Source organism: Natator depressus, chromosome 4 (assembly GCF_965152275.1).
Source record: "Natator depressus isolate rNatDep1 chromosome 4, rNatDep2.hap1, whole genome shotgun sequence".
Taxonomy (NCBI): domain Eukaryota; kingdom Metazoa; phylum Chordata; order Testudines; family Cheloniidae; genus Natator; species Natator depressus.
Genome location: NC_134237.1, coordinates 7985325 through 8097086, shown reverse-complemented (window position 1 = coordinate 8097086; position 111762 = coordinate 7985325). Strand labels below are relative to the sequence as shown.

Genomic DNA, 111762 nt, shown 5'->3' with positions numbered 1-111762 from the left:
TGATTAATGTTTACAGTGGGAAAGCAGCCTTTAAAGGGTCACGTCAAAGCTGGCAAACCTACGGTTTGGCGTGTGCGTGTGTGTGCGTGTGTGTGTGTGTGTGATCCCTCTGTCATGCACATCCCATTCCTCCATGCTGAGGACTGCACCTGTTTCCCTTCAGTGTAGGCAGGTGGGACAATACCGACACATGCCCACTTGAACCCCTGTGATCGCACCCTGACCTCGTAGCCTGGATCTGTTGCTGTTTCCAAAAGGAGAAAGGGAGTAGCAGAGTATCTGGTATCTTCCTAATGTTGCAGCTCTCCTACTAGTGGATGGATCAGAACTAAGTTTAAACAGGGTACTGGACCAGGTCCTCAGCTGTTGGAAACGGGGGAAGCTCCATTAATTTAAATGGACCTTTCCCATCTGTCTTGGATGGTTTAGACACAACAAGCCCTGCGTCTTGGCTGGGGGTTAGACTTGATGACCCTTGTGGTCCCTTTTAACCCTGTGACTCTGTGATTTACATCAGCTGAGGTTCTGGCCTGTTAGATCTATTAGGAAGTGAAAGAAAAATTATAAACACAAATGAACAATAGTTTAATGAGTGGTTCTTAAAAACTTTCCCAGACAAATCCCAAACTATATCTCCATTCCCACCAGAAAGTCAGGGTGTGGTCCTGATTCTCACCAGCTGAGAAAGTGGATGATATGGTCTCTCTTGCCTATAGTGTCAACTGGGCATCTCAGTAACGTCTGAGCAACTTTTCCTCCCATCCACTCATACCTGACAGCCTGAACGAAAGGGTGACCTTCAAGATACTTTATATCTTGCTTCTGAAGCACATGAAAGATCTGCTGTGCCTGCTAATCCTCGGGTTCCGCAATAAATAGAAAGGACTCTGCTTCTTTAACTGAAGTTATTTACTGCTGGCAGTAAGGGCCACAATGATACTCAGTTTTTCAAGATGATCTTCCCAAATGTGTACTTCTCCTGTGGGAATGAAAAGCCTTAATCTGTCTTTGGATGTTTGCTGCAAAGTCCGCACAGCCCCCAAATGCCCATGTGCATCTGAGCACAATGTGTGTCCCTCTGTATAATTGTCAGTCTTCAGGGGTGTGTGTGTGTGTGTTTTTTTCTCTCCATGCCTTTCTCTTCTATGTAGCTTGTGCTCTTCTGTAATCTTGTTGCTAGCTTAGCACTGGGTTTCTGCTTAGATATATTCCTTGTACCTCTTCTACAAAGATTCACACTTTCTTGACTTGAAAAAAATAAGTCTTTCAACCACTTTGCTTTGTTATGGAAATTCTATTTACCTGGCATTTTCTCAGTCAAAAGTAATACACCTCTCTCTCCTCCTTTCAAATTGCAGCGCTCTTCAACTCTCTCTGTCTCCAGAGAGCTCGTCTCTATATTCAGGTGACTCTCCCTCTGAGGAGAGCATAAGAGTTGCTATGAAGAAGTTCTCACTCTGCAAAAGTAAGTCTATTTGGTTTGCCCTTTATCTCTATTCTGCCAGTTTTTCTGCTCAGGAAATCCCACGAGTAACAAAAATGCAAATTTAGAGCAAGATCCTGCTGTCCTCATGCTGAGTAATTCCAAACTCTACAGGTGGACTCATAGGAACGTCTCCTCAACTCTTGTAAACACAGTGACACTGGGGAGTCTGTTCTGTTCCACTGAAATCAATGGGGCTATCAAGAAAGACACCACACAGAGTGGGTGGCAGAATCTGGCCACAGTCGCTGTAAATGGGAAAGATTTTTTTTTTCCCCTTGGCAACATTGTGGAGTCATAAGCAAAGACTGACACTGGTCTAACTTGGAATCCGAAACTTTTTTTAAATTTTGTTTTTGACTTCACCTCCTAGCCCAAACGTAGATGGCCTTACTAGACTAGATGCCAGTAGTAGGCCTTTAAAGGGTTGGCTTTAGCCAACTTGCTACATTCTCCATGGATAAAATCCACTCCAGGACTGTCTTGGGCTTTTTGCTTGCAGAGGAGTTGAGTTAAATTAAACTTCGTTTTGGATGAGGATTTCCATGGTCTTCTGGATTCCATGAGAATGACCACCTAAGGTTCTGACCTTTGCCCTCTGTATTGTAGTCAACTCAAGCCACATTTAGCCAAAGTCTTGCGTTAGAGGAGATTTGGGGTGTCCATATGACATGCCCCAGAAATTTATAATGAGTGCTTGGTCACCAAACACAACTAAGTGCCTAGGATAACGTGCCCTTAAAACGTTTCCAGATAATGAGAGCAAGAATGGGGGTGGCCAGTCAGTAAGCATGATATAATTGATACCCTGGTGTCAAATTAAAGATACCTGATGTCACTTATTGACTGGCTTCCCCAATCCTTGAAGGCGGAGAGAATTAGCTGATACAGTGAGGAAAGAAAAGGTAAGATTTATTCTCTATGACTCATTTGAAATGAAGACCCAAGATTTAGTCTCTTAATGATATTCCACCATGAGCTCAACAAGTTTGTGACTTCTTTGAAGTATCCACTTTCAGCATCATTAATTACATAAAAGTTCATCAAGCTGTATTTCAGTGATATTTTCTCAGCTTGTCAGAAATATGTGAGGGGTGTGTGTGTGTGAGGGTTGGGTGTGTGTGTATGTGTGCAAACATCAGACTTCTAAAGCTCAGTAAATAGCACAAAGGGAACAGGAAACTGTCTTAGCAAAGCACCCAGCGATCCCCCTCTGCAAAGTTGTAGTAGTAGCCAGGCAAGGTACTAACAAACTTCAACAGGACTTTTATTTTTTAAAGTGGAAACCTCTTTTCCAAGCTGCTGCTGCACCCTCAGTCGCTCTCCCTCAGCCTCTTCAACTCCGCCCCCCTCCTTCCTGTTTCCTGTCCTTTCAGACTCCCAGCAGCCAGTGCTCCCAATTCTAATAATTACAAGCAATGTCTAAACACCACAAAGGTGACTTTCCAGCTGGTGGAGATGCAGTGTAGCATTCTTCCTTTCCTTGAGATATAGCTCTATGCCACAGTGGTCTGGGTCACGTACTGGGGGCAAGGTGTCTGGGATACTGTTTCACTGCCAACCCTAAACTTAGGCACTGAAATCAAGTGCCTGATTCTCAGAGCACCTTGAACTCCCACTAAAGTCAAGAGGACTTGTGGGAGCTCAGAAACTCTGAATATTAGTGTATCCAGCTTTAGGCACCTGAGTTTGAGGATGTTGGCCACTAACTTTGACTGAGGACCTGGTCCAAAGCCCAATGGAAATCTTTCTGTTGCTTTTGATGGGCTTTATCAATCTCCACACAACTCTTAGAAAAAAACAATGGTTAATTTCTGTGCAACCTTCTTGTTTGGGTAAACAAATATAATGTCCCTAGGCTCTTTAGGGATCAGTCACATCTTCCACACCGTGGTGCAGGTTAACAAGGCCAGCCACCTTTAGCCCTCACTCAGGCCAGTAAATGTCACTTATCAAAGGTTAAGGTACATTTCCCAAGGCAGCTGATGACCCCATTCTAAACACTGTTAATCCATTTTTCTCTGAAATTATAAATGGCATTTTACAAACCAGCTTAAGGTGCACTCAGGAGCAGAGATGTTCTTACTGGTGATGACCATCCTGTACTCCATCACTAAGTGGTCAGCTCATCTACCTTAACCTTTGTGCAACTGATCGACTGATGCTGGCATGTATAATAAGGCATTGCAAAGGCAACCCCCCTGCCCCCCGCAGACCGAAATATAATAAGGGATGGGAGGGAGGCTGGCAGGAGCATATCCAGAGCCTCATTGCAATCTGCCAATTGCCAGGTGATTGGACGGTGTCTGGGGATCATTACCAGATGGTGTAAGTTAAAGTAGCCTCTTGGCTGCTGTAACCTGTGCTGGGACTCCAGCTGTTTAGGACAAGAAGCTGGGATGTGCAGCAGGCTCCCTGATGGCCTGCCCAGTTCAGCCCTGGATGGAGCAGATCTTTACACATAATCAAATTAGAGACTAGATTCCCTTGATTGCTATATATCCTGAACCGCAGCAGGTGACCCTTTTATGGGAATGCATTTAACTGTGTTTGTAATCGTAAGAGTCCCCATTAGTATTACATACACTGGGTGCCATTAAGAACTGGACACTTCCCTTTTTCAGCTGCATTTCCCCCTTTTTAAAGAGAGGGAATTCTGCAGTTGCTGCATAAAGGCAAGTCGTGCCCACAGCAGTACCAATCATCTGTGCATCTCAAAGGCTCTGACCGGGGTGCAGGCTCTGGGGTGGGGTAGGGGATGAGGAGTTTGGGGTTCAGGAGGCTGGGATCGAGGGATTTGGAGGCAAGGATGGGGATCAGGGCTGGGGCAGGGGTTTGGGGTGTGGGGGGGTGAGGGCTCCGGCTGGGGGTGCAGGCTCTGGGGTGGGGCTGGGAATGAGAGGTTTGGGCTGCAGGAGGGGGCTCTGGGCTGGGACTGAGGGGTTTGGAGGGCGGGAGGGGGATCAGGGCTGGGGCAGAGGTTGAGGCAAGGGGAGAGGCTCAGGGGTGCAGGCTCTGGGCAGCGCTTACCTAAAGTGGCTCCCGTGCCCTCTCCGGCTCCTAAGCAGAGGTATGGCCAGACTGTTCTGCATGCTGCCCCTTCCGCAGGCACAGCCCCTGCAGCTCCCATTGGCTGTGGTTCCTGGCTGATGGGAGCTGTGGGGGCGGTGCTTCGGGCAGGGGAAGCATTCAGCGTAATGCCCCCTGGCTGCCCCTATGCATAGGAGCCAGAGCAGGGCCATGCGGCTGCTTCCAGGAGTCGCGTGGAGCAGCCACTGACCCTGCTCCTCGGCTGAAGCGCTGGAGTGGGTCAAGCCCCAGACACGGCTCCCTAGCGGGAGCTCAAGGACCAAATGAAAACGGCCCAGCCCTGCCTTAGATCAGGAGCTCTTTCAGGCAGAGACTTTGGCCCTGTACAAACAAAAGATGACATGATTCTGACTGAGCCTTCTGCATGGTACTTCATAATTCAAAAGAATTAATTATTTTGCCTTGGGTAAGTCACTTTGCCTCTCTGTCCTTCGGTTTCCCGTCCTCCACTTTGTCTTGTCTATTTGGATGGTAAGTTTTTCTGACAGAAATTGACTCTTGCTTCCTGTGTATACAACACCCAGCACAATGGGGCACCAATCTCTGTTGCGACTTCTACAAATAACAGATCATAATTTACAAGGATGCACGCAGTTTGTGGAACAGATTAATTTCTAAACAATTAATGTTTTCCACAGAATATCCTAGTTTTCTTCGTGTGTATCCACTGATTAATATGCACCGTTAAATTATACCATCTCTTCATTCCCCCATTCCCCATGCAGTCACCCTGATGCAGCCTGAACATAACTTGCATTGTCCTTTGTTTCATCATTTTCCTATTAACATCTGTCTTATGACAGCCAGCCTCAGGCTGGAACCAAATGCCCTCCATCTTTTTTTTTTTTACTGTTCTCCTGAGATGGGCTGCCTTGAGCCCATGCTTTCTAGGACCTCAAGGCCTGGGTCACCTTCAAATACTGAAAAAATAAACAGTTTCACATCCCATCTGCCCCATTAAGATAAATTTGTAGATCTAAGTCCAGTCCTTCCAGTTGTTTGCAGGAAAATTACTCTGGAGCTGCGGATCTAGCAGCAGGTGCCTCTACAGATTGAGTTAAAAGACCACTTCTATCAGCAAGAGTCCTAAAACTCCATCCATGGTCCAGCCACCAGAGGGAGACAGAGCCACACTATGCTAGCATAGGTCCTTCTAGACCACTTAATTCATAAATGATGAAGTTATCCTATTTCACTCTACCTTTCAGCAGAGATTGGGGTCAGAGAGAGGGGTGTATCCTGGGAGACCTACAGCTTTAGGACTATTCACTGTTAAGGACCAGATCCTGATCCCCTTACTCATGAAGCACTTTGCCGCACAGGTAAGCCTATTGAAGTCAATGGGACCAGTCATGGAGAGAAGTGATACTAAATATAAGTAAGGGTGGGAAGATTTGGCCCTAAATTATTTCTGTGTCCAGTGCCCAGGTGAGCTAGACTGCGGGTGCCTGCTATGCAGGTGTCCCCTGCTCAGGGACTAACTAGGAGCTGGTTACAACCGTGCTTGTACTCACCTGAGCACAGAGACTTTACACGATGAGCACCTGTTTGCCACTCCAAAGGGGACAGAGTGGAATGGCTGGAGGGAGCTGCCCTCACAAGCCTGCACCACTCACTGGAGGTGGTTAGCCAGGTTGCATGGGTATAGCATGGGTATAAGGGTATAGCAGCAGCATTGCTCTCTGAGTGCCAGGTTGCTCCAGGGGTGTAGAATTCCTCCTTCTGGAGCAGAGCAGTGATATATTGGTCCCAACGTGGGCCAGTAACAGCCATTATTATTAGCCCTCTAAAGGCAGTAGCCAAGATTCAGGCCCTACGTCTAGGTGCTGTAGACAAGGTATGAAACTCTTCCTGACACAATGACTTGCAGACAAAACAAACGAAGGACAGGAGGGGAAACTGAGGCACATAAAAGTGAAGTGATTCACCAAGGGTCAAACAGCAAGTCAGACTTGGGAGTAGAACGACGTCAGAACAGCCATATTAGGTCCAATGGTCCATCTAGCCCAGTATCCTGTCTTCCAACAGAGGTCAGTGCCTGATTCTTCAGAGGGAATGAACAGAACAGGGCAACTGTGTGATCCTTCCCCTGTTGTCCACTCCCTATTTCTGGCAGTCAGAGACCTAGGAACACCGAGAGCATGGGGTTGTGTCCCTGACCATCTTGGCTAATAGCCATTGATGGAGCTATCTGCCATGAATTTACCTAGTTCTTTTTTGAACCCACTCAAACTTCTGGCCTTCACAACGTCCCTTGGCAACGAGTTCCACAGCTCGACGGTGCGTTGGTGAAGAAGTACTTTCTTCTGTTTGTTTTAAACCTGCTGACTATTAATTTCATCGGGTGACCCTCTGGTTCTTGTGTTTTGTGAAGTGGTAATAACACTTCCTAATTCACTTTCTCCACACCATGATTTTACAGACCTCCATCGTATTCTCCTCCCACTTAATTGTCTCTTTGCTAAGCTGACACCCAGTCCTTTTAACCTCTCTTATGGAAACTATCCCATAACCCTAATTGTTTTTTCAGATACATCTGAAAAAATAAATCTGTTAGTCTTTAAGGTGCCACCAGACTCCTTGTTGTTTTTGTGGATACAGACTAACACGGCTACCCCCGATACCTAATTATTTTTGTTGCCCTTCTCTGTACTTTTTCCAATTCTGCTATCCCTTTTGAGATGGGGTGACCAGGATTGTATGCATTATTCAAGATGTGGGTGCACCTTGGATTTACATTATGGCATTATGACTGTCATATATATAAAGGGAAGGGTAACAACCTTCCTGAATACAGTACTATAAAATCCCTCCTGGCCAGAGGCACAAAATCCTTTTACCTGTAAAGGGTTAAGAAGCTCAGGTAACCTGGCTGGCACCTGACCGAAAGGACCAATAAGGGGACAAGATATTTTCAAATCTGGGGCGGGGGGAAAGGTTTTGTCTGTCTGTTCTGTGTGCTTGCCGGAGAGAGATCAAGAAAGCAAGCAATCCAGCTCCATTCGAATTATTGCTAGCAAGGAAATGCGTTAGTTTACTTTTGTTTTGGCTTATGATTTTCTCTGTGCTGAGAGGAAGGTGTATTCCTGGTTTTCTTTTTGTAACTTTAAAATTTTTTGCCGAGAGGGAAATCCTCTGTGTTTTAAATCTGATTGCCCTGTGAGATTAGCTTGCCTTCTAATTTTACAGAGGTGCTTCTTTTACCATTTTTCTTTGTAATAAAGTTCTGTTTCTTTTAAGAGTCTGACTGATTTCTCTATTGTCCTAAGACCCAGGGGTTTGGGTCTGTGATCACTTTGTAACCAATTGGTTAGGATATTATTCTCAAGCCTCCCCAGGAAAGGGGGTGTAAGGGCTTGGGGGGGATATTTTGGGGGAATAGGAACTCCAAGTGGTCCTTTCCCTGATACTTTGTTAAATCACTTGGTGGTGGCAGCGTACCCTCCAAGGGCAAAGAGTTTGTGCCTTGGGGAAGTTTTACCCTAAGCTAGTAGAAATAAGCTTAGGGGGTCTTTCATGCGGGTCCCCACATCTGTACCGCAGAGTTCAGAGTGGGGAGGGAACGCTGACAATGACATTTTCTGATTTATCTGTCCTTTTGCCAGTGGTTCCTAACATTCTGTTTGCTTTTTTGACTGCTGCTGCACGTTAAGCAAGTATTTTCAGAGAACTATCCACAATGACTCTAAGATCTTTCCTGAGTGGTAACAGCTAATTTAGACCCCATCATTTTGAATGTACAGTTGGGATTATGTTTTCCAATGTGCATTACTTTGCATTTATCAACATTGAATTTCATCTGCCATTTTGTTGCTCAGTCATCCAGTTTTGTGAGATCCCTTTTAACTCTTCACAGTTGGCTTTGAACTTAACTATCTTGAGTAATTTAGTATTTGCAAACTTTGCTACCTCACTGTTTACCCCTTTTTCCAGATCATTTATAAATGTGCTGAATTACCTCTCTCCAGTGTGAAAACTGACCATTTATTCCTACCATTTGTTGCCTGTCCTCTAACCAGTTACTGATCTATGAGAGGAAACTTCCCTCTTATCCCATGACTGCTTACTTTGCTTAAGAGCCTTTGGTGAGGGACCTTGTCAAAAGCTTTCTGAAAGTCCAAGAACACTATATCCAGATGGATCACCTTCATCAATGTTTGTTTCCCCCCTCAAAGAATTCGAATGGATTGGTGAGGCATGATTTCCCTATCCAAAAGCTGTTGACTGTTCTCTAACATATTGTGTTCATCTGTGTGTCTGATAATTCTGTTCTTTAGTATAAATTCCATCCTATTTGCCTGGTACTCAAGTTAGGCTTACAGGCTTGTAATTTCCAGGTTCACCTCTGGGGCCTTTAAAAAAACAATTGGTTTTACATTGGCTATCCTCCAGTCATCTGCTAGAGAAGATGATTTAAGCAATAGGTTACATTCCATAGTTAGTGCTGCAATTTCATATCTGAGTTCCTTCAGAAGTCTTGGGTGAATACCATTTGCCCTGATGACCTGTTTAATTTATCAGTTTGTTTCAAAACTACCTCTACTGACACCTCAAGCTGGGACAGTTCCTCAGATTTCTCACCTAAAAAGAATGGCTGAGGTGTGGGGATCTCGCTGACTTCCTCTGCAGTGAAGACCAATGCAAAGAATTAATTTAGCTTCTCTACAATAGCCTTTTCTTCCCTGAGTGCTCCTGTGGCACCTTGATCATCCATGGCCCCCACTGATTCTTTGTTTGGCAGCCTTCCTGCTGCTGATGTACTTACAATAGTTAACCATTTTTTTTGTCTTTTGCTAGTTGCGCTTCAAATTTTTTCCTTGACCTGCAAAATTATACTTTTACATTTGAACCTCGGGCTCCTAGATCTCATTCCAAGCTCTCAAAGACATGCTGGAGCTCTTTATGTTGTATTTATTTATAATTTGCACATAGGGATTAGGTTTAGATGAACCTGGTTCTCTGCCTGACTGGGGAACTAGTGCATCAATGTGATCAGTGAATATGTTCAAGGAAGCTTAAATCAATTCAATTCCCCTGGGTTTAATAATAATAAAAAGTAAATAGCATTTCTCCCGTGGTTACTTTGATATATGCATTTACAAAACCACAGACAAAGAGGAAAATAACTCAAATTGCAGGTATCATGCTTTGGAATCATCTTCCCTCAGCAAGAAGTTCATTAACCTCCTGATCTAGCTGCCTCGTTGAATCACAGATCTATAAAGGAGCACTTTTTATGTAGCGCTGTTCAAAGGCAGTGAGGGGCATCCATCACTCAGTGTAATAAGCTATGCATGGTGTTTAGTGCTCGTAATCTTCTTTTGAATCTGGTAATTATGTGCTTCTATCTAGAGCTGCATGCACAGCAGTCCTGGTGGAAGCTGGTTTGTTCTTTTCACCCCCATTGATTGTGCCTCATCTTGGCTTAGCAACAAGGATGTTTGGATGCCGCCTGATCCTAATTATTTTAGTTGACCCCGATGCCAACCTCAAAATTGGCAACAGAAGTCTTTAGGAAAACAGATCTGAAAGAAGAAGGGGCAAGGGGCAAGTGAAAGCACTCCTTGGTTAACCCCTGTTGTTCAGCGAAAATTATGTTCTTTCTGACTGTCCTCTGTCCGAGAGACCAAGAAATTTTCCAAGGACAAAGAGGAGTAAGAGTTTAAGGCCAGAAAGGACCGTCAGATCAGTTAGTCTGACTTCTGTATATCGCTGTAATGGCTGGGATGTAGGCAGCTGGGCCAGTATTGTCTGCTGGGTGGAGTTCAAAGGAAGGAGTAGAGTCTAGTTACCAAGCCAAGTCAGGAAATGAGTATCAAGGTAAAGCCAGGCCAGGGTTAGAGTCAGGAGCAAGACAGGGCAAAAGATGAGGTTGAAACAGTAGCAAGCCAGAGACTGCATTATTGCTCATGAGGCTCCTTGGGGCAACTTCCTAGTTTATGTAGTTGGTGTGCTCCAATCAGGTGGCCACAGGGTTCTGTTGCTCTGGCCTCTTTAGGTGGTACTTCCCACAGTGCCTAACTCTCCAGTAGTTGTTGGATGCTGCTCCACTTGGCTCCCCAATGGGGAACGTGGAGGCGTCGGTCTCCACAACCTCACAACCCCAGGTTCTAGACCCACGGATCCTGACCGTCACAAGCCACCAACACCACCAACAGGCACACACTAAACTCAACAACCAGCATGGCAGCTTATGAAGAAACAAAAACGCATTGGGACAGAGACTTTCCAAAAGGCTCTGCACTGGAGCGGGGGGTTGAGGGGGGTGTCAGTTGCTGTGGGTGGGTGTTCTCTCCGTGTGCCACCCCAGTTCTGAGCAGAAGCTGGCCCAGCAGACCTCGATAGCACTATCCAGAAAGACCACAAATTCAGTTCAATGGTGAAGGCACTCGGCCAGGTTTATTGCCAACGAAGCACAGTATTAGTGCCGGATAGTCTCTACAGGAACACTCACACATGTATGGCCATGAGAATGGACCCAACTCAGTCAGCAGCAGGATTTTCTGCTGCCCCATAGGCTGGACAAAGGTGGCCCTCCTACCATGGTGCAAGTAGGATGGGCCGGTATGCCGTACCAGTAAGATATTTATAGCTGGGACGCTGTACCGGAAAGACACAGGAGCAGCAGAATGTGGGGCTGCCCAGCAGCCCCATGCCATCAGCTCCTCCGCTGTGGTTGTACTCAGTGATGAGCTGCCAAAATCTGAAGAACCGGCTTCACTGGCTCCGGGTCTTCGTCGGTACTTCGGCGGCACGACCTTCATTCGCTCTGGGTCTTTGGCGGCACTGAGGGACCTGCCGCCAAAGTGCCGCCGAAGTCCCACAGCGAGTGAAGGACCTGCCGCTGAAGACCCGGAGCGCCGCCGGGTGAGTAAAAAGGGATTTTCAGGGGGAGCCTCCCCAGCTGGGAGCTCAGGCGGGCTGGACAGGACGGTCCTGCGGGCCAGATGTGGCCCGCGGGCCGGAGTTTGCCCAACCCTTTAACAACCGGTTCTAAACCGGCCTCTCAATTTAACAACCGGTTCGCATGAACTGGTGCGAACCGGCTCCAGCTCACCACTGGCTGTACTGCCCCCAGCCCTGCCCCCAGCCCTTCCACACAGCTGCATCTAGCGTCTCCTGTCCGGGGTCTGTAGGCAGCCCCGCTGGAGGACAGGGCTGAGGGCAGGGCTGGGGGCGGTACCGGTACAGCCGCGCTGGACGAGCTGATGGCATGGGGCTGCCTGGCAGCCCCACGTTCTGCTTCTTTTGTCACTGTGGTTCCAGAGAGCCCTGCGGTTCAGTGGTCTCCAGTGCAGCGGGAGGAGGACAGAGCACCCGCCCCCCAGGTGGCGGGGAGGGGGAGACTGTGGGGCCCTGGACTGGGGTTGGGGTGGGGTCACATGAGGAGTCATGTGGGGGGGGTCCTCTGGGGAGGTCAGATGCCCCCCCACCCTTTAGCTGGTGCAGTGTACCATTAAGAAATGAATTCTACTCACAGCACTGCCCTCCTATGACTTCTCTTTTACACGTTGATACAAACAAGTTATGTATTACTCTCCTGACGTAGTTCGTTACTGACCCTACACCTTGTACCTGCTGGTTCGAACAAAACATCTTCATCCATCACCCTGTCCTGTCCTGCTGTCCTGGTCTTACTCGGGCTCGGTGTGTTCCTGTACCACCTCCCAGGATTGTGTTTATGCCATACCTCTATGTTGGGATGTACCCGTCCTAGCTTTCTGGAATGTGTTTATCTGAATATCCAGTACCTAGTATTTCTTAGGCGTGCCTGCGTTTTAGCAACGCTCACCGTGCCTTTGCCACGTTTATGTCCCAGACAGTGAACTTGTAAGCAAGCGTTTGCTTGAGACAGGGTCTGACTTTTGCTCATAGCCTGGTGTCTGCTGACTTTGATTCAGACCTTAGGCCTTGAACTAGCCCATGGGCTCCAGTCTCTCTATTTCTACTGCGGGTGGAGATAGGTAATTCCAACAGTTCCCAATCTGGTTTTATTCTGATTGGGAAGGTAAATCAAAATGTTAATGTTCTCCATGAAAGGAAATGGAGGCCTGGCTCTGGGGCAATTCTGCTGGGCTTCCCTTGGCCACCCATGCTGGAATCCCCAGGTGCCAGGGAGCTGTGTGGGTTCCATCGGCTCCTCACTGAAATCTAACAGTCTCAGTGGGATGTTTGCCAATTCATCAACCTCAAAAATTGTGACGGGGGGGAAAAATGTTAGAAAGGATGCCAGCTATCAGCTCTACTCAGCACCTAGAACTAGGGCCGGATTTTCAACTCTGCTCTTGTTCAGGCATTTAAACGAGGTAGGCAGATTTTTCCAGAGATCTCAGCACCAGCAGCTCCCATTGTTCTGCTACTGTTTATTCCCCACCTCAAGTTAAAATACTCAGACAGTAAAAATGGAGGAAGATCTTTTGCTAGTGCAAACTGTCATAGCTCCACTCAGTCAATGGGCCAGATCTTCAGCTGCTGGAAATTAATGTAGTTCCAATGAAATAAGTGAAGCTATGCATCTGAGGATCTGTTCCATGATGGACTCTTGTCTCTCAACACTTTGTTTTGTAGGGTTGCTTTTTACAACTTTGCCTCACAGAATGAGACCTAGTGCAAAGGAAACACATTTTGTGGTAGTAGTGACTATGCCTTTAAGGGCTGAGCTTCCCAGCCAGAGAGTCTGGAAGGGGCACTGTGATGCTGTTGGAACCAGACACTGAATAAAGCAGAGCTCTTGCAAACACCAAAAGCACCAAGTGTTCACTAAATATCACGCATTTCTCCAGAACTGGATGATAAGTCTACCTGCACTTGATCATATATAACACCAGTTGATGAAACACTCGTGTGACTGCATGGACCAACTTGTAAAGTTGTGTTTTGTTTTGTTTTTAGAAGATGAAAATGGCTGAGAACTTAAGAATTGGAAGCTACAAGTCTGCCAGTCCCAGTGATGACTGAAGCTGATGATCTTCCGAACAAAAAGAGCTCTCAAAAATGCTTGTAGCTTTTTCCATCGCTTCACATCGACACAACAGACGTTCTAGGCATCAGAGTGACACACACATTGACAATCCTGGAATCTTATAGATATAATCAGAGCCACCGAATGCACAATACAAAGTTAATAAGAGTTCGCAGCAACCGTACAGAATATAAGCTGGCAAGGCATACAAGGTCATTAACACGAATGATTGCAGCACTTCATGTACTTAAGACCTCTTAAAATGTATTGTGGGTGGGGGAAAAGTATATTTGTAGTTCATCCCCCTGTTGATTTTTATTTTATTTATTTTTTTGCCCATACAATGTTTCTGCAGTGCTCTGCTTTATTACAGGTTTAGAATGGACTGCGCATTTAACTAGATTATACCCACGATTGTCCAAATATTAATGAAATGACTCTGCATGTATACATGAATTTAAACAGAAATAATATATCTGAAAAAGAGATACCTAGACATCCAGAAGCGTGACAGCTATGCTAAATACATCTGAGAGCTCCTGGAATTCATCCAGACCTGGGAGCAGCACAGAAGGATATTGATAAAGATCTTGAAGATTGTCAAGGTGTTAACATGAAGACTCATTAACAATGTCTCATTGGGTTGAAATCGTGCATTTAGCATTTATCAGTAACGCAGAGAGTCCTCGTTCCCATTCTAAAGGCAAAATATCAATAAGGTGGAGAAAGATTCTGAATTCAGCTCAAACTTCCAATAAATGAGCCCTTGTCATTTCCTGAAAATCAGGGAGATGAAGTGATAAGTGTTGGCAGCCTGATTCCTTTGATAGTTATTTTTTCCCTTTTGGCTTAACAAAACAGCATCTCATTCTGTGAGTGTTTTTGAAATATTTTTGTTGTGGCCAAACGTGACATGTTTCAGGACTTGCAAAAAGGCTTTTCTCCTCCCCCTACCTGGGTCATTGTGAGAGTGACAGAGAATTAAAGGACTGTACCCCCGGAAGAGGGAATCACTGAGTGACCTCGCCAGAGGGCTGAGTCACGAACAAGATGCTGTGGCTCCTGCGATGAGGAGGGAGCAGCAGACCTGAGAGAGAGAGAGGGTGTAATAGTGTGCAACTCCAGGAAGGGGTGTTGGCCTCGAGCTAATGCCCAGAGTGACCAGGAGGAGGCACCAGACAACTGGTGAGTAGCACCCTGTCAGAGGAACATTGCAAAAAGCATATTATGGTTGTAACTAAAAATAATATTTAGAAAGCTGGGTGATGTTTTTTTCAGATTAACTTTCTTTTTGCCCAAACATGCAGATTTGGGTTGACCAAAACATTTGGTGAATTTGTATCAAATTCACCAGACTGATTTGGTTGAGAGTACGGTTGCCAACATTCTAATCCCTGAAAATCAAACACCCCTCTCCTGCCTCTTCCTCCGAGACCCTGCCCCTACCCCACCTCTTCCTCCCCTGCCCCACCTCGCCCCATGCTCACTTCCCCATCCCCCAGGACTCACCTGCCGCCTGCAGAGCTGGAAGGAGCTGACACCTGCACAATTGGGGCACAGTGGGGTATGGCTGGGGTCAGTCCCCACAGTGAGGGGGCTGGAGGTGGCAAAATTGGGGCACAGCAGAGCATGGGGGGCGGTCCTTGGAGCGAGGGGCTGGGGTGGAGAAACTGGGGGTGGGGAGACGCTGAAATCAATGCTACTCCAATTTACCCCAGCTGAGGAGCTGGTCCTTCATTTTTTTTAATGGTTCTGGAATATCTGATGGTGGCTTCCAGGAAAAAATATCAACTCACACAGCTTCTGCAAGCCAGCCCAATGTGCCCCTGACTGCCTTTAGTTTACACAAGCAGCAGTAAGTGTGGGCATATCGCTGATCCTTATCTGGAGTATGTGAACCCTGCAAGCCTGCAAAATTGGCCTGGATATGTTGTTTTCACAAAAAAGGTCTGCTACTTCCTTCTTCCAGCCAGACTACCACTTCTCACAGTATTTCAGCACTTCTACTTCAGGGTGGGAACAGAAGTGGTGAGATGCAAATTACTACAACCTTTCAAAGCTAACCAAACTATTAGGATTCTCAACACTAGCTGAAATCAGCTTTGGTTCCAATGTTGAGAGTAAGGCTTATGATACTGCTTAATTGGCATGACTTGCCCTTAGGGGAGCATAGGAAGGAAAACACTTAAAATAGTAACTCCTGAGTGGCCGAGGGTTTCAGAAGTTTCAGATTGCAGTTTGAGCAGCTTAGAGACATTGGGCCAGATCCTCACTGGTGTAAGCTGGTGGAGCCCCACAGACTTCTATTTTTACCAGCTGGCGGTGTTACAGTCATTCAGTGCAGTGGTGGGTCCTGGACTACCAAAGTATGACACATTGAGAAGGTGGAAAGAACTTCATATTTTTAAAATGCCGTGTCTGATGATCCACACTTATATCTGTAGGGTGAGATTGTGCCTCCCTTCCTAAGATTAGTGCTTTATTCCTTAAGCGGTCTTGTTGATTCCAGCAGGGATACGCACACATGAAGATGCAATGCCACATGAGTAATTGGACAATAAAAGGGCAGATGAATACAATGTTGATAAGTACAAAGTAATGCACACTGGGAAGAAATTAACTCCAGCTATATATGCAAAACGATGGGGTCTAAATTAGCAGCTACCACTCAAAAAGATGTTGGCATCATCTCTGAAAACATCTGTTCAATGTGCAATGGCAGTCATAAAAGCTAACAATGTTCAGAAGCATTAGGGAAGGAATAGATAATAAGACAGAAAATATCATAAGGCCACTGTATCCATCCATGATACGCCCACACCTGGAATACTGGGTGCACATTTGGTCACCCCATCTCAAAGATATATTAGAATTGTAATAGGTGCAGAGAAAGGCAGCAAAAGTGATCAAGGGCCTGGGACCACTTCCATATAAGGAGAGATTTAAAAGACTTGGGCTGTTCAATTTAGAAAAGAGATGACTAAGGGGGTATATGATAGAGGACTAAAATCATCAGTAGTGCGGAGAAAGTGACCAGGGAAATATTTACCCCTTCACATAACAGAAGAACCAGGGGTCACCCAATTAAATGAATAGGCAGCAGGCTTAAACCAAATATAAGGAAGTACTTCATCACACAACACACAGTCAACCTGTGGAACTCATTGCCAGGGGATGTTGTGAAGACCAAAAGTATAACTGGATTCAAAAAAGAACTGGGTAAGTTGATGGATCTGTCCATGAATTGCTATTAGCCAAAGATGGTCAGGGATTCAGCCCCATGCTCTGAGTGGGACTAACCCTCTGAGTGCTAGAAGCTGTCTGGGTTTAACAATAAAACCCAGTCATGGCAGGATTGCCCTTCTTTGCTGCAGCTGAGATTAGACAGGGGATGGGTCACTTGATGATTGTTCTGTTCATGCCCTCTGAAGCATTTGGCACCAGCCACTGTCAGAAGACAGGACGCTAGGCTAGATGGACAATTGGCCTGGCCCAGTATGGCCATTCCTATGTTCTTATAGTTGCATGAATGAATTATGTTTTAAGAGTGATGTGCAGCAGAAGTCCAATGTGACTCTTAACGAAGCAAGTCTAATGCACTAGTTCTGCTGTATGAGGCTGCAATTCGGCTGCAGAGGAGGCAAAACAACTGATTTCTAATGATGGGCCAGTATAATTAGCTACCTCTCCCCCTGCTTTTTGCCTTTCACTTACTTGGAGCAGCAAGGGACCTGTGCTAGAGAGCCAGGAGCATTATTCCACTGAGACACAGAATCTTTTCTTTTGGCATTTTGGCTATTTTTTTAAGTGCACTTCAGACCGATCAGTGTCAGAGTTGAAGCCAGCAGTGTGGGAAAAGCTTTTCCCAGAACACCAGCAGGAATGCCAGTAGCTGTCCTGAGTTACCTGTATGGAGCCCAGTTCTGGAAACTACTTCGGGCATGTAGTACGTGACGAGGAACATACACATGTCCCTTAAATGATGTACATCTTTAAGTACCTTGGTGAATTGGGCTCAGGTCTTTGAGGCAGGGACTGTAGCTTCCCATGAGAGCAACTAAAATAAATATTTTTTTTCAGCAAAAATGTTTTGGTTTTTAGGCAAAAAACTCAAACTTTCTTTGGTTTTGAAATACGTTTTGACAAAAATGATTGGCTTTTGAAAATCAAAACCCTGTCTTTTTCTAACAGCCATACATTTTTAACAGCAATAACAAAACAATAAGTTTTGTTTGTTTGTTTTTCATTGAAAACCCAGACAATTTCAAACAATCTGAAGATTTTCATGATTTTTTTTTTTTTTTTACAATTTGGTCCAAAAGCCATTTTTCATCCAGACAAACACTTTAATCAGCTCTGCTTTGGATGCAACTGAAATATAAAATAATCCTGAAAACATTTCATTTGTGGCCATCATACTAAGGCAGGACGTGATTGCTTGCATGAGATACATGTGTATTTGAGCTTCTAGTGGGGAGATGTTGTATAGTCACATAATAAATTCTGAATGCCTGAATCATAGTTACCCTGGGTGCCCTGAGCAGCTGATATTTCATGGCCAGCTATTGCAAAGTCTGGATTTCAGACAAAGACTGGAAACATTTTGTTTATACTGTATTTACATGTCCTTCCTCTGCATCAAGTCATGCTTGCTAAAGCCATTGGACGCTCTGTATTCCTGATTCAAAGCCCTAAGAGAAAGGATGCTTTTTTTGTTTTGCTTTTTTTTTTTTTGAGCCAGATGCTCACTCTTCTTTCACATGGATCAGTGCCTTATTCCACGAGTAGTCCCACTCATTTCAGTGGGGTAGATTGTACCTTGGGTTTGCCATATGGCTTCCTCCACACCCTTTGCACACGTACCAAACCCTGGCTCAGGCAAGACCTGCTTAGATCTTGGGTTGAGCTCTTCTCCCACAGAGTGCAGCTCCTAATCTCTGCATACTTCTCCCTATGAGGAAGTAGGTGGAGAGGGGTAGGGATAGGGTTGAGCCAAGCCTCTGTCACCCTCCGTTGCTAGTCGTCATGGCTGGCCAGGCACGTTAGGGAAGTAAGCTCTGTTCTTTCAAGGGCTGTAGTAACTCAGTTGCTTCCCATCTCCTCCTGGAGCAAGAGAGAGGTGGCAACGCTTGCTGGGCAAATTCCGTCTCATGAGCAGGCCAGGGAAGGAGCAATTAGATTTTGATCTTTCCACTGAAAAGAAATTATTTTAGCAATATTTAGAAAGCTCACGGTATGTATTGTTCATTTATTCTTGTGGTTCTCAGCCAATACATGAGATTACCTTTTGAATTTTAAAGTAATATCAATTATCTTTTATTGAAATAATACTTTTCTACTCTGGGTAATGCCTCTGAGGTAGAACTGGGTGAATTTTTTTTTTTGTCAAATAGTGAATTCACGAAAAATGTGCATTTTGGGGGGACACCAAAACTATTTGAAAATTAAGTGAAATTTGGTGAATAGTTTCAGTTGATTTAAAAAAAGTGGAAACAAATTTTGAAAATCTCAAAATGGCTCAGTTAGAAAAAAATTCTAAAAATGCATCTGAAAATCTAAAAAATCTCAGTGAAAAATGTCACTTCAATAACTGTTCAAAAAAATTTTTTTTTACCTGAATGGGAGTTTGGCTTTTCCTTAATTTGGGAATTTGAGAAAGGGAAGTTAGGGTTAGATTAGTTCCAGTACTGAAAGCCATTAAAGAAGACTTGGAAGGACAGCCAGGACTCCATCTTACATCACTGTAGTATGTTATGCTGTCATTGCTCATGCCATTACTAAAGTTATCGGACATTTTTCAAAAGCTAGTCTTGGACGTCACTCAACAAATAAGGAAAGAGCATTTTAAGAAAGCCTGTCTAATTTCAGAGCCTTATTGTGCTAGTCACTGTATAGACACATAGTAAGAGATAGTTCCTGCCCCAAAGAGCTAAAAATCTTGGAATGGGATTTTCAAAAGTGATGAAGGGAGTCAGGTACTGTTAATGGGATGCTTTTTATACATTTACACACGTTTCCTTTCTCTAGTCCTGGATTTCTTGAGCCCCAAATTCAGAGTTCTATGCCACTTTCCCTGCTCTGAAACATACGTGGCCAAGACTCACTAATACAAATCTGATTGATCTCTAAGCAATCTGCTCCTCTGTAGAGGACTATGAAAAAGAGAACCACTCAGCTATATTTTCCTGTGACATTTAATTACAGGATGGGGATTCATTTTGCAGAACATCTGTAAGATTACTTTGCATGATGGGAGGGGGGCAGGGGGAAACAAAAACCCTCCAGCTTTTAAATAGGACGTAGGCCTCTCTGAGGGAACAGCATGTAGGACCATCCTCCCTTGTTGAGAAAGACCTCAGTGTCCTTGTGTTACTATCCGTGAAGTAATAGTCAAAAATCAATCAAGTCACCTTCAGGTGGTGAATTGGCCAGTCAACAAGCAGAATGGCACCAATAATGCATGTGATCATGAATGTTGGTTCAGCACTTAAACATAATCCAGGTCCCAAATCAATCCTGTTAGAGATAATGGATATTTATATTAAAAAAATCATAGGAAGGTGGCAATAACTGGGATGTCTCCATTATTGGTCTCCTCCCATGGCCAGAAGGACAGCGCTTCAATATATTTGCACCGACACATTAAGCTACTGCAGCTCAGGTCCCTGGGCTCAGTAGCTAAGCTTGGTCGCCGTCTCTAGACTTATTTCTAAGATGGACTCTCAACTTCAGACTGATGTATTAACTTGACAGCATTATTCTCCACTCCCATGGCCAGTGACTGATCTCCTTGGGAGAATATATGATCTGCACAATCAATTGTGTAGTCCAACAGCTGCAGGACACAGCCGGTAATAACCCAGGAAGACAGAATCTAAGGCAAGGAGCAATGGAATGGAAGGAGAAAGGGCATGTATAATGCACCTGTCTGCAATGAACAACAGTTTAAAGGTTCTTCCAACAGGCACCCTCCTTAGGAGGAACACAATGCAGACCGACAGAGAATCAGACACCTTCAGTTCCCAAAACAGCATGGTCAAGATAACTCGAGCAAGAGAACACCTGTGAAAAACAATGAGACGGTTGCACATTGTAGATGTACACTAATAAGTTTAATCATGGAAACAGATGGACTGCCATGTACTCAATGTGTAATTTTGCAGCTGGTCCATAGCCTCATCCTGCCTCTCCTAAACGAAAAAGTTGCTTCTGATCTTGTAGATTTTACCTGATGTGATATGTTTAGAAAGAAAAGCTCATTAAGAAGTGGATCGATACTAGAGCAGGTACTTAACTGTACAGCATGCCTTAATAAAATGATCATAATACATCATTTATAATCAGCCTGTAAAGTAATTGCCAGTCAAGGTACCTAATTAAAGTGATACGATCTAAGCATGGTGGGACAGATTTTTTTCAAAAGTACTCAGCATCCAGTAGCTTCATTTGAGATGCACAAGAGCTTCTCTGTGTGCTAAGCACATCTGAAGATCTGCCCACTTCATTTAGGTGCCTAAGTGGAAGCTGCTCCATACCGAATATTCAGCCCTGTTGTTTCTAATGGAGGAGAGCAGAAAACAAAGCAAAATATTTTCATTGGCTCCAAGAAATCAGTGAGGCAGATTTTATTTCCGATAATCGTACCTTATAATACGTTCCTGGGCAAGCAGACTCACTGATTTCACTGAAGCTACTTACAGAGTGTGCTCAACCTGGGTAAGGTGAAATCAGTATAGTATACAAGGTGAAATCAGCGACGTTGTGCAATGAAGTAAGTTGGTGAACACCGCATCTGAAGTCAGTGGGGTTGCACGGTTTGCTAACGGGTAGAATGTAGTCCACAGAATAATACCAAGGGTGGCTTGTTTGATTCCGAAAATGCAGATTCTGGAGTAGTTTGGATGAGCAACTTGGGAAGGTGGGAATGCATTGGAAAGCAAGCTGTGTTTTGCGGGGGATAACTGTGAGGTGTCTAATGGTCAAAGCTACTTTCTGTTTTGTGTTTTCCTCTTTCCTCTGGGCTAAGTTCTGCCATTAGGGTTATAACTACCTTTGTACCCTTGTCCCCCAAGCGGTGCTGGGGGGGAAGAAGAGCTGGTTCCCAAGATCTCGTCCTAGAGATTGAAAATTCTCCCAGGAAGCTCCTTTTATTGAAGCTTTCAACCCTTTTGTCTAGCTATCTGTCTCCTCATTTTTGGATCCCAGAGTCCCTTGAGTGATAGGTAGTTTGCACTTTTCAGTCTTGATTAAGACTATTTTCTAAGGTTGAATAAGAATAATGAACTTCATTCAATGGAGTACTGAACTGTAGTTTTCCAGTGAAAACTCTCTTTAAGCCCTTAAAAGACCTAGGTCTAATTCCCTACTTGTTTATGCCGCTTCTACTCTGGTGCCTGTCCAGTGAAATCAGTGGATAATATTAGACTGGCTCCTCAGCTGGTGTCAGTCGATATAGCTCCACTCAATACAGCTACGTCAGTTTACACCTGCTGAGAATCTGGCCCACTGAGTTCTTCATAGGTTTCCTGCAGCATCATCTTTTATCCTGAGGCCTTCAAAACATGGAGAGATTTTGTCTTGCAAAAGTTTATTTCCCGTCACAATTTTCTAAATAATCATCTGCAGTTTTCAGCCACAAATATATACTGTAGGCTTATCTAGAGCTACTAATGTGTTTATACCAGGGAATATATCCAGTAGTAGGTAAGAATGACTCACAATTACTTTTCTTCTCCCTTTTCAAATGGGAGGCATGCTGTTCCCTGAAGTCCCGTCTTCCTCCGCAGGCATCCAGCAGGTACGGGGAATATAAAATAAATGTGTTTCTTCCAGGGGGTATTCTAAATAGTCTTCATTAATATTCTTTGAGAAGTACCACTCTCCCATTCCCTTTCTTTGACCATCAAAATGGCAGCCCAATGAAAACAAGTAATTATGGAATTTTTTTTACATGAAATGGATTTATTCTGTTACTCTTACCTATGCGTTTTTACGCATCTAATGACTTGTTTTTTTTCCCCAAACATATCATTATTTGCTTGATCACAACTGCTATTTCTTGGGGACTGCTATGATGAAATATACTACTGGGCCACATAAGCCAGATGCTGTCCTATCCAGGCCCCAGTAACACTTGAGTGCATGAGAGCTCCTGAACACTCTGGGATTTTTCAGTGGATCCTAGGGGAGTTAAGCACCCAACACCCATGGAAATCCCAAACTGGCCTATGCCCCATTGAAAAGCTACTGTTCCTTTAAGAGGCTTAACAATGAGGCCTCTGTAGCTTCTGGCCTCACGGAGTGAACTGTAGGTGGAAAACGAAGGACCTGACCTTGGATCTTGCAACTACACACACACAGCTTAACACAAACTCCTAAATTCTTGGGAGACACTCTCATCAGATAACCTGGGATATACTCTCATGCTCTTCACTTGCCAGACGCCTCATCTTCTTGACCTGATGCTGCTGGCGTGTTGCTGATGCTGAGGCTTTTCATAGCAAGAGAAACAGGAAATAGACCCATTCCTACCAAGTTGCCAAGTGCTTCACTGGCTTATTCTGAGTGACTCTATGGGAACGTTTTCACTGATTTCTGCAGCGGATTGAATTATTCACTGTGAATCACATATTGGGTGAATCGGGCATTGTTTTCAAACAAGTAACGAATGGCCTTTGGTGCTCGCCCCTAAACAGGATGAAAGATTTCAAGCCCTGTGTATATAGCATTTTTAATATTAATGATTTATCAATCCATTCCTCCTTCTTGGTACAATTTTTGATCTGGAATGGTTGGATCGTTTCCCCTTTCTGTCAGCTCCGATGCTCTTTTCTTGCACCCTTGTGAAGTTCAGGCTGGCCAGCATTCTCCTTCAGAATTTACTTTTCAGCTTCCGTCTCCAACTTGCCTTCAAAACGTACAGCTCTTCATCAAGCTGATCATCAACACCGCATGTGTGACATTCCCCTCTGGTGTTGTCTGGACTGGTGATCTGCTAGATCATTCCAATCCTTGACCCTGGGAGCCAGCCTTGCCCTGCTCTGCTGCGAGAACCCCCCACTCCTTGCCTGTTCACGCACAGCCTCTGGCATGTAAGCTGCTCCTTGGATTGTGCCACTGAATGACACTAGCCAATATCTCCAGTCCCAGACACAATCCTAGGAACCTCCGTCTTGCAGTGTCCAGTTATACCCGCTGGACGCTGCAAGCTTATATGAGTTTATCAATTTAACAAAGAAATTGATGTATATCAGACTTGTTATCCCCAGGGGAGTCTTTGACACACTTCAAACGCATGGCTTCACGTATACTAAAAAAACAAATTTATGAACTATAAAGATAGATTTAAAGTGATTATAAGTCAAAACATAAGTCAGATTTGGTTAAATGAAATAAAAGCAAAACACATTCTAAGCTGATCTTAACACTTTCAGTGTCCTTACAAACTTGGATGCTTCTCACCACAGGCTGGCTGGTTGCTCTTCAGCCAGTCTCTCCCCTCTGATCAGTGCTTCAGTCGCTTGGTGTGGTGTCTGTAGATGTAGGCGGGAGAGAGAGAGAGCATGGTAAATGTCTCTCCCTTTTATTGTGTCCTTTCTTCCCTCTTTGCTTTGCCCCCCTGCCCTTCAGAGTCAGGTGAGCATTACCTCATCATAGTTCCAAACTGGCCAAAGGAAAGGGGGGTGACTCCCTCGAGAGTCTAACGGATTCTTTTGTTGCTGCCTAGGCCAGCATCCTTTGTTGCTGCCTAGGCCAGGGCAGGTATGGGACAAACCCTTTGAGGCTGGGCTGGGTTTGTCCCATACCTGCCCTGATGAGGTGTGAACTGCCTCTCTGTTCTTGGAGAGTTTTTGCCTGGGCTTGCTTTAAGCCATGAGGATACATTTTCAGCCTCATAACTATATACATGAAATTATAACCTGTAACATTACTGTAACAATTACTATAACATCACTATAACAACCAGGCTCAGGGCATCATGAGCCTTCCGAAGGCACCCAACATAACAAACTTTGCATTAGATAGCACTCAATCATATTATAAGGATGAACATGGGCGTGCTGGGTGTTCCGCTGAGGTACAGAACGTCACAGCGTGTCATGCAAATGACTGGAAAAAATTATATGAAACAGACTAGAAATAAGAGGTCAGATCCTCAGCTGGTTTAAATAGGTCTGGCTTCATTAAAGTCAATGGAGCTATGCTTATTTCATCCACCTGATGTTGTAGCCTAGTACATCATGTTCATAAGTAGCTTGGGGGTCACAAGCAAAGGACCAGAATCTTTTGCCATTTACTCATGCTAAGTAGCACCTTGCTCCACTGAAGTCAATGGCACTATTTGAGAAGTAAGGCACTGCTTGTCTTGAGGGTAAGGCTACCAGAATCTGGCCCAAAATGGGTTTCATGGTCCCAAATGATGGCGAGCGGATTGATTTCCCCAAAGAGAAACATGACACCATACATATTTTCTTAGCTTGGGTGTGTTTTGCACAGAGGCTAACTTTCTTTCCGTAGTACCCCAGTTGTCTCCAGACTCCGGAGAGGGTGATTCCCACAGACAAGGTTTGAAATTGAGACGATCCATGATACAGGAAGGCGGCACTGACAGATTTCTGTGTTCTGTACTTGGCTGGGGAATTGGTGACTTTGATTTCTAGGGGCTGACATGATAACCACAAACTTTTCTAATATACAGTCAAGGGGGGACGATGATTGAGGGGCCGTAGTCACATATGGAACTTATTCCCCTTGGAGAATTATGCTCCTAGTTGCTAAACATTTTCCCGATTGCTCATCCTCTGTTGGCCTAGTAATAGAAAAATAAAATAGAACTTAGCTCTGCCACCCTTGACAACAAAGGACAACTAGATTGATTGGATGCATCTAATGCATTACAAACATAAAAGAAATGGCTATAGTAACCAAGTGCAGAATTGACATGAAGTTAGAATTCATGGCAGGGGAAACCATGTCCTCTATTGTCATGCAAATCAGGACTAATAGAATGAAATTTTCCTAACAGCATGTTGTCTCTTCCTACTACATCTGGCAAAATTTGTCCTTTTTAAAAAATGTCATTGTCCTCCTGTATTTATGTATGTGTGGATGCCTGATGAACTTGTAAAGAGACATGATGGGCCATTTCACTTTTCCCTAGGGTAACTCTGTTGGCTACGATGGAGATGTTCCTGGTCTGCATGGAGGTGAGCTCAGGATCAGGCCCATGCAGAACCACCCTATGAAGATTTGGACATCTGCAAATAGAAGGTCGCAGAGTGGAGGGCTGGTTGTGGATTTCAAGTGCTGGACTGGAACGCTGGAGATCTGGGTTACTTTTTTGGCTTTGTCACAGATTCCTTGTATGACCATGGTCAGTCACTTAATCCCTCTGAGTCTCAGTTCTCCTATCTATAAAATGGGGACATTAATGCTCACTTTGTCCACTTCAGGTGCGATTGTGGTTTTGTGCCTTGTGCAAAGGAGTGCAGTGTGCCCCCTCATTCCCCGGTGAGTGCTACCTGTGTCCCAGGTTACAGTGAAGATGGAAAGCAGCTTCTATAGGGATGCTACTCTGCTTCCTTCACAGGTTGGCAGATAGACAGTGGGCAGGGGTGGGGCCCCGGTGAAGCCTTAAGTCCAGCAGCCAGTGCAGCTGAATTTTCATGTAGGAGGAAATAATCTATGCCTAATATAGGGCAGGCACAGGTAACTTCCCTCCTTTGAATGGTTCAATGCTCAGTCTACTGCTGGGGTAGAATGATTGGGCACTGCCCCTCTCTCAGGGCTTGTGGTGTCTTGACAATCAGACCCTTGGATTGTAAACCTTTTAAGGCAGGGACTGTCTTTTACTCTGACCCTGCACGGTGCCTAGGACACCGGGCCCCTGATCTCATCTGGGAATCGAGATGAACTGTAATGCAATTAACAATAAAGAACAATAGAATTAATAACCTGGCAAGTTTCAGAGTAGCAGCCGAGTTAGTCTGTATTCACAAAAGAAAAGGCACCTTCGAGACTAACAAATTTATTGGAGCATAAGCTTTTGTGAGCTACAGCTCATTGGGCGTTTGACCTTCTGCCTTTGTTGTGAGGCAAGGCCTCAGTCTCAGTTGTTATCAGAAGTGCAGCCCTCAGAAAGGGACGTTTCCAGAAATTAAATCTCCATACCAACCACTCAAACTAAACCGGAACTTTTTGCAAAGTTCAATTTTTTGTTGGGTTGCCTTTGTTGTGTGTGTGTGGTTTTTTGTTTTTTTTTTTTTATAAAGGATTTTCTTCACTTTCTGATTTTAGCTTGGAATTACCAGGGATCTTGCAAGAGCCATAACTAGTGAGATTTCCAGCTCAGTTTCGCCAATCAAAGGCAGCTCCCTCTGGGTTTTTTTCCCTTTATCAGTATAATGGAATGTTACATTACCCCACCAGCCCTGCTGACTATCATACTTTGCTGATGTGGATTTCCCAAAGAAAAGATTAAGATCTGACAATGTACTCCCTCACTAATCTCAAAGCAACAAGGTCTATTTTCTAACTTACTATGATATTATAGTGGACTACGTTCCCAAGTGGATCAGTTACTGTTCTGAAATGTGGTGCCCGAGAGATTGTGAACTCAATAAAGAAAATAAAGTGGAAGGAATGAAATGTAAAGTGCTCTATTAGGTTTATTCCAGAACATAGATCAGAGTTATTGTCCAGAAAGAGCAGAATGGAATCTGATTATATTTCACTATTATGTCTTTATATTGTCCCTTTGTTACAGCTTAGAATTTTTAATGAAACCCCCTCAAATAGAAGGCAACAGTGAAAGCTCATCTATCTATCTCTATTTTATCCAAACCACAAGATGAATGGGGAAGTGATGGGAACTTGACACCATTTGCACTACACTTCCTCATCCCACTTCTTATAGATCATCCTCATACCCTCATTGTAATTCACTTAGATACAGTGCCATCTCTCAAATGCAATACCAAGCTTAATGGGGGGCATAAGAGTAAGTGAAGAGAATTGATGTTTTTGACATGAGATGCTCAAATTTTCATGCATTTTCTGGCATATAAAAAAAACACACTGAAAATTACTCTTGCTTAACAATGATGGTGGTTTCTCTGGAGACAGAAGAGAAGAAGCAATCTTCTGGCTGGTATTTCCAATGGGTCGAAGCACAAAGAAGCTTAAAAAGCCATTAGACTAGGAAAGAGATAAGTTTTGTTTACTTCCGAGTCATGTAGGCAGATTTCCAGAAACAGGAGTCTAAAGTTAGGTCCACATTTAGTCACCTAAATAAATAACCTGACTTCAAACATGTTGAGCAACCAGTAGGATCCATTGAGGTCAATGGGAACTCAACCTCTTTGCTAATGAGGTTGCTTATTTAGAAGCCTAAATAAGGATTATGGGGCAGAATTTTCAAAGCCACCTGGTAGATTTGATCAATTTCTATTCATTTATGTTCAATGTATTTATATTCAATATATGCATTCAAATCCCAGTGGTGCCTTGCAAATCTCAGCCCAGGATCCCAAATAAGGATTTAGGGCCAAGATGTTGAAAATACTCAGCACCCAAAAAATCCTCTTTAGGTACCAGAAACCTCTAGAGCTGGTCAAAATTCAGCTTTTCCATCCAGTGAGAAATTCTGAGACTTCAAAAACAACAAGGAGTCTGGTGGCACCTTAAAGACTAACAGATTTATTTGGGCATAAGCTTTTGTGGGTGAGACACCACTTCTTCAGATGCATGGAGTAAAAATTACAGACGCAGGCATTATATACTGACACAAGAAGGGAAGGGAGTTACCTCACAAGTGGAGAACCAGTGTTGACCGGGCCAATTCGAGCAGGGAGGATGCCGTCCACTCCCAATAATAGATGAGGAGGTGTCAATTCCAGGAGAGGCAAAGCTGCTTTTGTAATGAGCCAGCCACTCCCAGTCTGTATTCAAGCCCAAATTAATGGTGTTAAATTTGCAAATGAATTTTAGTTCTGCTGTTTCTCTCTGAAGTCTGTTTCTGAAGGTTTTTTTTGTTCAAGTGTAGCTACTTTTAAATCTGTTATAGAATGTCCAGGAAGATTGAAGTATTCTCCTACTGGCTTCCTGATGTCTGATTTGTGTCCATTTATTCTTTTATGTAGGGACTGTCTGGTTTGGCCAATGTACATGGCAGAGGGGCATTGCTGGCACATGATGGCATTAGTAGACATACAGGTGAATGAGCCCCCTGATGGTGTGGCTGATGTGGTTGGGTCCTCTGATGGTGTCGCTAGAGTAGATATGGGAACGGAGTAGGCAACGAGGTTTGCTACAGGGATTGGTTCCTGGGTTAGTGTTTCTGTGGTGTGGTGTGTAGTTGCTGGTGATCATTTGCTTCAGCAGCCAATGGGAAGTGCTTCAGGGTGTCTGGAGGTGCTAGCTAGACAGCTAGTCTGGCTAGACTTTGATACCCTAGAAGGGGAGACTCTATGGTGACTTAGCTGGAGGGTTGAGTTGTGAGGAGCGAGCGCTGTGAATTGTGGGAATTGTGGGAAAAGAGACCACTGCAGCCATGGAGTGACCATTGCTAGGGGGTGTTGTATGGGAAATAAGACGCTAGCCACACCTGGTCAGGAGGAGGCGCTCTTGGGGTAAGTAGACCCTGTCTTAGTTATAATAGCATAGCTCCATTAACTTCTGTCTGGGATTTACCACTCCAAAAGTCTGGCCAGTTGTGTTTACATAGGCTATGTTTGGTTTGATTAATTCTCCTTCCCCCTTCTTGAAATATTCTTAGGGATGTTTCAGGGGACAGAGAGGGTGTGACTCTCCTGTCACTCACACTGTTTTTACAGCAGTACACCTCAGCTGGTTTCTATGAAGTCACTGATGATTTGTCCTCATGGATGTAACAAAGAAGTCAGGCTCAGAATCTGGGTGTGTGACTCAGTGCTTGGCATCTTTGTGTGTGCTCATGGTTACTTGTGCAGAATGAGTGTAAAATGCTACCAAATCCATGTCTTCCACTCCACGGTTCTGTGCTCCTGCTGCTTGTTCCTCACCTGAGCTGGTCATTATGTCCCAGCAGAGTAATATGTACAGGTGTGTTTGTATCAGAGACCCGATCAGGGCCCCATTGTGCTAGACCAAAGAGACAATCGCTGTCCTGAAGAGCTTACAATCCAAATATAGCGTGCAAGACAACCAGTGGCTATAGCAAAGGGGAGCACCAGGTGACCATGAGGCAATAGTGAAAAGCATTGGTCCCAGCACTCCATCAATTTTGATGTCACCCTAACAAGACTGTGGGACAGATACCCTGGTACTCTGGTCCAGGTCTCCAGCAATGCAAAAAACCTGGCTCATGAGCTGGGTTTGTCTGCTTTGTGCCCCTGGAGCGATGCTAAGCAGGCTGTGCTTGTCTCGGGATCTAGCCCTGTGACAGCAGGTCAGGTGGGGAGTAAGCAGCAAAAGCTGATGATCCTTAAGAAAGGCGGGTGTGATTCAGCATGAGGTTAGAGTAACACTGGAATAATGTGGAGGTGAATCATGGGGCAGATTCTTGGAGCAGGAGCGGGGCTGTGATGGGTCAGTCAGCTGCATGATGCTATCTGTGGTTCCCTGATTGGATGGCTTGAGTTCTCACAAAGAGGAGTGAAATCCAAGTGATTTCAAGGTGGCTATAGGAACATCCCAGATGAGAACTTTTGCCCCAGTGTATATCAGCATGGGTGTTTGTGAGACTTTCACTGACTCTGAACATTCCTATGGCAGAAAAATTAATTACACACATTTGTTGGAAGCCACCTTGACTTTCTGTGCCTCCATTTCCTGACTGCAGATCCGGGATAACAGCACTTTTTCTCTGTCTTGTCTATTTAGATTGTAAGCTCTTCAGGGCAGAGACTTTCTCTTACTATGCACAGTTGGGTCCTGGTCTCATCTGGGGCTTCTGAGCACTTCCGTAATACCCATAACTGATGGTACTAGAAATGGTTAAAGCCTTTCTTCTCTCTCTATTTTAAGCTATTGCAAAATGTGGCCAGTGAACTTAGAGAGGTATGTATGTGTGTATATCTATATCTATCTATCTATCTATCTTAAAGGAACAAAGACACATACTTGATGAGCATGAAGAAGACCCGCATAAAGCAGAGACGGGCAAACTTTCTGGCCTGAGGGCCGCATCGGGTTTTGGAAACTGTATGAAGGGCCAGTTAGGGGAGGCTGTGCCTTCCCAAACAGCCAGGTGTGACCCGGCCCCTGCCCCGGTTCTTGCCCCCTGACAGACCCCTCCCCAGGACTCCTGCCCTATCCAACCATCCCTTCTCCCTGACTGCCCCCGGGACTCCTGCCCCATCCAACCCCCCCTCTCCTTCCTGACTGCCCCCCCGGGACCCCTGCCCCATCCAACCACCCCTTCTCCCTGTCCCCGGAACACCTGCCCCTGACTGCTCCCCGCTGCCCCATCCAACCCCCCCTCTCCTTCCTGACTGCCCCCCCGGGACTCCTGCCCCATCCAACCACCCCTCCTCTCTGACCGCTCCCGGAACCCCTGCCCCCTGCCACTCCATCCAACCCCCACTCCTTCCTGACTGCCCCCCTGGGACCTCTGCCCCCATTCAACCCCCCTGTTCCCCATCTTCTGACCATCCCAACCCCTATCCACACCCCCGAACTCCCCTGCCCTCTATCCAAGCCTCCCGCTCCCTGCCCCCTTACCGCGCTGCCTGGAGCACCGGTGACTGGTGGGGCGGCTGCACCAGGACAGCCAGCCACGCCATCGCACAGCACAGAGCCCCGGGTCAGGCCGGGCTCTCCAGCTGCGCTGCCCCCAGGAGCTTGCAGCCCCCCGGCCCACAGTGAGCTGAGGCTCCCCCACCGCCGGTGCACAGTGAGCTGAGGCTGCGGGGGAGGGGCAATAGCGGGGGAGGGGCCGGGGGGCGAGCCTCCCGGGCCAGGAGCTGAGGGGCTGGGCAGGAGGGTCCCGTGGGCTGGATGTGACCCGCGGGCCGTAGTTTGCCCACCTCTGGCATAAAGGAACACATTTTAATACATAAGTCTGAAATAATACAAAAAATCCTTAGCAATGATTAACGGCTCAAATGTGAGTTATCAGCCGCATTTCATCAAGCAGGGTAACATATTTGGATTACTCTACAGCAGGCAAAATTTATATTCTAGGTTTTGATTAACATGGTCGGGGAGGGAAGAAAAACATCCTCCAAAAGATTAAGATAAATCCTTTCCAGCATCTCTCAGATGTATCTCTGTTGCTGAGGAATCTCTCCTTTTAAGAAACATCCCTCTATAATATTTGTCTTTGTTATCAAATGGCAGTTATAGAAAGTTGGCGACCTTAACAGTTTGTTAGGATTCAGAGTAGCAGCCGTGTTAATCTGTATTCGCAAAAAGAACAGGAGGACTTGTGGCACCTTAGAGACTAACCAATTTATTTGAATATACGCTTTCGTGAGCTACAGCTCACTTCATCAGATGCACTCAGTGGAAAAGTAGCTCACAAAAGCTTATGCTCAAATACATTGGTTAGTCTCTAAGGTGCCACAAATACTCATTTTCTTTTTGTTTGTTAGGAGAAGCTGGTATTGGTAATAAATGAAAAGAGCAGAACGTCTGCTTATGTTATTTTATTATTACATTTATTTTGGCCAATAAAGAGGTGGGTTTTCCCACTGTCCAATAACAGGATGACAAAACATTTTCTGTACTTCTATTGCCTAGCCATGCTTCATGTTTAAAATTTTCTTCTTTCACCTTGGCCAATCTGACAGTGACAAATGATTCATATCGCAGGAAATACCCTCAACCGGGAGGTGAAGCTATCACACTTTGTGTACATAGTGTCCTACATAGGTGATGGTAATGACCGTAATATATCAACAGCAAGTGCTGCTGCAGAAAATGGGGTGATCCCAAATCCCAGGGACAAAGGGTATTTATTTTGTGCTGTTTTGATAGGAGCTGCTCCAAGCGTTTTTCTAATGGGCCTAATGAGTCTCTGAAGGTCTCGCTTCTTGTCTTATTTCTTACAGGGGCTAAAAATAGAAGTTTAGTATTTGAGGAGTTACAGAGCTAGATAAATAGATTTCTTGTGCAGTCAATAAACCACTTATTTCCCCCTGAATGGCCTATATACTCTCACCTAAAATTGTGTTGTATATTTATCCTGATAGTCTCTTAAGCAATGGAGTGAATGTTACACATGTTGCAACAATTCCTAAGCTGTGTTTGCCTCTTCCTTGGTTGGGAAGGTCCCTGTAACACATCTGTACCACACCATAAGTGCTCACTTTGTTCCTGATCTCCAGGATCCATGACAATGAGCTTCAAGAACTGACCCTCTTGCTCCACTGGTCCCAGTGGAAGGACACCACTCCTGAAAGGCTGGGGAAGAATCCCGCTTTGTTTGAAAGAAACTTACTTTAATTTTCTCATCTCTTGACATGAGAAACTCGCAAGGACAGTGTAGCCAATTCTGTGTGGATGCTGCTGTTAAATAACTTCTGGTAATGTTGCCAGTGCAGCCCAGGAGGACTAGACAGCCATTTCCCTGGCTAGTGTATGCTATTGTGCCCTCCTAGTGGGACAGTCTGGAGCGGAGGTTCTCAACCTAGGGAGTGTCAGGGGGTCCTAATCAGTCTGTTCTTGATTGCTAAGTGGGATGTGAGTACAAGGGGTACCGGGGGGGGTGTCTTGGTGTGTGTGGGTGGGGGGGGGGAAGGCTGTAGCGTAGAAGATTGAGAATCACTGATGTAGACAGTTCATAGTGTATGTGTGTGCAGATTGCCTCCTCCCGTAGAGCAGCCTGCAGGCTGCTCTAACTTATGCAAAGGTTCCCAATGCGCAGCCATCCCAGGATCAGGGCAGCGTGCAAAGGTGACATCAGACTAGTTTTGCATTCCTTCCCCTGAATCATATTGTGTGGTCCTCGCCCACAGCCAGTGATCTAGGCCACCATGTGCAAATAATGTACCTGCCTCAATTTCAATGCATAAATATGCAAGTTCAGTAAAAGAATACATAAAATCCTGTGAACATGTGAGATATCTGTGTCAGAAACTCTGTAGGGCCAGATCTTTAGCTGGTGTAAATCAGCATAAGACCACTGACTTCAATTCAATTGAGGATTACACCAGCTGCAGATCTGGCCCAGAGATGCTAAAGGTTGGCTATGAATGCTAAATGTTACTAGAAGTATATTTCCAATGCATTGCACAATTTATTTTTTGCTGGCTGACTCTGAAGCAATGGGAACGTAGCAGCCACGAAGCAGCGCAATGCTTTGACTAGCAGTCCCAGCAGTTTGGACACAGAACCAGAGTTTTGACCACCGTGTTCTATTTAGGATAACAATTCTAGGGACCTCCTGAAACTTCGCTGCAGTGTTGTATTTTCAGGTTGATGCCTGAGTTGTATGTGGCCTTGTACGCCCTTCAAAGCCCAAAGTGGGCCAGTTGCAGAACTGGGTTTTTGCTTTCCCTCCCTGGTTGACTAACTAAGCGGCTTCCTTCTGCACACGCAAAAGAGGTGAGAGTCCCTTCTACAGAGATGATCAACACAAGACCTATGGAGAACTTAGGCCCTACTTAAGCCATAGGGACAAAATCTTTCTTTCTTCTCTCTTCAGATACCATTTAGATCCCCTCCTGTTTCCCGTTGTTCTGTGGCCTGACCCGTCTCCCCTGTGCTACGCTGGCATCAGCCATCCTGTCCTTGCACCTTTAAAAATGAGCCCACCCCCTGCAGCTAGAGACTAGTAGCATTATTCTATGGGTTTTTTCTCAAGGCAAATGGTCTGATGCTTTTTTAGTGTGGAAAAACATTAACAACATTTCAACGCCAGCTGCCTTCTGTTAACCAGACAACTGTGCATGCAGGGTGAAGGGGAACCCACGTGGGAAGAAAACAGATTTCAATGTCAAGATTGAGTGGGGTTATTAATATAAACGGTGCAGATAAACTACAATGATCATTTTAAATTATGAAAAAATACCTCAACAGTGTCCTTTTTGTATTGCTTACTCACCGCTGGAGAATTTAAAGGACAAAATCATTATGCAGATCCAGCAGCATTCTAAGAATTTCTCTCCCCCCTTCCCCCCGGCCTTCTTAAAAAATGCCCTCTTTCTGCCATGGCAATCTATAACAAACTGCTGCAGTTCTGTCCTTCAGTAATGCACCGCATCTGTCTGACTACTGCCTTTGAAAGTAAAGTGTCTTGTTCCTGCTCCCACTGAGATCAGCAGGAGTCTTGCCATTGATTTCAGTGGCAATAATAAATTATTATTTATGGCCAGGCCCACTATGGCATAGTCATCTGATGGGCACAACATGAATTGAACAAAGCATAGAAGAAATAGGATTGGGAGAGACATGGAGAGAGACAGGACCTTCCTGTGTTTGATCTAGACTTCATTCATTATGGTTCTGATTTAACTCTTAAAGGAAAAGATTTCATTGAAACTAGAGGCTCCCTGCTTTGTGAAAAATAGGGCCCCCATGACATGCAAGATGCTTTCCAGATACAGAAGAAGGGAAGGGAGCCTGCTTCAAAGAGTTCACTAGCTATGGAGAAGCAGGGAGAGCTCAGTAGGGGAAGGGAGACAACAGGCAATTTACAGGCAAGCCAAGGAGGCTGACGGTAAATAAGCATGCATGGGTCTTTAGGAGGTGAACGGTCTTGTGGATGGGCTCAGAACCAAACCATGCAAGTAGGTTTGGAAGGATTAGATTTTGTTTGGTCAGTGTCGATAAACATTGATTTCACACAAACTGATGAACAAATATTTCCATTGATGATGATCAAAATTTCCAGATAGGCAAAGCAAAAACAAACCACAAAAGCTGCTTGAAAACGTATTAGTTTGAATGAAGGCTGTTTACTCTGCATACTTTGACAATTAGTTTTAGTGGCTATCAAACTTTCACTTTTTGAATCTCAACATCTAATTGTCTGACTCCCCCCCTCCAACCCCCAATAGTGACCTGTGACTGTGAAAATTTAACTTGATTTTAAAAACATAAAAAAATGCTTAAAAATAAACATTGGTATTATCCTTTGGAATTATACAAAATCAGAGTCTTCCCAGCCTCTGCAAAAGTGCCGTGTGGAAGAAGGTGGTAGGAATCCAATCAGTAGGAATAAAGAGCGGAAGGAAAGGAATTGTTCGGCCCCAAGAAAGGTGGAACTAAGAGTGATGGCATGAAAGTTAGCCAAGGGCAATTTAGACTGAACATTAGTTTCCTGTCAGTGGAAGGTGATGCACTAGGGAATCGTCTCCCTAGGCGAGTAATGGAAGCCTCATTGCGTGAGGCTCAGGTAGTTAAGCATTGCTCTGCACTCCATCACAAGGCCGAGGGGCCAGATTTCTGATGTATTTTGTTGCCTAGCTTGCATTAAAATCAATGAGAACTAGGTGTTTCAGTACCTTTGAAAATCTTGGCCCTGCATTCTGCTGCATCTTACGTCTCATTTTCCAAAATGGTTTAGGTTCCGGAGTGCCTGAGTCCTTTAAAACTGGACAAAGAACAGGCTGTGGAGGGCATTAGCAAGGGGCATACTTGCCAACTGCATAGACCTATAATATCTTCACTTTGTATGATTCGGGGATGGTGGGTGTCCACACCTAAGGTTGTGCGAAAAGGTGCTCTGGAGCTAATACACCTGGTCAAAATTAGGCTCTCAAAGGAGCAGATATTGTTAAACCAAAGTGGAGGCGGAGATGCACCCAACCGTGTAAAATACCCCCCATATGCCTGGGATTCCTTAAAAAGAAATGGGGAGGGAAGAGGTGTCGCAAAACCCAATCTCAATAAACAAAACAAGTGGTGGAAATGCAGCCAGTTCAGAGTTACTGTTACACTTAAACCCAGGCTTATGCAAGTAGGGAAATGCACAGTTAAGGCGCCTCTACAACCTTAACTCTTTCTCTTCTGCCTTAATCATAATGAAAAGAACCATATTCTCTTGTCTCCTTTGTGCTGTTCTATTGCGAGCCTCCTTAAACACCCAGCTGGCAAGTCCCCCTTGCTAGGGGAATGGCCTAAGGGTAGTTCTAGAGATGGGATGGGGTGGGACCAGAGAACCTTGTGCCCTTGCAAGCCCGGGCTGGAAGAACAGTCCCTGGGAGTAACCGACACATGGTTGGTTACAGGATTGGGATTTTCCCTCTGCCCCTGTGGTGAACATGAGAGAATCTAACCCATGGGTTAGAAAGAATTTAATCTCATCAGTGACCTCAGACACCAGGATGCCTTGGTCATATTCATACAATGGTTTTGCAAACTCCAGCCATCCTTGTGGTCATACGCAGATCACAGGAAGAGATGTGACATGACAGTCTTTGGTAGGAGAAAATGGAGTCCATGAAAACAGCAAGTGAGTCCGCATTGGCAGATCATGTGCCAGCACAGGGTCCTTTTGCTCTGTGCCCACATTAGGTCCTAGACTACAATTTTGGAAGGCATGTGGTTCAGGTCTTATGTGTCATCCTCATCTTTGATAGTTCACCTTTGCCTTATGTGGGAGTCTGACATCTCCTCTGAAACATCTGGTTCTGAGCACTGTTGGAGACAGGATATGGGGCTGGATTGACCATGGGTTTGGCACAGTAGGTCAGTTCCTGTGAGTCTATTGCAGGATTGGTGCCTTTGACTAGCTCCATTTCAACTGTCTTTTTTACTTAGATCTTCAGAAAATGCTGTTATAGGTTGTTTTCTTCGGTAGCCAGATTAATTTCTTTTATTGGTCTTGAACAGAGAACTGGATTTACATTTTTAAAGGTATGGGATTTCTTCCCTACCTTGGAAGCAGCACCCAAGTGCTTAGAATTGCATTTATTTCACCAGCCTAAATAACACTAGAAAACAGGAAGAAAATGAACAGAAGAGACCACAATTCTGATTTCTATGCTGGCAACTGGAAATGGTTATCAAAAGGGATCTGTTTCAACTGTGTGACATTCTGAATGCCAATAAGGAAGCCATGTGCATGATTTGCTAAACAGGTTCATTTTGTGATGGGATACTGTAATATTCTGTTACATCAAACAAGTCTACAGGTTCTTTCATTCATTCATTGTTCCAATATCATCTGGGTTTTCTTGGCATGAAACACAAGAAAAACCATCACATTTGGTTTCCATATTTGCTCCACGGTTTGGAATTAAATATGCAGGTGTCACAGATTCACACGTTAGGAGCTACAGCCCCAGCTTTGGAACAGTCTCCAGGAGAAACCTCTTCAGTGTGCCACATCCCCAAGGGGTGTCTCACTTTGTCCATGGTAAGTCAGGTGGCTTCACTGCTTCCTTAGACTGGACCTCTGGGCCTGCCGCACTCCTGCTTCACACCATTAGCTCCATTAAGTAAGTCCAACTGAGACAGACCCCCCTGATGGAGACTTGTATACTCGTCAGGGATTAATGCACCTTGCCAAGCATTTGCAGTGACACTCATGCAGCATTGTCTAAGCAGTAGGGTGTATTAGTCAACTGGAACACAGGATAGGAAGTCCTTAGGTTAGCATAGAGCAGCGTTTCTCAAACTGGGGTCTATGGGCCCCTGGGGGTCCATGAGGGTACTTCGGGGGTCCACGGGCCCCACTGCTCAGCTCCTTCCCCTCCTTCCTTTAACTCCTCTCCCTCCCTCCCCAGGCCTCCTGCATGCTGGGAAACAGCTGTTCAGCGGTGTGCAGGAGGTGCTGGGAGGGAGGGGGAGAAATGGGGATGGGGTGCGCTCGGGGGAGAGGGAGGAAAGTGGCGGGGAAGAGGAGGGGGCAGGGATGGAGCAGGGGCGGGAAAAGATGGGGCCAGGGTGGGGCCTTGGGGGAAGGGGTGGAGTGGGGGCAGGGGATGGGGCTGAATGGGGGGCTCGGAGATCTGCAGAAAATTTTAAATCAAAATGGGGGTTCTCGGTTTGCTAAAGTTTGAGAACCACTGGCATAGAGAAATGAAGGTTAAAGCATAGTCCGTTCTGAGTAGCCCAGTGCGCAGCCAAACTGTAGTGAACCCCTTGGTTCAAGGTCTCTTTGACCTCCTTTGTCAAACTCCAGGTGAGACCCCCAATTGACTCCAACAGCCAGCACTTACCCCCACCTTGAACCTCTCCAATCCTTTGTTCCCAAGCTGGGGAAATGCAGCTCAGACCCGATGCTGAGAGGCAGGGAAGTCTATAGGTCTCTGGGTCCTTGGATCCTAGTTATCAATGTCCTGGTGATTGAATTTTCCATTGTCTTCTCAGATGCTCCAGTGATAGGGGGATTAAGACCCAGACAGCTAGGCAACACCCACACCTGCATCTCTCTGCCTGCCCTGAGAGAAGACAGCCCTTTTCCATCCCATAGGTAACAACGCAACACTCAGGGGAAACTGAGGCACACAGAGGCTTCCTAGAAATATTACAAAGCATTCCCACTTCATCACAGCAGGTATTTTTTAAAAGCTGATACCGATGAAAGAGTTGGTCACAAATATGCATGACTTGTATCTCTGATGTATAAATATCCTCTTATATTTATAATACAATGGGCCAGGTTTACCGCTCTGTTACCTTACACTTTTCTCACTAGTATAAGTCCACTGAGTTTGCTGCAGTGATGCTGGAGTAAAACTGGAATGACACGGTGGTGAGTCACATCCATATGTGGGGAAGCTACAGGACAAGACGCTGGAGTTTTTAATAAGAATCACGATGCTTTCCCGGGAGAATGTGAAATTACGTGGGTATTTGGTAGATTATCTCTGTGGCTGAGGAACTGGAATGGGAGTCAGAAGCCCTGGGTTCTAGGCCTGCTCACTACCACTGACATGCTGGGTGACCTCGGATAAGTCACTTTTCCTCTCTGAGCCTGTCTCCCCTCCCACGCTTTGTCTCTCTTGCCTCTTTAAACTGGAAGCTTCTCAAGGCAGGGTCTGTCTCTTACTAGGGTTGTATACAATGCCTGGTGCAGTGGGGCCCTGGACTTGGTCTGGGGCCTCTATGTACTACTGCAGTACAGATAATTTGATCCAGTATCACAGTTCAGTCCCTCCACACTGGCTCATCAGCACTTGTCAGTGCACTGAGGGAGGTACGGAGCCCAGACCCTGCCCGATCCCAGTCCCTGCCCACTCCCTACCTGCCCTGCATCCAACCCCCTGTGTGGATGCGGCTGGGGGCCGTAGACTAAGGGGGAGCCAGTGTGGAGGCATAGACCACTTTGTGATTGAGCCTGTCGTGAGTTGTTTGGCTGCATGTGTTCTCTCTGTGTGCCCTACTGCCTCTGGCCAGATCGCCTGCACAGCAGGGTCCGATCAAACTGTCCAACAAATCCACAGACTCGGTTTTCAGTGAAGGAACTTGGTCAGGTTTATTGCCGACGAAGCACGGTGCTAGTGGTTCCAGGTACACTAACACATATATGCTCATGACAGGGGACCGGCTCAGTTACTGGCAGGACTTTCCACTGTCCCCTCGGCCACCCCCTTAGAGATACCTCTTTGTACCCCAACACAAACAAGTTCCGTATTACCCCTTTGACATGGTTAGGTGCCACCCTCTGACGTGGCTAGCTACCACCCATCACCTTGTACCTGTTGGTTGGATCAAAACACCTCTATCCATCATACTGTCATCCTGACCTTTTCTTTAAGATGGGTCAGCGTGTCCCTCTTGTCTAGGGGGAGCGTACTTGTACCATTCTTGGCATTGGGGTGCTTTGGTACTGCCCTTCTGGAATGTGTTTGTGGGAGTGTTCAGTACCGAGCGATGCTTAGGAATGTGTGATTCTGCAATATCGGCCCTGTTCTTGCCAGATTCTGTGAGCTTGCAAGCAGGCAGAGCTTGACTTCTGCTCACTTTGCTTTATATCAGCAAAGCAGGGCCACTACTTTAGTTCGGGCCTCACACCGGGCTTCTGATACAAAATGTCTCTGGCTCTCTTTCTACTACAGAGCCTATTGTGAAGGCTTCGTCCCAATGGAAAATGTAAAAGCTTTAACCCTCAGCATTGGGCATCATTGTGCAGCACATCCTGCTGGGCTAGACCTTCCTCTGAGCCCCATGAAATCCTGCCAGTGAAAATATACCAGGTAACGGGCACTGGTTCCAGTAGCGATCCCTTCAGTTATGAATGTGAACAACAAGGCATGGAGTGGAAGTAGCCACAATGAATGCAGCCTTGATGCCACTGCTCTCCAGCCACATTCATGTGGAGGGAACAGACCCCTCAAGCAACTCGTTTCATTGCTATTTTATGCTGGGGTTTTTGTTCTCTCTTCAACAGGCCCTTCGGGTAGTTTTGGAACAGGGCAAGAGCACAGCTGGAATAATAACTCCCACAAAACTATCAGAGTGAGAGTCTGAATTTCTGACATCGGAATTCATCTCAGCAGCAGCAAAGGCTGCTTCTATACACTGTCAGGGGCCCCTCCGATATGTACTTTCTATATGGATTGTTCCAATCCTGGCATTGTACTGTAAGCCAAGCTCTCGCTGCAGAGTGATGTTGACTCGGGGAAGTTACCTGATGAGCAAAACCAGGCTGTTTATACTTATGGGATTCAGGTTTGATGTGGAGAGGGGAGCTGGAGTGTGTACCCCACATAGGCTTTGACAGGCCAAGGCTACCTGGAGGGTGAGCCAGGCTAAATTAAAGAGGAGTCCTAGCTGGGAGAGGATCTGGGTAGTGAGTATACACTGAGGAAGTTTGGAGTGGAAGGGAGGTATAGAAACTCTGCAGTTACCCTCTGGGTGCTTGAGAGCAGAGGCACAGGTAAGCTCAGGAAGGAAGCCTGGGGGGAGAGTTGGTCCTGAGATCCCTGACGTAGGGGAGTTTAGGAAGAGGCCAGGAGTGACAGAAGCAGTCCCAAGGGTGGAGTAGGCTCTGGTGGTGAGCCCTGATGAAAGGGTGGGATTGGCATGTCCAGGGAGGTGTTTAACTGAGGAACAGTGTAAGGAAAACGTAAGAGGTATGACATGTCACGCCTGGGCAGCCTGGAAGCTGAATTAAGTTGTATTTGTGGTTTGAGATTTATTGGGGCAGTCCAGGGGGCAGAGCCCTGAGAAGCTGTGGGTAAAAGGCTATGGTGGGAGGTCGCAGTGGCAGGTTTGAACAGACCTTGCTTGTGTACCACAGGGCCCATGTGCTGGAACTCAGTGTCAAGGGAGAGCCTGGGTTCCCCTGCCAGCCACTGGGGAAGCTGACTGAAGCCCTCTGATATAAGGGGTTAAGGACATAGGAAAGCCCTGAGCCTGGAAGGTGCAAGGACACTGGTGCACACAGTTGGGGCTGAAGACCTGATGTAAGGACCTTGGACTTTGTTACCCTGGAAGGGGTGGGGCTAAAATGTGACCTGGACAAAGAGCCAAGTTGAGAAATGTGGCAGACTGCTGCCAGGGGGGAGGGATAGCTCAGTGGTTTGAGCATTGACCTGCTAAACCCAGGGTTGTGAGCTCAATCCTTGAAAGGGGCATTTAGGGATCTGGGGCAAAAATTGGGGATTAGTCCTGCTTTGAGTAGAGGGTTGGACTAGATGGCCTCCTGAGGTCTCTTCCAACCCTGATTTTCTATAAGAGCCAGGCTGTGATTTAGCCTGACACACGCACACAGGGGAGGAAAAACCTTCTTTTTCATACCTGTTCTTTGGAGCCCAGAAGATGACTAAACAACTATGGGCTAGCTGGCCACAGGTGACGGATGTAGCGTGTTCAGGAATGAATATTGTTCTGCATCCCAGAATGTGTGTGATCTACTGGAGTGCTAAGATGGTGCATTAGCCATCAGAGTTTCAGACAATTTCAACACATTTATCCACAGGTAAGTATGGTCATGAGGACAGTGACTGAGAGCCACTAAGTCTGAATGGGTCTGACTGAGAAAAATGGAGCAACCATCCTCAGGACATTCGCCTCGATGGCTTGGCTGTCCGACTGGGAAAACCAGTCTGAGGTAGCAAGAAGAGTTCCCACCAAAGCCCTGTAACAAAGACCACTGGGTAATATGGTAACTGGGCCCAGACAGCAGCAGGTGGAGCCTTTCAAAACCCCCAGCTTCCCTAAGAATCTGTGGGAGACAAAGTGAGACAAGGCTGGGTCCCAAGAGCTCCTAGGCATGCAAGAAGAATGTAACACTGTTGTTGCTGTGTTGGTCCTAGGATATAAGACACACAGGGTGGGGGAAGTAATATCTTTTATTGGGTCAACTTCTGTGGGTGGAAGAGACAAGCTTTCGAGCTGTTCTTCAGGTCTGTGTAGCTCAAAAGTTTGTCCCTTCCACCCACAGAATTTGCTTCAATAAACAATGTCACCTCACTGACCTTGTCTCTGAAGAATGTAAATCCATTCTATTTGTGACATTACCCCAGGTGCAGTCTGGCCTGTTGAACAGCAGTTGACAGTCTTCTAACACCTGGCTGGGGGCTGGTCTGTCCTTTGTTTCTGAGAAACTGTTTGGGCCTGCTTTTCTTAAACTTGGAGTGCCTTACAGCAGTGGTACACAGTAGAATCTTATAACTTCACATACAATATCGATTCATATATCTTGCCAGGACAATAATGTTCAGCAGCTTATGGTGTTACAATGGATAACTCAGAAGGTATACTTTGTACAAAATTTATCATAGTCTTGTAAAATTGGTGAACATAATAGTATAGACCATCATATTATGCCTGTAACTTAAGAGAAAAGCCAGTGTAATTTAGCCTGTAGTGAAGTGTGGGATCAGATGAGGCTAAATAGGTGTGTTGGTTCTGGGTTTTTTTTTTTTTTCAAAATATTTTTTTTTAGAGCTTTGATAAATAAAAATACTTTATTTAAAAGAAGTGGCTGCTCACTATCTCATTGAGCAGGCTCCTGAAGGAAAGAAAGGCAGGTGCCAGAACCTAGTTGGGTGATAGGTAGTTGACATAGGTAACCAGATCCCTGGATAAGAAAGAAGAATCACCAGTTTCCACTCTGAGGCAGGCCCAGGACTTGGCTGAATGCTCTGAGAGAGACCAGAAAGAGGGCTAAGATGCAGCCAGGCTAAACTGTGACATCATGTTTAGGTGGAAAAAGCAGCCTGAAGTTAGGGTTGCCAACCCTCCAGAATTGTCTGGGAGTCTCCAGGAATTAAAGATTAATCTTTAATTAAAGATTGTCATGTGATGAAAGGTCCAGGAATACATCCAACCAAAACTGGCAAACCGAGCTGAACTAGACACTAAAAACCAGATTTTCAAGTGCTGAGCACCCACAACAGGGGCTAAGTTTTCAGAAGACTTGACGCTATGGGTACCTAAATACAGGTCTGATTTTCCAGAATGCTCAGCGGCCATCCTGAAGAGCTCTTCTGCAAAAGCTAGCCCGTTTGGGTCGGATTTTCAAAAGAATTCATCATGTTGGGTCACAACGGCTGAGCCGTTTTGAAAATTAGACTCTTATTTGGGTGCCCAGATGGAAGCTGAGCTCTTCTGAAAATCTGGCCTCTTGTGCTTTTGATTGGTACGCCCTTCCTCCTACCAATTATCTTCCCAAACCAGAGCACTTAATAGGTTTCTGATTTCTTCCCCCACCCCCAAAATATAACCCTATTATTCAATAAAAGAGTGAGGGCTCTTAATTCTACAAATGGAAGAAATAATAGAGAGCTACTCACTAAGCTGCTGATGGTCTCATTTTATTGTTTTACCAATTAACTAAGCCGGCGAGCCTTTCAAGTATGAGCCGTGATAACCTCTGTTTGACACAGTGCTGTCAGGCACCATCATTTCCAATGAAAAGTGACAGTCCTAAGATTAAACTATTATTTCCTTAAAAAGACAGGAAGCCACATTTACTTATAATTAGTAAGCAGACTTTGACGGGCCAGACATTTGTAGCACAATTTCAAATTACCACAAAAAGTAGACTTATTAACTGCAGATTAATATTTATGAATTGGACGAGTGGCTAAATTTGACTTCCTTTAGTGAAGGAAATTTCATAAAGGAATAGTTGTAGTCTTTCACAGAAGATTATTTAAAACAAAACTTCTGGCTCCTTGTACTTATTTTGTTTGATGCATTTATATGTTCTGTTTATCCAGAGAGAGACAAGGTGGATGAGGTAATCTTTTATTGGACCAGTTTCTGTTGGCAAGAGAGACAAGCTTTCAAGCTACACAGAGCTCTTCTTCAGGTCTGGGAAAGGTGCCAGTAAAAGATATTACCTCACCCACCTTATCTCTGTAATATCCTGGGACCAAAACGACTACACCAACACTACAATCAACACGGTTGTCCAGAGGCAGGGAACAACTGTGTACATTAATTGGAATAATTTACAGGTACAATTTCAAAAGCATTCAGCTCCCCCTAAGAACCATGCTTAGGACGCTTAGCTTATGTCAGTTATCCAAGTGGGAGCTCAGATCTTGGGAAAAGCTGGTCCCAGTGCTGGGTGTCATGTGATTTTGAGAATCTCTCTGTGAGAACAGGGTGGGTAGCAGGGAGGACGGGTGGTCCCGGGGTTAAAATACTTAACCTGGGAGAGCTTGGTTCAAGTCCCTGGATTCCTGTGTGACCTCAGAAAAGTCTCGGATGACGAGAGCTACAGAGGGACTAAGGTGCTTAAATTCAACTTTTAGATTCTGCTGAGATCCTCAAAACCTCCCCTGCTTCTCTGAATTCCTAAATGCCCAAATTCCCTTGGCACTTACATTTCTGTTGGCAGGCATTGCAAAACCACCTACATGCTGAGCTGCGTGGTACCCACATTTGCACCTAAGCTCCTGTGGGATTCACAATGTAGGTGTTGCCCCACCTATCTCTCATCCTGCCCATTACAGTGTCCGCCACAGAAGGCAGAGAGTGGTGAGCAGTGTGCGTCTCCCCAAACTGCAGTGATTACAGCACTCCTCTGCAATGTGGGAGAGAGAGACTTCTTGGAGCAGGGATATGATCCTGACTCTCTCTCTCATCCCAGGTGAGTGCCCCAACCAGGGCATTCGCTCTCTGGCCCAACAAATGTTTTTATTTATTCCACAGATGCGAGTGAGAGAGACCCACATCACAATAGCCGGTAGTTTGGCTCCTAACTACTTCTGGGGGGTGGGCAGTAGGCCCAACTTTCTCAGCATCTCCTGCCAGCTAGTTTAGACGGTTTCCTGCTCAGCTAGCTGGCTTCTGAGTGTCTCAATAATTTTTAGGTGCCAACTCTTCCCATGCACTGCACGGGAAGCGTTGGCACCTAACTCAGGCTGGGAATGAGGGCACCTAAGAATCAGGTGTTGCAATGCCTCATCCCCCTTTGGGGACTTGCCCAGGTCGGAGGCAGAGCTGGAACCAGCTCCCAGATCACCAGAGTGCTCTAGCCACACTTTTCCAAAGAAAATGTGTTACAAAGACTTGCACGGTGCCGTGATTATACTATATTCAAGGGTTTCCTTCTTCAGCCACTGCAATGAGGCGCCATTTGAGAATAAATGGGAAACGCATCTTCTCTAACCCAATCGTACCATGGTGGTGTTACACCGGGTGCTATGCCTGTAAAGCTCTTGGTTAGCCATCCTAATTCCTGAAACAGCGCCAAGGACAGGGGGTCAGCAAGGTGCAGTTATCCATTTTAAATTACAGAGACTGAATCCAGGAAAGAAGAACGTTTGCAGAAGCATGCTTCAAAGGAGCACGGGTGGCAATAATTAATTCTTAATTTCATCCCTTCAGCAATGTGACCTGGCTGAAGAGAAATCCTCTAAAAGAGAGAAAAAACATTAGATATTCTTTTAAAGTGCCTCTTATAAGATAAACTGTAACTGGAGAAAGGCATAATAACTGTGTTTATTCTGATAACCTTTAGATTCATCACTCTGGGTCTTATATTTAATTTAGCCCCTTTTGAAGTCAGTGCTAAAGGGGGAAGGGCAGCCAGGTTTATGCAGAATTCCCTGAGGGAACACATGGATTTAGCAGTTGAAGGCAAACAAAATTATGTGACTGTTACAGAAAGATCTTTGGTCAGATGCCAGGCTGGTGTCAATCCACATGCACCCTGTGACTTCAATCACACTAGGAAGGTCTGAGGACCTGGCTCTTGATTTATTTGTTGACTTTCAATGGGAAGTAGGTTCATAAATCACATAGGTACTTTTGAAAAAAATGTACCCATTGACCTTAGTGTAAATAATTTTCATGCCCCAGCACTCAACTTACGCTGACTTTGGACCTCCTATGTTTGTTTTTGGGAATAGCCACCTGGCATTTTCTAGTTTCAGCCTCTCGATCATGGAAGGTATATATAAATTTGGCTGTAGAGAGGCAAGACGAGCCAGGGATGCTACATTAGGGGCATTGGCTCATAGCAGAACTTGCTGAACATGTAGTCCTGAAAATTAAATGCAAAAGTGTAATTTGTATTGCTTAAACTGGAAGCTCTTTGAGGCAGGGTCCATCTTTTTTGGGTGTGTGTCTAGAATACCTAGCACAATAGGACCCCCAATCTCTGACTGGAGCCTCTCAGTGCTATCACAGTACAACTAATAAGAATAAACAAAGGGGTTTAAATGCAGTGAGCCAGTGACCAGTGTAAATATGATCCCACTTAGTCCGTTGTGTAAAACAGGTGTCCTGGGGTCAGCTTTTTAAAGGCATTTAGGTGCAAAAAGATGCTGATGGCAGCCTAGTGGGATTTTTCAAAGGGCCTAGACACCTATCTGCATCTTTAGGTGCCTAACAAGCTTTAAAAATCTGGCCCGTGGTGTCTTGAAATCAGGGGCCAGATTCTTTGTTGTACCAACATCTGCTCAGTGAAGGTTGAGGATGAGCATCAGGGTGCTGTAATCGATTCTGCAATTCCAGCCCTAGCCCAAGTCCACTCTCTGAGAGTGTCTAAACCCATCAGTTAAAAATTGCCCAAGTGTTGATTTCAACAGGATGTTCAAGAGCTAACTGTGAAGCAGGTGTGCCAGCGTTTGCAGGATTGGGGCCGTACTACACTAGATTCTCCAGAGATGTGTCTGAGGTTGTACAGAAGATGATCTGATGTTTATTTTTTGAGAAATATCAGATGAACATGTAATTTAGGAGACTCTGCCATAGGGCAGAGTTAAACTGGTATTTTCAGGGATGAATTAAGGCAATCCACTAACATAGGCTCTTCCTACACTGTGAATCCACACCAGATTTCAGAACCCAAATGAATGGGGCAGTTCGCAGCCCATGGAGCTATCGTTTCAGGCTCCCTGCATACTCAGGCAGGTCCCTGTTAAACTTAGTTTACATTTTCAAGCTTGTGTTTGTATCCATTGTTAAACTTAGTTTACATTTTCAAGCTTGTGTTTGTATCCATGTGGGTGTGATGGGGGTATGACTCAACCCTGCGGTGCCTTCTGCTGGCTGTCCTGGGAATTAGCTCTGGTTCACCGGTGTGCCTTCATCTAGTGGCATCTCGCCACCATCTCATCAGGACCCGTGCCACTCTCAGGACTGTGGTGTCCTCTTCTGGACACAGCCCTCTGTCTGTGCCCTACTTGGTTCTCTCTCCTTCCCTTCCATGGTGGCGGGGGGGGGGGGGGAGGGGCACGGAGGCAGGCAGCTGTCCTCTGCGCAGCCACTTGCCTCAGTGGCAGGCTGTAGTCCAGGATCTAGTCACCTGCATCAGTGGCAATGGGAGGGGGTGGGGGGTAGTCACACGCTGCAGCGCTGCCAACCCCTGCCGTCTGTTTCCCTGGGCCACTTCCCTGCAGCCCTAGCACCTTTCTCTGCCCTTGTATCAAGGCCTCCACCTGGCAGCGGTTGGCCAGGAGCTCACTCATGCTCCCCTGACCCGCCCAGCACTGCTCTATGGTGCTGTGTCTTCTCCCTCCTTCAGGGCAGCCAGTCCTCCCTCCTCAATCTCCAGGGAGTGACTGAAGCTGCTCTGGTCAGCAACCCTTCTTATATGGCTCAGCCTGGCCCTGATTGGCTGTCTCTCTAAACCTTCTCCTGATTGGCTGTCTCTTCAAGCCCTTTCCTAATTCTTGGCTCCTGCGCAGCTTTCCTGGGGCTGCTTTAACCCCTCTTCTGCCAGTGGCGGGGAGGGGGGGCAGACACCCCACCACAGTGGGCTACAGACTTTTTTTTTTAAATGAAAGCCGAGATTACAATCTCAACGCTTGACTCCAGGAGCTGGGCCGTAAGCAGTTAAACTCAGTTCTCAAGTAGCACTTTACTTGCTTTGCCTATCTGTAAATTTCAATTAGGGAAGGAAATATTTCTGTCAGTGGCGTGGGAATGATGAAATCAACCCTTACCAGCATTTTCTGATAAAAATCAAATCCTTCCAACCCTAGATGTATCTGCCCAGTATACCGTTAGTATAAGTGCCATATAACGGTATATAAAGAATCGAGAACATTGTCCATACATTTGCAGGTTCGATAAAGTTGTTGTTCATTGCAAAGGCCTCCCTGACTGCAGATCTTAGCACCTTACAAAGTGCACAATAGAACTACTCCAAAATGTTTGAAACTCACAATTGACGCAATGGACTCAAAATTTGGAATTCAATGAAAATCAGGTGGAAACTTTCCACACACTCTTTTTTGTGCAGACATTTTTTTGACCAGCTCTATAGTTGGTCAATTTTTTTCTTCAAAATACTGATGAATTTTTGTTGTTGAAATTTTGGATTTGGTGGGAGGAAAAAGTCAGCATTTATTATCAAAACTTCATGCCATTTTTCAACCAGCTGTAGTGCACAGGAATCTTTTCCCTTCATTCTTTAGCAGCTAGAAGGGGTTGGGAACGGAGGGGAAGGATCTTGAAGAGCTGTTGTTTAAGACATTGATGCACATTACAAGTTTCAGTTTCTTCTCTCTCTCTGCTTTTTTTTCTCCAGTACACAGAGATGGCAGTTATGCCCAGCATGCCAATCCTTAGCTGTATGCTTTAAAAGATTAATGGAAAAGAAAACCCATGCAAAATCTTTCTACTCATGCACACACTTTGATTTTTTGAAAGCTCATAATTCCCTCATGTTACCAATTTGCATCAGAATACTCTATGGAATTTCTCCTCATTTAGGACTATTTTGATACCAAATTCCATCTCTTTATGCTGGTTTGGTTTTGCCCTGTACAAAAAGGTCAGAAGGTTGTGGGGTTGTTTTTGTTTGTTTGTTTTAATAATAGGGAGAATTTATCTGTTTCACTCTCCTTTTGCTCAAAGCTGTCTGAACAGGCTTTTGTGAAACTTTCAAAGAAAATTCACCTTTTGGAGAGGTGTGGGGGGACCCAAGCCTGGAAAATTTCATCAAGTTTAGGACATGTGCGTAGGTTAAAATCCTGCATAGTCTTATACATGTGCTTAACTCTATACACTGTGCATAGTCCCATTAAAAGCAAACGTGACATTTCTCAAAGGTTAATGTGCATATGCAAAAGATTTTGCATGCATTTTTTCACTAACCTTGAAAGCAGTGAGTCAACTCACAATGCACCAAGTTAAACATGTGCATAAATCTTTGCAGGATTAGGGTGTTTAGACAATAAAATCTTTTGGGCAAGAACTGACGTGTGTGTACGGTGCCTAGCACAAATGGACTCTAATCCCTGATCAGCACCTGTAGGTGCTACCACAATACAAATAATAGTAAGAATAATATGTGACCGACAGCAGATGAGACAGAGTAATATCACATGGCCAACCTTAACTAAAGTGGAGTTTCTGCTCCTGATATAATAACCCCTGTCAAGGTTCCTCCCCCACTCTGAACTCTAGGGTACAGATGTGCAGACCCACATGAAAGATCCCCTAAGATTATTTCTACCAGCTTAGGTTAAAACTTCCCCAAGGTACAAAGCCTTTGCCCTTGGATTAGGTAAAACACTGCCGCCACCAAGTGTTTTAGACAAAGAACAGGGAAAGGACCACTTGGAGTTCCTATTTCCCCAAAATATTCCCCCAAGCCCTACACCCCCTGTCCTGGGGAAGGCTTGATAATAATATCCTCACCAATTGGTACAGGTGAACACAGACCCAAACCCTTGGATCTTAAGAGCAATGAAAAATCAATCAGGTTCTTAAAAGAAGAATTTTATTTAAAGAAAAGGTAAAAGAAACACCTCTGTAAAATCAGGATGGTAAATACTTTACAAGGTAATCAGATTCAAAACATAGAGAATCCTTCTAGGCAAAACCTTAAGTTACAAAAAGACACAAAAACAGGAATACACATTCCCTCCAGCACAGCGAATTTACAAGCCAAAACAAAGAAAAAACTAATGCATTTTCTAGCTAGATTACTTACTAACTTTACAGGAGTTGCAGAGCTTGCATCCTTGATCTGTTCCCGCCAAAGGTATCACACAGACAGACAGACAAAAGCCTTCCCCCCCTCCAGATTTGAAAGTATCTTGTCCCCTCATTGGTCATTTTGGGTCAGGTGCCAGCGAGGTTACCTTAGCTTCTTAACCCTTTTACAGGTGAAAGTATTTTGCCTCTGGCCAGGAGGGATTTTATAGCACTGTATACAGAAAGGTGGTTACCCTTCCCTTTATATTTATGACATCCCCCCAGAAAGGTAGCTTCTTAGTGTTATATTTGGAGAAGTAGTTCAAATCTCTGCACTCAGTAGTGGCTAGGAAGCAAATGCCTCCCACCCATGAACTCCTGAATGCTCCTTTCATTAGGGATCCCTGAGTTGTCTGGCTCCATCTTTAATTAATTAAACGTGGAAGCCATTTTGTCCATGATTGTGCCAGCATCAGAACACCTGTGGGCTGAGTCACTGCAAACAGCAGTTCAGTCCTCTCTCTCTCTCTCTCTCTTTGTCTCCCCACCCCTTCTCTTGGGTAACTCAGGTTGCTAATTAGCTGCAAAGTTTCTGACAACAGAACAGAACTCACAGGACTCCTTTACAAGTGGCTGTTTTCTCAGGGCTAGTTTATTTAGTGGGCTTTCCAAGAAAGTGGTGCTTTTGGCTGACTCCATACGGCCATGCTGTCCGTCAGCTTGCACTGGCTATGCTTTGTAACTCCACGTGATGTTTTAAAAGTGGGCATTAAAGGAGCACATTGCTGATAAGTGTTAGACATGGTGTTTGATATCGGAAATATTTTGCTGCCAATTAGGGAAGTTCGTAAATATCCTGGTAGTTAGTAAAGATCCTCAGGGGGAATAAACTGGCATAGTGCCATTGAAGTCAACAGATCCATGTGGATTTAGAGCAGCCAAGGATCTGGCCCATTGATTTAAATGGAGCTATGGCAGGTCTGGGTGGGCAAGAAGCAGTGTGCATAGGTCTGGTGCTTAATCTGGATGATACTAAATCCTTGGCTATAACCATCAAGCAGACTCCAGGTCCAAGTTTACAACCAGCGCACTGTTAACCTGTCTAGATGGGACATCCAGCAGGTGGAAATGATCAAATACTTGGGAAGCATCATAGACAGCACTGGACATCTATATAGCAGCAACTGTGAGGATGTCATGACACCAAGCTTCCTACGAAGCTGTGGCTTGATAAAACTATAGTGATACCAATTCTATTGTATGGCACTGAGACATGGGTGCTGAGGAAGGCTGAAGAACACCAGACTGACATTTTTGATTCTCATTGTTCTTAACAGCTGATCCTTGTTAACTGGCAGGACAAGATCAGCAATGAGGATATTTGTAGCAGACTCCAGCAACCAACTCCAACAGCCCTGGTTTGCTTTCAGCATCTTTCTTGTTAGGGACATATCGGGAGGGAAGACCAATGAGTTACAAAGGGTGTTTACCAAGAAAGGCTGCTATGTGGCCAGTGATCACATGATTATGAAGGGCTTCAGTGATGCAATAAGATTGTCAGTGAAGAACGTAAGGTGCTCTTGATGGATGCTCAGTTTAAGGACCCAGATAGAGATCATTCTGGGTGTCACTCAATGGTGAGAGGTTTTTCGCAGGAGTGGGTGGGTGAGATTCTGTGGCCTGCATTGTGCAGGAGGTCGGACTAGATGATCATAATGGTCCCTTCTGACTTTAGTATCTATGAGTCTATGAATGTGCAAGGCGGCTATGTCCCACTACGATTTGCTACAATGATGATGATTTACACCAGCTTAGGATCTGGCCTCCTGTGTGTATTGACACTAGTAAGCAATTCGTCCTCTCCCTACTTTTAGAAGATTTCACATTTTACTAGAGTGTTTAGCATTCCAGTAACAGGTTTCATAGAGGAGGTCAGACTAGATGGTTACAGTGGTCCCTTCTGGCCTTAGAATCTATAATAGGCTTTTTTTTTGCTCCCATTGAAGTCAATGGGAAAACTTACCTTGACTTTGTGGGAGCAAGAGCTGGCCTAACAAATGTAAGATTGCCTATTAACGTAACACATGCTGGGCCAGAGTCTGAGCTGGCACATAGTGATATAGCTCCATTGAAGCCTATTGAAGTGGATGTGACAAAAGGAGAAGCAATTAATAAGGGGTATTATTATTATTTGTGTGTGTGTGTACAACTCTCACTAATCTCTATAGGATCTGGGGCCTGCTCAGTGCCTGAAAATCAGGTCGTGTATTTGGAGTGGGATTTTCAAAAGTGCCTAACTAACTTAGGAGCACAGGTCCCATTGGCTATCAAAGGGATTTATGTGGCTAAATAATGTTGGTGCTTTTGAAAAATTTCACCCTTAGATATCTAAATATGGATTTAAGTGTTCAACTTTATGCTCTCAAGTTGGAAAATACTGGGCTATCGGTGACATTTTCAGAAGCGCCAAAATGACCTAGTAGCCTAAGTTCTATTTTCAAAAGGGGCTTTAAGCATTTACTAACCCAATTCCCATTGAAGGTGACTGGGACTTAGGATCCCAAGTGCCTAAATCACTTTTTTAAAATGTTACAAATTCTTTATTCATAAATCTATCTTCAGCCAAGGGCCTGAGACAAATTTTGGTTGATATCAGAAACATTGTTAGAAAGAGGGCAAAAACGCAACCATGTTATAGTCACTGTGTAAAAACAAGCCTAAACTACTGTAACTTAAATCAGAGGTTCTCAGCTAGGGTACATGTACCCCTGGGGGTATGCAGAGGTCTTCCAGGGGGTACATCAACTTATCTACATATTTGCCTAGTTTTACAACAGGCTACATAAAAAGCACTAGCAAAGTCAGTACAAACTAAAATTTCATACAGACAATGACCTGTTTGTACTGCTCTATATACGATACACTGAAATGTAAAGAACAATATTTATATTCCAATTGATTTATTTTACAATTATATGGTAAAACTGAGAAAGTCAGCATTAGCACGCTGTGGCACTTTTGTATTTTTATGTCTGATTTTGTAAGCAAGTAGTTCTTAACTAAGGTGAAACTTGGGAGTAGGCAAGACAAATCAGAGTCCTGAAGGGGGTACAGTAGTCGGGAAAGGTTGAGAGCCACTGACTTAAATATTGATGAACACAGATTTTAAGTATAGACTGAGGGGAAACAATAATATGTGACTAGGGTGACCAATCACATAGCATAAGAACATAAGAACCGCCACCCTGGGTCAGACCAGAGGTCCATCAAGCCCAGTATCCTGTCCTCTGACAGTGGCCAGTGGCAGATGCCCCAAAGAGAATGAACAGACAGGCTATCATAAAGTGATCCATGCCCTGTCACGCAAAGTAGCATCTATTCAAACGAATAGTCAGAGCAAATACTTCCTGAGCTGTGGTTAGGCTGAAATATGGTTGCCTAAAACACTCGCTAAATAATTTAGAATAACAGAAAATAATAAAATAAGTCTGTTTGTAAACAGTGTGGAATAAAGGTATAGCTGGATAGGAGAAGAAAGGGCTAAAAGAGATAAATTGTTCATTACAAACAGCTCACCCATTATTGCTGTTAGTGTGATACTGATACAGCAGGGCCCTGTTGCACTAGACAGCACACAGAGGTAAGAGAGGGGAAACAGAAGGGCAGAGAGCCTAAGTGAGTTGCCCATGGTCACCCAGGATGTTAATGGCAGAACTAGGAATAGAATACAGGTCTCCTGAGTTACAGTTCAGAGTCTTAGTCACTTCCTCTCAAACCTAGCTTTCTTTAAAAAAAAAAAACCCTAAAAAATATGCAGTGTGAAGAGTTTGCCAATTACTCTGTTGGGATGACGAGGACAATTCCATTCTGCAGAACCATGCTCTTCTAAAACTCAAAAGACTGATTAGAACAAAAGTTCCTGTAGCTTATTTTTGTGATGCCATTTGTTATCTTGCGCTGTTTGACACAGTGTAGTATATTGTGCCTATAAATCAGCTGCAGCAAATTATTTAATGATGCATTAACTGTAGAATTCCACATATATTACAGTTCTTTAGCCAATGCTGAATGGTTTTTCAATAGCTTAATCCATCCCCAAAGTAGTGAAGCAGGCATATTCATCCATCATGCTAGTGCACATCGTTTTCTCGTTTGCGCTTTTTATTTTATTAAAGCCCTCGATCTACAGGCACAGCACTAAATAACTATCCCAAGAACCATTTCACCTCACAGCATTCCTACCCCTTTCCTCATCTTTGCCTTACAGGGGTTTCTCTCTTGCCTTTTCACTCTTTTCTGATAGATCTAGAGGACGGTGTGTATAGTTTACAACGTTTAAGCCAATTCGGTGTTCAGTTGTGCAGTTGGTTTGTAACCGACAGCTGGATTCTGCTCTCATGGAGATATGGTCTTCTAGTTAAGATACAGGACTCAGCATCAGAATATCTGGGTTTGATGCCCACCTCTGCTTCTGGTGACCTGGGGCAAGTTGAAGAGCTTCTCTAGGTTCCATATGTAAAATGAGGACAACAATACTTCCTTCATCTTGTCTATTGAGATTGTAAGCTCTGGGGGGCAGGGACTGTCTCTTATTATGTGTATATCCATCACAGCTGCTAGGTGCTAATGGAATATAAATAACACGATCAGGCCCATAATACGCCATATTGTGAGGGCTACCTTTTCGAATCTGAGGCCTGCCTGAGAAGTAGTCCCAGCTCTGTGTTGTTGGGTTTTTTTCTTGTAGCATCCTGACTTTTTTTTAATACTATTCATATCAAGGTTGCAGATAGCAATAACACTGTCCTAGGTCTGCTCTGTGTAATAGCAATATTACTCTTAGTGTTCAGAAACTTTACTGAATTTTAAAACAGTATCTGAGTAGCTCAGGATGAGCTCAAAAATACAATAAATAATATGCTTAGAATAAGGGAGGAGGAAAAAGACACATTGTGGCATAGGATTATGAAAATCCATTATTTTGTTTTCCAAAGCATTTTTCACCAGCCAAGATAGGTTCACTAGGTGTCCAGTGCTGGACCACCAAATGTCATCCTCTTTAAACTGGATTCTAAATGTCATAAAGGTGAGTTAAAATATTTCTCACAGTTCATCATAACCTCCTTGAAATGTGACCCCTTCTCCCAGGAATGCCATCTTCTCAGCCTTAGTGCTCATGCGCTAAGCAGGTAACATGGCTGTACTGGAACTGTGTGAGGGCTGTCCAGATTAAAGAACCCAGAGTGTCTCCATGTTGAAGAAACAATCTTCACACCTGGAATGCAGCCTCCTCTTTCCCCAGGAAACTTTATGGGGAGTGTTGTTTCCACTATGCTATGAACGTTCCCTGCTTTCTGTAGCACAAGATTGCACTCTCTGAGACACTGCTCTTTTTTAAAATCTCCCATCTGTAATGCTAAGGACAGCTTTGTCCCAGATCCATTCATTGACTATGGGGCCAGACGCACTGCAACTCACTGTTACTCTTGGCTCAGTAAGACACTGTTCCAGAGTGTCTCCCTTTGTTAGTTTATGAGCCCAGAAATTGTAAACTTTTCAAAAGTGCCTAAGTGACTTAGGTCCACCGAAAGTTAATGAAACATAGACTTTAAGTTCCAGATCACTTTTTTGAAAAAGAGATTTAGGTGTTTTTCAAAATGTTACCCTGGAATTCTCCTCCGCCCCTGGCCACTGCTTCCCACGGAAAATAAAGGGAATGGGTACATGTGCTGAGCATTTTTGAAAATCTGGTTTTGTAGGTCTCAAAGAACCCAACCAACGTTTTCAAACTTGGACCCTAAAATTATGCTTCTAAATCTCTATTTAGGCACCTAAGTAGGTGGCTGAGCACACATCCATTCTCCACTGGCTTTCACAGAGTTAAGCGCCTGTAGGATCAACCCTTGATGTTCCTGGTTGAGTTTTACCAACAGAAATTTAATTTTAAATAGCTGATCAAACTTCAGGGAAAATGCTGTCTGCCCAAGGATATAGCCAAGCTGATGGGGAGGAACAACAAGTGAGGAAGAAGGCATGATGATGGGCACATTATAAATGCAGGTAATTGTTAGAAACTTTAGCTAGATAGATGGGAAATTAAATCTCAGATGGAAAATATTGTAAAAGAGAGGGACCTCAATGAAACTGTATAAAATATGAAATTTTGAAAATGTTTTTGTACAGTCTGTATATTTAAAATGAACAGTGCTTAAAATTTAATATGCAGAAAAGAGTGTTGATTAAAATGCAGATTTGTTCACGTTCTAAAAAAATACATCATTTTTTAAAAATGGGTGAAACACTCAAAGATAATTTTGTAAAAAGATCTTCTGTTAAAAGCCCAATTTAACAATGCATCTGTCATGGAAGGATCTTCTAGAATTGAACAGAAAAGGACAGTATTTTTAGAGATTGCTTTTTAAAAAAACAACTCAGAGCCAGAATCTCATAACTATACTTGTGTTGACAAGTAATTGATTTCAGTGGGAGGTAGGTGCCTAAATACCTTTGAGGATCTGGCCCTTACTCTATGGACTGTCCCACTTAAGTCCCACCTACAGGTCCCAGTTGTGATTACAGCCACATAGTGCTAAGTTCTGTAGGAAGTTGTAGACCTTGTCTAAATACAAACGTTGGTATCCTTTACTGATACAGGTATGGTTCAAGAGGCACAAACCCCCCTAGTGTGTGGACACAATTACATTGGTATAAAGGTGCTTCTATTGGTATAGTTTATTCCCCGGTGGGAAATGAGATAAGCTATAGTGGTGTAAGCCAACTGTATATTGGTATAACTGTGTCCATGCTAGGGATTGTCTTGCTATAAGTATTATAAAAAATCATATTCAATTATAATGGTTACAGTGATAGAAAAGCTATGTGTAGACCAGGCCCTACTAAGAGATTGTCCTGGCCTTGAAGTCCTTATCATCTAAATAGACAAGAGAGACAACAGACAAGAAGGGAAATAGGTGCACATGGGGTGAAATGATTTGCAGATTGGTGGAAGATCCAGGAGGAGAATCCAGTCAAACTTTTTCCCTGCTCAGTACCCTGTCCCCTGGGCCAAGCTACAGATCCAATATGGCTTTTAGAATCATGTGTATATAGAAACCTATTTGTCTGATCCCTATGAAATTCTATAGTACTGTGCCATAAGGGATTATTGAGATGTTTCATGCAATGTCTAATGCTTCAGGTACTGCACTATCACGCAGCTCTGCACCTCACTACACCCCTGAAGGTGCACATTAATCATCAGTATCTGATGTTCAGAATCTTCTCTCCATGCTCTTTCAAAGCACCTTTAGTTCCACACAACTGCCATTTAAAGCAGCTTCTATCCCAGAAAACAGTGTGGGGAATAAAATCTACCATAGGCGATGATGGATCTCTGCCCCAATATTTGTCATAACCAGCACAGAGAGGATAACTCACCTGTGGCTATTCCACTTGGCAGCTGTCCCTCCTCTCTCCTGACTCGTGACAATAAATGTTGGAGTGGCAGAATCTAGCCATCAGGTGGTCTTTCCGCACAGTGGGCAATGCTAGCATTTTATTGCACCGTGTTAATATCAAAATACATATCTCCTTCGAACTGGTTTCTCTTTCACTGCTAATCTCCCAAACTCATTTTGTTTCACATTTTCTCTTGCTTTTATTTATTATTGAACCTGACCTCCTAGTGCAATGCTGAGGCTAAAATGGCTAATGCGATCCTTGGATGTATAAACAGGGGAATAACGAGTAGGGAGTAGAAAGGTTATTTTACCTCTGTATTTGGCCCTGGTGGAATACGGGGTCTAAGTCTGGTGTCCACAGTTTAAGAAGGATGTTGATGAGTTGGAGAGGATTCAGAGAAGAGCCATGAGAATGCTTAAAAGTATTGGAAAACATGGCCTGATAGTGAGAGACTCAGGTAGCTCAATCTGTTTATTTTAGCAAAGCGAAGGCTAAGGTATGACTAGATCACAGTTTGTAATTATCTACATTTGATAATAGGCTCTTCAGTTTAGCCGACAATGGTCTCACGTGATTCAATGGCTGGAAGTTGAAGCTAGACAAAGTCAGAATGGAAGTAAAACTTACATTTTTAATGATGAGAGTAATTAATCATGGGAAAAACTTACCAGGGGCTGTAGCGCATTCTCCATCCCTGGTAATGTTTAAATCAAGATGGGACATTTTTCTGAAAGATCTGCTCTAGTTCACACAGGAATTATTTTGGGGAAATCCTATGGCCTGCGTTATGCAGCAGGTCAGACGAGATCACAGTGGTCCTCTAAATTGGTCCTCTAATCTCTAAATTGACATTTATCATGTTTTCTGATTTAGGAAAAAGTAGTGTTCATCTCTACAGCAATCATCACAGGCCTGCAGTGTCTCATTAGGCCGGGGCTCCGGAGCATCAATTTGACAAATTGCATCACTCTAGGGAGTCAATGTGGTCCAGAGGATAGATAAATGGACCAAGATTCAGGAGGGCGAGATCACATTCTCTACCACTGACCAGCTGCATGATTTTTGGGGAAGCCACTTCATCGCTTCTGTTTCTCCCCCACCACCACCCTTTCCCTGCCTGATCTGTTTTGGATTGTAAGGTCTTTGGGGACAGGACTGTCTTTTACCACATGTTTGTACAGATCCAAACAGAATGGGGCCTCAGTAACTACAGTTTTCAGAGTAACAGCCGTGTTAGTCTGTATTCGCAAAAAGAAAAGGAGTACTTGTGGCACCTGGTAGCTCACGAAAGCTTATGCTCAAATAAATTGGTTAGTCTCTAAGGTGGCACAAGTACTCCTTTTCTTTTTAGCAACTACAGTGTGGATTCCTGTAACTCCCTTTCTTCAACATCCTTTTCCTTTTCTGGTAATCTCAAATCTCCTGTTCAATCTATTTGGAAGTTATAATCCACCCCATCACTTTTCCAGTGCAATCCTGTCACTCATTCAATGTGTCCAGCCTCACTACTCTGCTGTGACAGTATCAGCAATTTAAATGCTATTTGTATAATTCACAGTGACCTAGTCCCTTTGGACCCAGACCGTGTCAGTTGTCTCTGTGAAAGTGAATCAGTTCAGGCTTAAAATTAACAGTTCTCAGTACAGTTTGGATGCAGAGTGACTTGGTAGTTTTGTAAACTGCAATTAAGCGTATCACAGAACAAACTGGTTAGCTGTGTCAGAGAAGTACATGCAGGTAGTGCATATGATCTTCCTGCTGGAAGAAAAACAAAGACCAACCAACCAACCAATCAGACAAAAATCAAGTAATTATAATCCTGAAATCTCCATTTCCATCACACATTCTCTTCATAATGTTCCTCACCGCTCTTCACAGATGTGCTTGGTTTCAGTCAGTCACATGCTGACATCTCAAACAGAACGAACGTAATGATGCTGAATGTGAGTCATAAAAAATGATTAGCTTGTACAAGATCCAACATGTTGGGTGTGACAGAATTCTGATTTTCTACACTTGGAATCCTCTTCACAATTCCAAAGGGAATAAAGGATTCTAAGCTAGATTGTCTGGCGGCATCTTTTTGGATTTGACTTATGTCAAGGTTCCTTCCCCGCTCTGAACTCTAGGGTACAGACGTGGGGATCTGCATGAAAGACCCCCTAAGCTTATTCTTACCAGCTTAGGTTAAAAACTTCCCCAAGGTACAAACTTTGCCTTGTCCTTGAACTCTACGCTGCCACCACCAACCGTTTTAAACAAAGAACAGGTAAAGAGCCCACTTGGAGACGTCTTCCCCCCCCCAAAATATCCCCCCAAGCCCTACACCCCCTGTCCTGGGGAAGGCTTGATAAGAGTCCTCACCAATTTGTACAGATGAACACAGACCCAAACCCCTGGATCTTAAGAACAATGAAATATCAATCAGGTGCTTAAAAGAAGATTTTAATGAAAGAAAAGGTAAAAGAATCACCTCTGTAAAATCAGGATGGTAGCTATCTTACAGGGTAATCAGATTCAAAACATAGAGAATCCCTCTAGGCAAAACCTTAAGTTACAAAAAGACACAAAAACAGGAATATACATTCCATCCAGCACAGCTTATTTTACCAGCCATTAAACAAAAGGAAATCGAATGCATTTCTACCTAGATTACTTACTAACTTAACAGGAGTTGTAAGGCTGCATTCCTGATCTGTTCCCGGCAAAAGCATCACACAGACAGACAGAACCCTTTGTTCCCCCCTCCAGATCTGAAAGTATCTTGTCCTCTCATTGGTCATTTTGAGTCACGTGCCAGCGAGGTTATCTTAGCTTCTTAACCCTTTCCAGGTGAACGGGTTTTGCCTCTGGCCAGGAGGGATTTTTTAGCACTGTATACAGAAAGGTGGTTACCCTTCCCTTCATATTTATGACAACTTATTTGAAAGGTAGCTGTCCTATAAAGTAGATTCTCACTGCTTCTGGTTTGCAAGCTACTCCTTTGCTAGGATGTCCCAGATCATGTTGTACCAGTTTCCCAAAATGCTAGTAGATTGATGGGTTTGTAGCAAAAAAGAAGCGGTTATCAAACAGGGATATAGATGCAGGTCAATGTCCCTCACCATTTCAACAGGGGGGAAGCTGCCTGGACCAGCAGGGTGATGGCCGGTGCCTGGGAGTGGGAGGAGAGGAGGGCATCTTATGCCTAGAAGTAGATTTTTAAGGCCTGAAGGGACCAGTATGATCATCTAGTCTGACCTCCTTCATGCACAATGCACTTTATGGTGCTGGAAAATCCCAGTGAGTTGGGTGTACATACGTGTGTAAAAATGATGACAAGGCCTGCCTTTTTTTTTTTTTTTGGTCTTCCCAAATTCCCAATAAAGAATCTGACAACGGAGAAAGGGTTTCTGATGCTCCTTTATCTAACTCATTGTTAACCTGGTTTTAAATCCTGTTTACACCTGCTAATTTTTTTCTCTCTGTAATAACCAAATTACAACCTTGAGTGCATTATTGAAGGCTTAATATTGTTTAGGTTTTAGATCTTTCTTTTTGCAGAAGCTCTGCTTTTTCTATGTCATCAAGATCAATCACTTGCATGGAATGAGGCCTTCTCTTTACAATAGCATCTTTTAAACGGTTGCTGGGATTTATGTATGGCTCTTGTTCCTGTACTGATTGTTTTTCATGTTTATGAATTTTCTGTAATTCTAAATATTTGAGCGGCTGGAACTCTTGGGCCCCAATCATTCTGGTTCCTTCGAGCACAGTGAGTAAGCCGATGGACATTACCAGGGTTGCTTATGTGCTTTCAGTCAAGTGCATGGGTAAGTGGCTGAAGGATCAGAGTTCTGCTTTGTAGGTTGTCTCGTCATCAGTTAGGCAAGAATTGCTAAGTCTGAAAGTATTTACGGATGTGTGAACAAAAGGGTGACAGTCCCCCAAAGTTCTGAGAACTGGTGTGCTCTAGTGATTGCGCTACTTGGCTCAGGGCCCGGAGACTCGAGTGCTAGTCCCAGCTCTCTCACTGACCTTCTGTGTGGCTTTGGGCAAATCACTTGGCCTCTCAGTGCTTCTGTCTTCTTCCGTTAGCTCTTGGAGACAGGACCTGTCTCTTGCTCTGTATACATACAATGGGGGCCTGATTTCACATGGCTGTTGCAATAGAAGGAATGGTGCAGAGGATGTTTTGCTGGCCTCGTGAGCTACATAGGGGTTGTGTATGGGGAATTTATTGAGGAAAGGGTTTCTGCAAATGCCCCATGTAAGCCAACATGAAAGCTGTGATAGGTGTGGGCCAGGAGGGATTATGTTTGTATGGCCCCAGTACTTTATGTGCAGGAGTTCCCTCTCCACTAGTGATGATCTGGGTAGGGGGGGTCCACCTCTGCAACCCTACCATGCTCACAGAGCTTGAATACTCTGATTTGACGTGCGAGGTGCAGATTTTCGTATGGATAGCCTTAGTCATGTGGATACAGTTATGTCTTCTTAACATTCAAATAGTCTGAGATGGGCAAGGCCCTGTTCACTCCAGTCTCCGCACGAGAGATACTTGTCTTTTAAATTATTGCCCCAAGCTCCCTTGCCTACCTGGGACTCAAAAAGGACCCCCCACAAAGCAGTATGTTAGCCCTGTTGGTGCTCTCCTCCCTATTGTTTTATGCCCCGGTTCTTATTGGCCCCAGTGGGCACTTTGGAGCAATATGGGCTTGAGAGATCCCATCACTTATTTTTTATCCCAGTCAAGAAGGAGCCAAGCTAAGGCAGCCCAGAGCCCTGCTGAGGGGAAGCTAAGTTGGAGGATTCCAGCAGAGCCTGGTAGTGTAGTCGACCCCACTGTAGGAGAGCCAAGTTCATGGAGCGTAGTCGTCTTCCCCTGAGAGCACACAGTAATATTTTAAACATCTGCTAGAGAGGGCTAATGTGTTTTTTGTTTGCTTGCTTGTTCTTGCTCTTTTGTTTAAAAACAAAAACAAGATAAAAAAAAACTTTCCAACCAAAATCAAAATGTTCACACACACACACACACACACACACACACATCTCATTTGGGTTGAAATCTTCTGGTTTTCTGTCAGAAAACGAGAAGCCAGAAGGTGTTTTCTCAATTATTTTTGAACCTGCCTCCTCAGTTTTCAGGTTTGATTTTTTTTCATTGAAAAATAGAAAAATATTCTCAGCAAACTTAAAAACATAAGCACATTAAAAACGGTCCTGCCAAGAATAAATGGCATTTGTCACAAAGCTGTAACATCTGCACAATAGCCTGAGAGTGACATCAAAAGTGGGTGGAGATTATTTTGTGGTAAGAGCTTGGAAGGTCACAACTGCCTTCCTCCTGACCTTCCCTGCCCACATTTGACTCTTGTTGTCAACTCCTTTTGATCTAGTAGCTCCCTGCAGCCCACCAGCCAGTGCTTCAAGGACTGTCATTTGGAAGCTGCTGTTGAAATTGCTTGATGCAAATGGTTCTTCTTCTATTCTGTAGGATTCTGTTTCTCCCCTTTCCACATGCTCCTCTCCTATCTAATGGGGTCATTTCTAACCTGACAATTCAGGTGCCTCATCTCAGCCGAGCATATTTTGTAATGTGTCACTGAATTGGTAATTCATCTCCTCCTTGTCCTTTTCACTGGGTATGGAACATTTAATAATTGACACTTTACACAGCCAGTATTAAATCATTTTGGCAGCAGTCTTTCATTTATTGGTCTCCACACAATCATAGCTCTCTCTGTGTTTGGCGGGTGGAGGTGGGGGAAGCCAAATCTGTGCCATCTGGAAAAATGAGATTTTGTAGCACACTGAAGTGACAAAAGGCCCTTGGGTCTGTTCTTCTCCAGGGGAAGTTTTACGACTCAAAATTGTCCGGCAGCACATTCTAAAATTATGGGCCAGATTCTCCACTGGTGTAAATCATCTTCTCTTTACTTAGCTACGCTGATTTACAGCAGCCAAGGATCACTCATTTCAGCAGGAACCCAAGCCTTGTTTTCCCACCACCAGCTGAGAAGCCGTCAAGTCCAAGGAGGCCAAGAGAGCATCTGAAAGCCTCAGCCAGAGTCAGTTCTGAGAGCAGCAGGGCCTCTGAGCCTCACCGAGGGGGGAGCTCAAGGAGCTCACCAGACATGCATCAGCACATCATGAACACCTTCACCCTCTGTGGGGATAGACATTGGTCAGGGATGGTCCAGGTGTGCTCAGCCCTGCCTCAGCATGGGGCTATGGATGACCTCCTGATATCCTTCCAGGCCTCCATTTATATGACTCGATCATGTCAAGTGATGGAGCTTAGACCTGTACCCACATTCTCTCCCACCTCAACAGTGACTATATATTTTATTCTGTAAGACAAAAGGTTTATGTTCTGGCATAAGTCGACTGGCTTTGCTGGCTTATGTTTAATTGTTAGGGGTAGCTCCGGTCCTACATTACATGTTCTCAATAGAGTTCCTTTAAAAAATGTGACCAAAACCATGGCTCAAAGAAAAATGGTGTTTGAATATTGAATATTCAATGGCATTTTTTCCTCCGTCAGTGTTTCAGTTTTTGAAAACTAAAAACTTCTGGGGTTGCATTTTGGGGTGGGAGGGCTCCTCCCCTATTCCACTTTCCTCCCTGTCTTAGGAAAAATGAGGGGGGGGGGAATACAAAAGGAAGGAAAAAATGAAAGAAGAACATGTTTTTTCACTTTCTACCTTTTTCTACCCTCCCCTCCCACCTTTTTCCAATGGTAAAGAACAGTAACTATGGTGGGGAGGGAGAAGGAATTCCCATAAAAATCTGAAAATCAAAACCCAAAATCTTTTTTTAAGTGAATTGAAAATTGCAAGGCTAAACAAATTGGGGATGAATATTTCAGTTGTTGAAACTGGAAATGTTTTTGTTTTAATGAAGCTTCCCCCAAGTTTCAATGAATACCAATGGAAATTTTCACCAGAAAAATTGCATGTCATCGAAAAGCTATTTTTCATTTAAGAAAAACGTGAATTTTTTTTGTGGCCAGATGTAGTGGTGCGGCTGATGTGGTAATAAGGAATTCCAGAGCCTTAGGCCAGGGGATCCCAGTCTATGTTCTGTCAGCAGGTACGTCTCTCTTGTCCTCTGCTGTCATTAGACAGACACCCAGTCAGGACAGCATGAGACACACTGTGTCACTGCTCTCTCTCTTTGTTGGTAGCGATACAGACGGCTCACTCTGAGCCTGTCATTAGTGAGGCCGTATCTCTGTCTTTTTCTCTCTTGCTAGAGAGTTACATAGCCTGTGTATATGTGTGTCTCTAGACCTACATGCGGCTTCTCTCTCTCATTAGTTTGTCCCTTTTGCTCTCACTAGATTGACAAGAAAATGTCTTTGTCATTAGAAAGTTACATGTGCCTCCTCCCTTCTACTCATTGCTAAACAGGCAAACTGCCCTAGCTAAGTCATTGGACATATCTCCTCTTCCGCACATAAAAATGTTAATTCAGTTCAATACAATGAGCCTTTATTGAGATAAGAAGCTCCGCAAGTGTTACCAAAGAGTTAAAACAGATCCCCAACGTATTTGTCAGGGGTGGGGATAAGGACAACTCACCCAGCATAGGGTCACACACTGTATTTGGGATCTGATCGCCCATGTCCATTTATCATTACTGTCCGTTCCTGATCTGATTGCAGGTTGTCAAGGAAGGCAGTACCTCCCAGTGAACAGAGCACTATACTATTAAATAGGAGATCTCCATTTTAATCCCAGTTCTGCCCCAGCTTGCCGGATGACCTTCGCCAAGTTACTTCACCGCTCTGTGCTTCAGTTTCCCCATCTGTAAAATGGGCATAATGATATTGACTCCTTTGTAAAATGCTTTGAGATCTACCGATGAACTACGTGAGAGCCAGTGCAATGCCATCTCTCTTTTCTCTCTCACACACACACATATTATTTTAGGTATAAGGAACATCATTGGAAATGGCAATACCTCTGAAACAAAAACTATATATCTATATGACAAACTCATGAGCCAGAAGTCAGGATCTGATTCTGGATTCACTTGCAACCCTGAATATGCTAGAGCTGATTATTCCTCCAATATCTTTGGCTTGCAGAATTGCATTCATGTTAATACTGGGAAAGTTACCATTTGAATCTTCCATCTCTAGTAAAAACATAGATTGACTTTATATTCTTGCAAATATGAAGATTTATTTTCTCTCAGGATACATATTGATAGAAGCTGCTTTGGTCAATATTTCCTGTTTGGTTTAAAAACCAAAAAGTCTTGGTTTTCATTGCAGTAGATTCAGATAGCTGCTTGTACTCGTACTGTAGAAGCACAAGAATAGCATAATGCTGCCTAGGCAGAGGAAGAAGAATTATTATTTGTATTATTGTAGCGTCTCAGGGCCCCATAGGAGCTGTCTTTCTAGCACAGAGCCAAACACCTTATGGTATAAATAGGCGAGAGTGAGACCAGTATGAGGGGAAGGAGAGGTGAAAAGACTTGCCCAGCATCACACAGCAGAAACAGGAGTAGAATCCAGACCCTCCCCACTCCGTTTTTTATTTCTCAGCCCTATTGAACCATGCAGCCAGGGAACTCCCATGTCTGAACAGGAAGTGTAGTCATATTCCTGTGACGGGTTCAGTCACAGAGACCCTCCCCTTGAGACTGCCATCTGATGTGCTGAGAGTACCTCTGAGCCCATGTTCCCTGCCAGCTTGGGACTTCAGAACCCAGCCTTGTTGAACCAGACACACTAGCCTGCTGAAAACACAGACTCAGGTCTGAACCACATCCCCCAAAAGCTGCAGACTTAACTGAAAACAGCTTAAGATGTGCTCCTGTCTCCAGCCCAGATACCCAGCTCCCAATGGGATCCGAACCCCAAATAAATCCATTTTACTCAGTATAAAGCTTATACAGGGTAAAATCATAAATTGTCTGCCCTCTATAACACTGATAGAGAGACATGCACAGCTGTTTGCTCCCCCAGGAATTACTTTACTTACTCTGGGTTAATTTATAAGCAAAAGTGATTTTATTAAATATAAAAAGTAGGATTTAAGTGGTTCCAAGTAATAACAGACAGAACAAAGTAAGTTACCAAGCAAAATAAAACAAAAACACACAAGTCTAAGCCTAATACATTAAGAAACTGATTTCAGATAAAATCTCATCCTCAGTGATGTTCCAATAAGCTTCTTTCACAGACTGGTCTTCTTCCTAGTCTGGGCCCAATCCTTTCCCCGTCACAGTTCTTGTTCCAGCTCAGGTGGTAGCTAGGGGATTTTTCATGACTGCAGCCCCTTTTGTTCTGTTCCACCCCCTTATATACCTTTGGCAAAAGACAGGAATCTTTTGTCTCTCTGGGTCCCCACCCCTCCTTCTAAATGGAAAAGCACCAGGTTTAAGATGGATTCCAGTACCAGGTGACATGGTCACATGTCCTGTGAGACCCCAAGCCTTCATTCTTCCCGGTCTGACTCACAGGAAGACTTACAAGTAAACAGAGCCATCTACAGTCAATTGTCCTGGTTAATTGGAGCCATCAAGATTCCAAACCACCATTAATGGCCCACACTTTGCATAATTACAATAGGACTTCAGAGCTATATTTCATATTTCTAGTTTCAGATACAAGAATAACACATTTATACAGATAGGATGACCATACTCAGTAGATTATCAGCTTTGTAATGATACCCAACAAGAAACCTTTTGCGTAGAGCATATTTCAGTTACATTATATTCACCCTCATTAGCATATTTTCATAAAATCATATGGAATGCAACGTCACACTCCCCATTCGCCTTGGTGTACTTCTGCTCTCATCTTTCTATAGCAGAAAGAGATGCACTGCAAACATCCATTCCATTAGGAGTCCTTTCCTGTGCTGTGGGAAAAATGAACATTCATTTGGCCTGGCATAAATTTGTATTTCTCAAGATGCGGAAAACAAACAAACAAGCTACCTTATTAATTGGTGCTGACTCTCAAATATGCAGGACAGATATTCTCCTCCACCATGTCGTCGTCCCCCATTATCAAGATTTACTGAGTATTTTCTGAAGGAAAATTAAAAGTAATTATTACCATCAGTTTTTAAAATGATTAGCTATCTTTTGGTACAGAGTAAACCACAATGAGTTTGTGGTTACTTTGGGTTAAAAAAAATTCACCACATTCTTTTGTATCTACCCATCTGAACAAGCACCTACATGCTGCTCAAGACAGCTATACGAGTGGTGCAGCATCCATCTTTGGACTCTTCCCTTTGGGCTCAGTCATGTGAAGGCTTACATGCCCCTGCAGGAGGGTAAAGGGAAACGTTTTCCCAGGCAAAATTTTGAGTTTTTTGGCAAAAAATTAAAAGCAGAAATATTTTGGCCAAAACCCTGCAATATCTGTATTCTGAAATGGCACCACATTTGTGGTTCAGCTCTGGCATGTTCCCATTCTCCTCTGTTAGTGAGGCCCCCTGGTTGGATGACAACTCCCATGATGAACCATGTTCTCCCCTCTTGGTGAAGGAAGGCCAGGCATGATGGCACTCACACGACCACAGTACAACAAGGAAGATGCCGTCTGACCAGGGAGCCCAACCCATAGATGAGAAAGGATGCAGGAGGCAACCAAATGACAACTCCCAAAAGGAATCGTGGCCGCATTTCAGAATCAAAACATTTTTGGTTTTGGCGGAAAACTGAAAACGTTTCCATTTTCAGGCATTCAGACTTTTTATGAACATTTAAAAAGCTCTGTGGAAAGAATAAATGTGTTGCAAAAAAAAAAATGGTTGAAAACCAAGTTTTCCACCGAAAAAGAGTTTGAGATCGAATGTAACCACGTGAAGTTAGTTTGGTCATTTGCTGTAGTTGACCATGTGATGCTACAGTCCTTCAGGAAAACCCAATTGACACTCAGAACTGGCATGTGCTTAAATTGCACTGGAAGAAAAAGTCTTTTGAATCCTTGCAGTGCAGGCAGTCTAGGGAAAGGGCTCTTTTTTGGTCAGGTTATTAACACAGATGGGGAATGGGTGCTTCATTCTGATTCTCTTCTGCACTGTAAAGCAAGGGCTTGATTTGCCCTGTCCCCATGTATTTTAACAGCCCCTCTTGTCAAAAGCATGATCAAAGTCTTGATGAATATCCATTGTGTGAGCGAGCACGCCTTACCTGTTAGAGCAAATCGCTGGCAATGGTGTTAGCATGCAAATCTTGATTTATGACCCCTGTCACCACCTTGTTAAGCTGAGACTCTGAGAAAGGGGGCCCAGAATAACCTTTGTTTGCTGTGCTGGTTTGGATGATCTTCCTTCCTTTCGTGTGCACATGTGCACTGAGATTCTTGTCCTAGGCATTTATTTGGTCTTCGCCACACAATGGCTATTGCTGGACCAAAATACTGACATCTCTTTTAGGATGCTCAGCTGACACCCGTATGGCTTCAGATGATCTTAGCTTCATTGGTATTCAGTTAGAGTCAGAGACATGCTTGCCTCAGCTGTCTGGGCCTTGGTGAGCAGGTGGAAAAATGACCAGTTGAAAATGAGTTGTTAAGACCATTACAGCGAAAAGATGGACGCAATTAATTTTTCATTATGTACAGTGTCTGCGGATTGTAATCAGTTTGGATTGTTCCTCCTCTGAGGCACAAATAAAATGCAAATGGCTTTAGAATGAAAGGAAATGCTCTTTATGATGTACAGTGCTATTCAGAGCTGCCAATGGCTTGGAATAAATAGGAATTGTGAGGATTATGCGATGAATCTGCCTAGGAGAATCTAATATAAGTTTTGGTGTGGAAAAACCTCAGCTGCATTTGTCCATCAAGGGAACACGCTACCCACCAAGCAACAGCGCAAGGCGTTAAACCTTATTTAATAGTATTAATACCGAGCTCTTACCAGTAGATCTCAAAGCATGTTACAAGGTGGTCTGTAGTATTATCCCCATTTTACAGGTGGGAGACAGAGGCACGGAGAGGGGAAGTCACTTGCCCAAAGGCAACCAGCAAGCCAGTGGCCAAGCCGCAACAAGAACCCAGGTCTCCCAGCCCAGCACACTGTCCACGAGGTCACACAGTTACTAAGGAAGGCACTCGGGTTTGGTTTAGAAAAACCCACTGTGCAAATGGTTATGGTGGATGAAATAGCCATTTTACATTCGTGCTTTTTTCAGTGCAAAGGGAGCAAACCTCAACAGCAACATCCTCTCGCCCAGCTAGACATTTATAAATCCCCGAAGATACACAGCCTATGAGCCTTTCTTTCCTTTGAGCTTGTCCCCAGTACTGCTGCCCCGCAGAGGCCAGTCGTATTGCAAACACCGCGCCTGGGGATGGCCTCCTGATGTACCACACCTGTACCTTTGGAAGGGCTGTGTGCTGGCTATCCAGTGGCTTGGGCACTGGACAGCTCCTCCGGAGACCCAGGCTCTGTTCCTGGCAATGCCAGTGACCTGCTCTGTGTCTGAGAGCGAGGTAAACAGCTCTCTGCTGGCTAGGGGAACACAGGGCTGAGCACTGCAACCACTTTCCCAGCTGCTTGTGTGGAGAGAACGAAGCAGGCCCCTGGTTTTGCCCCAGCTCTGAGTGGCTGCCCTTCCCCAGGAGGTGGCATAAAGCAAGTCAGATGCAGATTTAGGCAATGGGGGTTTTCCCTACAGCTCAATAGATTGGGCGGGCTGGAGACCAAAAGTAGGACATGAATCCTTTGTCTCCCAACAAACAGAGGGCAAGGTCGAGGAGGCAGGCAGCAGGCATTAGCCTGGGCATTGGGAATCCATGTAGCTCAGCTGGAAGATGGTGCAGATATTGTATGGTACAAGCAAACCAGAATACATGGTAATTAGATGCAGTGGGTAAATCAAATGACCGGTGAGGCTGGGTGCGTGGGAATAAGGCAATAACCCACTGGTAAAATAGCACAGCGATACCATGCGTGTCAAAGCCATAAAAGATAATTAACCCCAGTTAGCTCCTGTCAGCCCTGGGGGGCAGGGTTTGAATGTGGAGCTCCTAGAGGCAGCCACAGGCTCAGATAGTCTTGCAGTGGGGGAGCTGGATAAAGCCTCTGGCAGCTTCTTTCAAATCCTAATTCTGCTGCCCTGGTCACTGTAAGGGGGAGAGGGCAGAACCAGTACATTAGTATCCCAGTAATGGGAAAGAGGAAGAGAAGACAATAGACAGCATTCTCTCTGCTTTGGGTGAAAGCTAAAGTGGCCACAGTATATGCAAGTTTTACTAACAGTCCCAGGCTCATATGATGTACGAGCATCCCAGGTATTTATTGCTGGCTGCCTGACATGTCCTGCTTTTTCATTTCACTGGTGAAAATGTTTGCGGTTTTCTTGTTTTGTTCAAGACGTAGTGCTATCCTGGCTAAAAATTGTTCCATGCCTCCCAGGAACAGTCAATCCAATGGCATGAGTTCTTCCCTGTGAGGAACAAAGAGATAAGTCAGTTCAATGAACATAGACACATATCAGAGCTGTTGTTTTGCTCAAACTGAATATGAATGACACCTGTTCGATGTTGTGCCCAAAACTCATTCACCTCCACGCTTTCTCCCGTGCTGTCCCGCCTACGTGACATTTCCCTTTACCCTCCTGCAGGGGCATGTAAGCCTTCTCTTGACTGAACCCAAAGGGAAGAGTCCAAAGATGGATGCTGCACCACTCGTGTAGCTGTCTTGAGCAGCATGTAGGTGCTTGTTCAGATGGGTAGATACAAAAGAATGTGGTGAATTTTTTTTAACCCGATGTGACCACAGACTCATTGCGGTTTACTCTGTAAATATCCGCAAAGTCTTTGACAAAGAAACTTGTCAGTGCTTAGGCAGTTGGTGCGCTGAGACTAACAGCTTCCATGTTGACCAGTAACATCTCATTATTTCCTTTTGCTCCCCTGTTTGCTTGCTGCATTCACCCATTGTCTTACACTTTGTAAGCTCTTTAGGGCAGAGACAGATTTTTTTTTTTGTTTCTACAGAGCCGAACACAAAGAGGCCCCGGCCTCAAGGTACTACTGGAATACAAATTCATTATTAGGATTATAACATTGAATTAATAGAAAACAAAAATTCTCCACTCTGAGAATATGCCTGTGTCAGCTCACAGGGTGGCACTCGTGACTCTTTTAGATAGGTATTTTATGACCCTGATAAATGCAGCCACAAAAGTGTCCTTTTTTATTTGGAAAATATGGTTTCTAATCTTAGGTCCTGATCCAGCAAACTTCATGTGCTTAACTTTATTCATAATCCTGTTTACGTCAGTGGGAGCACTCACGTGAATAAGGTCACATGCCTGATTGCAGGATTTGGGGCCTTCGTTTGTTCTTTTTTTTTAATGAGGAATTAGCCTAGTGTTTTGCCCTAAGAGCTGACAGCTACAACTATGTTTTGGGAAATAATGATAGGTGAGGTCAAGTGACCCATCACATTACCAATTCTGTGTGATCTAAGCAGTGTTTGATCATGCATGTGGTACACACAGGGTGGGATGTCCAGAAGTGCTCAGCATTGCCCTAACTTGGCTCCCATTGAAGTCAAAGGTAATGGTATCGATGTCAGTGGGAGAAGAGTTAGGCCAATGTGCTTTAGAAAAATCACCCCCACAATGCACCCAGGTTTTCCCCATGTCCCCATTTGAAGGCCCTTCAGGTTTTTAGCAGGGTGTGGCTTTGGCCTTGTCTAAGCTGGCAGCAGCATGTAGGGTACATGTAGCTACACACCACGGTGAAAAGCAGGCTGTGTCCACACTGCGATGTGTAGCTACATGTGGTAGTGAAAGGCTTCGGGATCGGGGAGTCCCACAGGGCGCATAGACCCCATGAGGGCCCAGCAACCAAGGAGAGTTAATGCAGGTATTGCTGGCCCATCCTCGCAGCAGCTGGGGCAATAAAAGAACTGAGAAGTAGAGGGGCCGGGGCAGCTGTCAGAGGAGCAAGCAGGCCAGAGAAAGAAGGCCCTGCCAGCAAAGTGGTGCAAAGCTGCCCTACAGCGACGACGACCCGAAGAAGGGACGATCAGTCTGCAGAAGCCTACGGCACCAAGGGAAGAGCGTAGGGTACAGATTCTGCCTGCCTGGGCTATGGGCCATGAGCTGCGACCCAGTGGAGTGGGGTGGGCCTGGATTTCCGCACCTCTCCCTTAGCAGAGATTTTAGAGCCAAAGGGGGGTCCAGGCCCCTTGAGGACAAGGATCAGCTAACCCCCTCCCCAAACATCAGGGGAAGTCCATACACCACACAGTGAGACAGAGATGAACCTCCTGGCCTCCAGAATAGGACTATAGAACTGAGATGAGAAGAGCATGACTGCCCCATCAGTCTGAGTAGACTCTGCCTGACGCCCTGTCTGACCAAAGGGGGGCGCTGACGCACTGGGTCACCGGCCCACTTGGAGGCAGCGGGGACAGGCTTTGGCATTAGGGAGCTGCTGGATCCTTTTACCACTCCCTCTGCCTTTCCAGAGCCCTTCCCCGCAGCCGGGAATGGCCCCAGCAGTAGGGAGCCCGTGGGACACTACACTGGTAAAAATAGCAGCACTGATGCAGAAGGCACTGTTTGGGTGTGCAGAGAGCCGGAGAGGGTACATACCCTAAGCATGTTTCTACTCTGCTCATCGAAGCAGTTCCCCACCACCTACACTGCTATTTACACCCATGCTGGGGGACGTGCAGTGTATGTTCTCTACGCAGCGCCAAAAGTGACAAAAAAAAAAATCCAACAACCCCCCCACCAACAACCCAGAGCATTTCACTGAAGAATGTGAAGCCAGAGGGGAACTTCTTATTAGAAATTTGAATCTTCCTCTACTTTCTATTTCTATTTAATATTTTATTAAATGACTGCATTTTGCTTTCTTTGATTACATGCTCTGGGCCTGATCCAACAGCCCACAGCTGTCAATGGGAGTCTTTCAATTGGCTTCAAGAGGTTTTGGATCAGAACTTGCCTTCTGAAATGCCTTCAAGCTGCATGGCAACTTTAAAAAAACCCACCATTATAGAGGCTGAAACAACATGTGTACCCCAAATGAAAACAAGCAAAGACAAAAGTGAGACAACCCTGGCTAAACAGAGTAAAAGCGGCCATGAGAGACAAAGACATCTTTTCAAAATTGGACGTCAAATGCTACTGAGAAAAATAGAAAGGCACATGAACTCTGGCGCATGAACTCAAGTGTAAAAGTCTAATTTTAAACAGAACAAAAAAGAGTGTGAAGAGCAACCAGCAAAAGACACAAACTAATAAGACACTTTTCCAAGCACATCAGATGCAGGAAGCCGGCCAAGCAACCATTAGGGGACACTGGACTATCAAGTTGCTAAAGGAGCACTGAAGGAAAACAAGGCCATTGCAGAGAAGCTAAATGAATTCTTTGTATCCATCTTTACTGCAGAGGATGTGAGGGAGATTCCCACATCTCAGCTAGTCTTTTCAGGTGACAGTTCTGAGGAACTGTCCAAGATTGAGGTGTCTATAGTGGTGGTTTAAGAATAAATTGATCAATTAAACAGTGGTAAGTCACCAGGACCAGATGGTATTCACCCAAGAGTTCTGAAGGAACTCCAATATGAAATTGCAGAACTGCTACCTGTGATATGTAACCTGTTGTTTAAATCAGCCTCTGTACCAGAAACGGGAGGATAGCTAATACAACAGTGATTTATTTATTTTTTAAAAGCTCCAGTGGTGATCCTGGCAATTACAGGCCAGTAAGCCTCTCCTCAGTACCAGGCAAAATTGGTTGAAACTATAGTGAAGAGCAGAATTATCAGACACATAGATGAAAATGATATGTTGGGGGAATAGTCAATGTGACTTTTTTAAAGGGAAACCTTGACTCACCAGTCTATTAGAAATCTTTGAGGGGGTCAAGAAATATGTGGCACAGTATATATAGTGTACTTGGACTTTCAGAAAGCCTTTGACAAGGTTCCTCACCAAAGGCCCTTAAGCAAAGTAAGCTGTCATGCGATAAGAGGGAAGAGCCTCTCATGTTTAAAAGACAGGAAACAAAGGGTAGGAATAAATGGTCTGTGTATACAGGGGCCCCCAAGGATCTGTACTGGGACCAGTGCTGTTCAACACACATTCATAAGTGATCTGGAAAAAGTAACCAATGAGGTAGCAAAGTTTGCAGACCACACAAAACTACTCAAGATAGGTAAGTCCAAAGCAGACTGTGAAGAGTTACAAAGGGATCTCACAAAACTGCGTGACTGAGCAACAAAATGGCAGAGGACATTCAATGTTGATAAATGCAAAGTAATGCACATTGGAAAACATAATCCCAGCTCTACATACAAAATGATGGGGTCTAAATTAGCTGTTACCACTCAAGAAAGATCTTGCAGTCTTCATGGATAGTTCTCTGAAAACAGCTGCTCAATGTGCAGCAGAAGTCAAAAAAGCTAACGGCATGTTAGGAACCATTAGGAAAGGGATAGATAATAAGAGGAAATATCGTAATGCCACCATACAAATCCCACACCTTGAATTCTACATGCAGTCTAGTCACCCAATGTCAAAAGAGATATTTAGAGTTGGAAAAAGTACAGAGAAGGGCAACAAAATTGATTTGGGGCATGGAGCAGGCTCCCTAGAAATTAAAAAAGCCTGGCATTGTTCAGCTTGGAAAAGAGATGACTAAGGGGGGATGTGATAGAGGGCTATAACGTCATGACTACTGCGGAGAAAGTGAGTTAGGAAGTGTTATTTACTCCTTCAAATAACACAGGAACCAGGTGTCACCCAATGAAATTAATAGGCAGCAGGTTTAAAACAACGTAAGGAAGTACTTCTTCCCACAACACACAGTCAACCTCTGGAACTCATTGCCAGGCCGTATTTTGAAGGCCGAAAGTATAACTGGGTTAAAAGAAAAAGAGAAATTCATGGAGGTTAGGTCCATCAATAGCTATTAGCCAAGGTGATCAGGGATGCAACCCCACCATCTGACTGCCAGGAGCTAAGACTGGATGGCAAGGGATTGATCACTTGATAATTGCTCTGTTCTGTTCATTCCCTCTGACGTGTCTGACACTGGCTGCTGTTGGAAGGAAGGATACTGGGCTAGATGGACCATTGTCCTGACCTATTGTGGCTGTTACTTTAACTTAGGGGCCAGATTTCCCAAAGAGCCCAGCGTCAGCATCCACCATAATGAGTTCTGAGGGTTGTTTTTTTCAAAAGCATTCAGTCTTGGCCTCCCACAGCTGTCACTGCAGTCAATGGCTGTTTCCACATTGACTTCACTGGGAGCAGAGTCATGTCAACACTGAATGGTTTTATAAGTCACATGGTAGGGGTGAAGTCCCGGTTCCACTGCGGTCAGTGGGAGCTTTGTCATTAACTTCAGAGGAGCCAGGATTTCACTCTAGGTGTCTAGCACAATGAAGCTGCTACCTAGAGCAGAGCCTTTGGAAGCTACAACAGTCTGAAATAGAAACACTAATAAGAACCAAACACTGAAATCTTTAAAGGCGATGGAGCTATGGATACCTGTAAACTGTGTTGTAAATTGTCTTATGGTTTTACATTTTCTACCAAGGGAGAACATTTCCACTAATTTGAAATAACATAGTATATAAAACAGCATATCTGTTGTGCTTCCTTGTATGGCATAGCCAATTGTTCAATTGAACGGAGTGTATCCTGGAGATTTAAGAAACAGAATCTGCATAATTATGGAATTTATACTGACTGCACACAGAAGAGGCTCTCTTCACGGTGCACTGGCAGGATATGTGACATACAGCGAAATGGGAAGAAATGAGTGTTCAGAAAAGAGCTAGGGCAGCTATGAACCAAATTAAACTATTAATGGTTGGGAAGCCGGGAAGAAAGGCTCTCTGTCAACCTAGGTCAAGCCAGGGCTGTGAAGTGTAACCAAGTCCCACCTCTGACCTGCAAAGTCATCAGTCTATCAGCGCTACCCCAGCCCTTTTCTTTATGGGCTGATTTTAATGGGTTTGTTAAAGCACACCTTTGACCTCATCTGAAAGTTTCCCCCCCCCGTCTTTGCTGCCCTCATTTTGCCCTTCAGGACCTTGTTTTGTCATGTCCCGGTCTCTACTAGAGAGACATCTTAGCACAGCCATGCCTTAGTGCCTTTATATTTGCTGATGTGCCGTGTTAACAAGGTACAGCACACTTGCATATTACCACCCTAGAGCAACCTTCCTCCTTCTAATATATTTCCTCACATTATATAATGTGCGTTTAATGTGGCACCCACAACACAATAGGGAACTATCCAGACACTCAAGAAAGGATGGTCCCTGCTTTGAGGTGCTCACACGCTAAGGGCTAGAGATTGTTGGGAATTTTCTGTCTGCTACAGGGTGGCTTGCCCAGTGGGCTGGAGACCCTGTGGCTAAGGCGGCCCTGACTACAGGATGAGCCCCCTCTCTCCCCCCCCCCCACATTGAGAGGAATCAGGTGGTTCCAATATAAAAAGAGTCAGGGTAATCACTGGTTTCAGAGTAACAGCCGTGTTAGTCTGTATTCGCAAAAAGCAAAGGAGTACAGCTGTAGCTCACGAAAGCTTATGCTCAAATAAATTGGTTAGTCTCTAAGGTGCCACAAGTACTCCTTTTCTTTTAGGGTAATCACTGATAGTATCCTGCTGGGGATAGAGCCAGGCAGGGAGCAAGAAGGCTCTTGCATGGCCCTGAGTCTCTCGGGAGAACTCAGAGCAAGAGAGTGAGTAAGTTTTGTTTTCAAAAGGGGGCTGGAGAGCCATGTCTCTTGGACAGTTTAGACACAACACGTCCTGCATCTTGACAAGGGGTTAGACTAGATGACCCTTGCGGTCCCTTCTAACTCCCTGTTTCTAGGATTCTAAGGAAAGCTCTCCAGGCAGGGAGAGACCCTGATCAAACAGGGGAGAGACTGGGAAATCCAGACAGGAAATAAAGAGGTGAGGTAGGAAGTGGTCCAGGGAACACTGAAATATGGGTAAAGGAGCAGACCTAGCTGTGCAGTACAGGGCCCAGGGCTGGAATCCAGATTAGAGGGTGAGATTGGGTTCTGCTACTGGCCCCGAGGAGGGGGCATACAAGCCCTCTCCAATGGTTGTTGAGCCCAAAAAGGGGGCAGCAGAGTGAGTAGAGGACTGGTAGAGGAAGAGCCCCAGAGAGGGAGGAAGGATTTGTTAAAGGCAGGTTGGGACTTCTAGTTTGGACAACTGTGACCTCTCAAGGTGTGGACAAAAGACTGTGACCTCGCTGGAGGGCTGAGTTACTGATGGAGAAACCACCACAAGGCCCAGGTGACCACTGGTAAGGGGCTAGCCCAGTGAGAGAGCTGCAATGCCATGCCCAGCCACAAGGGGATGCCTAGTGGTGAATGGACTCTGTTACGCTGTCAGAGTGTCTTTTCTCAGTGGAAAATTCAATTTCTGTAAACTGGAATTTTTTCTGTGTTGCCAAACTATTTTGAATGTTCATTGGGAAAATCTAATAGAAATATTTCTTTTTGGGTAGGGTCAACTCCTAACTGAAATACTTTGTTTTGTCATGCTGAATCAAAACCTTTAGTTCTGAGTCAGTTTGGCAGCTATATGATTCTGCCTAAGCCACTGCCATGATCCATGGGAATTTAAGTCTGGGTGCCACATGCCGCATTCTCCTCTGTGGACTGGGATTTCTAGTTGAACTACATCTCCAATGATGCACTTGGGTCTCTCCTCTGGTAGAACTAGCACAGTGCATCATGGGAGTGGCATGACCATCGTGCATCATGGGACTTGTAGACTAATCAGGGAGCCAGGTAATTGAATTATAAGTCACATGAAACACTGTGGTAGCTCACGCAGATACGGTTCAGTGTCAAATCAAGGTGAAACAAAACTTTTCTGCATTTCCAAATCCACATGTCCTGAAAGTTCTGTTCTGTGAAAATATTTGATATTTTGACTTTTCATCCCAAACTGAGATAAAAACAAATGTTAAAATATTGGAATTTTCTATGGTACAGAAATGTTGAAGTTTGTTTAGTTCTGTTAAAGGACAAACACAAATAGACAGATTAGTACTAAGGAAAACAAGAAAAATCACTTTATGTGCAATTCACTGTAGGCTACTTGACAGAAGTACACTTTTAAAAGGACTTAAATATGGAGACGTGTCTGAATTTTTCTGTCAAAATCTATTTTTTTGTGTTTTCAAGAGATTAGGCTAGACACTCATAATGGTCTCTTCTGGCCTTAAACTCTATTGGTGAAATCCTGGCGCCATTGAAATCAATGGGAGGTTTGTATTGACTTCAATGTGGTCAGGATTTCATCCGGTGACTATGTTTTCAAGAGCACTTTGGTTTGTTGGGAACTATTGATTTGATTGGATCTGGCCTCATTTAATTTTAATCCAATCCTGGGTATAAAACAGAAAGTTGAGAGATCTATACAGGAATGTGTGGGGAAGAAATTAAAACAGACCTCAAGGAGCTGGTCCTCAGCTGGTGCAAAATAAAGTCAATGGAACTATGTTGAATTGCACCAGTCGAAGATCTGTCCCAGAGAATATTTTTTCCAAGAGACGTGCCAATGTCCAAGACAATCTGCAGCACAAGCAGGGAAACCATGCTGTCTGCATGAGATCAGATAGCTGGCTGTTTTAAAGGAGAGTGTCTTCATCAATATTTCCATTTAATTGTTTCTGTGTTGTATGTTGTGCTTCTCACAAATCAATACACAAGGGGTGGGACCCATCTATGTCCCAATCCGTAAACATTTTTACTAACAAAGACTAGAACATATAAAGTGTCTAGCATTGCTAGACTCTTTATCTACATTGCTAGGAAGCTGCCAAATAGCCTTTTGGTATTGTAATGAACTTTCTCTAATCGTTTGTTCTCTCTGCTTCTCCCTTGGATATGTTTCTATGTCACTGAGGAGTCATATCAATAATGTCAAGATACATCAAATCACAGAGCAGCTATTAAGAATAAGTGTACTAAAAAGCCACTGACGCTTCAATTAGGCAAGCAATTAGTAATAAGTTTGGGGCACCATCAGCAGCACATTGGTGGGGTTTTGTTCTTTTTGTAGGAGTGACAATTTGTGAAGCATCAGCAGGCAGGATAAAGAAAGCGATAGGGCAATAAGAATGCATGGCCTGGCTTTCACTGATTACACTTGAATGAGCAGAGGTCCCCTCTGTTGAGCAAAGACAGCAGCAAAAGGTGTTTCTTCCTTAGAGCTGTGTTTGCTCATCTCCTTGCTAAGAGTTTACTATTTAAAGCAATTGAAATAATAAGCAATAGGCTAAAGGGGGTCACATTCAATTGAGACTGAAGCTGGTCAGAAAATTTAAGTTGACACTGATTCTCAATAAAAAATACCTTTTTTTTTTTTGGTGAAAATCAAAACATTTAGAAAAAAGTGTCAATAATTAAAATTTTGGTCAAAACACTTATTTCAGGGGGTGGGGTTGAATATGTCAAAGTATCCTGTTTGAGTGTTTTGGAATATAATATTTCAAATTTTCATATCAAAATTACTTTTAAAGAAGTATTTTGTATAAAAAAAATTAAAAGATCAAAATCAGGAATGAAATGTTTTGATTTTTATCAAAAATGATTTTTTAATTTTTGTCTAGATAGACATTTCAATTTATTTTGTCTTCTACCATTTTGAAGTCACAGAATTTCCCACAAGATGGAAAATCTGATTCCCATCCAGCTCAGACAGAGACATTATCTTGAGCCTAACCTGGTGTAACTACTAGAGCAGCTTGATACATATTTATTGAAGAGGAAATTCAGGGTCTTTGGAGGGTTTGCCAACATTGCAGTCCTGGTTTCTGCCATTCAGCATGCAGAAATATTTCAGATGGTAAAACCACTCCTCACACGGGTTAGCAGGGACACCCAAGAGTAGCCCCATCTATTTCAACAAAAGGGATCATGCAGAGGGAGGATGATCTTGTGGTTAAGAAACCAAATGGCAACTCAGGAAACCTGAGTTCTATTCTTGGCTCTGCAAGAGTCTTCCTGGATGGTACGGACAAGTCATTTATTCTCTCTGTTTTTCACACGCCTGTTCGGAAAAAAATGAGATTAATAGTATTCCCTTTGTCTGTTTTATCAATTTACATCACAAGCTTTTTGTGTATGTAGAGTGTCAAGCATAATGGGGCCCCAGTGTCTCTGGGGGCTTTAGGTGTGACTATATTACAAGCAGTGATATAAAAATAATTTTGGGAGTAACTACTCACCAATGTTTATAGGCGTTTACAGTATGTCCCTTGATGAATATCACAGGTAAACAATTGGCATCCGACCCATTGTTTGTTTGCAAAGATGGTACATTCTGTATTCGAGCTTACCAGGTAGTCTCCCAAGTCACATGGTCTTGTGGCTTGCTCCTGATTGGATGACTTAAACTTTAACAGGAGAATAGTGAAAGAATAGCAAAAATCAAATAATGCACGTCCAGTAGAAATTCATGAGACTTTGCTGGTTTGTGAATAATTCGGCCACCTCTCTATTTGTGACTAATGAACAGCAGGATCCCAGGTATACCAGTCCATTACATTGGAGCTGTTTGTTCATGAATCTGTGCTTTCTTCATAGGCCTGATGCTTTGTGCATCGCAGTCAATGTCAAAACTCCCACTGATCTCAAGGGTGTAGAAACTGGTCCTATTTGATGAGTTCTAGTAACTATTCGCTCCCAAGCAGATTATCAATAACGGGTATTGCAAAGTCCTTCTGAAGCTGGGCAGTAGTTATGGTGGTCCAAACTCTATGCAAGTGTAACTTGTGCAAGTCAATGGTGTTATGCCAGCTGAAAATGTGGTCCTGTACATATCCTGAAGCACTCAGCATCGGCTTTTGAAAATCCCCTGCCCCCACCTCCTGTATTCTGTACTATGGGTTTTTTAATGAATCCCTGCTAAAATTGAGGATTAGCATCACAATAGACATCAGGCCAATAATCATATGCTTGGCGGGCTAACAAGCCTTGGAAACAAATTGTCAGAGGCGAAGAATGTGCTAAAAGTAACCTGAGTGGTTAACTGAGTCTTGTTCTCTTCACAGCAACTTCAGTGGGAGCAAAGCAACATTAACTGTGTGTCCAGGAAGGCGGGAGGCCTCTAGTCCTCGTTTAGTGTGTGTCTGAAATAAGCTCATCTGAGATCAATGCGCATGCAATAGATTGTGTTGCAGTGTTGTCAAGGTTCCTTCCCCACTCTGAACTCTAGGGTACAGATGTGGGGACCTGCGTGAAAAACTCCCTGAGCTTATTTTTACCGGCTTAGGTTAAAACTTCCCCAAGGTACAAACTATTTTACCTTTTGTCCCTGGACTTTATTGCTGCCACCACCAAGCGTCTAACAAAATATAACCGCGAAATAGCCCACTTGGAAACGTCTCTCCCCCGAAAATCCCCCCAAGCCCTACACCCCCTTTCCTGGGGAAGGCTTGATAAAAATCCTCACCAATTTGCACAGGTGAACAGAGACACAAACCCTTGGATCTTAAGAATAAGGAAAAAGCAATCAGGTTCTTAGAAGAAGAATTTTAATTGAAGAAAAAGTAAAAGAATCACCTCTGTAAAATCAGGATGGTAAATACCTTGCAGGGTAATCAGATTCAAAACATAGAGAATCCCTCTAGGCAAAACCTTAAGTTACAAAAAGACGCAAAAACAGGAATATACATTCCATTCAGCACAACGTATTTTATCAGCCATTTAAACAAAACAGAATCTAACGCCTATCTAACTAGATTGCTTATTAGCCCTTTACAGGAGTTCTGACCTGCATTCCTGCTCTGGTCCCAGCAAAAGGCACACACAGACAGACAGAGAGAACCCTTTGTCCCCCGTGTCCCGCCCCCCAGCTTTGAAATTATCGTGTCTCCTCATTGGTCATTTTGGTCAGGTGCCAGCCAGGTTATCTTTAGCTTCTTAACCCTTTACAGGTGAAAGGGTTTTTCCTCTGGCCAGGAGGGATTTAAAGGTGGTTAGCCTTCCCTTTATATTTATGACAAGTGTCTATAACAGCTTAATCAGACTAGGTTCGGCACTCTCTCAGCGAACAGAAATGATTCTTCAAAATACGAGGGAGGTGAATACATTGCATATGTACCTACATTTCCTTCAGTTCCATAATGCATGGACACACACAGGTTTGCCGTTGCTCAATCTAACTCTCCCTGACACTTGCTCATTCACCCATTGCACTTTATCAGATTAAGGGCCTCATCTCTATTTCTCTGCCACAATATTTCCCGATCAGCTGTGTGGTGCGGCCAATACCAAAGGGGCTGAACAATAATTATGTATAAGTGACGGGTGTAGATGGCCCAAATGCTTAATGCCTCCTCTGTATTCCATTTGCCTGCAGCCTATCCCATGCAGCATGGATTAGTTTGCTACGGTCTGCTGATGCCTTTCTATCCAGACAAAACATCCCCACAGGAGAAAAGGATCAAATACCTTTGTTCCACGACAGGCCAGAGGACCTGGCCACAGAATTCTTATTTATTCTTTTTCTTTATAAATGTCTGTGAAATCTGTTTAATAATTGTCTTTGCCGTTTCAGGGAAAGGTTATTGCAAAGCTTGTTAACTACAAGTGGCCTCTTTCTGGTACATGCGGTTCTAATGGGAAACAGAGCAGGGTTTTCAAAAGAACCTAAGGGTATGGTATCTACGCTGCAGGAGGGGAAATTTTCAGAAGCATCGAAGTGATTTAGGAGCACAAGTGACTGTGGTGGTGATGCTGCAGAGTCGTTAATGCTGCTCGGGCTGCCGTTCTCGGGGCTCCCGTGTTAGCTGCGCTAGCAGAGAGTGCAGCTGGCTGACGCAGCAGATCTCAATGCTGTTCACAGAGAGAGACCGCAGGCTCGGTTCGGTGGTGAAGGCACTCGGCCAGGTTCATTGTTGACAAAGCACGATCCTAGTGCCCCGTAGGAGCTACAGGTACATTCTCACTTGTATGCTTGTGACAGAGTACCCGTTCAATCAACAGTGCCGTGATGCTGTCTTTTCCTTTTTATACTTTGATACAAACTAGTTACGGGTTACACTCCGGATGTTATTAGTTACCACCATTATACCTTATTTGAACAAAACATCCTTATCCATTATCCTGTCATCTCCTCCTTCTTTTTACGAGGGGTCGGTGTGTTCCTGTACCGTCTCTTCGGAAGGTGTTTATGTAGTTACTTGAGATCTGTGTGTTTTTGTACCATCCTCTTCAGTCAGGAATTTGCTTACTTCATTAGGTGACACCTGGTGTGCTACTATTCTGCCAAGGACAGGCCTACTCTGGTTTACAGCCTTTGGGTCACACTGCTAGCTATGCTTAGGGCCCCAGCCAGGTCTACAATCTGGACTATGAGAGGTAAGCAAACAGTTGCAGCGCCTTCCCCCACAGGTAGGTACTATCACAAGGCCAGTGATTGCGAGCCAATAAGGGTCTGTCTGCCCCAGCAATAGAGCAGCCATCATGGAGACATTCCCCAAGATGGCCTGGCTAGCCAACTGGGAAAACCAGTCTGAGGCGGAAGGGGGACTTCACACCTAAGCTCTGTAACCAGGGCTGTGGGGTAATATGGAAACTGGGCTCAGACTCACAGGGAAGGCGGGGACTTTCAAAAAGCTCAGCTATTCAAAGAAAGCGGGGGACAGATTGGTGGGAGACAAAATGAGACTGGGCTGCATCTCAGGAGCGCCTTAGCTTCCAAAAAGAATGAAAGTCCATTCTACTCCTGTAAATTATGAGGAAACCCTCTCTAATTTAGCTTGTAGGGAAGCGGGATATCAGATGAGGCTACGTATGCCTGTTGGCTCTTTGTTGTTTTAAAATCCCCTTTTCTCTAATGCTTTGCTAAATGAAAATATACCATTTTAAGGGTCTTTTGGTCACCATATCAGTGGTTACAGGCTCAGAAAGGGGGAAAACACAGGTGCCTGAAACCCAGCTGGACCCGCAGGGTGATAGGCATTGTAATATTACGGGTAATATAACCAGACCCTGGTCTAAGAGCAGGAGAATTGCAAGAGTCGCACCTGAGGCAGGTGAGGGCAAGAGGCCCAAGACACGAGGTGGCTGCCATTCAGAGAGCCTGGAAAGGGGACACAGATGCAGCTAGCCCTGAAACTGTGACAATACTGACAGGTAATGTGTGTTAATGTTAAATGTAAGAACATCTAAGGATGGGGAAAATAGCCCAACCTTGATGATACAGTATTGCACTGATATGAGGCAGTGGGTTCAGGGGCTAGAGCACTGCACTGGGACTCTGGAGACCTGGCTCCTATTCCTGGTTCTGCCACTGAGTTGCTGGGTGACCTTGGGCAAGTCACTTCACTCCGCCTGCAGTGTGCACGCCAGGGAGTTACAGCACAGCACTTTGGTGTGCACTGCTATTCACACCCATGATCCGAACCGTGGAGCAGTGTAGACATAGATTTGGTTTAGTGCCTATGGGACAAATGTTCCTATTAAACGGTTTTAATTTATACTCTCCAGGTTAACTATAAAGACTGAGGACCCTCGAGTTTGTGGTGCTGTGCCTTCAGTTTAGGGATGTAGATGGAGCTGACTGAGGGGAAAAAATACAAAAATTCTTGTTTTTTGTTGACTTATTTCTCCTGGGTCTATCAGTGTGTGGGAGTGTTGCTGTTTTCAGCACAACTGCCTTTGCTGTACTAGTTGACTAAATAGAGGGCTTCATTCCAGGGCTGGAATCCTTCATAAGTGCCTTCAAATGAAGGACTTTAAGCAAAGAGAAACGGGAGTGGGAGAGGGTCCAGTCCAAAGTCCACTGAAGTCAGTGTGAGTCTTTCCACTTACTTTGCTGGGCTTTGGATCAAACCCATAAATAGTACAATAATTAATAATAATTTGTATTATCATAGCACATAGGACCCCGTTGTGCTAGGCACTGTACAAATTCAGAAGGGAACAGATAGTTCCTTCTCCAAAGAGCTTACAATCCAAGTACAAAATAGAGGCAACAGATGTAGAAGCAGACTATGGTGAGATACAAGGAAAAGCTGGGAGAATAACTCAAGAGACGGTGGGTTAAATAATAAACTCTAGTGTCCTTACATGCCTTCACAGCACCATGCACGCCAATGCGCTCCATAAATAGTTGCGCTGGTCAGAATATGGGGTTTCATCAAAATCATCTTTTTTTTTTCCACGTGAACATGTTGATTTCAATGACGCTTTCTGTTTTCCTTTTAACAGGCAAACTTGAAACGCAAGGTTGCACTTCCTATCAGCATTTCAAAATGTCCAAACTGTTGAGGTTTAGAAAGAAGCTACGTCATTTCGATTCAAAATGTTGATTTTTTTTTTTCATTTTGACATTTCTGAATGCAGGGTTTGTTTTGGAGTCGTTCTGCAAAAATGCTCAGTCTGTCAACTTTTTGTCCCATTTAGGGATGGGGGGGGGGGAGTCAAAATATTGGAATTGACTGTGAAATGGCGACTTTGTTTTCCCAACAGCTCTAGTAAATCAGAATCCCTCCACTGGGATTTCTTATTAAAATATCGTAGTCATTTCCGATTTGATGTCCGTTTACGTGCTGGGCAGTATCTTTTCTGATTTCTAGGAAAACGCCCTGCTTTACTGTATTTTTTTTTCTTTTAAAGATTAAAAGGGATCTTGCTCATGCGGAAAGGAAATTCTGAAGGACACCCTGATTCAGCCAGGTAATTAAGCATACATCTAACTTGAGACATGTGGATAGCCGCACTGAAATCAATGCTGAATTGGGGTATCAGAATATAGATATAACCTCTTACCTGAATACACATGAAAAGATGGTGTTTTTAGCCAGGGTTCTCTCTCTCTTTATTAGACCATCACAAAAATTGTCTGTGGGTTTGTACTTAGTCAAGTAACCGATCATAAATCCTAACTTCCATTATAGGATATTACACTTAAAGTACTATAGATTCTACACAACACCCATCCCACTGCTTTTTTTCAGCTTTGCCTGTGGAAGTAGCGCTCTCTTGTGGAATAAAATGGAAATTCATGCTCTGTATTGCCGAGACCTACACAGCAAGTTAACCTGTCTACAACTCTAGAGGGGTATTTGTTACATCTAATAGATTTTCGAAGACACCAGATTACTTCCTTGAGACTTGCAGCACATGTGTGATGTATAATTTAAGTGACAAATCTATACATGATTTTTATGGCCACAGAAGTTTTATGCATTACAGTCAAGGATGAATAAATTAAGAAATCAAGCTGTGCATGGCATGAATTTTATAAAACATCAGACTGAATATTTCTGTGGGCAGTAGGGGCTAGATTTTCAAAAAAGCTCAGCATCCAGTAACTCCCACTGTTTCCAAAGAGAGTTTCGGCTTTTTGAATAGCTGGCTACTTATTTAGATGCTGAGCTCTTCAGGAGAATGGTTTGAGTAGCGCCATGTTCTGCGGGTGTAAATCAGTAGTGCTTCCAGGGCCGCCCAGAGGATTCAGGGGGCCTGGGGTCTTCGGCAGCGGGGGTTCTTCCGCTCCGGGTATTTGGGGCACTTTGCCGAAGACATGGAGCGGAAGGACCCCCGCCGCCGAAAACTCTCGTGGGGGCCCCTGCGGGGCCTGGGGCCTGGGGCAAATTGCCCCACTTGCCCCCCACTCTGGGCAGCCCTGAGTGCTTCACTGAAGTCCATGAACCAATCCAAAGTTGGTGTAACTTGACTTAGCTCTAGTGATGTCCCTGGAGTGATGCTGAGGATCTGCCCCTATATTTGGACAATACCACAAGAAATTGGCTTGGATAATAATAGCCAAACTACATTTGGCAGGAGAATAAAGCAGAGAAAAATGGCTCCAGGCTGTTATATGTAACCAAGAGCAGTATGGTATGAGTTCGATCTAGAATGAGCATTAGGAAACCCAATGTACAATACAGCAGCCCCGGATATTAGGGTTATGGTTCAGGGTCAAATAAATGAAGATTCTGGGCCCAATCCTCCTGTCAGGCACGTCCCTGTCAAAATTCCAATTGACATCACAGACCTTGCATCCAGTCCCAGTTGCGGCTGCCCCTCTCTGTTGCACAAAAGGGTGTGAGTCCATGGGAAATGTGCAGGGGAAAGCCATCACACAGCTGGCCTGGTCCTCAAGCTTGCTGTTTCTGCTGCGTAGCCATCTAAACTCCTGGGACTCTTCTGCATTGCTCAATGGGGAAGAGAAGTAGTAGAGGTGACTGTGAAGAAAACAGGAGGTGCTTGTCTTATGCACCGCCCAGCAGGAGTCATCTTTGTAGGGCTCCGGAGGAAAAGGAAGGTACACATTTATGGCACAATCTTATCAATACACTCGAGGGAGTGTGTTGTAATGCAGTATTTCCCAAAGTTTTCAGATCATAGAATCATAGAAGATTAGAGTTGGAGGAAATCTCAGGAGGTCATCTAGTCCAACCCCCTGCTCAAAGCAGGACAAATCCCCAACTCCAACTTGAATAAGGGCGACCCCAAAGTCAAAATTTTTCAAGACACCCACCTTACATTTACCATCAGAGGAAAAAATCCATCTATGATAACACCGGTAAGCCTGTACAATTTATTGGTGTGTGTTTTGGGAGGTTGATAGTAAGGGTCAGAGTGTGCTGGGAGTGGGGGAATGAGATTTTCTTTCCCTTAAATCATAATACATTTTTCTACACCCTACCGACCCTAGAATTCAGAAGATCTGGGTTCTACCCCAGCTGTTACACCAAGCTACTGTGTGACCTGGGGCAAATCACTTCACTTCTCTTTCCCCTCCCATATTTTGACTTGTCTGTTTAGATTGTAGAAGTTGTTTCTTACTAAATGTTTGTACAATGGGGCTCTGACCTCCAGTGGTGAGTCTCTGTGCTACCATAATAAAACCACTGAATTTTTTTTGTTTAGTCTTTATGTATAGTGCAACCGTACGATATATCCAACCCTTAAGTTTAACAATATTTGTGCTTAAAATATTAAAATAATTAAAGGAAATTTAAAGAAAAGACCTGATCTTTATACTGGTTAAAGAGGTGAAATATTCTTAGAATTACTTTTTTTTTTCTTTCCTACAAATAGCCAATGTGTTAACTTGATGAACAGGAGAGAAATGAAGATGTCAGTGGTTTCTCTCTAGTTTTTTTTTAAATGGCCTTTAGATCTAGTTGCACTTTTTTGAAATCTGAAAATGACCTTAGCTTTGATATTGCTGATAGTGGATCTTAGGTTTTGTGATGGAGACATTGGCTGAAGACACCTTCATTCCGAAAACATAAATACATTTTAGAAGCTGTCAGCAGTTGTGAAAAAAATACACGTAATTATTCATGAATTTATGTGACATCAGCATTCATTCCAGCTGTTCTCACTGTGATCTGTTTATGAGCTTTCTTTGCAAAACATCAAAACGTTTCCCTTAGAAGGCAAACATGAGATGGCATGCTCAGCATGTCTTTATTAGTAGCACAAAAACTTCCACTTGGTCCACCTACCTCTCCAAATGGGTGAGGTTCGCAAGCTGGGTGCAACAGCATAGCGCATCCCCCATGCATTCTGGGATACAGGAAGTCCTGGAGGACGTCTTATACCTGGATTGCTCCAGCCTCTCACTGAGCTCCCGCTAGGTTCACCTGGAAGCCAGCTAGTGGCGGATCTTGTCGGGGTCGAGGGATGCAATTGCACCAAGATACATCTGGCCCAGGTGTGAGTTCAACCAACAAGTATCCATGAGTTCACATCTTAGATTTCTTCCTGAAGTGGTGTCAGAATTACATACCAATGAACTCATCCACTTCCCTATGTTCTTTCCCAAGCCTCGTGCTGGAAGGGCAGAAGAAAGGCTGCTCACGCTGGATGTGTGCAGAGCCATACTGTTCTATCTGGATAGAACACAGTCTTTCCAGAAATCACCCAGACTCTTTCTGGTTCATGTGGAGAGAGTCAAAGGATAAGCTATGTCTACACAGAGAATATCAAACTGGATTGCCCAGAGCATCAGGTCGTGTTACTGGCTAGTAGGCATGCATCTTCCTGGTTGAGTACGTGCTTACTCTACCGATGTGCAGTCTGCCTCTGTGGCCTCTCCATGAACCCGCCTGTTCAGGATATTTGCAGAGCAGTGACCCGGTTGTCCGTACACACGTTAAAGAAACTACAGCACAGATGCAGGCAGCCTGGGACAATGCAAGATTTGGAATATCCGTATTACAAACCATGTTCACAGGTACCCCTCACACCTGCCCACTGCGAGTCACCAGCTGTGGAATAAGCACACGGATTGGCACATGAAGAAGAAGATACTTACCTGTACAGGAACTGGCGTTCTTTGAGAGGTGTAGTTTGTGCACCTGGTTCACTCCCCAACCCACCATCCCTCTCACTTTGGAGTCCTGATGGCATGGGATCTCGTGTATGATGGGGTGTGATGGGGTATGATGGGGTGACTACCTTATACACTTGCAAAGCTTGGGAGGAAGGGAAAGGTGAATGAGCTTCCCCCGTAGATACTGCTGATTTAGAAGATACTTAGAGGTATGTGCACTGGACATGCATTCACCAACCATGGAATATATATACGGACTGTATATCTCAAAGACATTCAGTCACTGTACAGGTAAGTTACCTCTTTTTAAGGGTGGGATTTAAAAAAAAAACACTAATGTCTACACTATGAAATCAGGTCGATTTTATAGAAGTCGATTTTTAGGAAGCGATTTTATACAGTCGATTGTGTGTGTCCTCACTAAGCGCATTAAGTCGGCGGAGTGCGTCCACAGTACCGAGGCTAGCGTCGGCTTTCGGAGCGGTGCACTGTGGGTAGCTATCCCACAGTACCCGCAGTCCCCGCTGCCCATTGGAATTCTGGGTTGAGCTCCCAATGCCTGATGGGGCAAAAACATTGTGGTGGGTGGTACTGGGTACATGTCGTCAGTCGCCCCTCCTCCCTCCCTCCGTGAAAGCAACAGCAGACAATCATTTTGCGCCCTTTTTCCTGGATTGCCCGCGCAGACACCATAGCACGGCAAGCATGGAGCCTGCTCAGATCACCGCTGCCATTGTGAGCATTGTAAACACCTCGCTCATTATCCTGCAGTATGTGCAGGACCTGCGACAGCAGGCGAGGAGGCGACGGCCACGCGATCATGATAGTGATGAGGACATGGACACAGACTTCTCTCAAAGCACGGACCCAGCAGCTGTTCAATGCGAGAAGCCGCTGGGGATGGCGTAGCAGTGATCAGAGGAGAGCAGAGCAGGATCTAAAGCCTGTGTTAGCGGGCAGGAATCCCAATCTCCAATCTCAGGGGCTGCAGAAAGAGTTGTCTTTCCTGACTAGGTCTCAAAGAGCTGGACATTGTTATAGCAAGTCCTAGACCAAGGATTCACCAGGGGCAGGTTGAGAGCCCTCCACTCCTGGGGAAGTTTCACCCTGAGCCCCTAGTGCTATACAAGAATCTGCAGGTGTTTTCGCACTCCTTTTCCCCCTCTGTCCCCTTCCCCCACTTTCTTAACTTCCCTTCTCCCCATCTCTTACTCTCTGTAAGAATCATACAAGGACCATGGTTAAAAAGTGAAAGGAAAAGTCAGCGAAACCAATATTCCCATTGTTATTGCTGCTTGCTGTGTGCCCCACAATATCTGTGAGAGTAAGGGGGAGACGTTTATGGCGGGGTGGGAGGTTGAGACAAATCGCCTGGCGGCCGATTATGCACAGCCAGACACCAGGGCGGTTAGAAGAGCACATCTGGGCGCGCTGCGCATCAGAGAAGCTTTGAAAACCAGTTTCATGCCTGGCCAGGCTACGGTGTGACAGTTCTGTTTGTTTCTCCTTGATGAAAACCCACCCCCTTGGTTGACCCTACTTCCCTGTAAGCCAACCGCCCTCCCCCCTTCGATCCCCACTTTCAGAGGCAATAAAGTCATTATTGTTTCAAAATCATGCATTCTTTATTAATTCATCACACAAATAGGGGTAAAACACGCAAGGTAGCCCGGGAGGGGTGGGTGAGGAGGGAAGCACCGGGTGGGGTAGTGGATGAGGGGAGGAGGGAAGGACAAGGCCCCACTACAGTTCAAAACTTATTGAATGCCAGCCTTCTGTTGCTTGAGCAATCCTCTGGGGTGGAGTGGCTGGGTGCCCATAGCCTCCCTCCCCGCGTTCTTGAGCATCTGCGTGAGGAGGCTATGGAACTTGGGGAGGAGGGCAGGCGGTTATACAGGGGCTGCAGCGGTGGTCTGTGCTCCTGCTGCCTTTCCTGCAGCTCCACCAGACACCTGAGCATGTCAGTTTGCTCCCCCATTAGCCTCAGCATTGGATCCTGCCTCCTCTCATTGCGCTCCTGCCTCCTCTCATCGCGCTCATTTAACGCAGGGGTTGGCAACCTGCGGTATGCGTGCCGATTTTTGCTCCGTTCACCCAGGCCGGCAGCGGGCTGAGCGCGGCCGGCGGCTGGAACCCCAGACCGGCAGCAGGCTCAGCGGCTCAGCCCGTTTTTGGTCTGAGGTTCCGGCCGCAGGCTCCTGCCAGCCGGGGTCCTGGCCGCTGGCCCCGCTCAGCCCAGCCTGGGGTTCCGTCCATGCCCTTGGAGATTTTGGCATATATATTGGCATTTCATCTTTTGGAACGGAGTTCTGCCTGCACGGATTCTTCTCCCCGTACAGCGAACAGATCCAGTACCTCCCGTTCCGTCCATGCTGATGAGCTCACCACGCTGGCCAAACAGGAAATGAAATTCAAAAGTTCCCGGGGCTTTTCCTGACTACCTGGCTAGTGCATCTGAGTTGAAAGTGTTGTCCAGAGCGGTCACAATGGAGCATTCTGGGATAGCTTCCGGAGGCCAATACTGTCAAATTGCGTCCACAGTACCTCAAATCCGTAACAGCGATGTCGATTTTAGAGCTACTCCCCTTGCCGAGCTGGAGTACAGAAACCGGTTTTAAGAGCCCTTTAAGTCGACAAAACTGGGTTGGTTGTGTGGACGGATTTAGTTTTAATTCGACCCAACACGGCTAAATTCGACATAATCACATACTGTAGACCAGGCTCCGGAATTAAGTGCCTAATTCCGATAGAAAGTCAATGGGAGTTGGGTGCTTAACTCCTTTGAGCAATAAAGACAAGATTTTCCAAAGTGATTAGTGGTTTTTGGGTGCAACTGAATGACCAACTTGACATCTTTTGGGGGCCCGGTCTTCAGGAAGAGCTGAGCACCTGACCTCTCAAAATCAGGCCCCTTTAAAAAATTATAAATGGGGCACCCCAAATCACTTCAGAAAATTGTGGCTTAAGGGGCCGATCCAAAGTCCACTGAAGTCAATGGAAAGACTTCCATTCAAGGGACTTTGGATCGGACCCTAAGATCTAACGCTAAACGCAACAAAGTTTTCTTTCTTTTCAGACGGTAAGAAACAGCTGAAATGAAATGAAAGGGGGAGAACAGCAGAGAGAGATTCACATTTAAATAAAGCCCATTTTGCAGATGCTAGGGTTAAGGTGCATAGCAATCAGTGCAGCTGCCATGTTTTGCTCTAATTGTCATCCCTGTTGTTCTTTTATATTCAGCCCGCATGCTATAAGAAGAAGTGAAGAGACAATTTCATATCCGCTAATGATTATGTTGATGTTATTAATTTAGACTAAGGATAATAATAAGATAGTGTGCATGAAGAAAGAATTCATTATGAAATTAATTGCTCTGATTAGGGGCAACACATGAGATAAGGTTTACATAGCATTTAAGAAACAATTAGTTTTGATGGCTATTCGGCAGCTTAAGACATGGAAATCTGGAGTGTGAGTTTTACATTTCTCCCCCACCTCCATTCATATGCTAAGTCCTCTGGTAAACATCGCTTGTGCAAAAGAAAATTGAAATCAGTGGATTGCAGCAAAGCTGGGTAATGAGGTATTATTGATACAGCCTGTAGATGTTCCAATTATTCCTGCCTTCGGTTTGGAAATGATTTCACAGCAACACTAAAAAAATGGGTTTGACAAAGTCAGTCTGAATCTTTCAGTTGTTGTTGTTGTCTTTTCCCCTAATAGACATGGAAAGGGCTTGATTATAGTTATCTTTCTGAATATACTCTTGCTCTTTCTTTAGGTTTTCATTCTCTCGAGTGCTCTCTGGTAGAAGGGCACCCTCAGTTTGTGGCACACCTGTTTCCAATTCATCGGCCGTAACTGAAACGGAACACGGTTTTGTGTCCCTGGATCTTACTTGGCTTTGTTCTTGTTCCCCCTAAATTCTTAATGAGGAAGCCCGGGAAAAGTGTCTCTCTCCCGCAGGACAGCTAGTGTGCGTCATGGGTGGGCTCATCATTGGCCTAATTCTGTTCCTAAAGAAGTCAGTGTGAGGTTTTTTTTTATCATGGACTTCAATGGGAGCCCAATTAGGTCAATGCTGAGTGCTTTTGAAAAATCCCATCCTAAAACCAGGCTCCTCAGAATAAGGAGAGCTAAGGCGTTCTCAGCGTGTTCTGAGTCTACCCTGCACTAGCGCAGGAAGGGTTAATGGGAGTGAGAGCTCAGTGAAGGTACCTAGCCACACCTGGAAGGTGGGCCAGCCCCTTACTGAGGAGCTCCACACCGGGGAGGAGCTGGGGGCTAGAACAAGGAGAGGAAGCTTGGAGCAGAATGGGGCTGCAGGGGAGCCAGGAGTCCCTCTCTGGGATTGGGGGTGGGGGTGGGGGAAAAGAGCACAAGCAGGGGTTTCGCTGGGGCCCAAAAGAGGGATAAAAGGCCAAGCTTGAGGACAGCAGAAGTTTCTATTTTTACACTGGGATTAATGGGGGATTCCAGGGGAGGGCCCTATGAGTCCTAGCCCTGCAAGAAGGGTGAGTTTAGAGAGGTTGTGGAGAGGCCTGCTGACAGGCTCAGGGAGATTCTGGGGTGTGGGGTGTGTGTGTGTGTGTGTCAGAATATAGATAGACCTCGCCTGGTAACTGCAGGTTCCCTGCACTGGAACCCAGAGGCTGGTGGGAAACCGCCCTCAAGAGAAGGATGATGGAGCCTGTGAGAGAAAGTTCTGAGGACGATGGGGCCAGAATCCTGACAAAAGGACTTTGGATTTTGTTACCCTGGAAGGGGTGAACTTAAACATGACCCGGCTGGAGGGCCCAGTTACCGGAAGAGGGATCACTGCAGGGCCAGAGTGACTGTGGGCAGTGGGTACTAGAGAGGAGAGAGCCTGCTATGCCATGCCCAGCCATGAAGAGGCGCTCTAGCAGTAAGTCCTCCTTTCACAGTCAGTCACTGGGATCTTTGCCTGCTCTTGTAAATTGGCTCTGAGCATGAGATTTGTGCATGAGATTTGCCTACTTCTGTCCAGCCATCATTATCCATGAGTTTTGTCTGCCACCAACGCCACTTAGTTCATACCTGGCACCAATGGCAGTTAGTCAAGTTCACTAAGCAAAGCGTATTGTTGCTCCTTTTCCTGACACCAGCATTATCCCGCTGCCAAGCAGTAGCTGAATTCTGGGCCCTTGCAGGTTGGCTTCAGAGTGGAGAAGAAATAAATGATGCACCCCAACCACTCCTGGAATGAGATGGTCAAGCACTGTTCAGTGCACTCCCTTTCTTCAGTTATCTCCTCCACTCAACATGCCCCAGGGAGCAAATCTGCCTCAGGAATGACTCTAATCAGAGCCCAAGGCAAAAAGAAAACTCTCCTGCTGCTCACACAGCTCACTCTCCCCTAAAGGTGCCTATTTCATAACCCAAAACTCAGAACACAGTATGTCTTCCTATGAATCAGAACTTGCTCGCACACTAAGGGAAAGTATTTGGAGTATTATCTGTAACAGCACCACCTGGTGCCACCTGTCATAACACTAATATGGGCCTGATCCATAGCTCACCGAATTGAATAGGAATCTTTCCAGTGACTTGAAGGGCCCTTAATGTATTTTCTAGAGTTGCTTATTGCTCTGAGTACGGCTCATTAACTTAAATTCATATAAAATACCAAGCTTTTAAAATCACAGTTTGTTCACTTATATGGACATATCCTTTTACTACCAGGAATAGCTTCTAGAACCAGGATAAGAGAAAATACACAGTGGGAAAAGATATCAACCATAACCACATTCAAAACAAAGAGCAGGGCCTTGGGCTTCTCGGGCTCCTTGCTCCTGTCCTCCAGAACTCTGGCCGTAGCAGCTTCTGTAGCAGTTTATGGAACAGCCACTTTCAATTTACTCTCTACTATAAAAAATAATGACACTAAACCTCCCACTGACTGGGCACCTCTGCCAGTAGATCATGTGAGCTGAGTAAACTGCAGGACTGGGGCCAAAATTTGCCATATTGAATATTCCCCAATAGCGAGCCAAATTCTTCTTTTGTTGACTTCAGTGGAAATCCATGAAGTCAATGGAGTGGCTGTGGAATTTGCATCAGTGGAAGGGAGAGCAGAAGCTGGCTTGCAATTAAATGACCATGGAGCATAATCGTCAGATGCTCCTGGTCCAACACTCAGGAGAAGGTCCTAGAGGAGACATTGCTTGATAGGAACTTAGAAGTGCTGCGCTAATGCAGCACATTGGAGCCGACTCAGAGCAAAGAACATGGCACAGAAGAAATGACCAATAGCAGAGCAGGTTGCGGCTAATTTATGACTACGGTATAATGACAACAACCTTTCCTCCTCCCATCCCCCCCCCCTCCGCCCCCCGCCATTATATAACAGCAGGCAGCACTGCAGCTGGATACCAAGGTAATAAAAATCACCTGGATGATCAATAGGCCTTCCCGTCCACTAGGGCTTTGAAGCCTCTGCTGTCATGCTTTCTGCTGTAATTAGGCCTTGATGAACTTAAAATATTTAACGACTGTGAAATTGCATGTCTGCAGAGACAATGCACATCTGGAATAACTGCCCGCAATTCAGCTGCCTTCGGAGTCCCACACTGAGGACTTCAAATAGTGTTTTCCACAGTGAACCTGAAGCCGGTTCTTTGACATGCTAATGTCCGTCTTGGCTATGCCTGACAGCCAGACTTGCTGGTGTAATGACAAACTTCAAAGGGCCGAGGACGCACTTTACAATTACTGGGGCTTTTGCTGGTGTGGAGGAAGTCTAGTCTCAGACCAGTACACAGTGAGCTCGGGACCGCCCCATCGCAATCTCACCTTCTCATATTGAGTCAAAGTAGGAAAGGGGAGGGAGAACCAACCCAGCAAACCCATAACTGCCTGCTCTTGAGATCAAACGGGAAGGCATGTTTGACGATGCAAATTGTCTGAGTGCAAGAGCAGCTGCTTTGTATATATATTAGAAAAAGACAGCTCTTGGGGCGCAAGGTGGGTGGGAAGATGTGTGAAAACTTAATCAACTCCTCCTGACAATTGGCTTTCTCAGAGCTACAGGATGCAATAAGGAATAACTGGAAGTTTCTTTTGATTGTTTCCCCCCGCCCCCGAGTCTTCCCCCCCCCCACCCCACATCAGTTCTACTGTTTTGCCAGCAAGGAAATGAAATCTTTCCTCCTCATCAGAAGTAGCTGTCCTGTACCACAACACAGTGACTCAGAAGTGGAGATCAATTCAGATTCGCAAGTTTTCTCCGTAAAGAAGCAGCTAAAACCTCCCAAAAAACCTCGTCTAAAATCAGTGCGGACCTTCCTAAGCACAGATAATGTGAACCTAGACTTTGATTAATAATTCAATATTACGGTGGCACACAAAGGCTACAATTAAGATCAAGGGCCCATTTAGCATGGTGTTGTATAAACACATCGTAAGAGCTTACACTATAAAAGGACAAAGCTGTGTTGTTCCCCTCATTTTGCAGGTGAAGGTCAGAGATTATGTGATGCGGGCAAGCGGGCTGTGAGAGATAGGGATTAAACACAGATCTTCTGAAGCCAACGTCACTGTCATGACCACCAGGCCCTCTCTTCACTGGTACAACTGGCACAAGCTCTGTCTTACCCTCGGCTACACTCCGCCCTGGAGCAGCAACATTGAGAGCTGGCTTGGGCCTATTCCCAGGGCAGAAATGGCCTAAAAGGAGTCTTTTCCCCATTCTCTGCCTCTCTTCCCACATTGCATTGTATTTAACATGCACATAAAGGAAAACAACAAATTGCCACTCAGGCACTGGCATATGTGCATCCTTCAGCCTGGATTTCAGGTAGGAACAGAAAGGTTTGCTTTTATTGCTCACAAAGGAGAACATGGTCCAATGGTCCATCTTGCCCACTATCATCATCTGTGAGTCTGAGACACCCCACAAGTCAGTCTCCTCCTTGCACATGGAAGGTAGTTTGCTCCTGGCCTCTACTTGCCTCTTCAACAAGTCTGGCCTTGAGTCAGGGGGCTGGAGTCAGGGGGCTGGAGCCAGGGGGTCAGGGGGCTGGAGCCAGGACAGCTGCATGCTTGTCTGCGTCAGGATCCAAGTGAGCCATGTGAGGCGGGGTTCATACCTTCCCTGCTCCCTAGTACAGGTGCACAGTCTGACTCATAGTCCAGCCAATAAGTAGTCATTCTTGTATTCAGCTAATTAAGTGTATGGATTGGGCCCATTAATTTCAATGGAGCTGCACTGATTTTCACCAGCTGGCCCCTTATGCCTCAAAAGAGTGCCTATGAATAAAAGGTTATATTTTTATATAACCCCCCCCCCACACACACACACACACAAGTGAGCACAATGCTATCTTCCTTGGGAAGAATTTAATGGGGTGATTTGTTTGTTTGTTTTTAATCTCAAGGTGACTTACTGCCTGTGTTTCTGTAATGAGATGTGGACGCCTGACTTCAATAGCTTTTATTAGTGGCAAAATACAGTCAGCAATCAATTTTTGTAATTGACTAGAGAATGTAATTTACCCTGTAGTCTGCTTGGAAATGATGCTTTTATTGAGGAAAAGGGGAGGAATGGGAAGGAATAACTGGAAGTAGGACTGGAGAAGGCCTTTCACGCAATGTGAAACAAGCTGACTGGAGTGGAGGGCAGCAGCCTGTTAGACGTTGTTAAACTTTCCCTCTGTGCACTTTGAACCCCCTGTGTGGCGTGAAGCCAGCTAGCACCCCTGGCTCTGGCCTGATTTCATGGCTGCTGAGTCCAACTCGCAGATGTATGTGGGAAGCCCTCCCAGGGGCAGCTACATAGAGCATGCATGGCCACTAAAGTGCCACACTGAAGTCCAGGACTGCCCCAACTGGAGAATGGCCTCAGGGAGGCAATTGCAGATGCAATGGCTTCCTATACTCACTGCCTCAGCCAAAGCCCATTGACAGCAGGGTCCATGGGAGGAGGGGGGTTCCTCCTGGATTGAACGGGTCTGTTATGCCAAAGAGAACGGTCCAGCATTGGAGCTGTTAGGCTGGACAGAAGATGGTACCCATATGAGTAAAAACTGCCCAGAAGCTCACAACCCCACACCCTGGCAATCCCCCGGGTACATCACAGGACAGGACAGAGGCCAGGTGGCAAGAAGGGCTACCTGGAGTGGGGACTGAAGTGGGATGTAATGTAAATCTGTTATATCCCTGGTTTTGTTAGCACACTAGGTATTAACAATCAAACAGGCCACCTCTTGACTGATCGATTTCTAGAGGAGAGGGAAGGCGTGGTTCACAGTAGATTACAGGAGTATCGGAAAGCAGGGAATAAATTTCCCCTGCACATTTAACTAGTGTCAGGTTTGCAGTGTTTAAATTGCAGATACCATATTATCGGCCTGTCCCATGCTGTGCAGCTTTAACATTGTACCTTTCTCCTGAGTTACTTCTTGCTAATGATGCCACAAATGCATGCAGGTAATGAGCTAGAGAGCGACTTTACACACAGGGGTGAGCAAAGGGGTGCTGTCTCAACTGTTCCATCCCAGCAGTAGCCGTGCGTCTTAGCACCTCTCGGACACAAAATTCCTCCCTGGCATTGAGGACCGGGATAATAATTTATTACTGCCTCATAACAAAACTATCACCCCGTAACTCCAGTCCAGCTCCTCCCCTCTGCCTCTGCTGGCTCCTGAGTAGTGCGCTCACTTAACCCATTCCCTACACCTCCCTCAATGCCTTCTCCTGGGAGTAAGTAGATGAATGTCTTGTCTTATTTACTCTTACACCCTTGGACCTCAAGACTGGTGAAAAATTGATATTATTGGTGAAGTGACTGAAATGAAAAATCCCTCCAAACTTAATTTTGGGTCAACCTAAAATGATTTTTTTTCTTTTCTTAAAAAAATAAAATGTTTGGGGTTAAATGAAGAAGTGGTTTTGTTTGGACCAGAAGCAAGTGTGCTGTGTTGGTCTCATTTTGTGTGTTTGTTTTTTTAATTACAATTAAATATAGCACAATTTCTAAATAAAATTCAAAATGTTTAGAAAATGTCACAACAAAGTGTTTTTTCCCCCAGTCTCTTCCCCCAGTTCCCCCCCCCTTTCTTTTTTTATTTAAACAAATCTGTTAGCTGAATTTGACCCAACTTCATTAATAGTTTTGGCCAACTCACAACTGCTCTTTTTTTTTTTTTTTTGGCAAGTAAATTATTGTCCAAATACACCACCCAGCTCTGGTTCTTTCCTGCCCTTGCTCAGGTCCACAGTCTGAGTCAGATCTAGCTCTGTTCTAATTCAGGGCTCAGTTCTGGCACATGTACCTTGAACTACTTGTGGGGGAGAGGGCAAGATATTGTACAATATGGGCAAAGGCAGCAGAATCAGGCCTTCCATGTTAATTGAACACGTATTACATGAAGGGCCTGATTCTGCATTCTTAATTCATCCAAAACTCCCAGTGAAGTCAGTTCCAGCTCCTGATTAGCATCAATCAAAACCCAGTAACATTGACACTGTTTCTACATAGTCAACAACACACAAGCGTACACCGAGTGTTGCAAGGATGTATTTTAAAGCAAACCAAAACTTGACTGAAAAGGCTTAATCAACCTGAAGAGAGTAAAACCACGACAAATTTAATTTTGAAATCTGTGATTAATGCATTTTTCTGTTATAAATGATGTACCAATTTAATACATTCCTAAATTGTGTCTTGACTGTCTTAAATAGCATTCAATTGTCTCTCTGTAAACATACACTTCAAATGTCAGATGAATTTAATATTTCATGAAGGATAATAGACATCTCTAACATCAAAGGGCCTGATTCTCCACTCCCTCCTAGTATATCTTCACCAGATCTTCTGCGGATGTAAGTGGCCATAGCTCCATTCAAGTCCATGGAGCTACCCCAATTTACACCAGCTGAGAGCCTGACCCAATGATTTCCAGAGTTACAATGGAATATTTTAGGTTTTGTTTTGAATGTCTTCCTTAAAAAAAAAAAAAATTAGAGCTGGTCAAAAACTGGAGTTTCCATCCTATTGCAAATTCCCTTATTTCGATATTTGTTCTGGACCTGAATTTTTCACAGAACAGGAATTTCTGAAATGCTCCAGTTCAGAGACGTTGCAACATTGCCTCATGCCCAGAGTCTGCTTTGGGTTCCCTAACCAACTACATCTCACAAGGTTTACTGCTTGTAAGATGCCTGCAGTGTCCAAAAAAGGGCATTATGGCGGGATGTGGCTTTCCTTTCTTTTGTATGATGTTTGAAAAGCAAGAGGCTGAGATTATAAGTGAACCTTGAGATTCGAAAGCTTCTGGGGTAGCTAGGTTAATCCCTGTTCTGACACCATTGTAGGTGTGAATAGGGCAGTGTCACATAGTTTGTACCTCACCACAGTCACAATTTGGTGATTCTTTGATTTTTCCATTGGTGGAGAAGATACAACACCTTCTGCGTGTTGTCCGAATGCAGTTGAGTGCAGTCTCCTGCCTCTAGGGAAGGCAGAATCCTAGGACTTCTTCTGTTGGATCTTCAATCAGGTCTTTGTTTGGGACATCACAAGGAGACCACGACTCAAGCCAGTGAGGGCTGGTGTCCTTTCCGTTGGCCTGTAATGTTGACACATGTATCCACAAAGACTTCTTGTAGTGCAAGGAATCAATGTCTTGAGTCCATAGAATTGTTGCAATTGTTGGATAGGTCCTCACTGTTGAGCTGCATACTTTGCAGTGAGGGCCCTATTTGAAGGAAGGTTTGGTCCTGACACAGCCATTATTGCCATTCCTTTTCTGACGGGAAGGTCCTTTAAGGGTATCCAGTTGCTGATTTGATGACATTCATTGTGCTTTCGCATGTAGAAGGAGATTGCATGAAGGCTGTCATCTCCTCCCCTGGGGGCGTAACAAAGACACACCAATAGAAGCAGTCTTGTGTGGCCACTCTGGGGAGTGGGAGGATAGAAGTCTTCAACATTGTCTTGGTGAGGATAGGCTTGTTGGAGATGTCCTGGGTGATCATGTCGGCAGCGCATGGTCACATAAAGGGAGAGTCAACATTGACACCAATGTCTATGGGTTCAGGGCTGGGTTGGCACCATGGGATGCTGAAAGCGGTTTGTTGGAAACACAGTTGGGAGCAGGGCTTGGTCCTCAGTGACTTTTGAGGAAGTTCGGAGCATAGATAACTAGAATTGCTATTGGAAACCATACAGCTGGTACAATCGTAACCAGAAGCATCATGTTACGAAATCCTGGGCCAGATCCTCAGCTGATGTGAAGTGTGGTAGCTCTATTGAAATTAGTGGCACTATGCCACTTAACACTAAGGAAGGAACTGGCCCTCTCATTTTAGCTTGACTGATGACCACTTTGTATGTTTTGTTAGGACAGTAGAGAGATGAGGGGTGAGACAATATCTTTTATTGGACCAAATTCTGTTGGTGAGAGAGACAATCTTTTGAGGAACACAGAGCTCTTCTTCATGTCTAGGAAAGGTACTCAGTGTCACAGCTAAACACAAGGTTGAACAGATAGTTTATTATAAGTAGTTTGCACATATTATAGGGGACCATTCAAGGTGAAGTAGCCTGTTAACACCCTGTAGTCATAGGACAAAAAGGGAGGTCAGTGGGTTACAGATTGTTGTAATAAACTATAAATCCAGTGTCTTTATTAAGACCTTGATTTCTAGTGTCTAGCAAAGTTATGAATTTAAGCTCCCAAGCTCCTCTTTTGAAAGTGTCGTGAAGCTTTCCTTTGAGGATGGAGAGGTCAGATATGGAGTGATCACTTTGTGAAAAGTGTTCACTCAAGGGTGATAGGGTGTTTTTGTTTTTTATCATTTTCCTGTGAGTTCATTTGAGAACATAGGGATTGTCTGGTTTCACCCACATAGTTGTTGTTACAGCATTTAGTGCTCAGAATGAGGCACACCACATGCTGTGACAGTCACTTGTAGGACCCATGGATCTAGAAAGGGGTGTTGATCATTGTAGCAGTGGAGATATGGGTCCAGGTTTTACATCAGTTGTTCTGGCAGCATCTGTTGCTGCTTTGAGTTGGTGTGTCCTGGTCTGTGGGGAGCTTGCTTCTGATGATGAGCATGGAGAAGTGTGTGTGTGGGGGGTTGTTTGAAGGCCAGAAGAGGGGGTTCAGGAAAGATTTCTTTCAGGATAGGATCCCCACTGAGTATGGTTGTAGTTGTTTGATACCCCATATGAGTTCCAGTGTGGGGTGGTAAGTGACAACAAGGAGTGCACAGTCAGAGGAGGTTTTATTCCTGTATTGAAGCAAGTTTTCTTGGGGGTATTTTGGTGACTCATTCCATAATACAATCTACTTCTCTGGTGAAGAGTCCTTGTTTGGTGAAAGCAGTTTTAAGTGTGTTAAGCTGTATATCCAGGACTTTCTTCTTGGAGTATTTTCTGTTGTATCTGAGTTCCTGGCTGTATATAACAGATTTTTTGGTGTGTTTGGGATGTCTACTGGATCTAGTAAGGAGAGTGTGGCGATTTGTGGGTTTCTTGTATACAGTTGTCTGTAGGGTTCCATTGTTGAAGTGGACCATGGTGTCTAGGAAGTTGATGCTAATGTGGATCTGTTCCAGAGAGAGTTTAATGGACTGCTGGTGATTGTTAAAATTGTGGTGGAAATCTGAGGGAGTTTGTCCTCTGTGCAGAGGATGAAAATGTTGTTGACATGGTTCATGTATATCATTGGTTTTGTGGTGCTTTTGGATAGTAGTTGTTGTTTTTTCAGAAGCTACAGTGCACAAGGAAACAAATACCATTAAGCATCCATTTACATCGATGTGAAGATTGATTTCTTAAATTTAAAGGGGGAAAAGACTTGACTGTGGGATTTTCATAGCCCACTTGTTTTTGGTATCTACCCTCTACTTTACCTGGTGGCTAAGTACATGGCAATAATAAATGAAGATAGATAACCTAGGGGGAACATAATTGCACTGTAGAATAGTTCAGCCAAACTTTATTTTTCAAGCAGTTACAGAAGAAGCTTCTAAACTTAATATGACCTAGAAACTGCAAATTACCCAATACTCCCAGCAGCCCTAATTAGTGGGCGAAACTGAGCATTTTACCACAACCTTCAAATCATCTCTTTGAATTCTCTCTTTGCTTCTATGTCTCACGAGTTTCCCCAAGTGTTTTGCTTGTCTCATTTCATATAGTTAATGAAACAACTCAATCAAGGAGCTGACTTCGTACGTGAGCAGATTTAGCCTGAATTCTAAAGGGCTGGAATTGAAAATAACTTTCCTACTCTTTGTCTTCCTCCTTTTAAAACTGGGCATTTGGTCCTCTTTTAACGAACACAGTTTGTCAGGTTTGAAAGACTGCATCCTCCCTTTTCCTCAAGGGATACTTTCGTCCGATACCTCAGATGGAATTCATGAGAGCAGTTATGTAAAATGGGATCCCCAAGTGATTCAAACCTAATAGCCACAGAGTCGCCTCTTGAGTTTTATTGCTCCTGTGCAACCCCACCTTGTGTGATGTGGGACCTGGCTTCATGCCCTGTGTCAGATCTTGTGACTAAGATGCAATTCACACTTGTCATCACTGCAGTGGCTCTGGAATTGAAATACATTTCCAACTATGTATCTGTAAAACAAGAAGCAAGAAGTTTAGCCCTGGGAATAACAAAATCATGCTTAGCAAACATTTTGTTTCAGGTCAGTTTGACCCAGATCAGCATATTTGGTTTTATTAAATTGATCCAAACTGTTTCATTTTTGAATCAGTTAAAAAACCAAAATATTAAACAGTGCACCCAGCTTGGTCAGCTGGGCCTGTTTTTCACTGTGGGAAACATAGTCCTCCAGGGATCCTGGCTCACAGAAGACTATGGGGGACCAAACTGCAGCTCTCACAAGGCAATGCACTAGGGAAATGCAGCTTCATGTTGATCTGAGTTGAAAAGGGAATCTTGAGTCAAACAAACACAACGAAATGCTGAGATTTTAGGAATGTCTAAATGTTTTTGCTAGAAAATGTCGAAACAAAACAGATAGATTTGTGTTGATGGCCCACCAAGGATACTTAGCTCTCACAATGGGCAATAGAAGAAACTCATTCTGCCCACATAGCTCTTCCTGTGGACACCTCAGCAAGAATATGGGCAATGGCTACCCACTGTGAGTCATCAAGCCATGTAAGGACATGTGATATGCTCATATGACCCTGGACTCCATCTTGGGCCAGTAACTTTCCGTGCACCTGGGCTGTAAGCTTTGTTTGAGACAGTAAATTTCCATGCACATGGGAGAGGGTATAATATACCTCTGAGATCTCCATGTGCCTTTTTCCTGCCCTGACTTTCTGGACTGTGGATTTACAACTTAAAGGAGCATATTGGACTATGGACAGAGAGCCTTCCAATCTTTTGGAAATTACCAGAGAAACTTTACAAGCCAGCAGTCTATAACATCACTGCTAGAAATCTGATCTAAGGACTTCGCAATTATTTGTATGCATAGGATCTATTAACCATTATTAACTCTCTTTTTTTCTTATTAAACCTTTAGTTTTTAGTTACTAAAGGATTGGTATCAGCATGATTAGTGGATAAATTCTGAGTTATATTGACCTGGCTAAATGCCTCATCTCTTGGGATTAGAAGAGCTCTACATGTGATTAAATTGGTTTTCAGTACTACTCCCCACAGAGTCCAGTGTCTAGATAGTGAGATGAGGGCTGGGATACCTAAGGAGACTGCTTTTAGCTCCTTGTTAACCAATGTGGTGAGACAGAAGTTTACTTTTGCTACTGGCTTGGTATAATCTAAAGAGAGAATAACCATCTGTCTGGGGGGAGTCTGCCCTATTTCTCAGCATTTTTGTCCTGAATTTGGCATCCTCAGCTGTGACCCCCTGAGGCACGATGAAACCCCTTCCCCCACCCCCCTACCCTCCCAAACTGGGTGGCATTGTGACCTGCTGTTTTGGGTTGCAGTGTCACTCACTGGAATGTGGTCCACCAGATGGCCAGGCCATACCTGAGTGGTGTCATGCTAAATTAAAGTGAGTGGTTCAATTGGATGCACCGTGTGAAATTTCTGAGGGCGCCCCTGCTTATAACCATCTGTAACACCTTCTACGTATGTAGTATTCAGACTGGTCCAAAGTGTTCCGTTAAAACTTTTTAAAAACCAGAAAATTGGATTTTTTTATTCAATAAAATTTATAATGGAAAATGTCTGCTTTTGACTTTTCCTCATGGAAACCAAACCTCCATAAACCAAAAAGTTTTTAGTGAAAACTTAGATTTCCTAGGGGAATGTGACGGAATCACTTCAGGTCTCATGGCAAGTTGATACATGGACTCCAATTGGGTCAAATCAACAAAGATTTATTGCAGTGAGCTGTCCCCATCCAGGGAGGAAATGAGCCACTGTCCATCATGGTCAGACACCAAACTTAAGCGGGGCTTAGACAGGGCAACAAACTCAGTCTCCTAGGTCCCAAAGGAAAACATATTAACCACAGGAAACAACCCAAATCTAAAAGTCCCATGCCAGGCTTACCTACCCTCAGGGAGGCTCTGGCATCCAACAGTCTCTGATTGGCCCTGGCCCCTGCTAGGCCTTCTTTCAAGGAGCTAGCACAAGATATATACCCCCTGTCGCATTTGGCCACTACAGACCTGGGCTTTGCCCCCACTTAACTATTTCTTCCAGGCTTGACACCTCTTGCAGGTGTAGCAGAGTGGACGGCTCTCTTCAACCCTTTTTGGTCAGCGTGGAGTCTGCCCACCTAGTTACAGGTGGGGGAATGACCCACCCATTTTCTAGCCAAGATCATAACATCTATTGATCATTTATTAACCCTTTATAAACCAATTACACGTGCCCTTTGTCTGGTTAAAAGAACAAGATACCTCTCATCACCCATTTCTCCGATCCATCCTTCACAACAGTGCTGCACTACTCAGTCATCCCCTCTCCTTCTACCCCAAGGAGCAGCGACCCCACTCCCTTGTGGGTGGAAGAAGGGATGGGATGGAATTGGCTGGGTTACAAGTACAATGTCCTTCAGCTGGACATGAGTCCCAACCACTCCTCCCTCTGTCTGTTAGAGGAGCGTAGAAGAGAGACAAAAAATGCTAGCTAATGCAGATGCAAAACAAAGGAACAAAAATATCTGATAAAAGTAACACTAATTAAAATACTGGAATCCTGCTCTTGACATCCTTGAGCACAGCAGCGCTGAGCCTCTCTCCACCATGGCGTCTTCATGGATGGTGTGAAGGCACAGTAGGAAGTTACATTTCATGTGTAAGTGTAGAGCCTGGTGCATGACAAAAGCATTGAGAGCATCCTATAAGAGTGCCACCTATCTAGTCTGGCTTCAGGCTAGCTGTTGCTGCCTCAGTTTCCCTCACTCAGGTTGGATCTACCTACCTTCTGGCCTGGTTTAGGTGCTTCAGTGACTTGACCCTCTAGCTAACACATTAAAGAAAAACTCCACCCCTCCTAAGAGATCACAAAACACATCCACTAACAACCAGCCCTCCAACACAAAGCGTTCATCACCCCAGTCTCAGCCATGATCCACCCCATCCTTCCTGAGGATCTATCTTTGCTTTTCAACCCCTCCTGGGCTCCTTTGAGTCTTTCCATGCTCTTTACCAAGCAGCAACTCCCAGAACTTCCTATGTGGACTATCCCATCTTTCCCTTTGGTTTGCCACGGGCTTATCTCTACCCCTGGAGGCCAGGCAAGTCATATGGCTAAATAAGGCATGTGACTCTTATTCTCTCCAGCTGGGGAGGTGAGCTAGGTGCATCACAGGTGGGGCTGGACCATTCTTCCCTTAAAGGTCCAGTCACTTTGTGACATATCTACTGGAACAAGTCAAAAATGTGAGCAAGTGCAAATGGGCACTCTATACTATAGATATTATGCACCTGCTCCAGGGGCTGAGCTGGGTGTGGGGAAAGAGTTGCACAAACCCACAGGCCCTGCAACTCTCAGTGCTGTACTTGGTGCTCTGTGCTCTTGGGAAGCAGGAATAGCATGGGTGCGCTCCACCATTGTAGCAGGCCCTGGTTGTGTCACATGAATGCTACTCACGATGGCGGTGCCATTCTCTAGTGTAGGCAAGGGCTAGCTCTCTCATTTCCTCTTCACGTTTCCATATAGTAGCCTACAAGTATATTCCTTTCCAGCATCTCCCTCCCTAGTACCTCAGGCCTGGGGTCCGTGTCTATAGCCACCAGAGTGTGCAGCCTACTGGTGATTTAGACTGTTGGCCCAAAGTAGTTTGTGACAAGAGCTGTAGTTCTGGATCACAACATGTTCGCAGAGGTTGCGGATTGATAACAACATGGTTACAATCTTCTGCCTCCAGTCTCACAAAACCCACAGCCAGATGAGCGATTAGAGAAATCTCTGCAGGCCCAGAGTTCGGCGCTGGCTCTGACTTTACATCACCTGAAACAAATTTACCCATAAAAGAGATGCCAGGTGTCTGCAGTGCATCCCTCCGACAGACAAGAGGGAGTCTTTACTTGATGCCACTTTAGCTGGTGCTGGTGCCCTGCTGCTCTTTGCATACAAATCCCCTTCTCCCATCCCCACCCCTATACACGCATAGACACCTCCCATCTACCTGTGATGGATGAATGGACACAAGCCAATTAAATGCGGGTGGCGTACGTGCCACAAGGCTATAAGCCCTGTAATGACCACAGCGTACAGTGGCTCCTTTAGGATTGGACCCTCCTGGAAGCAGGCAGGCCAGTGAAATGACAAAGAGCCATCAGGAAGAAAAGGTCCCCACTAGGCAGCTCCTTGAGCAAGCTGGATGCCTGTGTGACTCTCCAAGGACTCAATGACTCATTAGAGCCCCACAGGGATGCTGGTGTCCCATGGGAAGTAGCAGAGCTTTCCCTCCTACTCCATCCAGCTCTGGGGAGGGTCAGTCATGAATGGTGAGACTGAATGGCATCATTGTCTGGGGAGCCATTGGGGTCAAAGCAGCAGCCACTCTTCCAGGTACTCTGACGTTACTTCAGTCAGCCAGCCAGGAAGAGGGGGCGATGGTACACGAATAGGGGGCAAGCCCATTGGATTGAGACTGTGTCTCTCCCACTGCAGTCTTGGCACCGCGTCCTTCCCCTGTTCAAGGTTACTGGAAGACTTCCATTGTCTTCAACGGGAGCAGGAGCTGGGACTCTGATGAAATATTTCACAGCTTTGTGAGTGGCCTGGAGTCCCTCATAGGGGCTGGAGGTTGAGGAAAATCTCTGGACTCAGGGAGACTTCCTCCTGCAGGACCTTGTCCTGGCCAAGGTACCCATGATTACACTCTCTGCTCCAGAATGTGATGAGTAGATAGAGAACATTTCCTTCTCTGTGGTAACTTCGGTATTCTTGAAGCCAGTTGGTCACTCATTCTGTCCTAGTTCTCTGCCCCCCCAATTTGGTCAGGAAATAAACTGGGGGGGAAGAGGGAGAGGGCTCAAGGCTCCTGGGATGAAATCCTGATCCCACTGAAGCCATTTGCTGGTATGGGACCAGGATTTCACCCCTGGGGGATGTAGCTAAATCTCCCTAGGTGCTACATCTTGGTGTCTCCTGGATATTCTGTGGGATTTTCCCACATGGAATTTGACCTTTTAATCTCTCTTTCTTTTTTACAAAAGTTTCCAAAGGCCTTAAGGTGACCCCTTGTCCCTTATTTTAAGGGACTGTCCCCTGTTTCTTTGATCTGTCCCTTTGGGTGATGACTCATCCCTTATTTTAATACTATAATACATACCATTTTAAACATTCAGTGGAAGTTTGTGATAATTGCACTGTCTACTCGAGGGCAACAGAAATATACACTTGAGAGAAAAATACATCATATGCTAAGGAAAATGATCTTCCCCCTAAAATGTCCCTTAAAATAGAGCATTGCCCCTTATTTTTCATGTGGTTTTCCCTTATTTCCATCCAACAAAGGTGGTTACCCTCAGAGGCTTTGACCGGCAAAGTGACAGAGAGCTACTGGCTAAGCACAGAAAGGTTCCGAAGTCGCTGTTAAGTATTTATAAAATAAGGAACTCTTCACCCCTGTACTGCCTCATTCTGTAAGTGGCTGTGTCTAGCTGAATTTTCATGTGTAATAACTCCCTAATATTTGATCCTCAAAGATGCTTTGGGCTCCCTGTAAATCCCCATGAGCAACAGAACTAGGAGGCATAAATATACACTCCAATGAAATCAGTTCATAACTACTGAGGTTATATTTATTGAATGTGTTTGTGTTCATGCTGCTGCTCGACCAAGGAAGTGAAGCACTTGGATTGTTACTGTACCAAGTGTCAGAGTAGCAGCCGTGTTAGTCTGTATCCGTAAAAAGAACAGGAGGACTTGTGGCACCTTAGAGACTAACCAATTTATTTCAGCATAAACTTTCATGAGCTACAGCTCACTTCATCGGACGCGTGCACTGTATTTTCCACTGCATGCATCCGATGAAGTGAACTGTAGCTCACGAAAGCTTATGCTCAAATAAATTGGTTAGTCTCTAAGGTGCCACAAGTGCTCCTGTTCTTTTTACTGTACCAAGACTGCCACCTAGCGGTGACCAAGGACTTCTGCACTCCACGCATTGCCACAGTGAGAAATGTTTGCTGAACATAGAGTACTAAAGAGCTCAGTATAAGACCTTTTCTCAACACCGGCGTTGTGAGCAGAAATGTTTCTCTGCTTTATTCCGTTGGCACACCCTTTTCAGCTTTTCTTTACATGAGAAACCGTAAGGGTGTGTCTAACCCCTCCCCTCCTCCAGCCGATGAAAGGGTTAATGTGGCCTTCAAAGGCCAGCTGGCCGCTGGAGGGATGAGTCCCAGCTGGGAGAGAGCTGAGTGGTTAGTATAAAGGCAGGGCATCTGGCGCAGAAAAGGGCTATAAACAGAGACTGAAGTGCTGCTCCCCACGGTTATGAGAGGGTCAGTGGAGTAGTCGTATTTAGCCTATTAACTGGTCACGGTGGGTTGAATGACAATTTATATCTATTGGCTAGACACAGCAGTGGATTATGTAACACAGGTAAGGTTAAAAAACCCAGCTGATCACCTGAGATGGGAATGCAAAGAAGAGCTCTTCATGAAGAATTGAGATGCATTATGGTGACGGACAGTGCTACGAGGGGTTTAGTGAGTGTCAGGAAAGTGGGGAGACACTAAAAAAGCTCTGCTAGGTTGTTGTAAGGAGACAGAGCAGGGTAAGAGAGTGTAGTGGCACGAGTGTATGAGGAAAATAGCAGGTGGTGCTTATAGACTCAGGAGATGAGTCT

General features: G+C 44.7%; 1 long non-coding RNA gene across 1 annotated transcript; it reads left to right on the top strand.

Annotated features, from left to right (window-relative positions):
* The first annotated feature begins 1422 nt into the window (after positions 1-1422).
* Positions 1423-86861, top strand: LOC141985717 (uncharacterized). The gene is made up of 3 exons (XR_012639000.1): positions 1423-1465; positions 25696-25908; positions 86802-86861. It is a non-coding gene; the product is annotated as an uncharacterized LOC141985717 (long non-coding RNA).
* Positions 86862-111762: the final 24901 nt, after the last annotated feature.